This window comes from Cricetulus griseus, chromosome 5 (assembly GCF_003668045.3).
Source record: "Cricetulus griseus strain 17A/GY chromosome 5, alternate assembly CriGri-PICRH-1.0, whole genome shotgun sequence".
NCBI classification, from domain to species: Eukaryota; Metazoa; Chordata; class Mammalia; order Rodentia; family Cricetidae; genus Cricetulus; species Cricetulus griseus.
The window spans coordinates 97,683,606-97,827,784 of NC_048598.1; the positions used below are offsets into that span (position 1 = coordinate 97,683,606).

The 144,179-nt window shown below is 40.6% G+C and overlaps 3 protein-coding genes and 1 long non-coding RNA gene across 12 annotated transcripts; 1 reads left to right on the forward strand and 3 right to left on the reverse strand.

Moving 5' to 3' along the window:
- Positions 1–34,708: 34,708 nt before the first annotated feature.
- LOC118238866 lies at positions 34,709–36,089 on the reverse strand. The gene is made up of 2 exons (XR_004770190.1): positions 36,029–36,089; positions 34,709–35,153 (listed from the first exon to the last, which is right to left on the reverse strand). It is a non-coding gene; the product is annotated as an uncharacterized LOC118238866 (long non-coding RNA).
- Positions 36,090–36,227: 138 nt separating this feature from the next.
- Positions 36,228–97,177, reverse strand: LOC100766213 (zinc finger protein 431). Of its 9 annotated transcripts, none has more exons than XR_004770026.1 (6): positions 97,065–97,177; positions 60,246–60,372; positions 59,984–60,044; positions 39,720–39,808; positions 38,644–38,986; positions 36,228–36,287 (listed from the first exon to the last, which is right to left on the reverse strand). XR_004770026.1 is itself a non-coding variant. In XM_027416917.2 (6 exons), exons 1-5 carry the CDS (start codon positions 97,065–97,067, stop codon positions 39,566–39,568), a joined length of 339 nt encoding a protein of 112 aa, XP_027272718.1. In that variant the 5' UTR covers positions 97,068–97,177; the 3' UTR covers positions 38,946–38,986; positions 39,532–39,565. The 9 variants fall into 9 exon arrangements, 8 of the variants coding, with proteins under 8 accessions (XP_027272721.1, XP_035300836.1, XP_027272718.1 ...); XM_027416917.2 differs by lacking the exon at positions 36,228–36,287 and adding an exon at positions 39,532–39,624 and having other exon boundaries at positions 38,946–38,986; XM_027416920.2 differs by lacking the exon at positions 38,644–38,986.
- A 10,047-nt stretch (positions 97,178–107,224) lies between these two features.
- On the forward strand, positions 107,225–108,172 carry LOC100774689 (olfactory receptor 18-like). The gene has a single exon (XM_027416921.1). The coding sequence runs from the start codon at positions 107,285–107,287 to the stop codon at positions 108,170–108,172; it is 888 nt and encodes a 295-aa protein (XP_027272722.1). The 5' UTR covers positions 107,225–107,284.
- A 23,703-nt stretch (positions 108,173–131,875) lies between these two features.
- On the reverse strand, positions 131,876–132,814 carry LOC100774399 (olfactory receptor 7E24-like). Its single transcript, XM_027416961.2, is given in 1 exon segment — positions 131,876–132,814. A coding segment is annotated over 1 exon segment (888 nt). The 5' UTR covers positions 132,764–132,814.
- Positions 132,815–144,179: the final 11,365 nt, after the last annotated feature.

The following is a 144,179-nucleotide window of genomic DNA, read 5'->3' on the forward strand; positions in this document are numbered from 1 at the left end:
TTTCTTGGTTTTCTTTAAGGGATTTGTTGTCTTTTCCTCCATCTCTTTAAGTGAGTTTGTCTTTTCCTCAAGACAGTTTTTCATTTCCTCTTTAAAGGCCTCAATCATCCTTCCAAAGTTATTTTTTAAGTCATTTTCTTCTACTTCATCTGTGTTGGATGTTCAGGTCTTGCTGTTGTAGCAAAACTAGTTTCTACTGGTGCTTTTTCCTCTTTATATTGTTAACTGTGTTCTTACCTTGTTGTCTAAACATCTCTTCCTCTAAACGGTACAGGTGGAGACTGTGTTTCAGGGCTTCTCTCTTTCTCTAAGTGGTATAGTTGGGGGCTGTGGCTCCCTTGACCACACTCCTTCAGGCACAAGTAGAGCAGAGCTTCCAGTGAAAACTCCTCCTCTGAGGCTGTTCCCGGGTCTGAGGCTAGGGCCTCCCTCTAACACTGCTTCCGGTTCTGAGCCTCGAGACTCCCTTGATGCTGCTCTGGGCCTGAAGCTCATGTCATACTGCGATGCTACTTCTGGGCTGACATTTGGGCCTCTTACTTAGGCTGCTTCTGGGCCCTGCTGCTGTTCCTGAGTCTGAGGCCCTTGGCTCCCTTGACACTGCTCCGGGCCTGTAGCATGGGCCCTTCTCTGACACTGCTTCCAGGCTCCCTATATAATTTCTTAGTACTACTTTATTTCTCAGTGTGATGAACAGGGTATTTTGATGAAGGATTGACACATTCTTGAGCAGTGTTTGCAATGTAAACACACAATTCGCCACATAGGAAAGATTAAGGGTTTCCAATCAAGCAGAGAAAGAGAGATCTCTAGGTTGGATAGAGATGATGTCCAAGGCCTTTCCCTGTCACCAAAGAGTGTCTTGGCAAGGGCAGCTTGACTTCTGCTCAATTTGGAGAGAGGTAGTTAAAAGGGGAGTTCCCATTAACATCAGCAGTCCCTTTGCAGGACATTCTGTTGTATCCTAGATAGCCCTAGAATCCTCTGATGTCACTGGTTTTATGGTGACACCAACTGCTCTTGGGTCCTTTATTCAATGCATAGAGGGTGCACCATGGACATGCTGGAAAGCATGAGCAGGTTATTTGGGAGAGATTAGAGAGCAAAGAAAGACCAGAGGGAGGCAGAAGGAAGCTAGCCTTTGGTCACGGAAAAAGCAAGAAATAGGAGACCCTTTAGAAAGCACAGTGAGTCCTGGGCAGGAAATGTGGGCTCCCTGGAGGAGATGGGTTTGAGGTGGGCCTTCCACGCTATAGGATCAGGAGTTGGGAGTCTCTAGGAAGGAACTGTGTCTCCCATCTTGTCATATTTCTTGAAAGACAGGGATTCCAGGATATTAGTTTGTTTATCTGAAAAGCCTCAAGCTGGCAGTGGCATAGATGTTGTTCTGGGAGTTCCTGCCATTGAGTCTCATTGTAAGATTTAGAAACCATCAGAAAAAGGGAGGGACTATTGAGATGTCCCAAGCTTAGGGCAGGGCATCACTGCATGTCACTGCCAGTGGATGACTGTAGGTGCCATGGTGGGGCACTGGGAACAGGGAGAGAAAAGTGCTTCAGGACAAGACTTAGGTTGTCAGGATTTACATAGAATGACTGTCACCAGAACTCTCTGGCAGTGGCCCCTTATGTTCTTAGTCAGCAGGTGAGGGGGGCCAGCATTTCTCTAGCATAGCAGAACTATTAGAGCCTTTGGTCCAGGATAAAGACCAGCTCTTTCCTGCCAGCTTTGGTGTCCTAGGCTGTAGTGGGTGACTTCATGAGTCTGGTAACCATGATCTACCCCTACATGTCTTCTCTACAGGCATGTGCTGTAGTGACCTAGCAGGAAATCTTGTCATCTGTACAGAAAGTGAGTGAGTGTGGACTTAGCCATTTCCCTCCTGGCTTCTTGAGTCACAGGCTTAAGTTTTCTGAAGCCAAGTTCCATGCTGTGCAGCTGTGAATATGCCAGTGGAGACTGCCCTCAGGTGCTACGAAGTGTTTGTTGAGAGAGACTGAGGCAATCAGCACCCTCTTCTCCACAGAGAGGTGGGCAAGTTGACATTACCAACTGAGAACCAGCCAGGACAAAGTCTCACGTTTCATTTCCATTTCTCAATATCCCACAGTGTTCTAAGGCTGCACAAGTCATTGGTATGGTAGGGGCTAACTATCCTTCTTCATAGTACTTATATTTGCTTACACTGACTGTGAATTCACCTCAGGTTTGCCTGTTTATTAATCAGATTTCATGGAAGTAGCAGTCCTTATGAAATGAGTGTCTCTGTCTCTTTCTTTCTATCTTTCCTCTGTGACAGACACACAGAACCCCCTTCTTCTGTGCCTTTATTGAGGGTGCCAGCAGAAGGTAAGGCCCAGATTAATGCTGGGTCTTCCCGCCTCTACAGATATGGATTATAGTTTTATTGCCACACCTCAAAGATTAAGAATAGAAGTGGATGTCCCACTTTAAATTTGTGATTGAGGGACTTGGGCCCAACTTCTGCATGCCCACTCTGGGAAATCCTGCCCTGGGGTCTGTAGGCAGACTGAATTGATCCCTGAAGACCTAGGAACCCTGACTCTGCTGAGATCACTGGGCTACTGTGCCCACAGGCAGTTCAGAGTGCAGAGAGTGCAAAGGTGAGCTTCTTAGGCCCCTGACTTGGGCCCAACTTCTGCCTGCCCACACTGGGAACTCCTGCCAAGGGGTCTGCAGGCCGGTCAACTTGGCCCCTTAGGACCAAGCAACCCAGAGTTTGCTGACATCTCTGTGCTAGTCCTGCTCTCACCCATAGAGATGAAGAAGATCATTTCATATTCATCACAGGAAAAATCCATCAGGAAGAAGTCTCAATTCTAAACATCCATTCCACAAATACAAAGGCACCAACATTTATAAAAGAAACATTATTAAAACTCAAATCACAAATAAGACCTCACACAATTATAGTGGGAGACTTCAACACCCCACTCTCATGACTGGACAGAACCACCAGACAGGAACTTAACACAGAGACCAAGAAACTAGCAGAAGTTATGACCCAATTTGGATTAACAGACATCTATAGAACTTTCCATCCAAACACAAAAGAATATACCTTCTTTTCAACATCACATGGAACCTTCTCAAAAATCAACCACATACTCTGCAGCATACCAAACCTCAACAGGTACAAAAATTGGAATAATCCCATGTGCCTTATCAGACCATCATGCTTTAAAGTTAGAATTCAAAAACAACACAAATTGCAGAAAACCTACCAAAGAAAGGAAATTGAACCACATGCAATTACACCATTCCTGGGTCAAGGAAGAAATAAAGAAATTAAAGACTTCCTAGAATTCAATGAAAATGAATACACAACATACCCAAACTTATGGGACACTTTGAAAGCAGTACTAAGCTCTAAGTGCTCACATGAAGAAACTTGAGTATAGTCACACCAGAGAGTTGACTTCACAGCTGAATGATCTAGAACAAATGGAAGCAAATTCACCCCGGAGGAGTAGATGCCAGGAAATAACAAACTGATGGCAGAAATCAATAAAGTCAAAAAAAGAGAAAACAATTCAAAGAATCAATGTAACAAAGAGTTGGTTCTTTGAGAAAATCAACAAGACAGACAAACCTTTATTCAAACTAACCAAAAGGCAGAGAGCGAGAGAGAGTATGCTAATTAACAAAATCAGAAATGAAAAGGGGGATATAACAACGGACACCAAGGAAATCCAGAGAATCTTCAGGTCATACTTTGAAAACCTGTACTCCACAGAATTTGAAAATTTAAAGGAAATGGACAATTTTCTGGACAGATATCCCTTACTAAAATTGAATCCAGAACAGATAAGGAACTTAAATAGACCTATAACCTCTAAGGAGATAGAAAAAGTCATCAAAACTCCCCAACCAAAAAAAGCCCAGGGCCAGATGGCTTCAGTGCAGAATTCTACCAGAAATTCAAAGAAGAGCTAATACTAATAATATTCCTCAAGTTGTTCCACACAATAGAAGCAAAAGGTTCATTGCCAAACTCTTTTTACGAGGCTACAATTACCTTGGTACCCAAGCCACACAAAGACACAACTAATAAAGAGAACTACAGACCAATATCCCTCATGAACATAGATGCAAAAATAATAAAACTGGCAAACCAAATCTAAGTACATATCAGAAAAATCATCCACCGTGACCAAGTAGGCTTCATCCCTGGGATGAAGGGTTGGTTCAAGATTTGATAATCTCTCAATGTAATCCACCATATAAATGAACTGAAGAAGAAAAGCCTCATGATGCTGAAAAATCCTTTGACAAAATCCAACATCCCTTCATGATACAAGTTCTGGAGAGATCAGGAATAACAGGAACATACCTGAACATAATAAAAACTATATACAGTAAGCAACAGCCAACATCAAACTAAATGGAGAGAAACTCAAAGCTATTCCTCTAAAATCAGGAACAAGTCATGGCTGTCCACTCTCTCCATATCTCTTCAACATTGTCCTTGAAGTTCTAGCTAGAGCAATAAGAAAACAAAAGGATATCAAGGGAATACAAATTGGAAAGGAAAAAGTCAAGCTTTCACTGTTTGCAGATGATATGATAGTCCACATAAATGACCCGGAAAAAAACTCTATCAGGGAACTCCCAAAGCTGATACACACCTTCAGCAAAGTGGCAGGATACAAGATTAACTCAAAAAAATTAGTAGCTCAACTATATATGGATGATAAATGTGCTGAGAAAGAATTCAGAGAATTGTCACCCTTTACAATTGCCACAAACAACATAAAATAACTTGGGGAAATGCTAACCAAAAAAGTGAAAGACCTGTATCATAAGAATTTTGAGTTTTTAAACAAAATTTAAAGATGATTCTAGAAGGATCTTCCATGTCCTTGGATAGGTAGGATCAACATAGTAAAAATGGCAATCCTGCCAAAAGCAATCTACAGATTCAGTGCAATCCCCATCAAAATCCCAGCACAATTCTTCCAGAACTTGTAAAAACATTTCTGAGCTTTATATGGAAAAACAAAAGACCCAGGATAGCCAAAACAACCATGTACAATAAAAGAACTTCCGGAGGCATCACCATCCCTGATTTCAAGCTCTATTATAGAGCTATATTCCTGAAAACAGCTTGGTATTGGCACAAAAATAGGCAGTTAGACCAATGGGATCGAGTTGAAAACACTGATATTAACCTGCACACCTATGAAGCCCTGATTTTTGACAAAAAATCCAAAGCTATACAATGGAATAAAGAAAACCTCTTCAACAAATGGTGCTGGCATAACTGGATGTTGGCATGTAGAAGACTGCAGATAGATCCATATCTATCGTCATACACAAAACTTAAGTCCAAATGGGTCAAAGACCTCAACATAAATCCAGCCACACTGCACTTACTAGAAGAGAGTAGGAAATACCCTTGAATGAATTGGTACAGGAGACTGCTTCCTGAACATAATACCAGTAGCACAGACACAGAGATCCAGAATTAATAAATGGGACCTCCTGAAACTGAGAAGCTTCTGTAAGGCAAAGGACACAGTCAACAAGACAAAATGACAGCCCACGGATTGGCAAAACATATTCACCAATGCCACATCCAACTGAGGGCTTATCTCCAAAATTTACAAAGAACTCAAGAAGCTAGTCTCCAAAACACCAAACATTCCAATTAAAAATTGGAGTATAGAACTAAATAGACAATTCTCAATAGAGGAATCTAAAATGGCTGAAAGACATGTAAGAAAGTGTTCAACATCCTTAGCCATCAGGGAAATGCAACTCAAAACAACTGAGATGCCATCTTATACCAGGCAGAATGGGTAAAATGAAAAACACCAATAACAGTTTATGCTGGAGAGGTTGTGAAGAAAGGGGAACACTCCTCCACTGCTGGTGGGAGTGCCAACTGGTACAGCCACTTTGGAAATCTGTATGGCGATTCCTCAGGAAAATAGGAATGAGTCTACCACAAGATCCAGTAATTCCACTCTTAGGCATATACTCAAAAGAAGCACATTTCAACAAAAAGGACATCTGTTCAACTATGTTTATAGCAGCATTATTTGTAATAGACAGAACCTGGAAACAACAGAGACACCCCTCAACTGAAGAATGGATAGAAAAAACTGGTACATTTACACAGTGGGGTACTACTCCGTGGAAAAAAGGCAATGGAATCTTGAAATTGTCAGGAAAATGGATGGAACTAGAAGAAACCATTCTGAGTGAGGTAACCCAATCACAAATAGACGGACATTCTATCTACTCACTCATATGTGGATTTTGGATATAGAGTAAAGGATTGCCAACCTGCAGCCCAGGCTGCCAGAGAGGCTGGTAAACAAGGAGGACCCTAAGAGAGACATACATGGTCTCCTGGAGAAGGGGGAAGGGCCAAGATCTCCTGAGCAAATTGGGAGCATGGGGAGAGGGGAGAGGGAACTAGTAGAATGAGAAGGGGGGAAGAAGAGGGGTGAGGAGGACATGATGGGGCAGGGAAGTTGAGTTGAGGGAAGAACAGAAGAGAGCTAGAAAAGAGATACTATAATAGAGGGAGACATTATAAGTTAAGAGAAATCAGGCACTAGGGAAATGGCTGGAGAGCTACAAAGATGACACCAACTAACAATCTAAGCAACAGAGGAGAGGCTACCTTAAATGCCCTCCACTGATAATGAGATTGATGACTAATTCACTTGCCATCATATAGCCTTCATCCAGCAGCTGGTGGAAGTAGAAGCAGACACCCACAGCTAAACCTTGAACTGAACTGAAATCCAGATGCAGAGAAGGAGGACTGAAGAGCAAAGGGGTCCATACCAGGCTGGTGAAACCCACAGAAACAGCTGACCTGAACAAGGGAAAACTCTTGACAACCAGACTGATAGCTGGGAAACTATCATGGGACTGATCCAGACTCCCTGAAGGTGGGTGCCAGTGAGGAGATTTTGGAAATCTATGGGGACTCTTGTAGTGGATATATACTTATCGATACCATAGGAATGGATTTTGGGAGCCCACCCCACATGGAGGGATGCTTCCTGAGCCTAGACACAAGGGGGATGGCCTAGGCCCTATCCCAAGGAATATGACAAACTTTGAAGACCCCCATGGAAGGCCTCACCTCCTCAGGTGAGCAGAGAGGATATGGGATAGGTAGGGTGTTAGTTGGGGGAGGGGAGGGAGACAGACCTGGGATTGAAATGTAAAATAATTTTCTTTCTAATAAAAAAGGAAAAAAACAAAAACAACAACAATACTATGATTGAGGAAAAACTAACTTGTGGATGTGCCTGATCCTTTTGACTTTACTTCATTCCTAATGTAGTCAAGTTGAGGAAAAGCTGTCACACCGAGCTCTAAAAATGAAAATGGGAAGGGTTTATTTGTACTACACTTGAGCTCAATAACCTTGCCTTCCCTGGTTTTATACTCAGGTCTGTGGAACACCCTTGGATCCTCAGACACTTAAATTCACTGGCCCTGGGGAACATAATAAACTTCAGTGTCACCTCAATGCCTGACCGCTACAAGATCCTATGTCCAAATCAGGTTCACAATCCCCCTTACTGGCTGAGGAATTCAACATCAGAAAGACACACTCAAATAGCCCTCATGGAGTCTGAGATTCAGGGAGGGGCACAGGAAGCACACTTAGGAGACAATGGTTCAGAACTCATACATCTGTTCCAGTGAGGGGAGGGATTTGAATTCGTCTTCACTAACATCCTCACACCTTGAGTGGCCTCTGCAAGGCTCTGGCAGAAAGTTTAGTCACTACATTTGTGATTTCCCTTTGTTTTGAGAGCCCCTATGTAACATTCTGAGGATTTTCCCCAGGTTGTTTACTTCAGAGGATTCATCTTGCTTGCCCACCATCCTGTCTAATTTCCCAGCAGCCTGTTTATCTCATTGAGTACAAATCTTAAGGTGGGGAAGACTCATTCCTACACAGTGTTTGGAAAGTGAGCACTACACACCCCACAAAGAAGAAACGTTTCTAGTGAAGCAGAGATACATCTACCTTTGAAAGGAGGGAGTGTTGAAGGGTGTCTCCTGTGACCTAGGAGTGGCTCCTGGAAAAGTCAACTTGAAGTATGGTAGTTACCATGTGGTTACCATGTGCCAACAGCAGTCTCATACTTGGACATTCTGTTGTATCCTGGAGAGCCCTGGCATCTCCTGTGATATCACTAGTGTTGGCCTGTGGGGCATTCATTCAGGGCCTTTACGGTTCAACCATAGACATGGTGGCAAGATGAATCAGCCTACTTGAAGAGAGACTGAAGCATAGAGAGGTCAGGGAGAGCCAGAAGGAAGCTGGTCTTTGGTCCCAATGTAAAACAACAAGAAATATATCTTCCAGGGGGAGACACAATGAGTTTGGGCAGGGGATGGAGTACTTCCTGGAGGAGGCAGACGTGAGCTAGGTGTTCTGGGAGTCGTGCTTAAGAGGTAAGAGTTTTCTGGGAACTGATGGCCTATCTTGCTTCTCTGAGTTCCTACAGAGCACTTCCAGATTTAAAGATTTCTGACTAGTTTGGCAGAGAGTCAGGAAAAGTCCAGGCTGCATCTTCTGTGCTGGGAGCTCCTTAACTTCAATCTGAGTGGCAAAGGAGGCGAGCAGGAGGGACAGAATGAGTAAGGAGGGGCCAGGGAAGGGTACTGCTGCACTTCCTCCTCAGTGGATTACTTTAGGTTCCATGGGAATCTGATGACAATTATAGGGTTGAAACCACCCCTGGCTATGAAGCAAGGACTCAGACCTTCAGATACTTTGCTCCTGGGCACAGGTAATGAGGGCTTGGTGGTGTTTAGCACTGGGGACTTTAGCCCTTACCTGCATTACATCAGATACCAACTGACATTGTCTTACAAACCAGCGTGGCTCTTCTGGCTTATGCAATCCAGGGCCACAGAGACTGCAATACGGGCTGAGGCACATGTCTACTCATAGTGGTTGGGGACAGAGACATGGCTTATGTGCCGCCTGCTTGAGGATTGCTGCCCTGCTCTTTCAGGGCCTCAAGGGCTTCTATACATTCCCTCATCCCTGTGGTTCTTCTTGGTGCTCAGCGTGTCTCTCCTGACTCTATGTCACTCAACTCTACAAACTCACTTGTTTGTCTCCTTACATGGACTATTGGGGATGCATCATCCACACCCTCCCTCCACACGGAGCTGAAGCTGCAGATGAGCAAGGTGTAGAAACAGGCCCTTCAGATACAGATGCTGACAGGTGACAGCAATTGACTGCATGCAATCCTGGCCCATGATATCAATAAGGATTTGAACAACAGGAGTCTTTATGCCCAGTTCTCCCATGACAGTCTTCACCCTAACATGTCATCTACAGTTTCCAACTGTCACAGGCAGCTCCAGATCCAGGGTGTCTTCATATTACCTGACAGGAAGAACTTTGGAACTGGGGTAGACGTTAGATGGCTACACAGGCTGTTCTGCTTCCTCCAAATGAAAAGCAGAGCCTGTGTCCTGAATGACACTGTGAGGATCCAGGCAGTAGTGTGTAAGCTCACAACATGCATTTCATTGGCATCCTAATTGTTTATGGGAGTTTTGGTGTGTGTGTGTGTGTGTGTGTGTGTGTGTGTGTGTGTGTGTGTGTGTGTTTATGTATCTGCCTCTCCAGATCCTTGGAGACAGAGGTCCATGGCAAGACACGAGCATTTTCCTGTCTCATTGTTTCCAGCTGATTCCAATGATGGAGCCACATAGCCCCACCATCTTAGGATAATCTATTGCTGTGAAGCAACAGCATTCCCATGAAAACTCTTATGAAGGAAAACTGTTCATTGAGTGGCTTACAGCTTCAGAGATTTAGTCCATTATCATCAAGTTGGGACATGGCGCCATGCAGGTATCCATGGTGCTGGAGGAGTGTCTGAGAGTTAATACCTCAGGGCAATGGGAAGTGGGTGGAACTAGGTATAGCCTGATCATGGGAAACCACAAAGCCCCCCCCACATCGACACAGTTTCTTCAACAACACTACATATACTCCAACATGGCAACACCTACTAATAGTGCCACTCACTTTGGAGGTCATTTTTCCTCAACTGTCACACCCACTTTGACGAGCACTACTTCTGGTCCATATGCTCACCTTTGAGGCATATTGGAATCCCCTGAGGGGTTTATAAAGCCATCCTGATGTTGTGTCTACCTGGAAATACTGATGATATGAAACTAGCCAGGATAGTATGTCTGTACACTCCCTTCATGGCTGGTAGTGAAGGAGTCCAGAATAGCAAGTCACATCCCTCCCAGTTAGAATTACAGATGGTCACAATTGACAAAGAATGACTCCAATTGCCCAAACAGCTGGGGTAGGCGAGTCCTGCACATGTGTTGTCATTTGCTATTTTGAGAAAAGGTCTAGTTAGTAACCCAAGTTTTGCTAACACTCCCAATAATACTCCTGTGTCTGTGTGCTCAATAGAGAGGCTACAGTGGTTTCCATCCCTACCTGTTTTAAAGAATATATATTATGGAGAATTTATTAGCTTTCTGCTGACTTGCCTCAACCCCCACCCCCACCCCATAATAATGTATTAGATGCTGTACTTCTGAAACTTGCTTGGCTTATCAAACCTACTTATCCAAAACTTTCTCTCTTTTCTCATCCTTGATCCATACCTTTGACACCTCATCTTTCAGGAACATAATTTGTGGGTTTAAGGTCATAGGATGCTACAGACTGCAGAATTATGCAATGAGAGTTCAGCACATACTTCAGGAGTCTTCCCATCAGATATGCATATCTCATGGAGAGCTAGACCTCATTTAGCAAGGCTATGAGGAATATTGTCACCAGAGATGCACATTGATGGAGATACTTTATTTAGCAAGGCGAGGAGGAATGCTGCCTTCTGAATGTTAAGCTATCCTCATTGTAGACTTCTCCTGCGAAGAGCTATTTCCCTCACATTCCCGCTTGGGGATTCTTCCCACTGCACTACAGTGTGTTTGTTGTTTACTGGACACATAGACTGTGGAAGGTCTGGAAGAACACTTTTCATTTAGCTATATAATTTTAATATATAAAATCTATGCTGGGACATGCTTTATAACTGAATCTACTTGTCCCACAAGGACTGTGGACTCTTAACAGCCTGCCTTGTTCTCCTGCTCAGAATACCACACACAGTTAGCTTACGTTCACCTCAGAGCAAGTTCAAACTAGACCAAAGGCTTTTTGTAAAGAGCAAACTTTACAGCTTGCACAAGGTCAGAGTCACACATGTCTACTAAGAAAGGCATGCCATCTTCATTTGCCAGTCTCCTAACAATAGATGTGTGTCCTAAAGTTGTCACTGGACACTGTGCCCTCCCTGTCTGGTCATGGCTTTCCTCCTATGGTCTTGGGGCCTTGTGTTGTCATGGTAAATGGCTCAGCTCCTTATAGCTTCCTCTAGGAATGTGCTTTTGACCAATAAGAGAAACTTCTCTATCACTTCAAGACTCCCGAAGGAGCAGAGATTTTAGAAGAGAAGAAGCATGGAGAAGTTAGAAGTAGGACAGGATGATTAGAGTAGAAACGGAACAATAAAGAGCATGACCCTTCGATGGTGTGTGAAGTTACTATAGAAATCTTTTTTTTTTAAATTTATTAGTTCTAGTTAGGGAACAAGCTTGTTTCACATGTAAGTCACTTCTCCCTCTCCCTCCCCTCACCCCCAACTCTCCTCCCCCAGCCCACCCCCACCCATCCACCCACCACTCCCCAGGCAGGGTAGGGCCCTCAAAGGGGGCTCTGCAAAGTCCACCAAATCTTCCTATGCTGGTCCTGGGCCCTTCCCCATGTGTCCAGGGTCAGAGTATAACCCTTCACGTAGGATGGGCTCTCAAAGTCCCTTCTTGCACCAGGGAAAAATACTAATCCACCATCAGAGGCTCCCTGGAGTGCAGAGGCCTCCTTATTGACATCCGTGTTCAGGGGTCTGGATCAGTCTTGTAATGGCCTCCCCGACAGCATCTGGGGCCCATGTGATCTCCCTTGTTCAGGTCACCTGTTCCTGTGAGTTTCTCCAACCTGGTACAGACCCCTTCATTCTTCATTCCTCCCTCTCTTCAACTAAATTCCCGATTTCAGCTTAGTGTATATCTGTGGATGTCTGTCTCTGCTTCCATCAGCCACTGGGTGGGGGCTCTAGTTCCTGGGTCGGTCGGCAGAATCTATAGAAATCTTTTACCCCTCCTTCACTCCTGAGAAGCATTTCACCTTTGGAACCCTGGGTCGGAGCTGGAGCAGGCAAAGGTGGAGAGGAGAACCTAAACCCTTCCCCTAAAATGAGATTCAAGCAGAGACAGATACCCACAGGACACTCTTGCCTTGGACACATGGGGTCCCAGCCCAGGATGATGTGGTGGACTTTGCGGAGCCCCCGTTGAGGTCCCTACCCTGCCTGGGGAGTGGAGGAGGATGGGGTGGGGGGTAGGTCGGGGAGAGGTAGGAGGGGTGAGGGTGAGGAGAGGGAGAGGGAGAAGGAGAAGGGATTGACATGTGAAGCTAGCTTGTTCCTAATTTGAACTAATAAAAAAGAAAACATCAATATAAAATGCAAAAAAGCAAATGCAATTCCAATTAAAATCCCAGCATCATTCTTAATAGACATAAAATAACAGTTCAAAACTTCTCATGGAAGGCCAAAAGACAAGGGACAGCCAAAGTAATACTGACCAAAAGGAACCCTACAGATGGTGTCACCATATCTGAGTTCAAATTATACTATGGAGTCTTGGTATTAATAACAGTGTGGTGCTGACACAGAAACAGGCACACAGACCTGTAAAATAGGACTGGGCACTAAATATAACTCCACATAGCCCCGAAAATATACATTGGAGAAATAACAGCATCCTCAACAAATGGTGCTTGGGGAATCCATGTGGAAAAGTAAAAGTAAAACCTTCTGCCTCTTGCTGCATAAAACTCAACTCCAATCAATCAATCAATCAATCAATCAATCAATCAATCAATCATTCAATCAGAATCCATTGGTTTACACTAACAAGAGATTTGCTGTGCATTTGGCACAATCTCCAGACAATCTGGGGCAGATCTGTGGTTCTGATGGAAGTCAGACTAGGAACCATAGTGCTGTGTCCCTTTTGCTCACCCGGTCCTGTTGCTCAGGCCTCACTAGCCAATAAGAACCTCCGGAGTACTTGCAGTCAGATAGGAGGGTACATCCGGAAGCCAGGTTTCTTGATCAGCGCCTCTGCTGAGGAAGCAGGAATTGTCGCCTGTGCTGCGCCAGTGGGTTCCTCTGAGAAAGATCATGGTCTCGATCGGAAGCCGCTCCATGGTGAGTAAGAGGCCGCTGTCCCCAGACTGGGAGGGACGTCTGGCTGAGCCTGGGCAAACGGTGTGGTGGGTCCCCCTCCGCCTGAGTGGGAGCCAGCGGAGCCACGTGGACCGGAGTTCCACGTGGTCCTGCCGGGTGGTCCTTGCAATTCCCTGGGTCGGGGCGGCAGGCTCTGAATAACTTCTCTCCACGTGCTGCCGACTGTGAGCTCGACTGCGGTTAGAAATATCCTTGTTGTGGACGTCACTGTGAAATGCCAGCACCTATGGTGCTTCTGTTGCCACTGTGCACGGCAGATTTGCCAAACTCGGAGAGCCCTGGTCTCTCTAGCGTCTTACAGAAGTTCAGCACTTTAAACCTTTAGGTTTAGAAACCGTCTGGAGTTAATTCTGTGGTATCTCGTGTGTAGGGTAGCACTCCACTGCTAAACTATGTTGTAGTGTTAGACCCCCCGAAAACTCAAGTATCCGGGGTCCCAGGCCACGTTCGCGGCCACCCCAATCACCAGGCGGATTCGAGAGCTTGCTGCAAACTGCACGAGGCTTTATTGTAATTTAAGGAGCTAACCCCATGTTAGCCCGGGTCTTTCACCCTCCCACCATGGCGGATGGCTAGCAAAGACAGCTCCTAGGGTCTCCCAAGAGATCTTATAGGGCAGCGTAAGGGGAGTGTCTAGGGGTACGCACAGGCTCATGATTGGTGTGCCTCCAGGCTTGGAGGGCTTGCCCTGTGTTAATTGGTCAACTGGTTGTTATGGCCCATAGGCCCTCCCAGGGTGGTTGCTATGCTCTCTACGTCATTGCTGTGTGCTTGTCCGTAAAGCACACCCAGAGTCATAAAGCATAGCGTCACCAGCTAACTTCTGATTGGTTCCCTGTCACGAGACAGGAATCTGACTTTCTAGTGTCTAGGGCAAGGTCATAGAAACACGTGTTCGGCCGTTATGGCTGCCAAAAGGGAAGCTGGTTCCTTCAGTAGAAGAGAAGAATTGATGGATTAAGGATTTAGGAATTCTTTCCTTGATCTATTTTTGTTGGTTTGTTTGTTGTTTGTTTGTTTTTTGAGACAAGTATCTCTGTGTAGTTCTGAAGCCTGTCCTGGAACTCGCTTTGTCCACCAGGTGGACTTTAAACTCACAGAGATCTGCCTGCCTCTGCCTCCCGAGTGCTGGGATTAAAGGTGTGCTCCATCAATGCTCGGCAGATTTACCAATTCTTAAGAAATATTAAGTCACACAAAGAATTTAGCTAAGGAGTAAGATAAGAAGTATGTTAACCATGCCTGCTAGAGAGGACTATGATAAAAGGTGTCTCTTCACCAGCCTTTAAGCTACATTCTCATAACAAAGGAGATGACCCTGATTTACAACCACCCAAAGGCACCCACCCATCTGACAGCAGGCCTGGAACATGCTGCTCAAGGGGACATTACAGGGTCACAACCACCATTATGTCCTGGTATGCTATGAAGGTGTGTTAATTCCAGAACAGCTGCATCTCCAGCCTTTGGAAAAGTGATTTTGAATAAAGGTCTTCCATGTTGATTGAGGTGGACTTGAACTCTTTCTGTACCTCCACACCCCTTGCTATCCTCTTAAGCACCCTAAATTCTTGGATCACAGGTCTATAGAACAACAGAGTTCTAAAATTACCAGCTCGGGTCACATAGTGTTCTGGCCATTGCAGTAACAGGAGGATTGGTGTGTTGAGTATGGCTTCTCCCTTCAGACCAGACAAGCAGGAACAGTGTACTGTGTACACTGCAGGGGAAACAGACTAGACAATAGCTAGATCACGGGCTGAGGTTTAAGGCAGTGAGCTGCAGGGGTCTCCATCAATAAGAAGGACCTGATGGGGCAGGATGGGTAACTTTAAGTGTAATTTCCCAGCATGCATTAATTCCTTCCATGTGAATGAAGACAGACAGAATTGCTGGGTGTACAGTTTAAGGATCATAGCTTGAACTACTGAGTATTAAGTTTCCAATGAACAAACTCTTCTATGCAGATATGTGCAATCCTTGTTGTAACAGTTAAGTCAGCTCAGAGGTTTCAGACACAGGCCATTGGCTGTAATTCCATGTGTCTGCTTACAGGACTCAGCAGCTAACATCTTAAAGGAGACAAAGTCATACAGTGTCTTATTAATGTCATTCTTTCAACCAGGAATGCACCTTCTTTGTTTCAAAGTCAGTATAGCTATGTGTTCTTCTAACTAGTTTATCATTTTAAAAAGTCAATTATTGATAGCATATTTTAAATTTCATTTTCTTTAAATGCATTACTTCTCTAATCTCTATTTGTTTCTATTTTCCAACCTTTCCCAGTCATTAAGAATTTTATTCTAATTTTTTTCTTTTTGCACGTGAGGGGGTGGTCAAGTCAGGGTTTCTCTGTGGCTTTGGAGGTTATACTGGGACTAGCTCTTGTAGACCAGGATGGACTAGAACTCACAAAGATCCACCTGCATCTGCGTCCTGAGTGCTGGGATAAAAGGCATATGCCACCCGCCACACCCTCCAGGCCCCCCCATCCTGTACTCCAGTTTTTTCTTAGGTGCTATTTATTTATTTCAATCATTTTAGTGTTGGGATCAAGTGATACTGTCACAGGAAAGCCCTAAGACCATCAGAAAAAAAGATATTTATATTACAGGTTAGAACAGCAAAATTATAGTTATGAAATAGCAGTGAAAATAATTATAGTTGGTGGGTCACCACAGCAACAGGAACTGTTTTACAGGGTCACAGCCCTCAGAAGTTTGGGAATCACTGGTTTAGATCAATGTCTCCTGTAACTCAGCTTGCTTCACACTTTATCATTGAGAATTGCTTTGAACACCTAATCCTCCCTCTGCTGCCCAGGGCTGGGAAGACCATCCTACAGCTCCTTCCAGGCTGGTCTATGGGAAAGAGAAATAGACCCCTGAATGAGTGTCCCCCAATTGTTGTAGATTTTATTGTGAATTTTCAAATGAAGTGGGACCTGGGTAAGAATTGAGCTCACTGACCAACTGTAAAGCTGGTGTGGCCCCAGCACAGGAGGGAGGGGGACTTTCCGACTGTGACAGTAGTTAGCATTAGCAATGACTAGTGAGGAAACCAATGTTAGGTGATTGAAAATGTCCTGATGGGCCATTTCTCAGGTTCATCACACAGGCAATTAAGAATCCAGATAAAGTACTGGGCTCTCATGGAAACAAATTACTGTGGTTAGACTAGTTCAACCAAAATAGAACCTGAATAATGTGGGGTGTCTGTGTTTTCCAGGGTTCAGATGTACATCCTGAGAGAAATGCCGGACTTGGTGTTCTCTAGTACAAATCCCCCGTCTCTGGAGCACATGGCTATAAAGCCTGTTTCCACTTTTTAATGTAATTTGGGGGATTATAATTACATCATCTCCACTATCTCTTTCCTGCCTCCAAGCCCTCCCACATGCCCTCCATTGTTTTCTAATCCATGACCTCCTTTTGCTTTTACAACAGTAACTGTTTGAATGTGACCTGTGTTTGACTGGTGGGACATTGATTGTATAATGGAATGTGCACACAACAGACTCTGAACCTTGTAAGAGGGACAGGAAGTGCTCTGAGAGAATGGAAGGTTCTACTGAACTACACTTTCCCAGACTAGGGCCCTGTCAGACCCTAGGGTGGAAGGGAAGAGCTAGAAGGCCCATGCTGTCTGAGTCATTTGATGTCAACTCTCCCAATAGGGTAACTGCTGATGTCCCAAGGCCCTGTTGGATGGTCATAGCTAGTGAGGGACTCTGGCTTACAGGTTCTTCCTAGGATTCTCCTCTTGTTCTGCTTTGGGGAGTTGTAAAGATCATAAGCCATGCCATGGTGAGTGTGGGGACAACTAACTGTCCTTAGTCCAGGAAGAGCAGGTTGGCTGAGCTGTCAGAGTCTGAGCTGCTGGGACTGGGATGGACCATGAGCCAGACTGGTTCTCTTAGTACCTGTGTGGATCTGGGCACTGGTCCTTGGCCTCTGTGCCTAACTGAGTGTGGATTCCCTGAGGAGCGGGAGGCTCTGCCATTCTGGTTGGGAAGCTACGAGCGTCTAATAATATCACTGTCCAGTGCGCGCACACAATCATTGCTTTTGACAAGTTGGAAAACTGAAGGCCTGGTTTCTCGAAGTTCTGAATGTTGCATTCCACTTGCAGGTTTGTCTTATCAATGTTACAGATAGTTTAGAAACTGGTAGAAAGGAGGTACTGGGAATCATTCTTCAGCAATCCATGATTAGAATGCCAACTGTCTGCTACTTCAGGGCTTTGCTGGCGCACGCCTCTAATCCCAGCACTCAGGAGGTAGAGGCAGGCGGACCTCTGTGAGTTTGAGGCCAGCCTTGTTGTCTACAAAGCCAGTTCCAGGACAACCTCCAAAGCAATACTAGAAACCCTGTCTCGAAAACACCAAAAAAGAAAACTGTCTGCTACTGCCAGACACGGTAGTGTGGATTAGTGAAGTCCAGCTCCAGGGGACAAAGGACTTTCTCAGCTGCAGAGTTATCTCACATTTGAATGATGTTGGTTAGATGCCAATCTTGTGCAATAATCCATGTGGCAGGTAACGGACATCAAATTATTCTTCTACATTGCTTTTTGATTGGACATCATTGGGCTTAGTTTACCAGATACCACAGGAGCATGAGGATACATAGAGTCATAGTAGGCTCTGGAGGGGGTGACCTCCATTTGCAGAGAGCTCTAGAGCATGAAGCCTCTCTGACAGAAATATCAGTAGCTGGCGGGTCAGAAGCATAACAGTTTAAGGGTCACTTTGAGTTAATTTTGAGGGAGTTGTGAAGTCTGTATTTATTAAAGGTCTACACACATAGAATCATAGGTAGCTGAACAGTGTTGGCTGAGTTTCCTTGGGTCTTTGATTAAAATTGATTATTTTTGCCAGCTTTTGTTCGTGGCTTTTTCTATCTCCTTCATTCCTTTTACAAATATTGTGTACATTTATGATTATTGTAGCTTTTGTGGTAAACATAGAAGTCACATTGCGTCAATATGTATACTATTTTTTGATAATCCCATTGTGCATTCTGAAATGTTTCAACTTTTCAAATGGCTTTGAAATCAGCTTTCCTATTATAAATTTTGGGTCATTGTCTTTGGATTGCATTCAGTTGGTGGTGTAAATTGACTATATATAACATCTTAACATTGATGCTTCATTTTTCCAAGGATTATTTACTTACTATATTTTCTTAGGTTTTGTTGTTAATCTGTGAGAGACTTTTAGATTATTGGATGAAGAGTACTCTGGGACTTGGTAGGTCATTCAGCTTATATTCTGGATGACCCAAGTGCAGATCCCAGCACCCAAGTGTGGGAGCTCACAACCACCTGCTACTCCGGGTCCAGGGGATCTCATACTCTTTTTGGTGTGTCACATAACACACTGAAGACATTTTCTAAAACACAGAAACATACACAAAAATGGGGATAAAGTTATTGTCAAAAGTGTTGTGACTTACAAAACAATTAGAGTAAAACAAGTTCCTTTAGGTATATCATAAAAGTCATACAATGTTTCTTTAAAAATCTGTGACCTTGCCTTTGGCTTGGTATAGTTTTCCTTTCCTCACTCTGATGCAGACTTAGGTCTAAACATGCAATCATCAATCATAGAAAAGTGGTCCTAACTTTTGTGAGCAAGAAGGTAGCTATTCAGAGTTAGTATAGCAAAAGTTGTATTTTATCATCCTGGCAGTCATCACACAAAGTTCACACTCTCAATTCCTAACCATGTCCCTAAGCCTATTTCCCCAAGGCAGCTCACCTGTGTCTTGTTCCTTAGCTGAAGTTCAGGTCCGGTCTGTTATGATAAAGCTTGAGGAGGACCGAATTGGGTGACAAACACACCAGGCAGACAGAGCTTAAGTGAGGAGTTTTATTAGGAAGGGGGAAGGAAAGAGAAAAGAGGTAAAGAGACAGAGAGGACAGAAGAGGGAGGCAGGAAAAGTCCTGTCTGCTCCAGGGGCACCCCAGGGAAGAGAGTGTAAGTGTGCCAGTGTCTTCTTTCTTCTTCTCTTTTGTTTGTTTGGTGTTGTTGCAGTTGTTGTTTTTTGAGACAGGGTTTCTCTGGCTTTGGAGGCTGTCCTGGAACTGGTGTCTTTCCTTTAAAAGGGTCCTTTGCATCTGCATGCAGACTATGTAGCCATGGAACCCTTGGCTGACTAGGGTACTGCCTGAGGGCATTATGCCAGGTGGCAGGGGCAGGCCAGCATAATGCCTGAATCCTTACACAGTCTCTACTATAAGTCTCTGATTCAAATGACAGGATCCTGGGGCACATGCTCTAGTCACTGGGCCCATCTAGGTGATGTCTCTCCAGATGTGCTTTTAAAGTACAATCACTAAATTCTATCTCCTAGTCCTTCAGGCATACTCAATGCCAGTGGGGACCACACATAAGAATCATCAAAATTTCACGGCAGTTTGCAATATCAGACCACAACAGGAAAAGGAGAAAGCATACAATGAATATTTCATTTATTAATACACAAATAAATGCAAGAAAATAAGTCTTAGGAACCAAAACATACAACTGTTAAGCAAGATGGTCAAAACTATGTAGACCACAGGATATTATTGAGCTCCTTCTAGCATATATGTATTTCCCAAATATATATTTCTCCGGGTTTGGTATGCACCAAGTTGAAAACATATTCAGAAATAAAAAGAAATGTAATCACTTTCAAACAAAAATGTTGTAAAACGGTGGCTGGGCATAGCAGGGTTGGTGCTGTAGTTCTCCGAGCTAAGGGAATCATAGAGCATCATCCTAACTTGATTAGTGTCAATAAGAGCATGGGGGTCATGGTTGTGGGACAGTTATTTCTTCTTTTATTAAGAAGAAGAGCAACTAAGAGTCCAGTGAGTTTCATAACTAGCTTGCCATGTTTCTCAGATTTTTGTATGTTAATATGAAAAAGCAAATGGTGAGTACAAAGCATCAGAAGTCTGAGTCTCCAGAAGCTTCCATCTCTCAATAACAACTGTATATAGGCCCTCACTTTTGGCAAAAAGGGCAATAATGTTGTAGGGCGGAACCAAATATATGAGTTACAATATTTTTAGGCTGAGGTATCATTATGGAGACGAAACATTTCCTGGAGAACTTTCTTTAATCATGGATTGCACAGATGTGTCTGCGGGAATCATACAGACCTGGTTTGTTCCTTCTGCAGCGATAGGTGATAGAAGTCTCTGGATCTTATTGTCATAGTTCTTCCTAAAATGAAGTTTATTAAGCAAGCCCAAAATAATCATAAGGAGTTTATATCGCCCAAAGGGACGATATGAGATATAAAAAAACCCCTAAAGCTTTCCTTTACCCAGTGAAAAGTTCCATCTGGGGAAGCGAGTATAGTCAAATCTAAATATCCTAGCAGTCACATGAAATAAAGAGCATTTTTAAGCTTGCTAACTATGAGTATAGGCAGTAGTGTCTGCTTTGAGTACAGTTGATAGATATTAGACACTATCTGTCTTCCCAGGGTCTCAGTATCCCTAGTAATCCTATAATCCATTGACTATAAGTATGACATGTTAAAGAAAAGATCGTGGAAAAGTCATTAATGGCTTCCTAGCTTTTCCTGGCAAGATATTGTTGGGTTATTATTATACAGGGTACCTGAGTCAAAAACATGTCTCTGGTTGAGGGTTAGACTAGAAGCCTTGGACATGATTACTTGTCCTGAGATATGAGTTGTAACTCTAGTAGCATCGTATATATAGCCATGCAACCAGGTTCTATAGAATAAAAAGTGAAGTCCCAGGTATGCCTGGTGATGTTGCAGATAAGAACTGTGAGGTTGAAGGCCTTCATGGAGCATGAAATTCAGACTTGCCTGTGAGTTGCTTTTTAAAAACATTAGGGGTAAGTTCTGACATTTTTAGCTCACTGGACAGAGGATGGATGCACACAAAAGTATTGGCCCCAGGTGAGATGGTGTGTTCCTCTAGGTAGTAGATACACTCTGTATTAGTCTAAATACTCCATAGGAAGGAATCAGTGGGTACAAAAACTCCATCCTGAAGTTTCCTAGGCAATAGTTTTATTTGAAAAGCTGGTAATACATTGTTTTTAGAGACTAAGAGCACAATCCATGCTCAGACCAAGAGGTTTGCCCTGGGCACAATAGAGACTTATAGATTGCAGTTTTTGTTCCAAATCCTGTAGAAAGGGGCTGAGAATTTTGAGAGATCTTGTTGGTTTCAGCTGGTCTCTTCAAACAAAATTTTAGCTGTGTGTTTTTTAGTGTCTGCCAATACATTTACAAATGAAGGCCTGAAATCAGTTTGTGATTAGTAGCTAGTCTATCAGACAAGGCATTTTCTTTTCTTTTTCTTTTCTTTCTTTCTTTTTTTTCAAGGCAGGGTTTCTCTGTGTAGCTTTGGTGCCTATCCTGGCACTCGCTCTGGAGACCAGGTTGGCCTTGAACTCACAGAGATCCGCCTGCCTCTGCCTCCCGAGTGCTGGGATTAAAGGCGTGAGCCACCAATGCCCGGCTCAGACAAGGCATTTTCAATCAATGTTTGTTGTTAAGTATTCTTTTAAGTTCAGTCTTAGGGCAGACTTCTTCAGATGGTTGGCATGATTTGAGGTAAGTGATATCTTCTGGTTCCTGGGTGTGAAGACTAAGGTCAGGCATCTGGTAACTATTGGTGGGGAAATGGGGCGTTGACAAATGCTGCCCTGTAGTGGGTAATGAAGAATTTGTTGTTCTCATCCCATCCTCCACTATCAATAATGAATGGTATTAAGCTACTTTCTTTGATTTTACAAGATTTCCATGTTATGGGATTGACATGTCCATCAAATTGGCAAATACTGGGTTGTTCTTCTGTCTCTGTGTTAATAGTTTCTTCTAAAGGAGAAGCTCTGTTCAATCTTTGTTTAGTATTTAACTCAGCATGCAATTGCAATAGTCTTTTCAAGGGGTATGTTGAGTTGTAATAACTTGGCTTTAAGCAGTCCAATCCATCTTATAGCTACAGAGCTATAGAGCATAGAGCTTTTCTAGAAGGAATATGAGTAGCTGGATGATCAGAAACATAACAGTTCAAGGGTCACATTGAGTTAATTTTGTGGTAATTGTGAAGCTTATTTATTCAATTTTTAGACTCATATAATCATAAGTAGTTGGCTAACATTGGTCAAGATCACATTTTTCCTGGCTGAGTTTTCTTTGATTAAAACCTCACTATAGTTTGTAGTTTTGCTCTTGCCTCTTTCTCTCCATCTCCTTTATTCTTTTGCCAATACTGTATACATTCTTTTTGGATTTCAAGACAGGGTTTCTCTGTGGTTTTGGAGGCTGTCGTGGAACTAGCTCTTGTAGACCAGACTGGTTTCCAACTCACAGAGATCCGCCTGTCTCTGCCTCCCGAGTGCTGGGTTAAAGTCGTGTGTCACCAGCCCCTCAATGCTACTGTATATACATAGTTGATTGTTGGAGCTTTTGTTGTAAATATAGAACTCACATTGTGTCGATGTGTGCACTATTTTTCCTATTTCTTTGAGCATTCTGAGTGTTTCTACTTTGCATGTAGCTTTGGAATGAGCTTTCCTTTATAAATGGTTAGGAATTTTCTTTGGATTATACTCAGTATTTGCTTCCAATAGTCCATAAGCAATATCTTAATACTGGTGCATCATTATCCTAAGGGTCAGTTATTTACTTCTTTATTTATTTGATTTTGTTGTTGTTAATTTGTAAAAGTTTTCTACTGTATGTGATAAAAGTACAGTAGGTCTTGGTAGATGGTTCAGCACATACTCTTCTTCGGGATAACCTGAGTTCCTATCCTAAAACTAGAGTCAGAGCCAGGCAGTGGTGGCACACGCCTTTAATCCCAACACTCAGGAGGCAGAGGCAGGTGGATCTCTGTGAGTTTGAGACCAGCCTGGTCTAGAGAGCTAGTTCCAGGACAGCTTGGGCTGTTATAGGGAAAACCCTGTCAAAAAAAGAAAGTCAGGATGTTCATAACCTCCTTCTGCTACTCTATATCCAAGGGAATTTGACACCCTTTTCTGTCGTGTGTCACCTCTGTACACAAGGAAGACATTCTCTCACACACACATGCACATAAATGGAGATAAATGTGTTTTCTAAAGTGCTTGTGACGTAGAAAACAATTGATGGAAAACAAGTTTTAGGTGTATAATAAAAATCATACAATGTTCCCTTAAGAATTGGTTCTCTTGTATTTGTTTTTAAGGGTTGGGAGCCCCACTAAACTCCAAGCTAAATTCCACAATATATTTGCAGAGGACCTAGTACAGATGAATGCAGGCTCTGTGATTGCTATTTCAGTCTCTGAGAGCCTCTATAATCCCTTTTTGTTGATTCTGTGGGGCTAGGTTTTCCTGGTGTCCTTGACTATGTTGATATATTGTTTATAATGTAATAAAGCTTGCCCAAAGATGAGACGGCATAGCCACACACAGCCATAGAGACCAGGCAGTGCGGTACATACCTTTTGATTCTTTTATTCTTTTTTATTTGAATTAGAAACAAGATTGTTTTACATGTCAATCCTAGTTCCTACTCCCTCCCCTCCTCCCCTACCCCCCCCAACTAAAACCCTACCTATCACACATCCCTTCTGCTCCCCAGGGAGGCAGAGGCCTTCCATAATAGGGGGTCATCAGAGTCTATCATATACTTTTGGATAGGGCCTAGGCACACCCCCCATGTCTTGGTTCAGAGAGTATCCCTGTATGTGGATTGGGCTTCCAAAGTCTACACCTAACTAGGGATAAGTACTGACCTACTATAGGAGGTCCCATAGATTTCTGAGGTCTCCTCACAGAAACCACATTCCTGGGGTCTGGATCAGTCCCATTCTGGTATCCCAGTTATCACTCTGGGACCAAGAGCTCCCCGTTGTTCAGGTCAGCTGTTTCTGTTGATTTCAGTAGCCTGGTCTAGAACCCTTTGCCCATCATCACTCGTTCTTCTCTGCAACTGCATTCTGGTTCAATTCAGTGATTAGTTGTGGGTGTTGGCTTCTACTACCACCAGCTGCTGGATGAAGGCTATAGGATGGCATATAAGTCAGTCATCAATCTCATTATCAGGGGAGGGCATTTAAGGTAGCCTCTCCTCTGTTTAGATTGTTAGTTGGTGTCATCCTTGTAGATCTCCAGAACTTTCCCTAGTACCTGATTTCTCTGTAAACCTAAAATGTCTCCCTCTATTATGGTATCTCCTTTCTTGTTTTCTTCTATTCTTCACCTGACTCAACCTTTCTGTTCCTTCATGTCCTCTGCACCCCTCCTCTTCTCCCCTTCTCATTCTCCTAGCTCTCTTCCCCCTCCTCCCTTGCTCCCAATTTGCTTAGGAGACCTAGACTCTTTCCCTGTCTCTAGGGGATCAAGTATATCTCTCTTAGGGTCCTCCTTGTTTACTATCTTCTCAGGCAGTGTGAATTGTAGGCTGGTATTCCTTTATCCTATGTCTAAAATCCACATATGAGTGAGTACGACCACCTTTCTCTTTTTGTGATTGGGTTACCTCACTCAGAATGGTTTCTTCTAGGTCCATCCATTTTCCTGACAATTTCAAGTGTCCATTGTTTTTTTCTGCTGAGTAGTACTCCATTGTTGAAATGTACTATATTTTCTCTATCCATTCTTCGTTTGAGGGGCATCTAGGTTGCTTCCAGGTTCTGGCTATTACAAATAGTGCTGCTATGAACATCGTTGAACAGATGTCTTTGTTGTATAAATGTGCTTCTTTTGGGTATATGCCAAAGAGTGGAATTGCTGGATCTTGTGGTAGACTGATTCCCATTTTCTTGAGGAACTGACAAACTAATTTCCAAAGTGGCTGTACAAGTTGGCACTCCCACCAGCAGTGGAGGAGTGTTCCCCTTTCTCCACATCCTCTCCAGCATAAACTATAATTGGTGTTTTTGATTTTAGCCATTAAACAGGATTGAGTAGGTATCTCAGAGTTGTTTTGATTTGCATTTCCCTGATGGCTAAGGATGTTGAACACTTTCTTATGTGTCTTTCATCCATTTTATATTCCTCTATTGAGAATTGTCTATTTAGGTCTGTACCCCACTTTTTAATTGGATTTTTTTGTGTTTTGGAAACTCACTTCTTGTGTTCTTTGTATATTTTGGAGATCAGCCCTCTGTCAGATGTGGGGTTGGTGAATATCTTTTCCCATTCTGTGGGCTGGCGTTTTGTCTTCCTGATTGTGTCCTTAGCCTTACAGAAGCTTCTCAGTTTCAGGAGGTCCCGTTTATCAATTGTTGATCTCAGTGTCTGTGCTACTGGTGTTATGTTCAGGAATCGGTGTCCTGTACCAATTAATTCAAGGGTATTTCCCACACTGTCTTCGAATAGGTTCAGTGTGACTGGATAGATGTTGAGGTATTTGATCCATTTTGACTTAAGTTTTGTGCAGGGAGAAAGGCTTGGGTCTATCTGTAGTCTTCTACATGTTAGCATCCAGTTATGCCAGTACCATTTGTTGAAGATATTTTCTTTGTTCCAGCGTATATATTTGGATTGTTTGTCAAAAATCAAGTGTGTGGGTTAATATCAGGGATTTTCAACTCTATTCGATTGGTCTACCTGTCAATTTTTGTGCCAATACCAAACTGTTTTCAGGACTATAGCTCTGCAATAGAACTTGAAGTCAGGGATGGTGATGCCTCCAGGAGTTCCTTTATTCTACAGCATTGTTTTGGCTATCGTGGGTCTTTTGTTTTTCCATATAAAATTGAGAATTGTTCTTTCAAGGTCTGTAAAGAATTGTGTTGGGATTTTGATGGGGATTGCATTGAATCTGTAGATTGCTTTTGGCAAGATTGCCATTTTTACTATGTTGATCCTACCTATCCAAGAACATTGGAGATCCTTCCATTTTCTGGTGTCTTCTTTAATGTCTTTCTTTAGAGACCCAAAATTCTTAGAGTACAAGTCTTTCTTTTTTTTTTTTTTTGTTTTTTAGCATTACCCGAAGGTATTTTATGTTGTTTGTGGCAATTGCAAAGGGTGATATTTCTCTGATTTCTTTCTCCATGAATGTATCTTCTGTATATAGTAGGGCTACTGATTTTTTTGAATTAATCTTATATCCTGCCACTTTGCGGAAGGTGTTTATCAGCTGCAGGAGTTCCCTGGTAGAGCTTTTGGGTCACTTAAGTAACTATCATATCATATGCAAATTGTAAGTTTGACTTCTTCCTTTCTGATTTGTATCCCCTTGATATCCTTTTGTTGTCTTATTGCTCTAGCTAGAACTTCAAGGACAGTATTGAAGAGGTATGGAGACAGTGGACATCTGTGTCTTGTCCCCAATTTTAGAGGAATTGCATTGAATTTCCCTCCATTTATTTTACTGTTGGCTGCATTGAATAAAAATATCCCATATAGAATGAAACATATGAACACTTGGCTCTCATTGGTAGCTTTCTTTGTGGTCCTTATTGGAATCATTATTAGGAGAAGTATTCAAGGTTTATATTATTGTTTGGCAAACCTGGAATGAAGGTTATTGCACATGTCAAACATATGCTGTTGTTCTGAGCTTCACCAATGTCTTCAATTATTTTTCTAATCAATATCACACTTCCAGAATGCAGTGACCTATGATGATGTGCATATCAGCTTCACTAGCAAAGAATGGGCTTTGCTTGATACTTCCCAGAAGAATCTCTACAAAGATGTGATGCTGGATACTTACAGTAACCTTGCTGCTATAGGTAAGACTGAATTTCCCTGCAACTTTTAAAATAAGAAGACAACTGTTTCTTGGTTATTGGTCCTCTTCTGTAATTTTGAAAATGCTGCAAAATGTGTTGAAAAAAAATTAAGGATGATTCTTAGGGTCACTGAATATAGTAATTCAAATTTTGTGTACTTTCCAGTAATATATCATGCATTTTCTGGTACTATATTGTAGGCTACAAATGGGAAGCCCATAATATTGAAGAACATTGTCAACAATTTAGAAGACACAGAAGGTAACTTTCTGTTCCAGACGGATGTCTTCAGCACTGTGAACACAACCAGTTGTGCACTCCCTGGTCCAATTCTAATGGGGTGTGTGGGATTGGGGAACGGGAAAGTTAACTACCCAACAACACTAATTATGAGACAGGAAACACCATATAATGCTGGGAGGAGGGCTCCCAGCAGATACTGAGAAGCCACTGTTTATTGAAGAATCCTCTTAAATAGTTCCTCAAGAGCAGGGGCAGTACCAGAAAGCATCTATTATCAGTTATATAGCTGATATCCAGTGATTCTTTTAAATCAAGCCTCGCCTAAACAGTTCCTAGTCAGGTAGACAGAGTTCTCAGCCCAGGTGTGGGCCTACTCAATGCTTAGGCCCATAGAGATGCAAACTAGGAGGCATTCTCCACTGAGGTTATGCTGTTCAGTGGCAAATCAGCTAGCATCTGCAATACAAAAGATGCTAGGGCTTCCAGACGTCTGAACCCCAAGAATTTCTCTAATGGAATTGTTACCGCTCCTGACAATTTTCATGTGCAAACTAACACAGAAGAATTTTAGTGTGTCTTGGAAGTTTTAGGAATGAGTAACAGTGTACATAAGTACAGCTTTAAATGTATTGATTATTAAATTTTCACAAGACCATGTACCTCAATGTCCTATAGCTGATTTCTATTAACAAGACTTTCCGAAGACAATGCATTAATAGATATCACCGTTTTAATTATAGCCCTATGAGAGATAGGCTGTAGGTCTGTCAATCTATTAGTTTCATACCAATGTGATATGGCAAAAGACATACCTGATGATTAGGTGATAAGTACATGTCTAAAGCTTTCTAATAAGCAAGTAATCCATATTAAAGTTAGTATTACTGAAATACTTGTGGTGAGTTACCAAAGTATATTGAGAGTGGCAGTTTATGATAGTTAAGAAGGTGGTTATGGAGAAACTTTAATACCCATATCTCTATGAAGAACAAAAATTAAACTGGGTGAATTATGGAAACCTTTAATTTGATATTTTTTCTTTATTAGTATATTATGTCAGTATTGAAAGAAGCCAGGTGTGCATAAAGAATATAGAAAGAATAGCAATGTACATCTCTCCTAGAACAATTAGAAGATATCTAGTAGTCCCCAGTTGGAATAGACTTTCTGAATATAAGTTTACCATTCAGTTTTTCTATCTTCATTTGTAATATATCACCTCATACCACCACGGAAACTCCTGTTAACACAAAAAGCAGAAATACTTGTTTATCTTTGTTCACTTTGCAAATGTAGTGTGTCTTACAGTATAAGAGAATGTTATGAATATAATCACCATGTAACTCTGAGTTCTTCCACATCCCTTGAATTACATGGAAAAAGCTTATATGAAAAAGGGTATAAATGTGACCCATGTACTAAGTCTGACCATTACAGGTACATGTGAAAGAAACTATTATGAAGGAGCCCTATTAATGTAAACAACCTGGTAAAATCTTAAGATCTGACTCCTCTTTAAAATTAGATCAAACTGTAAAATTAAGTCATATATATAAAAACATTTATCAACATAATGAATGTGGTAAAGTATTTACATGTCCAATTATCTTTGCAGGCTTAAAAGAAGACATACTGAAGAGAAACCCTACAAATGTAGTCAATGTGGTAAAGCCTTTTCACAGAGGAGTTACCTCCATGCTCATAAAAGAACCCATACTGGAGAGAAACCCTATGAATGCGATCAATGTGGGAAAGCCTTTTCACAATGTAGTCATCTCAACACTCATAAAAGAATTCATAGTGGAGAGAAACCCTTTCAATGTAATCAATGTGAGAAAGCTTTTGCAGATCAAGGTTATCTTAAAAAACATAAAAAAACTCATACTGGAGTGAAACCCTATGAATGTAACCAATGTGGTAAAACCTTTTCAAAACCTGAGAGTCTCCGAATACATAAAAGGAATCATGCTGGAGAGAAACCCTATCAATGTAATCAATGTGAGAAAGCTTTTGCAGATTACGGTTATCTTAAATTACATGAAAGAATCCATACTGGAGAGAAACCCTATAAATGCAGTCAATGTGGGAAGGCCTTTTCACAACAGAGTCATCTCAACATTCATAAAAGAACCCATACTGGAGAAAAACCCTACGAATGTAAGCAATGTGGTAAAGCTTTTTCAAATTGCAGTGGTCTTAAAACACATGAAAGAATTCATACGAGAGAGAAACCCTATGAATGTAATCAATGTGGGAAAGTGTTTTCACACAGGTCTAGTCTCCGGACACATGAAAGAACTCATACTGGTGAGAAACCCTTTGAATGTAATGAATGTGGGAAAGCCTTTCGAAAACGCAGTGCTCTCCAAACGCATAGGAGAACTCATATTGGTGATAAACCCTGTGAATGTAAGCAATGTGGTAAAACTTTTTCAAATAGCAGAGGTCTTAAAATACATGAAAGCATTCATACTAGAGAGAAACGCTATGAATGTAAGCAATGTGGGAACGTGTTTTCACACAAGCCTAGTCTCCAGATACTTAAAAGAACTAATACTGGTGAGCAACCCTATGAACGTAATGAATGTGAGACAGCTTTTCCAAAACCCAGTGCTCTCCAAACACCTAAGAGAACTCCTACAAGGGAGAAACCCAAGCCGGACAGTGGTGGCGCATGCCTTTAATCCCAGCACTCGGGAGGCAGAGACAGGTGGATCTCTGCTAGTTCGAGACCAGCCTGGTCTACAGAGCCAGTTCCAGGACAGTCTCCAAAACAATACAGAGAAACCCTGTCTCGAAAAACTGAGAGAGTGATTGAGAGAGAGAGAGAGAGAGAGAGAGAGAGAGAGAGAGAGAGAGGGAGAGAGAGAGAGTCCCTTTGAATGTAAGCAATGTTGGAAAACCTTTTCACAACATAGTCATCTTCAGATTCATAAAAAAAACTCATACTAAGGGAAGACATCCAAGGTGCATCTGAAGCCACTCAGTCTAGGCAAACACAAGCCATCCACTTGTGTCCTCAACACTGTGGCTGGCAGAAAGACAATCAGCTCATATGATCATACTTTGTTCATGCAGTCACAAGCTAACCCCAAACCAGCCTGGGGGTTCAAATCGTGGCATGGCAGGAAGGCATCTTGGGCCCATCTGATGCCACTCTGCTCAGACAGGCTTTAGCCGCCCCCAAGCCAGCCTGGTTCCTCCAATTTTGCCATGGTAGGAAGATTTCTGTGGGTCCATATGATGCCACATGGCTCAGGTGGGCACAAGCCACCCATAGGCCAGCCTGGATCCTCAAGACCTCTGCTGACAGGAAGACATCCAGCACTCATCTGATTCCACTTGACTCAGGCAAACACAGGCCACCTCAAGACCTGGGCTGGCAGGAAGACATCCAAGGCCCAAGCTGGCACTAGGCATGTGGATCCAAATATGATAAGCAAGTATGTGGTAGGGAAAGAAGCAGAATGGTCCATGTATTGTAGAACAAGACCTGGCAGATGCAAAGGTGGTAAGTAGTAGACATGTGGGAGCCCTTGCCACTCAGTGACTTCATGACATCCAGGCCTAGGCTCCTGCCAAGGGCTATCTCAGGGTCCATGATCCTCTCAGAGCAAGAATCAGTGGCCCTCTAGGGTCCATGTTGTCACCAGTGGCCATCTAGGTGTCTAAGAGCCATGATGATCTTGGTAGAGTCCTGACAGCTGGGGCCATTGTGTGTTCCAGTCCTGAGCTGCTGCTGAGTGCCATGTGTGGGTGGGTCCATAGCCCTACAAGAGCCAGGGTCTGAGTTGACACCTGTTGCTCTTCTTGCAACTGAAGGCGGTGTGGGTGCCTGGAGTCTGGTATGCCACCTGGGACCATATTGGTGCACAAGGGCCATAATGCATCTGGGATCTTCAGATCTAACTGGCATGTGATACTCTGATTCTATTGTGACATCTGGGCCAGAGCTGCAGCTGAGGGCCATGTCTGGGTCAGTGACCTTACTGAAGCTGGGATATATTCTGATGGTTGTGGCTCTAGATGCCACAACGGTCATGTGGATTCCTGGCCGTCTGGGCTTTCCTCTGGGGCCATGTTGTTACTTGTAGTAGTTTGAAAGTTTTTGGCTCCCATAATCTCATAGGGAGTGGAATTATTTGTTGTAGTGGATATGACCTTGTTGTATAAAGTGAGATATTTTCAATGCAACCTTTGAAGTTTCTTGTGCTCAGGATAACCACCACTGTCTCATCAACTTCCTGTTACTTTAAGATGCAGGACTCTTAGCTGTCTCTCCAGCACCACATTGCCTGCATGTCACCAAGCTCTGTGCCATGATGATAATGGGCTTCAGTCTGAAACTGTAAGCCAGCCACCCCAGTTAAATGTTTTCTTTATGAGAGCTGCTCATGATGTATCTTCATAGCCATAAAAATCCTAACATAGATAGAAGATGGTGCCAGAATTGGGGTATTGCTGTGATAGGCCTGACCATGTTTTTGGAGGAATTTGGTATTTTGGGGTTTGGAAAGCAGGAAATACTTTAAGCACTGTTTAATGGGCCATACTAGGGGGTGCATGGAAGACAGTGGTGCGAAATGTAATTTGATGAACTTTGAGGGGCTCACTCAAGCGTTTTCTGAGAATTTTCGTATCTTCTTTAGAAAGATCATTCTTGTTACTGTTTTGCTGAAGAAAATGCTGCCTTTTGCCCTTATCTCAAGAGTCTCCCTGAGCCTAAAGTGAATAAATTTGAATTAATTCCATTGGCAGAAGAAATCTCAAAGAGCCCGGTATAGATTCTGTCATGTAGTTATGAGTGGTAACTAATGAAGATTTATAAGGAAGAGGAGCAAGCTGAACAGGTAAACTAAATTACAAAATGCAAAATTTAAGGAGAAAGGGAACACCAAAAGGTAAAATGGAACTAAGTCCTGTGTTCAAAGAAATAAAGAAATGGAATAAAGGGAGTGGTGATTTCAGGGAAAGATCCTACCCAGCTGTTTCTAACAAGGAAAAAAGGAATTAAAGAAAATATCAGAGCCTAATATGGTGGTTCGAGCTGTTAATCCCAGCACTCTGGAGGCAGAGACAGGCAGATCTCACCCAGCTAAATTTCCAATTTGTGAAAAGTAATTTAAGAAATGCTTAGAGAAGGCTGTGTTGTTGAACAGTTTGATCCCAACACTGAAAAGTCAGCAGATGATGGATCTCTGAGTTTGAGGCCAGCCTGGTCTACAGGGTCCAAAAACAAGGCAGTGTATGTGGAAAACAGAGAGCTGGTGAAGATGTAATTGAACATGAGGGGCCATGTTCCAGCCCCAGGAAGCAGCAGAACCTGGCAACTTTGGTAATGTGGCTCAAACTTTTGAGTTGAGAGTAGAAGAAATGGGTTATGGAAACAGTCACTATGCTTAAGGAACGTCAGTGAGGCCAGGCATGTATCAGGATTCTGCTTGAATGGAGTTGAAGCCTGGATTTACTTGGAGGACCCAAGATGTTAGAGGTGTGAGAGTCATGGGATACCTGCTGAGGAGAGCTGCTAACGGAGTGGAACTAGTCCAAGAAAAAGAAGTGTGTTGCCATCAACAAAGCTGAACAAGAGATGGTGTTTTGACGCAGAATTTGGAGTATGCCCACCTGGTTTTTGGTCTTGTTTTGACACTATTTCCTCACTATTCTCCCTTCCCTACATTTTGGAATGGTAATGGATATTCTAAGCCATTATATGTTGGAAGTATGCAATCTGCTTTTTGATCTTGATTTTACAGGGGATTACAGTTAAGAGACTGCATGGTCTCAAGAAAAACTTTGAACTTTGGACTTCCAAGCATTGATGAGACTGATAAACTATGGGAACATCTGTAGTTGAACTGAATGTACTTTGCACTGTGACATTGTTAAAATGTTTATAGGAGCCAGGAGGTAGAATGTGGTGGTTTAAATATATTTGCCCCCATAATCTCATAGGGGGTAGCTCTATTAGGAGATATGGCTTTGTTGGAGGAAGTGTGTCTTAGGGTGGTAGGGGTTTGAGGCTTCCTATACTCAGGGTACTGTCAAGTGTTTTCAGTTAACTTCCTTTCACCTACAAGATATAGGACTCTTGGTTCTAGCACCAGTCTGCCTGAACACTGCCATGTTCCCCATCTGATGATAATGAACTTTATTCTTAAACAGTAAGTGAGCCACCCTAATTAAATGTTTTCCCTATAAGCATTTCTATGGTCACTAGGGAAATGTCCAGAGATCCACAAGGATGACCCCAACTAAGAATCTAAGCAATAGTGGAGAGGCTACTTAAATGCCCATCCTCTAAAATAAAATGACTACCTTAAATGCCATCCTAGAGCCTTCATCCAGTCGCTGATAGAAGCAGAGATTCAGAGCTAAGCACTGAGCAAAACTCCTGGAATCCAGTTGTAGAGAGGGGGAGGGATGATCAAAGGGGTCAATGCCATGCTGGAGAAACCCACAGAAACAGCAGACCTGAGCACCTGGGATTGCACGGACCCCAGCCAGATAGCTGGAGAACCACCATGGGACCAAACCAGGTCCCCTGATCGTGGGTGTCAGTTGAAACGCCTGGACAGTCTTTAGGGACTCTGGCAGTAGAACCAGTATTTATCCCTAGTGCATGAATGGATGTCCGGGAGCCCATTGCCCATGGAGGTATACTCTCTTAGCCTAGATACACGGGGTAGGGCCTAGGCCCTGCCCCAAATGACTTAACAGTTTTTGGTGGTTCCTAATGGAAGGGATCATCCCTGTTGAGTGGATTGGGGATGGGATGGGCAGTCAGTTGGGGCTGATGGGAGGCTGGGAGGGAATGGGAGGCTGGGAGGGAACTGGGATCAATATGTAAAATATGATTGTTTCTAATTTGAATAAAAGTATTGCCATGGTCACCATGTCTCTTCTAAACAATAAATTCCCTAAGACAGTATCTAAATCTTCACTGACACAGACAATGCCAATCTGGGAAGCCTTCATCACCACCTGGGGCCATGGTGACATCCAGACCTTAGCTGCTGCTAACCATCATATCTTGGTCTGTGTTGCCACCAGGAGCGGCACAGAGGCCCAGGGTCTGGGCCACAGTCTGTGGCCCTGTTGTAGTCTGTGGGCCATGCCACAGCCAGGGCCATATTGATCTAAGTGACCTGTGCTACCACCCACAGCAATAGTGTCATCTGGTCTTGGGAAGCTACCAAGGACCATGTCTGAGTCTGTGGCCAATGACAGCCAGGTTCTATGATATCATGGCTCCTGATGTTCTGGGGTCTGCATCTGGGGCCATGATGATATCTGAGGGTTGTACTCTCACCAGAGCCATGCTAGCCTGCACCACCACCATGGGATATTAAAGTGGGAAATTACCAATACAGAGCCAAGTAGAAATATAAGTGTATTTAATAGGGAAAAGCCTTACAGAGCGACCTAGCCAGATGGCATGGCAGCAGTCTGTATGCAAGTCGAAAAGGGGCAAACGAAAGTGAAATGCAGCCCTGACCCTCTCACCCCATATCACCCTGACCACACCTGCAGACGTGGCTACAGGTTCCCCTACAGGACATGGTTACATAATGGACCCAGATTGCTGCTGAGAACCATGTCTGGCTTCATGGTCCTACCACATCCTGGGCCTGTGTTGAAGTCTATGGCCCGTGTTGCCACCAAGGGACAAGTAGATGCCCAGGGTCGGGTCAGTCGCCTGAATTCATGTTGAGGCTGGGGCTATGCATATCTGAGCTGCTTGATGTCTGGGCCAAAGCTACAGCTGAGGACCACACCTGTGTCCATGGCGCTGCTGCAGCAACAGTCTATTGATGTCTGATGTTCCTGTTACCATAGAAGAGCAAAGAAAATACAAGGTGTAGTCAGAGATAGGCTAATAATTGGTAGTTTATTAGGGGAAAATACTCACACAAGGGAACCAGTTACCAGGTTTGAACTTTAGCAGGACAGATCCACAAATGCTTTCCAGTTGGCTCAGCCTAGTGGGATACCTGAGTACACAACTCTTATTTTTTTTCTTCCAGATTTTTTATTTGAATTAGAAACAAGATTGTTTTACATAATAATCCCAGTTCCCTTCTCCCTCCCGTCCTCCCCTACCACCACCTCCCTGACTAAAACCCTACCTATCACATATCCTTTCTGCTCCCCCTGGATTGTGAGGCCTACCATAGGGTGTCATTAGGGTCTACATATCTTTTGGGATAGGGCCTAGGCCCACCCACCCGGGTCTTGGCTCAGGGAGTATTCCTCTATGTGGAATGGGCTCCCAAAGTCCACACCTATGTTAGGGATAAGTACTGAACTACTACAGGAGGTCCTGTAGATTTCCGAGGTTTCCTCAATGAAATCCAAGTTCCTGGAGTCTTGTATGGATCAGTCCACTGCTTGTATCCCAGCTATCAGTCTGGGGAGCAAGAGGTCCCTGATGTTCAGGTCAGTTGTTTCTGTGACTCCCTTTTCCTTTTCTTTCTTTTTTTTTTTTGAATCTTTTTTTTTTTATTAGTTCAAGTTAGGGAACAAGCTTGTTTCACATGTAAGTCCCTTCTCCCTCTGCCTCCCCTCACTCCCATCTCTCCTCCCCCACCTCTAACCTACCCCCCACCCCATCCCCCCACCACTCCCCAGGAAGGGTAGGGCCCTCAACGGGGGCTCTGCAAAGTCCCTTCTTATATCAGGAAAAAATACGAATCCACTACCAGAGGCTCCCTGGAGTGCAGAGTCCTTATTGACATCCATGTTCAGGGGTCTGGATCAGTCTTGTACTGGCCTCCCTGACAGCATCTGGGGTCCATGTGCTCTCCCTTGTTCAGGCCAACAGTTTCTGTGGGTTTCTCCAACCTGGTACAGACCCCTTCTTTCTTCATTCCTCCCTCTCTTCAACTAAGTTCCCGATTTCGGCTCAGTGTATATCTGTGGATGTCTGTCTCTGCTTCCATCAGTCACTGGATGAGGGCTCTAGGATGGCATAAAGAGAAGTCATCAATCTCATTTTAGGGGAAGGGCTTTTAGGTTATCCTCTCAACCATTGCCTGGATTGTCAGATTGTGTCATCCTTGTAGGTCTCTGGAGATCTTCCTAGTTCCAGATCTCTTCTCGGACCTATAATGGCTCACTATAATATGGTATCTCTCATCCTGCTCTCTCTCCTCTATTCTTCCCCCAACTCATTATTTCTGCTCTTCCATTTCCTCTCCTCTACTCCTCTTCTCTTGCTCTTATTGTAGCAGCTCCCTCCCCTCTACCCTCATGCTCCCAATTAGTTCAGGAGTTCATGCCACTTCCATTCCTGGGGACCATTTATCCCTTAGAGTCCTTCATGTTTCCTAGTTTCTTTGGTGAAGAGGATTATACGCTGGTAATCCTTTGCTCTATGTCTAAAATTCATATATGAGTGAGTACATACTATGTTTGTCTTTTTGTGACAGGGTTACCTCACTCAGGATGGTAGTTCTAGTTCTACCATCTTCTAGTTCCATCCATTTGCCTGCAAATTTCAAGATTCCATTGCTTTTTTTGCTGAGTAGTACTCCATTGTATAAATGTACCACATATTCTCTATCCATTCTTCAGTTGAGGGGCATCTAGGTTGGTTCCAGGTTCTGGCTATTACAAACAATGCTTCTATGAACATGGTTGAACATATGTCCTTGTTGTATGAACATGCACTATTTGGGTATATACCCAAGAGAGGAATGGCTGGATCTTGAGTTAGACTGATTCCCATTTTTCTGAGCAACCGCCATTATGAGTTCCAGAGTAGTCTTACAAGTTTGCACTCCCACCAGCAATGGAGGAGTGTTTCTCTTTCTCCACATCCTCTCCAGCATAGACTGTCATGAAATTAAAAAGTGGGGTGCAGAACTAAATAGAGAATTCTCAACAGAGGAATCTGAAGTGGCTGAAAGATACTTAAGAAAGTGCTCAAAATCATTGGCCATCAGAGAAATGCAACTCAAAATAACTCTGAGATACCACCTCACACCTGTCAGAATGGCTAAAATAAAAAATACCAATGGGAATCAGGTGTTCATACAACAAGGACATATGTTCAACCATGTTCATAGAAGCATTGTTTGTAATAGCCAGAACCTGGAAACAACCTAGATGCCCCTCAACTGAAGAATGGATTGAGAAAATGTGGTACATTTATACAACGGAGTACTACTCAGCAGAAAAAAGCAATGGAATCTTGAAATTCACAGGCAAATGGATGGAACTGGAAGGAACCATCCTGAGTGAGGTAACCCAGTCATGAAAGGACAAAGATGGTATGTACTCACTGATATATGAATTTTAGATATAGAGCAAAGGATTGCCAGACTATAATCCTCTTCACCAAAGAAACTAGGAAACATGAAGGACTCTAAGGGATAAATGGTCCTCAGGAAAGGAAGTGGCATGAACTCCTGAACTAATTGGGAGCATGAGGGTAGGGGGGGGGGAAGGAGCTGCTACAATAAGAGTAAGAGAAGAGGAATAGAGAGGAAATGGAGGAGCAGAAATATTGAGTTGGGGGAAGAATAGGGGAGAGAGAGCAGGATGAGAGATGCCATATCAGAGGGAGCCACTATAGGTCCAAGAAGAGATCTGGAACCAGGGAGATCTCCAGAGACCTACAAGGATGACACGATCTGACAATCCAGGCAATGGTGGAGTGGACCCATCCCATGTGAAGGAGGGATGGGGGTGAGGGGAGGGAGAGGGAGAAGGGACTTACATGTGAAACAAGCTTGTTCCTAACTAGAACTAATAAATAAATTAAAAAAAAAGTGAGTGGCACTATTAGTAGGTGTCGCCATGTTGGAGTATATGTAGTGTTGTTGAAGAAACTGTGTCGATGTGGGGGGGGCTTTGTGGTTTCCCATGATCAAGCTATACCTAGTTCCACCCACTTCCCATTGCCCTGAGGTAATTTAACTCTCAGACACTCCTCCAGCACCATGTCTACCTGCATGGCGCCATGTCCCATCTTGATGATAATGGACTAAATCTCTGAAGCTGTAAGCCACTCAATGAACAGTTTTCCTTCATAAGAGTTTTCATGGGAATGCTGTTGCTTCACAGCAATAGATTATCCTAAGATGGTGGGGCTATGTGGCTCCATCATTGGAATCAGCTGGAAACAATGAGACAGGAAAATGCTCGTGTCTTGCCATGGACCTCTGTCTCCAAGGATCTGGAGAGGCAGATACATAAACACACACACACACACACACACACACACACACACACACACACACACACACACACCAAAACTCCCATAAACAATTAGGATGCCAATAAAATGCATGTTGTGAGCTTGTGAGCTTACACACTACTGCCTGGATCCTCACAGTGTCATTCAGGACACAGGCTCTGCTTTTCATTTGGAGGAAGCAGAACAGCCTGTGTAGCCATCTAACTTCTACCCAGATTCCAAAGTTCTTCCTTTCAGGTGGCACGAAGACTGATCTGGAGCTGCCTGTGACAGTTGGAAACTGTAGATGACATGTTAAGGTGAAGACTGTCATGGGAGAACTGGGCATAAAGACTCCTGTTGTTCAAATTCTTATTGATATCATGGGCCAGGATTGCATGCAGTCAATTGCTGTCACCTGTCAGCATCTGTATCTGAAGGGCCTGTTTCTACACCTTGCTCATCTGCAGCTTCAGCTCTGTGTGGAGGCAGGGCGTGGATGATGCATCCCCAATAGTCCATGTAAGGAGACAAACAAGTGAGTTTGTAGAGTTGAGTGACATAGAGTCAGGAGAGACACACTCAGCCCCAAGAAGAACCAGAGGGAAGAGGGAATGTATAGAAGCCCTTGAGGCCCTGAAAGAGCAGAGCAGCAATCCTCAAGCAGGTGGCACATAAGCCATGTCCCTGCCCCAACCATTATGAGTAGACATGTGCCTCAGCCCCTATTGCAGTCTCTGTGGCCCTGGATTGCATAAGCCAGAAGAGCCACGCTGGTTTGTAAGACAATGTCAGTTGGTATATGTGAAATATATATATTTAGCAGGTAAGGGCTAAAGTCCCCAGTGCTAAGCACCACCAAGCCCTCATCACCTGTGCTCAGGAGCAAAGTATCTGAAGGTCTGAGTCCTTGCTTCATAGCCAGGGGGTTTCATCCCTATAATTGTCATCAGATTCGCATGGAACCTAAAGTAATCCACTGAGGAGGAAGTGCAGCAGTACCCTTCCCTGGCCCCTCCTTACTCATTCTGTCCCTCCTGCTCGCCTCCTTTGCCACTCAGATTGAAGTTAAGGAGCTCCCAGCAAGAAGATGCAGCCTGGACTTTTCCTGACTCTCTGTCAAAGTAGCCATGAGAAATCTTTAAATCTGGAAGTGCTCTGTAGGAACTCAGAGAAGCAAGATAGGCCATCAGTTCCCAGAAAACTCTTACCTCTTAAGCACGACTCCCAGAACACGTAGCTCATGTCTGCCTCCTCCAGGAAGTACTCCATCCCCTGCCCAAACTCATTGTGTCTCCCCCTGGAAGATATATTTCTTGTTGTTTTACATTGGGACCAAAGACCAGCTTCCTTCTGGCTCTCCCTGACCTCTCTATGCTTCAGTCTCTCTTCAAGTAGGCTGATTCATCTTGCCACCATGTCTATGGTTGAACCGTAAAGGCCCTGAATGAATGCCCCACAGGCCAACACTAGTGATATCACAGGAGATGCCAGGGCTCTCCAGGATACAACAGAATGTCCAAGTATGAGACTGCTGTTGGCACATGGTAACCACATGGTAACTACCATACTTCAAGTTGACTTTTCCAGGAGCCACTCCTAGGTCACAGGAGACACCCTTCAACACTCCCTCCTTTCAAAGGTAGATGTATCTCTGCTTCACTAGAAACGTTTCTTCTTTGTGGGGTGTGTAGTGCTCACTTTCCAAACATTGTGTAGGAATGAGTCTTCCCCACCTTAAGATTCGTACTCAATGAGATAAACAGGCTGCTGGGAAATTAGACAGGATGGTGGGCAAGCAAGATGAATCCTCTGAAGTAAACAACCTGGGGAAAATCCTCAGAATGTTACATAGGGGCTCTCAAAACAAAGGGAAATCACAAATGTAGTGACTAAACTTTCTGCCAGAGCCTTGCAGAGGCCACTCAAGGTGTGAGGATGTTAGTGAAGACGAATTCAAATCCCTCCCCTCACTGGAACAGATGTATGAGTTCTGAACCATTGTCTCCTAAGTGTGCTTCCTGTGCCCCTCCCTGAATCTCAGACTCCATGAGGGCTATTTGAGTGTGTCTTTCTGATGTTGAATTCCTCAGCCAGTAAGGGGGATTGTCAACCTGATTTGGACATAGGATCTTGTAGCGGTCAGGCATTGAGGTGACACTGAAGTTTATTATGTTCCCCAGGGCCAGTGAATTTAAGTGTCTGAGGATCCAAGGGTGTTCCACAGACCTGAGTATAAAACCAGGGAAGGCAAGGTTATTGAGCTCAAGTGTAGTACAAATAATCCCTCCCATTTTCATTTCTAGAGCTCGGTGTGACAGCTTTTCCTCAACTTGACTACATTAGGAATTAAGTAAAGTCAAAAGGATCAGGCACATCCACAAGTTAGTTTTTCCTCAATCATAGTATTGTTGTTGTTTTTGTTTTTTTTACTTTTTTATTAGAAAGAAAATTATTTTACATTTCAATCCCAGGTCCGTCTCCCTCCCCTTCCCCAACTAACACCCTACCTATCCCATATCCTTTCTGCTCACCTGAGAGGGTGAGGCCTTCCATGGGGGTCTTCAAAGTTTGTCATATTCCTTGGGGTAGGGCCTAGGCCATCCCCCTTGTGTCTAGGCTCAGGAAACATCCCTCCATCTGGGATAGGCTCCCAAAGTCTTTTCCTATGATATCGATAAGTACTGATCCACTACAAGAGTCCCCATAGATTTCCAAAATCTCCTCACTGGCACCCACCTTCAGGGGGTCTGGATCAGTCCCATGATAGTTTCCCAGCTATCAGTCTAGGTGTCAAGAGTTTTCCCTTGTTCAGGTCAGCTGTTTCTGTGGGTTTCACCAGCCTGGTATGGACCCCTTTGCTCTTCAGTCCTCCTTCTCTACATCTGGATTTCAGTTCAGTTCAAAGTTTAGCTGTGGGTGTCTGCTTCTACTTCCACCAGCTGCTGGATGAAGGCTATACGATGGCAAGTGAATTAGTCATCAATCTCATTATCAGGGGAGGGCATTTAAGGTAGCCTCTCCTCTGTTGCTTAGATTGTTAGTTGGTGTCATCTTTGTAGCTCTCCAGCCATTTTCCTAGTGCCTGATTTCTCTTAACTTATAATGTCTCCCTCTATTATAGTATCTCTTATCTTGCTCTCTTCTGTTCTTCCCTCAACTCAACTTCCCTGCCCCATCATGTCTTCCTCACCCCTCCTCTTCTCCCCTTCTCATTCTCCTAGTTCCCTCTGACCTCCCCCCATGCTCCCAATTTGCTCAGGAGATCTTGGCCCTTCCCCCTTCTCCAGGAGACCATGCATGTCTCTCTTAGGGTCCTCCTTGTTTACCAGCCTCTCTGGCAGCCTGGGCTGCAGGTTGGCAATCCTTTACTCTATGTCCAAAATCCACATATGAGTGAGTAGATAGAATGCCTGTCTTTTTGTGATTGGGTTACCTCACTCAGAATGGTTTCTTCTAGTTCCATCCATTTTCCTGACAATTTCAAGATTCCATTGCCTTTTTTTCCACGGAGTAGTACCCCACTGTGTAAATGTACCAGTTTTTTCTATCCATTCTTCAGTTGAGGGGAGTCTAGGTTGTTTCCAGGTTCTGGCTATTACAAATAGTGCTGCTATGAACATAGTTGAACACATGTCCTTGTTGTTGGAATGTGCTTCTTTTGAGTATATGCCTAAGAGTGGAATTACTGGATCTTGTGGTAGACTCATTCCCATTTTCCTGAGGAATCGCCATACAGATTTCCAGAGTGGCTGTACAAGTTGGCACTCCAACATGCAGTGGAGGAGTGTTCCCCTTTCTTCACATCCTCTCCAGCATAAACTGTCATTGGTGTTTTTCATTTTACCCATTCTGCCTGGTATAAGATGGCATCTCAGTTGTTTTGAGTTGCATTTCCCTGATGGCTAAGTATGTTGAACACTTTCTTACATGTCTTTCTGCCATTTTAGATTCCTCTATTGAGAATTGTCTATTTAGTTCTGTACTCCAATTTTTAATTGGAATGTTTGGTGTTTTGGAGACTAGCTTCTTGAGTTCTTTGTAAACTTTGGAGATCAGCCATCTGTTGGATGTGGTGTTGGTGAATATGTTTTGCCAATCCGTGGGCTGTCATTTTGTCTTGCTGACTGTGTCCTTTGCCTTACAGAAGCTTCTCAGTTCCAGGAGGTCCCATTTATTAATTCTGGATCTCAGTGTCTGTGCTACTGGTGTTATGTTCAGGAAGCAGTCTTCTGTACCAATTCATTCAAGGGTATTTCCTACTCTCTTCTAGTAAGTGCAGTGTGGCTGGATTTATGTTGAGGTCTTTGACCCATTTGGACTTAAGTTTTGTGTATGACGATAGATATGGATCTATCTGCAGTCTTCTACATGCCAACATCCAGTTATGCCAGCACCATTTGTTGAAGAGGTTTTCTTTATTCCATTGTATAGCTTTGGATTTTTTGTCAAAAATCAGGGCTTCATAGGTGTGCAGGTTATTATCAGTGTTTTCAACTTGATCCCATTGGTCTAACTGCCTATTTTTGTGCCAATACCAAGCTGTTTTCAGGACTATAGCTCTATAATAGAGCTTGAAATCAGGGATGGTGATGCATCCGGAAGTTCTTTTATTATACACGGTTGTTTTGGCTATCCTGGGTCTTTTGTTTTTCCATATAAAGCTCAGAAATGTTTTTTACAAGTTCTGTGAAGAATTGTGCTGGGACTTTGATGGGGATTGCACTGAATCTGTAGATTGCTTTTGGCAGGATTGCCATTTTTACTATGTTGATCCTACCTATCCAAGGACATGGGAGATCCTTCCATTTTCTGGTATCTTCTTTAATTTTGTTTAAAGACTCAAAATTCTTATGATACAGGTATTTCCCTTTTTTTGGTTAGCGTTACCCCAAGTTATTTTATGTTGTTTGTGGCAATTGTAAAGGGTGACAATTCTCTGATTTCTTTCTCATTGGATTTATCATCTGTATATAGTTGGGCTACTGATTTTTTTGAATTAATCTTGTGTCCTGCCACTTTGCTGAAGGTGTGTATCAGCTTTAGGAGTTCCCTGGTAGAGTTTTTTCCGGGTCATTTATGTGGACTATCAAATCATCTGCAAACAGTGAAAGCTTGACTTCTTCCTTTCCAATTTGCATCCCTTTAATCTCCTTCTATTTTCTTATTGCTGTAGCTAGAACTTCAAGGACATTGTTGAAGGGATATGGAGAGAGTGGATAGCCTTGTCTTGTTCCTGATTTTAGAGGAACAGCTTTGTGTTTCTCTCCAATTAGTTTGATGTTGGCTGTTGCTTACTGTATATAGTTTTTATTATGTTCAGGTATGTTCCTGTTATTCCTGATCTCTCCAGAACTTGTATCATGAAGGGATGTTGGATTTTGTCAAACGATTTTTCAGCATCTAGCGAGATGATCATGTGGTTTTTCTTCAGTTCATTTATATGGTGGATTACATTTAGAGATTATCAAATCTTGAACCAACCCTTCATCCCAGGGATGAAGCCTACTTGGTCATGGTGGATGATTTTTCTGATATGTACTTGGATTCAGTTTGCCAGTATTTTATTATTTTTGCATCTATGTTAGTTAAGGATATTGGTCTGTAGTTCTCTTTCTTAGTTGTGTCTTTGTGTGGCTTGGGTACCAAGGTAATTGTAGCCTCATAAAAGGAGTTTGGCAATGAACCTTTTGCTTCTATTGTGTGGAACAACTTGAGGAATATCAATATTAGCTCTTCTTTGAATTTCTGGTAGAATTCTGCACTGAAGCCATCTGGCCCTGGGCTTTATTTGGTTGGGGAGTTTTGATGACTTTTTCTATCTCCTTAGAGGTATAGATCTATTTAAGTTCCTTATCTGTTCTGGATTCAATTTTGGTAAGGGATATCTGTCCAGAAAATTGTCCATTTCCTTTAAATTTTCAAATTCTGTGGAGTACAGGTTTTCAAAGTATGACCTGAAGATTCTCTGGATTTCCTTGGTGTCCGTTGTTATATCCCCCTTTTCATTTCTGATTTTGTTAATTAGCATACTCTCTCTCTCTCTCTCTCTCTCTCTCTCTCTCTCTCTCTGCCTTTTGGTTAGTTTGGATAAAGGTTTGTCTGTCTTGTTGATTTTCTCAAAGAACCAACTCTTTGTTACATTGATTCTTTGAATTGTTTTCTCTTTTTTTGACTTTATTGATTTCTGCCATCAGTTTGATTATTTCCTGGCATCTACTCCTCCGGGGTGAATTTGATTCCATTAGTTCTAGAGCATCCAGCTGTGAAGTCAACTCTCTGGTGTGACTATACTCAAGTTTCTTCATGTGAGCACTTAGAGCTTAGTACTGCTTTCAAAGTGTCCCATAAGTTTGGGTATGTTGTGTATTCATTTTCATTGAATTCTAGGAAGTCTTTAATTTCTTTATTTCTTCCTTGACCCAGGAATGGTGTAATTGCATGTGGTTCAATTTCCATGAGTTGGTAGCTTTTCTGCAATTTGTGTTGTTTTTGAATTCTAACTTTAAAGCATGATGGTCTGATAAGACACGTGGGATTATTCCAATTTTTGTACCTATTGAGGTTTGCTATGCTGCAGAGTATGTGGTCAATTTTTGAGAAGGTTCCATGTGATGTTGAAAAGAAGGTATATTCTTTTGTGTTTGGATGGAAAGTTCTATAGATGTCTGTTAATCCAAATTGGGTCATAACTTCTGCTAGTTTCTTGGTCTCTGTGTTAAGTTCCTGTCTGGTGGTCCTGTCCAATCATGAGAGTGGGGTGTTGAAGTCTCCCACTATAACTGTGTGAGGTCTTATTTGTGATTTGAGTTTTAATAATGTTTCTTTTATAAATGTTGGTGCCTTTGTATTTGGGGAATAGATGTTTAGAATTGAGACTTCTTCCTGATGGATTTTTCCTGTGATGAATATGAAATGACCTTCTTCATCTCTATGGGTGAGAGCAGGACTAGCACAGAGATGTCAGCAAACTCTGGGTTGCTTGGTCCTAAGGGGCCAAGTTGACCGGCCAGCAGACCCCTTGGCAGGATTTCCCAGAGTGGGCAGGCAGAAGTTGGGCCCAAGTCAGAGGCCTAAGAAGCTCACCTTTGCACTCTCTGCACTCTGAACTGCCTGTGGGCAGAGTAGTCCAGTGATCTCAGCAGAGTCAGGGTTCCTAGGTCTTCAGGGATCAATTCAGTCTGCCTACAGACCCCAGGGAGCAATTTCCCAGAGTGGGCATGCAGAAGTTGGGCCCAAGTCCCTCAATCGCAAATTTAAAGTGGGACATCCACTTCTATTCTTAATCTTTGAGGTGTGGCAATAAAACTATAATCCATATCTTTAGAGGCGGGAAGACCCAGCATTAATCTGGGCCTTACCTTCTGCTGGCACTCTAAATAAAGGCACAGAAGAAGGGGGTTCTGTGTGTCTGTCACAGAGGAAAGATAGAAAGAAAGAGACAGAGACACTCATTTCATAAGGACTGCTACTTCCATGAAATCTGATTAATAAACAGGCAAACCTGAGGTGAATTCACAGTCAGTGTAAGCAAATATAAGTACTATGAAGAAGGATAGTTAGCCCCTACCATACCAATGACTTCATTACAGTACAGCCTTAGAACACTGTGGGATATTGAGAAATGGAAATGAAACGTGAGACTTTGTCCTGGCTGGTTCTCAGTTGGTAATGTCAACTTGCCCACCTCTCTGTGGAGAAGAGGGTGCTGATTGCCTCAGTGTCTCTCAGCAAATACTTCTTGGCACCATGGGGCAGTCTCCACTGGCATATTCACAGCTGCACAGCATGGAACTTGGCTTCAGAAAACTTAAGCCTGTGGCTCAAGTAGCCAGGAGGGAAATGGCTAAGTCCACACTCACTCACTTGCTGTACAGATGACAAGATTCCCTGCTAGGTCACTACAGCACATGCCTGTAGAGAAGACATGTAGGGGTAGATCATGGTCACCAGACTCATGAAGCCACCCACTACAGCCCAGGACACCAAAGCTGGCAGGAAAGAGCTGGTCTTTATCTTGGACCAAAGGCTCGAATAGTTCTTCTGTTATGCTAGAGAAATGCTGGCCCCCCTCACCTGCTGACTAAGAACATAAGGGGCCACTGCCAGACAGTTCTGGTGACAGTCATTCTATGTAAATCCTGAGAACCTAAGTCTTGTCCTGAAGCACTTTTCTCTCCCTGTTCCCAGTGCCCCACCATGGCACCTACAGTCATCCACTGGCAGTGAAGTGCAGTGATGCCCTGCCCTAAGTTTGGGGACATCTCAATAGTCCCTCCCTTTTCCTGATGGTTTCTAAATCTTACAATGAGGCTCAAGGGCAGGAACTCCTAGAACAACAACTATGCCAATGCCAGCTTGAGGCTTTTCAGATAAACAAACTAATATCCTGGAATCCCTGTCTTTCAAGAAATATGACAAGATGGGAGACACAGTTCCTTCCTAGAGACTCCCAACTCCTGATCCTATTGCCTGGAAGGCCCACCTCAAACCCATCTCCTCCAGGGAGCCCACATTTCCTGCCCAGGACTCACTGTGCCTTCTGAAGGGTCTCCTATTTCTTGCTGTTTCATTCCATGACCAAAGGCCATCATCCTTCTGCCTCCTTCTGGTCTTTCTTTGCTCTCTATTCTCTCTCCCAAATACCCTGCTCATGCTTGCCAGCATGTCCATGGTGCACCCTATATGCATTGAATAAAGGACCCAAGAGCAGTTGGTGTTACCATAATACCAGTGACATCAGAGGATTCTAGGGCTATCCAGGATACAACAGAATGTCCTGCAAAGGGACTGCTGATGTTAATGGGAACTCCCCTTTTAACTCCTCTCTCCAAATTGACCAGAAGTCAAGCTGCCCTTGACAAGACACTCTTTGGTGACAGGGAAAGCCCTTGGACATCATCTCTATCCAACCTAGAGATCTCTCTTTCTCTGCTTGATTGGAAACCCTTAATCTTTCCTATGTGGCGAATTGTGTGTTTACATTGCAAACACTGCTCAAGAATGTGTCAATCCTTCATCAAAATACCTGTTCATCACACTGAGAAATAAAGTAGTACTAAGAAATTATATAGGGAGCCTGGAAGCAGTGTCAGAGAAGGGCCCATGCTACAGGCCCGGAGCAGTGTCAAGGGAGCCAAGGGCCTCAGACCCAGAACAGCAGCAGGGCCCAGAAGCAGCCTAAGTGAGAGGCCCAAATGTCAGCCCAGAAGTAGCCTCAGAAGAAGAGTTGAGCTTCAAGCCCAGAGCAGCATCAAGGGAGTCTCAAGGCTCAGAACCGGAAGCAGTGTTAGAGGGAGTCCCTAGCCTCAGACCCGGGAACAGCCTCAGAGGAGGAGTTTTCACTGGAAGCTCTGCTCTACTTGTGCCTGAAGGAGTGTGGTCAAGGGAGCCACAGCCCCCAACTATACCACTTAGAGAAAGAGAGAAGCCCTGAAACACAGTCTCCACCTGTACCGTTTAGAGGAAGAGATGTTTAGACAACAAGGTAAGAACACAGTTAACAATATAAAGAGGAAAAAGCACCAGTAGAAACTAGTTTTGCTACAACAGCAAGACCTGAACATCTAACACAGATGAAGTAGAAGAAAATGACTTAAAAAATAACTTTGGAAGGATGATTGAGGCCTTTAAAGAGGAAATGAAAAGCTGTCTTAAAGAAATGGAGGAAAAGACAAACTCACTTAAAGAGATGGAGGAAAAGACAACAAATCCCTTAAAGAAAACCAAGAAAAAGCAATCAAAGAAGTGAAGGAAATGATTCAGGACATGAAATGTGTCATAGAGTCAATAAACACAAACCAAGGGAATTCTGTAAATAGAAAACCTGGGTATATGATCAGGTACCATAAATGCAAGCATAAACAGGAGAATACACAAGATGAAAGATAGAATTTCAGGCATTGAAGATAACTTGGAGGAAACAGATTCATGGTCAAAGAAAAATTTAAATCCAACAAATCCTTAACACAAAACATGCAGGAAAAGACCTAACATAAGAATAATAGGCATACAGCCGGGCATTGGTGGCAAACTCCATTAATCCCAGTACTCGAGAGGCAGAGGCAGGAGGATGTCTGTGAGTTCCAGGTCAGCCTGGTCTCCAGAGCAAGTGCCAGGATAGGCTCCAAAGCTCACAGAGAAACCCTGTCTCGAAATTAAAAAGAAGAATAGTATGGATAGAAGGAGGAGGAGGAGAAGTCCAACTCAAAGGCACAGAAAATATATTCAACAAAATCATAGAAGAAAACTTTCCCAACCTATAGAACACACACACCTATGAAAATACAAGAGGTTTACAGAATACCAAATAGACTGGACCCAAATACAGTACCCTCATCACATAATAATCAAAACAATAAACATACAGAATAAAGAAAGATTATTAAGAGCTGCAAAGGAGAAAGGCCAGGTAACAGATAAAGGCAGACCTATCAGAATTACACCTGACTTCTGAATGGAAACAATGAAAGCCATTAGGTCCTGGTCAGAGGTGATGCAGACACTAAGGGAATAATAGGTGCTAGCCAGACTACTTTACCCAGCAAAGGTTTCAAGAAGTTTACATGGGAAAAACAAGATATTCCATGATAAAACCAAATTTAAACAATACCTATCCACAAACCCAGCCCTACAGAAAGTACTAGAAGGAAAACACCAACACAAGGAAATCACCTATGTCTACAAGAACACAAGAAATAGATGAGCTTACAGCAGATAACACCAAAGAAGGGAACTGAACACACAATGTCATCACCACCAACAAAAACAAAAATAAAAGGAACTAGCAATCACTGTTCATTAATATCCACTAATATCAATGGTCTCAATTTACCTCTAAAAAGACACAGGCTAACTTATAGGATATGAAAAAAGAATCCATCCTTCTGCTGCATACAGCAAACACACCTGAAACACACACAGAAATTACGTCAGAGTAAAGGGTTGGGAAAGTTTTTTCAATCAAATGGACCTAAGAAACAACCTGGTGTAGCTATCCTAATATCTAACAAAATAGACTTCACTTAAAATCAATCAAAAAGATAAAGAAGGACATTCTATATTTATCACAGGAAAATCCATCAGAGGAAATCTCAATTCTGAACATCTATGCCCTAAACACAAGGGCTCATGCATTTGTAAAAGAAACATTGCTAAAACTTAAATCACAAATCAAGCCTCACACACTAATAGTGGGAGACTTCAACACTCCACTCTTACCACTGGACAGATCTTTTAGACAGAAGCTTAACAGAGAAACAATGGAACTAACAGAGGTTATGACTCAAGCAGACTTAACAGACATCTATAGAACAGTCCAGACAAACACAAAAGACTATACTTTCTTTTCAGCACCTCACGGAACATTCTCAAAAATGAAACACAGGGGCTGGAGAGATGGCTCAGCAGTTAAGAGCACTGACTGTTTTTCCAGAGGTCCTGAGTTCAATTCCCGGCAACCACACGGTGGCTCACAACCACCTTGAATGAGGTCTGGTGCCCTCTGCTGGCATGCAGGCCAAATACTGTATACATAATAAATAAATAAAATTGTTTTTAAAAATGGAACACAGAATGAGGGGATGCTGGAAATAGAAAGGCTGGATAAATTATCAGGAACTAAGGATGTGAGTATAACCAATAGAATACAAGAGATGGAAGAGAGATCTCAGTTGTTGAAGACTCGCTAGAGGATATACAGTCATCGAGCAAAGAAAATCTCCAGTCCAACAAATCCCTACCACGAAATATCCAGGAAATATGGGACACAGTGAAAAGACCAAACCTAAGAATAATAGGTATAGAAGAAGGCAAAGAAATTCAGCTCAAAGGTACAGAAAACTTATTCAACAAAATAACAGAAGAAAACTTCCCCAACCTAAAGAGGGATATGCCTATGAAAGTACAAGAAGCTTTCAGAACACCAAATAGAATGGACCACAAAAGAAGTCTCCTTGCCACGTCATAATCAAAACACCAAACTTACCGAGTAAAGAAAAAAATATTAAGAGCAGCAAAAGAAAAATGCCAAATAACATAGAAAGGCAGACCTATCTGAATTATACCCGACTTCTCAACACCTTTGAACACCAGAAGGGTACATGGATGTCAGCCCAGACTGACATCCAGCAAAGCTTTCAATCACAAAAATGGAGAAAACAAGATATTCCATGACAAAACCTGATTTAAGCAATACATATCCACAAATCCAGCCCTACAAAATTCATAGAAGGAAAATTCCAATGTAATGAAGATAATTACACTCAAAAAGCCATAGGCAATAGATAATCCCACTTTACCAAACACCAAATGTGGGGAAATCCACACACAATAACACCAACAAGAGCAAATCCAAACAAACAAGAATCAACAATCAATTGTCATTAATATTCCTCAATGTCAATGGTCTTAACTTGCCTATAAAAAGATACAGGCTAACAGAATGGATACAAAGAATCCATCCTTTTGCTGCATAAAAGAAACACATCTCAACATCAAGGACAGATGGTACCTCAGAATAAAGGGTTGGGAAAAGATTTTCCAATCAAATGGACCAAAAAACAAGCTGGTGTAGCAATCCTAATATCTAACAAATTAGACATCAAACTAAAGTCAATCAAAAGAGATGAAGAAGGGCATTTCACACTTATCACAGGAAAAGCCCATCAACATGAAGTCTCAATCTTGAACTTCTAAGCCCCAAATACCAAGGCAAGAAATATTACCAAAGCTCAAATCACACATAAAAACTCACACACTTGGTGGTGCATGCCTTAAATCCCAGCACCTGGGAGGCAGAGGCAGGCGGATCTCTGTGAGTTCGAGGCAAGCCTGGTCTCCAGAGTGAGTGCAAGGATAGGCTCCAAAGCTACACAGCCATAGTCTGCGGCACCCCCACTTCCCCAAAAGAAAATTATTTTAATACCCAAACCAAACCAACAAGCAAACAAAAATAAAAAGAAAAACAAAACAAAAACCAACAAACAACAAATAACCTCTTGCTCCATCTTTCTCACCTTTCCAGCACCCTTTCGTTTGTCCTAGTGGCATAGGGAGATTTGGTATTGCACACAGTATACCCTTTTGTCCAATCGGCTTTACTTGCAGATGTTCATTTCGTTGAATCTGGTTTTGTTCAAGGCCTCTCATTTCTGGTATAACGTCATCACTGGATTCACTGAAAATCCTCTTGGTTATTGTGCAGCTGCCCTAGTCATGGGGATACTGAGGGTATTGCTCTACAGGACCAGTCCCTTCATGATCTGGAGAATCTAGGTCCTAAATTGTGTAAATGGTATGGTGTGCCAACCCTGGGCATCCCTGTGGTCTGAGTGGGAGTTGAGTTGGTCAATCTAGGCCACTGGGGTTTCCTCCCTTAGGCAAAAGGTGGGTAGATCTGGTTCCCTGATGCCCAAGTCTTCAGGGTAAATCCACCCTCAACCATGGTGAGGAGTAGCTCTCCCATGAGGGTTGCAGACAGCTCTGGAAGTGTCAAGTGAGAGGCAGGAGCAGCTATCCTATGGCCAACCAAGGCTGGTGATGGCTCCGCATGTCCCTGATTTCATGAGACGTGGTTCCTGTGGTCTCTTGAGTTGACATGGAACACAGATCAATACAGAGCCCTGCTGCAGCAGGACCACAGACCTAGAAATTGCCCTCAGCAGGAACTAGGCCCCAAATGGCATACTGGCTCTGGGTAGAAGCACAGGCCACTCAGAACAGTATGGCTCTGGTGGTGGCAATGCTCCAAGTATTGACAAGTCTACAGGCTTCAGCCTTGACACTAGGCTTCCATGCAACTTTGTTCCCAACACAGGCCTTGAACTTCAACACAGAGCCCAGCTGGGGTAGGAGCACAGACCAAGATGTGTTCCACAGCAGCAGATAGATCTCAATAGTGGCCACTATTGCCCCAGGAGGCAGTGCAGGCCACTCAGATTGGCACAGCTTCTACAGCACTGTGGCCCTCAGACCCTAACAGGGCACCTAATCTTGGGCATTCATATGTCCTTCTGTAGGGAGTGACCCTGATTATGGGTACCAAGAGGGCGTGGTCCCAGTAACATAACAGGGGTTTAAGAAGCAGGGAGTGGAGCACCAGGTTTCACTGGATAGGCTGAGCCAACTGGAAAGCATTTCTGAGTCCGTCCTGCCAAAGTTCAAACCTGGTGACTGGTTCCCTTGCGTGAGTATTTTCCCCTAATAAACTACCAATTATTAGCCTATCTGAGTACACCTTGTATTCTTCTTTACCCTTCTATGGTAACAGGAACATCAGACATCAACAGACTGTTGCTGCAGCAGTGCCATGGACACAGACATGGCCCTCAGCTGAAGGTTTGGCTCAGACATCAAGCAGCTCAGATCTGCATGGCCCCGACTTCAACAGGGATTCAGGAGACTGACCTGACCCTGTGCATCTACTTGGGCCATAGACTTCAACAAAGGCCCAGGATGTGGTAGGACCATGAAGCCAGACATGGTCCTTAGCAGCAATCTGGGTCCATTATGTAACCATGTCCCACAGTGGTAGTAAAGGCCAGCATACTCTGGTGGGAGTGCAACCCTCAGATAACATGACCCAGATGCAGACCCCAGGAATCCACAAGGCCGTCCTAGACATGGCCCTTGGTAGCTTCCCAAGCCCAGATGACACTATTGCTATAGCACTGGTCACTTAGATCTATATGGCCCTGGCAGTGGCATGGCCCACAGACTCCGACTAGGCCACACCCTGGGCCTCTGTGTGGCCCTTGGTGGCAACACAGACCCAGACATGGTGGTTTGCAGCAGCTGAGGTCTATGGCCCCAGGTGGTGACAAAGGCCACCCAGATTAGTATTCTCTGCGCCAGTGCAGATTTAGATACTGTCTTAGGGTTTTTATTACTTTGAAGAGACATGGTGACCATGGCAACTTTTTTTATCATTTTTAAAAATAAATTTTATTTAAATGAGAAACAGTCATATTCACACATCAATCCCAGTTCCCTTCCATCCTCCCATCAGCCCCCACTGACTGTCCATCCCATGCCATCTCCCATCCACTCCACAGGGATCCCTTCCATTAGGAATTATCAAAATCTGTTAAGTCATTTGGGGCAGGGCCTAGGCCCTACCCCGTGTATCCAGGCTAAGATAGTATACCTCCATGGGCAATGGGCTCCCGGACGTCCGTTCATGCACTAGGTATAAATACTGGTTCTACTGCCAGAGGCCCTATAGACTGTTCAGGCGTTTCAACTGACACCCACATTCAGGTGTCAGATCTACAGCGGATTCTCCAGCTGTCTGGCTGGGTAGCATGGCTTGACCCCTGTGATCATCCCTCCCCCTCTCTACAACTGGATTCTAGGAGTTCTAATTTTACTTTGCTTAGATTCTTAGTTGGGGTCATCCTTGTGGATCTCTGGACATTTCCCTAGTGACCATAGAAATGCTTATAGGGAAAACATTTAATTAGGGTGGCTCACTTACAATTTAAGACTCATCATGATGGGGAAGAAATGCTTATAGGGAAAACATTTAATTAGGGTGGCTCACTTACAATTTAAGACTCATCATGATGGGGAACATGGCAGTGTTCAGGCAGACATTGTGCTAGAACCCAGAGTCCTATATCTTGTAGGTGACAGGAAGTTAACTCAAGACACTTAGGAAACCTCAAACCCCTACCTCCCCCCAAGACATACTTCCTCCAACAAAGCTATATCTCCTAATAGCACTATCCCCTATGAGATTATTGGGGGCAAGTACATTTAAACTACCACATTCTACTTCCTGGCCCCTATAAACATTTTAACAATATCACAGTGAAAAATACATTCAGTTCAACTACAGATGTACCCATAGTTTATCACTGTCTCATCAATGCTTGGAAGTTCAAAGTCTCTTTTGAGATCATGTAATCTCTTAACTCTAATGCCCTGTAAAATCAAGACCAAAAAGATTGCATACTTACAACATATAATGGCTTAGAATATCCATTAACATTCCAAAATGTAGGGAATGGAGAATAGTGAAAAAATACTGGACCAAAACAAGACCAAAAAACAGGGGGGGGGGGCATACTCCAAATTCTGCATCAAAACACCATCTCCAACTCTGTTCAGCTTTGTTGATGCAATACACTTCTTGATTCCACTCCGTTAGCAGCTGTCCTCGGCAGGTATCCCATGACTCTCGAGTCTCTAACATCTTGGGTCCTCCAAGGAAATCCAGACTTCAACTCCATTCAAGCACACTCCTGATACATGCCTGGCCTCAGTGATGTTCCTTAAGCATGGTGGCTGTTTCCATAACCCATTTCTTCTACTCTCAACTCAAAAGTTTGAACCACATGATCAAATTTGCCAAGTTCTGCTGCTTCCTTGGGCTGGAACATGCCACCTCCCCACCCCCGTGTTCAATCTGTTTTCCACATTCAGTGCCCTAAGGTTGGATGTTTTTGGACCCTGTAGAGCAGGCTGGCCTCAAACTCAGAGATCCATCAGCCTCTGACTTCTGAGTGTTGGGATCAAACCTGTTCACCAACACACCCTGCTCTAAGTTTCTCTTAAATTACTTTTCACAAATTGGAAATTTAGCTGGGTGAGATCTGCCTATCTCTGCCTCCAGAGTGCTGGGATTAAAGGCAAGCACCACCACATTAGGCCTTTTGGAAACAGCTGGGTAGGGTCTTTGCCGAAATCACCATTTCTTTATCTCTTTAAACACAGGACTTATTTCCATTTTACTTTTTGGTGTTCCGTTTCTCCTTAAATTTTACATTTTGTAATTTAGTTTACCTGTTCAGCTTGCTCCTTTTCATTATAAATCTTCATTAATAACCACACGACAGATTCTATACGGGGCTTTTTTGAGATTTCTTCTGCCAATGGAATTAATTCAAATTTATTCACTTTAGGCTCAGGGAGACTCTTGAGATAAGGGAAAAAGGCAGCATTTTCTTCAGCAAAACAGTAACAAGAATGATCTTTCTAAAGAAGATACGAAAATTCTCAGAAAACGCTTGAGTGAGCCCCTCAAAGTTCATCAAATTATATTTCGCACCACTGTCTTCCATGCACCCCCTAGTATGGCCCATTAAACAGTGCTTAAAGTATTTCCTGCTTTCCAAACCCCAAAATACCAAATTCCTCCAAAAACATGGTCAGGCCTATCACAGCAATACCCCAATTCTGGCACCATCTTCTATCTATGTTAGGATTTTTATGGCTATGAAGACACAACATGAGAATCTCTCATAAAGAAAACATTTAATTGGAGTGGTTGGCTTACAATGTCAGACTGAAGCCCATTTTCATCATGGCCCGGAGCTTGGTGGCATGCAGGCAATACGGTGATGGAGAGATAGCTAAGAGTCCTACATCTTAAAGTAATAGGAAGTTGATGAGACAGTGGTGGGTATCCTGAGCACAAGAAATGTCAAAGACTGCCCTGAAGATAACACACTTCATACAACAAGGCCATACCCACTTCAACAAATAGTTCCACCCCTATGAGATTATGGGGGCCAAAAACCTTCAAACTACTACAAGTACCAACATGGACCCAGATTACCAGGAATCCACATGACCGTTGTGGCATCTAGAGCCACAACCATCAGAATATATCCTGGCTTCAGTAAGGTCACTGACCCAGACATGGCCCCCAGCTGCAGCTCTGGCCCAGATGTCACAATAGCATCAGAGTATTACATGCCAGTTAGATCTGAAGATCCCAGATGCAGTATGGCCTTTGTGCACCAATATGGTCCCAGGTGGCATACCAGACTCCAGGCGCCCACCGCCTTAAGTTGCAAGAAGAGCAACAGGTGTCAACTCAGACCCTGGCTCTTGTAGGGCTATGGACCCACACATGGAGTTGACACTGGCTATGGACCCACACATGGCACTCAGCAGCAGCTCAGGACTGGAACACATAATAGCCCCAGCTGGCAGCAGTCTACCAAGATCAGCATGGCTCTTAAGACACCTAGATGGCCACTGGTGGCAACATGGACCATAAATGGCCACAAATTCTTGCTCTGAGAGGATCATGGACCCTGAGATAGCCCTTGGCAGGAGCCTAGGCCTGGATGTCATGAAGTCACTGAGTAGCAAGGCCTCCCACCCATGTCTACTCCTTACCACCTTAACATCTGCCCTGTCTTGTTCTACAGTACATGGACCATTCTGTTTCTTTCCCTACCACATACTTGCTTATCATATTTTGACCCACTTGCCTAGTGCCAGCTTGGGCCTTGGATGTCTTCCTGCCAGCCCAGGTCTTGAGGTGGCCTGTGTCTGCCTGAGCCACGTGGCATCAGATGAGTGCTGGATGTCTTCCTGTCAGCTGAGGTCTTGAGGATCCAGACTGGCCTATGGGTGGCTTGTGTCCACCTGAGCCATTTGGCATCGTATGGACCCACAGATACCTTCTTGCCATGGCATAATTGGAAGAACCAGGCTGGCTTGGGGGTGGCTTGTGACTGCCTGAATAAAGTAGGATCATATGAGCTATGGTTGTCTTTCTGCCAGCCCAGGACACAAGTGGTTGGCTTGTGTCTCCCTAGACTGAGTTGCTTCAGATGCGCCTTGGATGTCTTCCCTTAGTATGAGTTTTTTTTTTTTTTTATGAATCTGGAGATGACTATGTTGTGAAAAGGTTTTCCAACATTGTAGGTCGGTCTCTCTCTCTCTCTCTCTCTCTCTCTCTCTCTCTCTCTCTCTCTTTGGTTTTTCAAGACAGGGTTTCTCTGTATTGTTTTGGAGACTGTCCTGGAACTGGCTCTGTAGACCAGGCTGGTCTCGAACTAGCAGAGATCCACCTGTCTCTGCCTCCCGAGTGCTGGGATTAAAGGCATGCGCCACCACTGTCCGGCTTGGGTTTCTCCCTTGTAGGAGTTCTCTTAGGCGTTTGGAGAGCACTGGGTTTTGGAAAAGCTGTCTCACATTCATTACATTCATAGGGTTTCTCACCAGTATGAGTTCTTTTAAGTATCCGGAGACTAGGCTTGTGTGAAAACACTTTCCCACAGTGTTTACATTCATAGCGTTTCTCTCTAGTATGAATGCTTCCATGTATTTTAAGACCTCTGCTATTTGAAAAAGCTTTACCACATTGCTTACATTCACAGGGTGTCTCATCAGTATGAGTTCTCCTATGCGTTTGGAGAGCACTGCGTTTTCGAAAGGCTTTCCCACATTCATTACATTCAAAGGGTTTCTCACCAGTATGAGTTCTTTCATGTATCCGGAGACTAGACCCATGTGAAAACACTTTCCCACATTGATTACATTCATAGGGTTTCTCTCTTGTATGAATTCTTTCATGTATTTTAAGAGCACTGCAATTTGAAAAAGCTTTACCACACTGCTTACATTCGTAGGGTTTTTCTCCAGTATGGGTTCTTTTATGAATGTTGAGATGACTCTGTTGTGAAAAGGCCTTCCCACATTGACTGCATTCATAGGGTTTCTCTCCAGTATGGATTCTTTCATGCAATTTAAGATAACCGTAATCTGCAAAAGCTTTCTCACATTGATTACATTGATAGGGTTTCTCTCCAGCATGATTCCTTTTATGTATTCGGAGACTCTCAGGTTTTGAAAAGGTTTTACCACATTGGTTACATTCATAGGGTTTCACTCCAGTATGAGTTTTTTCATGTTTTTTAAGATAACTGTGATCTGCAAAAGCTTTCTCACATTGATTACATTGAAAGGGTTTCTCTCCACTATGAATTCTTTTATGAGTGTTGAGATGACTACATTGTGAAAAGGCTTTCCCACATTGATCGCATTCATAGGGTTTCTCTCCAGTATGGGTTCTTTTATGAGCATGGAGGTGACTCCTCTGTGAAAAGGCTTTACCACATTGACTACATTTGTAGGGTTTCTCTTCAGTATAACTTCTTTTAAGCCTGTGAAGGTAATTGGCCATGTAAATGCTTTACCATATATATTAATTTTACAGTTTGATCTAATTGTAAAGAGAAGACAGATCTTAGGATTTTACCTGGTTGTTTACATTAATAACGCTCCTTCATAATGGTTTCTGTTACGTGTTTGAGGGTACCTGTGATTGCCAGAGATTTAGTACATGGGTCACATTTATACCCTTTTTCATACAAGGTTTTTTCATGTAATTCAAGGGATGTTGAAGAACTTAGAATTACATGGTCATTATATTCATAACATTCTCTTATACTGTAAGACACACTACATTTGCAAAGTGAACAAAGACAAAAGTATTTCTGCTTTTTTGTTTAACAGGAGTTTCTGTCGTAGTATGAGTTGATATATTGCAGATGAAATTAGATAAAAATGAATTGTAAACTTAATTATTCAGAAAGTCTACTCCTATTGGGGAATACTAGATATCTTCTAATTGTTCTAGGAGAGATGTACATTGCTATTCTTTCTATATTCTTTATGCACACGTGGCTTGTTTCAAGAGTGACATAATATAGGAATAAAGAAAAAATATGAAATTAAAGGTTTCCATAATGCACCCACAGATTAATTTTTGTTCTTCATAGAGATATGAGTATTAAAGTTTTCTGTAACCACCTTCTTTACTATCATAAACAGCCACTCTCAATACACTTTGGTAATTACCAAACTTTAATATGGATTACTTGCTTATTTGAAGGCTTTAGACATGTACTTATCACCTAATCATCAGGTATGTCTTTTGCCATATCACAGTGGTATGGAACTAATGGATTGACAGACCTACAGCCTATCTCTCATAGGGCTATAATTAAAACGGTGATATCTATTAATGCATTGTCTTCGGAAAGTCTTGTTAATAGAGATCAGCTATGGGACACTGAAGTACATAGTCTTGTGAGAATTTAATAATCAATACATTTAAAGCTGTACTTATGTACATTGTTACTCCTTCTTAAAACATCTAAGACACACTAAAATTCTTCTGTGGGACATCTGTATTAGTTTGCACATGAAAATTGTCAGGAGCAATAACAATTCCATTAGAGAAATTCTCGGGGTTCAGACGTCAGATTCCAGTGTCTGGAAGCCCTAGCATCTTTTGTATTGCAGATGCTAGCTGATTTGCCACTGAACAGCATAACCTCAGTGGAGAATGCCTCCTAGTTTGCATCTCTATGGGCCTAAGCATTGAGTAGGCCCACACCTGTTTACCTGACTAGGAACTGTTTAGGTGAGGCTTAATTTAAAAGAATCACTAGATATCAGCTATATACACGATAATAGATACTTTCTGGTCATGCCCCAGCCCTTGAGGAACTAATTATTTAAGTGGATTCTTCAATAAACTGTGGCTTCTCAGTATCTGCTGGGAGCCCTCCTGAGATGATATGGTGTTTCCTGACTCATCATTAGTGTCGTTGGGTAGTTAACTTTTCCCTTCCTCAAGTCAAAACACTCCCACTTAGAATTGAACCCGGGAGTGTATGGCTGGTTGTGTTCACAGTGCTGAAAACATCTTTCTAGAACAGAAAATTACCTTCTGTGTCTTCTAAATCGTTGACAATGTTCTTCAATATTATGGGCTTCCCATGTGTAGCCTAAAATATAGTACCAGAAAACGCATGATATATTACTGTAAAGTATACAAATGTAAAGTTACTATATTCAGTGACCCTAAGAATTGTGCTTGATTTTCTTCCCACCACTTTCTGCAGCATTTTCAAAATTACGGAAGAGGACCAATAACCAAGACACATTCGTCTTCTTATTTTAAAAGTTGAAGGGAAACTCAGTCTTACCTATAGCAGCAAGGTTACTGTAAGTCTCCAGCATCACATCTTTGTAGAGATTCTTCTGGGAAGGATCCAGCAAAGCCCATTCTTTGCAAGTGAAGCTGATATGCACATCATCATAGGTCACTGCATTCTGGAAGTGTGATATTGATTAGAATACGAATGTAGCCATCTTTCACAATACATTCACTTAATTCTAGTATTTTACAAGTTATTCCATTTTGGAAAAGCTTGTTTTAGAAGGAAACTGAAAAGGAGGTTTGAAGGTGGGCTTTAAGTGAGTTCACCAGACCCAAGATAAATAATACATAGGTGTTTATTAGTTAAGGACTTACACAGATAAGAGTAAATTACTGCTGCCATCTTCCTGCTCCAGAAGATGCAGTCTTGGCTCTTCCAATGCTCTCCACAACAAGGCAGTGTGAGCCAGCCCCTCTTCTACCTTATAATAGGTCACTTCTGCACCTGATACCACACCCAAAAGGTGTGGCCCACACTACGTTCACTGATCAGGCAAGATGCCATTACAGAAATGACAGTTCACACGTGTCATTTCTCTGCCTGTGAATGGGATTTACCCTTCCAAGCGAAATGACTATTAACAGACATACCTCAGAGACAAGGAAACAAATCAACAGTACTAAGTACACATTGGAGAAATTGAATGAACTATTACTAACTACAAAAAGATGAGCAAACAGGATATATTGTCTCATGCCTTTAAGCCTACCACTCAGAAGGCAGAGGCATGTGAATTTCATTGAGTTAGAGGCCCCTCTGACCCATGATATGAGATCCAAGAGATATTTGGACCCTGTCTCACCCTGCAAAAACCTAAACCAACCAACAAAGAGAGGATATCACTGAAGTTCCTACAAAGAGATAAGCATTCATGCCCATCCTGTAATCATTTCTCAGAAATCTGAAACATCAGCCGGGTATTGGTGGTGCACACCTTTAATCCCAGCAGTTGGGAGGCAGAGGCAGGTGGATCCATGTGAATTCAAGGTCAGCCTAGTCCCCAGAGTGAGGGCCAGGATAGCCTCCAAAGCTACACAGAGAAGCCCTGTCTTGAAAAACCAAAAAGAAATCCGAAACATCATAGTTTGAATGTAAAATTAATATGATCTTACTAAAAGGGAATGGATGTTTAACACCAGTAGAGATGAATAGGTGAAAATGGAAGCAATGTAGATGGAGACTATGAAAACAAGAAAAAAAATTAGGGTAGGTTAGTTGGTACAGCAGTGAACAGCACTTTCTGATCTCGTAGAGGAGATGGGTTTAACTTCCAGTACTTATATGAGGGCTTGCAATTACTCATAACTCCAAATTCAGAGTTTCTGGAACCATATTCTGACTACTGGATTCAACAGGCACACATATGGTGCCTATCCAAGCAGAGAGGCAAAATATTTTTATTTGTTCAAAAAATTCAACACACATGCACACACAAAAGACACTAAGAATGTCATACACCTGCATCCCAGTGACTAAATAACTGAAGAGGATTAATGAGTATATCCCAACCTAGGAGAAAAATAATTCAAGACACTGGTGAAGCTCAGCACAACAGCATATGTTTGACATGTACAAAAACCTTCATTCCAGGTCCACCAACCAATAATATAAAACTTGAATACTTGGTCATGTGAGCACACACCTTTAATATCAGCTCCTGTAAAGCACACTGGGACAGATCTCTGATTTTGAGGCCAGCCTGGTCTCAAGAACTGTTTTCAGGACACTCAGTGCTATACAGAGAAACCTTGTCTTTTGAAACAAAACAACAAAATAAATAAGAACAGGCAGTCAAATGGCTTATGGATGAAAAGTACTTTCTTCTACTGTATGCTTTTAGGGATAGTCTACAATAGAGATGAATACATGATGGCATGAGAAGGATCTGGCTGATTAACTTCAACCACAAAAAAGTAGACACAAAGAACAGAAATTGGGAGGAGGCTATAAGCCCTCAAGTCAATCCCCAATGAGGAGTAACTTCCTAGAAAGACTTCTCCTACTAAAGATTCCAAGAAGGACCACAAAGAAAGCTACCAATGAGAGCCAAGTGTTCATATGTATCATTCTATATGGGAAGTTTTTATTCAATACATCACATTCAGGCCCAGGTCACTATGTGCTTATGTAGTTAGTCCATGCACATGCCCACCCCCAAACCTTGTGAAATTAACATTTGTAGCTAATATTCATTTATATTGATTACATATCATGTTTGTCTTTCTGGGTCTACATTGTCTCTCTCTGGATTCTTTTCTAGAATCATCCATCACCTGCAAATTTCATGTCAGTTTTTTAAACAGCTGAGTAATATTTCATTGTGTGTGTAAATAAACCACATTTTCTTGATCTATTCTTCAGTTGAGGGACATTTAGGTTGTTTCCAGTTCCTGGCTATTATGAATAAAGCTGCTATGACCTTAGCTGAGCAAGTGTTCTTGTGGTAGGGTGAAGCATCTTTTATGTATATTCCCAAGAATGGTATAGCTGGTATTTGAGGAGCTTCAGCTCTGTGTGGAGGGAGGGTGTGGATGATGCATCCCCAATAGTCCATGTAAGGAGACAAACAAGTGAGTTTGTAGAGTTGAGTGACATAGAGTCAGGAGAGACACGCTGAGCACCAAGAAGAACCACAGGGATGAGGGAATGTATAGAAGCCCTTGAGGCCCTGAAAGAGCAGGGCAGCAATCCTCAAGCAGGCGGCACATAAGCCATGTCTCTGTCCCCAAGCACTATGAGTAGACATGTGCCTCAGCCCCTACTGCAGTCTCTGTGGCCCTGGATTGCATAAGCCAGAAGAGCCACGCTGGTTTGTAAGACAATGTCAGTTGGTATATGTGTAATATATATATTTAGCAGGTAAGGGCTAAAGTCCCCAGTGCTAAGCACCACCAAGCCCTCATCACCTGTGCTCAGGAGCAAAGTATCTGAAGGTCTGAGTCCTTGATTCATAGCCAGGGGGTTTTTCAACCCTGTAATTGTCATCAGATTCGCATGGAACCTAAAGGAATCCACCGAGGAGGAAGTGCAGCAGTACCCTTCCCTGGCCCCTCCTTACTCATTCTGTCCCTCCTGCTCGCCTCCTTTGCCACTCAGATTGAAGTTAAGGAGCTCCCAGCACAGAAGATGCAGCCTGGACTTTTCCTGACTCTCTGTCAAAGTAGCCATGAGAAATCTTTAAATCTGGAAGTGCTCTGTAGGAACTCAGAGAAGCAAGATAGGCCATCAGTTCCCAGAAAACTCTTACCTCTTAAGCACGACTCCCAGAACACGTAGCTCATGTCTGCCTCCTCCAGGAAGTACTCCATCCCCTGCCCAAACTCATTGTGTCTCCCCCTGGAAGATATATTTCTTGTTGTTTTACATTGGGACCAAAGACCAGCTTCCTTCTGGCTCTCCCTGACCTCTCTTTGCTTCAGTCTCTCTTCAAGTAGGCTGATTCATCTTGCCACCATGTCTATGGTTGAACCGTAAAGGCCCTGAATGAATGCCCCACAGGCCAACACTAGTGATATCACAGGAGATGCCAGGGCTCTCCAGGATACAACAGAATGTCCAAGTATGAGACTGCTGTTGGCACATGGTAACCACATGGTAACTACTATACTTCAAGTTGACTTTTCCAGGAGCCACTCCTAGGTCACAGGAGACACCCTTCAACACTCCCTCCTTTCAAAGGTAGATGTATCTCTGCTTCACTAGAAACGTTTCTTCTTTGTGGGGTGTGTAGTGCTCACTTTCCAAACATTGTGTAGGAATGAGTCTTCCCCACCTTAAGATTCGTACTCAATGAGATAAACAGGCTGCTGGGAAATTAGACAGGATGGTGGGCAAGCAAGATGAATCCTCTGATGTAAACAACCTGGGGAAAATCCTCAGAATGTTACATAGGGGCTCTCAAAACAAAGGGAAATCACAAATGTAGTGACTAAACTTTCTGCCAGAGCCTTGCAGAGGCCACTCAAGGTGTGAGGATGTTAGTGAAGATGAATTCAAATCCCTCCCCTCACTGGAACAGATGTATGAGTTCTGAACCATTGTCTCCTAAGTGTGCTTCCTGTGCCCCTCCCTGAATCTCAGACTCCATGAGGGCTATTTGGAGTGTGTCTTTCTGATGTTGAATTCCTCAGCCAGTAAGGGGGATTGTGAACCTGATTTGGACATAGGATCTTGTAGCATTGAGAAACACGGTCAGGCATTGAGGTCACACTGAAGTTTATTATGTTCCTCAAGGCCAGCGAAGCTAAGTCTCTGGGGATCAAAGGGTGTCACACAGACTTGAGTAGAAAACCAGGGAAGGCAAGGTTATTGAGGCCTCTGTTGCTTAGATTGTTAGTTGGTGTCATATTTGTAGCTCTCCAGCCATATCCCTAGTGCCTGATTTCTCTTAACTTATAATGTCTCCCTCTATTATAGTATCTCTTATCTAGCTCTCTTCTGTTCTTCCCTCAACTCAACTTCCCTGCCCCATCATGTCTTCCTCACCCCTCCTCTTCTCCCCTTCTCATTCTCCTAGTTCCCTCTGCCCTCTCCCCATGCTCCCAATTTGCTCAGGAGATCTTGGGTATGTTGTGTATTCATTTTCATTGAATTCTAGGAAGTCGTTAATTTCTTTTTTTATTTCTTCCTTGACCCAGGAATGGTGTCATTGCGTGTGGTTCAATTTTCATGAGTTGATAGCTTTTCTGCAATTTGTGTTGTTTTTGTATTCTAACTTTAAAGCATGATGGTCTGATAACACATGGGATTATTCCAATTTTTTGTACATTTTGAGGTTTGCTATGTTGCCAAGTATGTGGTTGATTTTTGAGAAGGTTCCATGTGATGCTGAAAATAAGGTATATTCTTTTGTGTTTGGATGGAAAGTTCTATAGATGTCTGTTAATCCAAATTGGGTCATAACTTTCTTGGTCTCTTTGTTAAGTTTCTGCCTTGGTGGTCCTGTCCAGTGGTGAGAGTAGGGTGTTGAAATATCCCACTATAACTGTGTGAGGTCTTATTTGTGCTTTGAGTTTTAATAATATTTCTTTTGCGAATGTTGGTGCCTTTGTATTTGAAGCATAGATGTTTAGAATTGAGACTTTTTCCTGATGGATTTTTCCTGTGATGAATATGAAATTACCTTCTTCATCTCTTTTGGTTGATTTTAGTTTGAAGTCTAACTTGCTAGATACTAGGATGGCTACCCCAGCTCATTTCTTAGGTCCATTTGATTGGAATATCTTATCCCAACCCTTTTCTCCGAGGTAATGTCTGTCTTTGAATTCGAGATGTGTTTCTTGTATGCAGCAGAAGGATAGATTCTGTCTTCATATCCAATCTGTTAGCCTGCGTCTTTTTATAGGCGGGTTAAGACCATTAATATGGGAAATTAACGTCCATTGAGCATTTTTTGTTTGTTTTTGACTTATTGTTGGTAGTGATATTGTATGTGGATTTACCCTGATTTTTCTTTTGGGTTTTTGTAACATGGGTTATCTATCTATTTTTGTGAGTGTAGATAATTTCCTTAGGTTGGTGTTTTCCTTTCAGTACTTTCTGTGGGGCTGGATTAGTGGTTACATATTGTTTAAATCTGGCTTTATCATGGAATATCTTGTTTTCTCCATTTATAGTGATTGAAAGCTTTGTTGGGTATAGTAGTCTAGGCTGGTATCCGTTTTCTCTTAGAGTTGGTAGAATATTTATTCAGGTCCTTCTGGCTTCCAGATTTTCCATGGAAAAGTCAGGTGTAATTCTAATAGGTTTGCCTTTATATATTACTCGAACTTTCTCCTTTGCTGCTCTTAATAGTCTTTCTTTATTCTGTACGTTTAGTGTTTTAATTATTATGTGATGAGGGGACTTTCTTTTGTGGTCCACACTATTTGGCATTCTGTATGCTTCTTGTACTTTCATTGGCATGGTTTTCTTTACGTTGGGAAAGATTTCTTCTATGATTTTGTTGACTATGTTTTCTGCACCTTTGAGTTGGGTTTCTTCACCTTCTTCTATACCTATTATCCTTAGGTTTGGTATTTTCACTGTGTCCCATATTTCCTGTATATTTTATGTTAAGTATTTGTTGGACTTAAGGTTTTCTTTGCTTGATGAGTTTATTTCCTCTTGTTTAACTTCAGCATCTGAGGTTCTGTCTTCCATCTCTTGTATTCTGTTGGTTATACTTGCATCTGTGGTTCCTGATTGTTTACTCAGCTTTTCCACTTCCAGCATTCCCTCAGTTTGTGTTTTCTTTATTGTCTCCATTTCAGTTTTCAGGTCCTGAACTTTTTCCTTCATCTGTTTAATTGTATTTTCTTGGCTTTCCTTGATTTCTTGCATCTTTTAGTTTACCTTTTCTTTCATTTCTCTGAAGGATTTTCTAATTTCCTCTCTTATTGTCTCTATCATCTGCATGAAATTTTAAGGTTGCTCTCTTCTGCTTCATCTGTGTTGGGATTTTCATTTGTTGTTGGTCTAGGGTCCCTAGACTCTAGTGTTGTCATATTGGTTTCTCTGTTGTTGGATGTGTTCTTATATTGTCGTCTTCCCATATCTTCTTCCAGTGGGTACAAATGTTATCTCTTCCTTTTTTTGGTGTGTATGGGTCATGAGTTCTCTTCAGGTGGGTGCAATTGGCTCCGATACTCTGATGGGACTCAAGGTGGGTGCAGGCAGGTCTGAGGCACTCGCTATAGGTGGGCAGGAGCAGGACTAGCACAGAGATGTCAGCAGACTCTGGGATGTTTGGTCCTAAGGGGCCCAGTTAACCTGGCTGCAGACCCCGGGGCATGAGTTCCCAGAGTGGGCAGGCAGTAGTTGGGCCCAAGTCAGAGGCCTAAGAAGCTCACCTTTGCACTCTCTGCACTCTGAACTGCCTGGGGGCGGAGTAGTCCAGTGATCTCAGCAGAGTCAGGGTCCCTGGGTCCTCAGGGACTAATTCAGTCTGCCTGCAGACCCCAGGGAGCAATTTCCCAGAGTGGGCATGCAGAAGTTGGGCCCAAGTCCCTCAATCGCAAATTTAAAGTGGGACATCCACTTCTATTCTTAATCTTTGAGGTGTGGCAATAAAACTATAATCCATATCTTTAGAGGCGGGAAGACCCAGCATTAATCTGGGCCATACCTTCTGCTGGCACTCTAAATAAAGGCACAGAAGAAGGGGGTTCTGTGTGTCTGTCACAGAGGAAAGATAGAAAGAAAGAGACATAGACACTCATTTCATAAGGACTGCTACTTCCATGAAATCTGATTAATAAACAGGCAAACCTGAGGTGAATTCACAGTCAGCATAAGCAAATATAAGTACTATGAAGAAGGATAGTTAGCCCCTACCATACCAATGACTTCATTACAGTGCAGCCTTAGAACACTGTGGGATATTGAGAAATGGAAATGAAACGTGAGACTTTGTCCTGGCTGGTTCTCAGTTGGTAATGTCAACTTGCCCACCTCTCTGTGGAGAAGAGGGTGCTGATTGCCTCAGTCTCTCTCAACAAACACTTCTTGGCACCATGGGGCAGTCTCCACTGGCATATTCACAGCTGCACAGCATGGAACTTGGCTTCAGAAAACTTAAGCCTGTGGCTCAAGAAGCCAGGAGGGAAATGGCTAAGTCCACACTCACTCACTTGCTGTACAGATGACAAGATTCCCTGCTAGATCACTACAGCACATGCCTGTAGAGAAGACATGTAGGGGTAGATCATGGTCACCAGATTCATGAAGCCACCCACTACAGCCCAGGACACTAAAGCTGGCAGGAAAGAGCTGGTCTTTATCTTGGACCAAAGGCTCTAATAGTTCTTCCGCTATGCTAGAGAATTGCTGGGCCCCCTCACCTGCTGACTAAGAACATAACGGGCCACTGCCAAAGAGTTCTGGTCACAGTCATTCTGTAAATCCTGACAACCGAAGTCTTGTCCTAAAGCACTTTTCTCTCCCTGTTCCCAGTACTCCACCATGGCACCTACAGTCATCCACTGGCAGTGAAATGCAGTGATGCCCTGCCCTAAGCTTGGGACATCTCAATAGTCCCTCCTTTTTCCTGATGGTTTCTAAATCTTACAATGAGACTCAAGGGCAGGAACTCCCAGAACAACATCTATGCCACTGCCAGCTTCAGGCTTTTCAGATAAACAAACTAATATTCTGGAATCCCTGTCTTTCAAGAAATATGACAAGATGGGAGACACAGTTCCTTCCTAGAGACTCCCAACTCCTGATCCTATTGCCTGGAAGGCCCACCTCAAACCCATCTCCTCCAGGGAGCCCACATTTCCTGCCCAGGACTCACTGTGCCTTCTGAAGGGTCTCCTATTTCTTGCTGTTTCATTCCATGACCAAAGGCCAGCTTCCTTCTGCCTCCCTCTGATCTTTCTTTGCTCTCTATTCTCTCTCCCAAATACCCTGCTCATGCTTGCCAGCATGTCCATGGTGCACCCTATATGCATTGAATAAAGTACCCAAGAGCAGTTGGTGTTACCATAATACCAGTGACATCAGAGGATTCTAGGGCTATCCAGGATACAACAGAATGTCCTGCAAAGGGACTGCTGATGTTAATGGGAACTCCCCTTTTAACTCCTCTCTCCAAATTGACCAGAAGTCAAGCTGCCCTTGACAAGACACTCTTTGGTGACAGGGAAAGCCCTTGGACATCATCTCTATCCAACCTAGAGATCTCTCTTTCTCTGCTTGATTGGAAACCCTTAATCTTTCCTATGTGGCGAATTGTGTGTTTACATTGCAAACACTGCTCAAGAATGTGTCAATCCTTCATCAAAATACCTGTTCATCACACTGAGAAATAAAGTAGTACTAAGAAATTATATAGGGAGCCTGGAAGCAGTGTCAGAGAAGGGCCCATGCTACAGGCCCGGAGCAGTGTCAAGGGAGCCAAGGGCCTCAGACCCAGAACAGCAGCAGGGCCCAGAAGCAGCCTAAGTGAGAGGCCCAAATGTCAGCCCAGAAGTAGCCTCAGAAGAAGAGTTGAGCTTCAGGCCCAGAGCAGCATCAAGGGAGTCTCGAGGCTCAGAACGGTTTAGAGGAAGAGATGTGTAGATAACAAGGTAAGAACACACTTAAGAATATAAAGAGCAAAAAGCACCAGTAGAAACTAGTTTTGCTACAACAGCAAGACCTGAACATCCAACACAGATGAAGTAGAAGAAAATGACTTAAAAAATAACTTTGTAAGGATGATTGAGGCCTTTAAAGAGGAAATGAAAAACTGTCTTAAAGAAATGGAGGAAAAGACAAGTCCCTTAAAGAAAACCAACAAAAAGCAATCAAACAAGTGAAGGAAATGATTCAAGACATGAAATCTGAAATAGAGGCAATAAAGAAAACACAAACCGAGGGAATTCTGGAAATGGAAAATCTGGGTATATGATCAGGAACCACAAATGCAAGCATAAACAGCAGAATACAAGAGATAAAAGAGAGAATTTCAGGCACTGAAGATAATTTGGAGGAAATAATTTGGCCAAAGAAAAATTTAAATTCAACAAATCCTTAACACAAAACATGCCGGAAATCTGGGACTCTATGAAAAGACCTAACTTAAGAATAATAGGGATACAGCCAGGCATTGGTGGCATCACCTTTAATCCCAGCACTCAAGAGGAAGAGGCAGGAGGATCTCTGTGAGTTCCAGGTCAGCCTTGTCTACAGAGCAAGTGCCAGTATAGGCTCCAAAGGTACACAAAGAAACCCTGTCTCGAAAAAAGAAGAGTAATAGGGATAGAAGAAGGAAAAGTCCAACTCAAAGGCACAGAAAATATATTCAACAAAATCATAGAAGAAAACTTCTTCAGCTTAAAGAAAGACATGCCTATGAAAATACAAGAGGCTTACAGAATGCCAAATAGACTGGACCCAAAACAGTTCCCTCATCACATAATAATCAAATCAAAAACATATAGATTAAAGAAAGAATATTAAGAGCTGCAAAGGAGAAAGGCCAGGTAACAGATAAAGGCAGACTTATCAGAATTACATCTGACTTCTCAATGGAAACAATGAAAGCCAGAAGATCCTAATCAGAGGTGATGCAGACACTAAGGGATTAACAGGTGCTAGCCCAGACTACTTTACCCAGCAAAGCTTTCAATGACTGTAGATGGAGAAAACAAGATGAGAAAACCAAATTTAAACATTACCTATCCACAAACCCAGCGCTATCAAAAGTACTGGAAGGAGAATGCCCACACAAGGAAATCACCTATGTCTACAGGAACACAGGAAATAGATGAGCTTACAGCAGAAAACACTAAAGAATGGAATTGAACACACAATGTCATCACCACCAACAAAACAAAAATAAAAGGAACTAGCAATCACTGTTCATTAATATCCATTAATACAAATGGTCTGAATTTACCTATAAAAAGACACAGGCTAACAGATTGGATACGAAAACAGAATCCATCCTTCTGCTGCATACAGCAAACATACCTGAAACTCACACACAGACATTACTTCAGAGTAAAGGGTTGGGAAAAAACTTTTCCAATCAAATGGACCTAAGAAACAACCTGGTGTAGCTATCCTAATATCTAACAAAATAGACTTCAAACTAGAATCAATCCAAAAAGATAAAGAAGGGCATTTCATATTCATCACAGGAAAAATCCATCAAGAGGAAATCTCAATTCTGAACATCTGTGCCCCAAACACAAGGGCTCCTACATTTATAGAAGAAACATTTCTAAAACTTAAATCACAAATCAAGCCCCACACACCTAATAGTGGGAGACTTCAACACTCCACTCTTGTCACTGGACAGATCTGTTAGACAGAAGCTTAACAGAGAAACAATGGAATGAACATAGGTTATGACTCAAATGGACTGAACACATATTTATAGAACATTCCAGCCAAACACAAAAGAATATACTTTTTTTTCAGTACCTCATGGAACCTTCTCAAAAATGGACCACATACTCGGCAAGAAAGCAAACCTCAACAGTTAAAAAAATTTGGAATAAACCCCTAAACTCTATCAGATCACCATAGCTTAAAATTAGAATTCAACAGCAACATTAATTTCAGAAATCCCACAAACATGGAAATTGAAGAGTGATCAACTGAACCACCACTAGATCAAAGAAGAAATGAAGAAAGAAAAAACTTCCTAAAATTTAGTGAAAATGACCACACAACATACCCAGACTTATGGGACACAATGAAAGCAGTTCTGATAGGAAAGTTCATAGCACTGAATGCCTATAGAAAGAAGCTGGAAATATCCCACACTAGTGAATTAACAGAACAACTGAAAGCACTAAAACATAAAGAAGAAATTCACCCAGAAGGAGTAGAGGGCAAGAAATAGTCAAATTGAGGACTGAAATCAATAAAATAGAAGTAAAGAAAACAATGCAAAGAGTCAATGAGACAAAGAGTTGGTTCTTCAAGAAAATCAATAAGATAGACAAACCTTTATCCAAATTAACCAAAAGAAAGAGAGAGAATATCCAAGTTAAAAAAAAAACAGAAACAAAAAGGGGATATAACAACAGAAACTGAGGAAATCCAGAGAATCATTAGGTCATACTTCAAAAACCTTTACTCCACAAAATTGGAAAGCTTTAAGGAGATGGTCAATTTTGTAGATAAGTACCACATACCAAAATTAAATCAAGAACAGAAAAACAACTTAAATATACCTATAACCCCTAAGGAAATAGAAACTGCTATCAGTAGTCTCCCAACCAAAATCTCAGCCTAGATGGATTCAGTGCAGAATTCTACCAGAAACTCAAGGAAGAGCTAATACCAATACTCTTCAAATTATTCCACATAATAGAAACAGAGGGAATATTGCCAAACTATTTTTACGAGGCTGTAATTACCTTGGTATCCAAACCACATAAAGAAACAACTAAGAAAGAGAAGTACAGCTGGGCGGTGGTGGCACACAACTTTCATCCCTGCACTCAGGAGGCAGAGCCAGGTGGATCTCTGTGAGTTCGAGACCAGCCTGGCCTACAAGAGCTAGTTCCAGGACAGCTTCCAAAGACACAGAGAAACCCTGTCTTGAAAAAACCAGAAAAAAAAAGGAAGAGAACTACAGAACAATCTCCCTCATCAATATTGACTCAAAATACTCAATAAAATACTGGTAAACTGAATTCAAGAACACATCAGAAAAATCATCCATCATGACCAAGTAGGATTCATCCCAGAGATGCAGGGGTGTTTCAACATATGAAAATCTGTCAATGTTATCTACCATATAAACAAACTGAAAGAAAAAAAAATGATCATCTCACTGGATGCTGAAAAAACCTTTGACAAAATTCAACCCCCCTTCATGATAATAATCTTGGAGATAATCAGGATACAAGGAACATAACTAAACATAACCAGGCCTACAAGGTGAGAGGTCTTTTTCTCGCTGTAGACGAGGGACATGGAAAAGACTGACCTTATTTTGTCTAGGCAAAAAGGGTACAATCAATTCTCCAATGTCCTGTCAATTGTTCATGGTCTGGGCCAGGTCATGGCAGCAGGTGTGCATCGGGACATCTTGCCCCCAGGTCAGCATTGTGTGGACATGGAGGTGTCCTGTAATCTCCTTTGGAGACTTTGGGTCACTGTCAGGATCTGGGTTTCTCTGATTCATAAGTTTTTTAGTCAATATTTTAAATGCCATATTCTGTAGATCTCTGAAAGCATCAAGAGTGTTGTCTAGGTAAATCTGGATAGACACTTTGTATATGGATGAAAACATATAGAGGAGACTGAATAAGGTTTATCCCTGTTATAAAATTTTTCTGTACTTAATATGGCTACAATGACATTAGTGCAGGATGTGTCTGGAGAACTGTATTTAAACTGAGAGGCTGTGGAGGGATGCTTTCCTCAGAGCCCTCCAGCCTTATGGTAACTGGTTTTAACTTAGCAAACAGACAGGACATTTAAAAAGACAGAGTAACTTAAAACTGTCAGTGACAAGAAAGCAGATCCATGATAGATGGAATGGAGGATTTTTGCGTGAAACGTGTACCCTACTGGGTCTCGGAAAGGCATGACATTCTGAAAACAACCCATGTGGAACAGAGCCAGTGAAAGAAGAAAACTGTCAGTGACCAAAATGAAAGGCAAAAAGGTAAATGAACTCTCTGGCAGCAGAGTTTGTTGGCAGAAGCTGACTAGATTGTGCTTCTGTCTAGGCAGAGGGAAGGAGTCTCTGTCTCACCCCCAACCTAGCCAACCAGTCCAAACTAACCCCTCATGTTCCCATTCCACCTCCTCCCCAGCCCCAGTTTAATCAGGGGATCTCTTCTACTATACCCAGCAAAAATTTCAGTCACCACAGAGGGAGAAAACAAGGTATTTCATAACAAAACCAGATTTAAACAATACCTATCCATAAATACAACCCTACAGAAAGTACTAAAAGCAAAACTCCAACCAAAGAAAGTTAGCTATTGCCCCCACCCCCCCACCCCACGCCAAAAAAAAACCCCACAGGCAATACTCACACCAGGAAAACCCAAAGAAAGGAAAACACACACACACACACACACACACACACACACACGCACACACACACACACACACACACACACACACACACACACACACACACGCACCTACTACTATTACTATGATGATGACAACTACTACGACTACGACTACGACTACCACTACTACTACCATGACCCCTGAAACCAAAAAATAAGAGGAATTAACAAGCACTGGTTATGACTTTGGCGATCCCCCATGGAGAGCCTCACCCTCCCTGGGTAGTTCGGGAGTTGGTAGGGGGCAGAGGAAGAGGGGAGGAAGAGGGAGCTGGGATTGACATGTGAAGCAGGCTTGTTTCTAATTTAAATAAAAATAAATAAAAACAACAAAAGTAGTGGCCATTAATATCTCTTAATATCAATAGACTCAATATCCCCCCCCCCAAAAAAAAAACCCACACAGGTAAACAGAATGGAAATGAAAACAGGATCCATCCTTCTGCTACATACAAGAAACACACCTCAACATCAAATACAGACATTACCTCAGAGTTAATGATTAGGAAAAAATTTTTCAATAAAATGGACCTAAGAAACAAGCCAGCTATCCTAATATCTAGCAAAACAGACTTCAAAATAATCAAAAGAGACAGAGAAGGACATTTCATATTCATCAATGGAAAAATACATCAAGATAAAATTTCAATTCCAAACATTTATGCCCTAAATGCAAAGTTTTACATTTGTAAAACAAACATTACTAAAGCTTAAATCACATGTCAAATCTCACATACTAATAGTGGGAGACTTCAACACCATACTCTCACAAATGGACAGGTCTGCCAGACAGAAACTTTATGGACAAACAAGGGAACTACAGATATTGTGACTCTAAGGTCTTAATAGACATCTATAGAACATTTCAACCAAACACAAAAGAATATACCATCTTCTCGGCACCTTATGGAATTGTATCTAAAATTGCCCACATACGCAGTCAAAACGAAAATCTCAACAGTCTCTAGCTTGAGCCCCATTCCAAACCCACCCAGGTCTATGACTGGGACGTGGACCCCACTCCTCCAATTCCACACCCCACCCAAAGAAAGCCAACCCAAGCAGCAGCTCCTCCCCTGGAGCTGCTCAAAGATCGTGCTTCCAGGGTATGTAAGGTCACTCCTTGGGAGCAGCCTTGTTTCCCCTGGGGATACCTGGGAATGCTTTACTCACATTAAAACTTATAGTTTATTTCAGCTAGATTGGCTTATTGCATTGCAGAGTTACCCACTACAGGGGATATTTTCATAATACTTATCACCCCTTTATCTTATCAGACCACAATAGGTGAAAGTTAGAGTTCAACAGCAACACAAAATAAAGAAATCCTACAAACTCATGGAAACTAAACCACTGTCCACTGAATTATGACTGGGTCACAGAAGAAATTAAAAAAGAAATTAAAAGCATCCTAGGATTCAATGAAAATGAATCTATAGCATATCCAAACTTCAGGGACACTGTGAAAGCAGTGCTAAGAGGAAAGTTCATAGCACTAAGTGCCTACATAAATAATTTGGAGAAATCTCACACTAGTGACTTAACAGAACACTTGAAAGCTCTAGAACAAAAGGAAGCAATCTCATCCATAAGGAAATAATCAAACTCTGGGCTGAAATCAATACATACAAATAAAGAGACTAATACAAAGAACCAATTAAAAAAAGAGCTGGTTCTTTGAGAACATCAACAAGATAGACAAACCCTCATCCAAAATCAGAAAAGAAAAGGGGGGGCATAACAACAGACACTGAGGAAATCCAGACAATTCTTAGGTCATACTTCAAAAACCTGTACTCCGCAAAATTGGAAAATCTAAAAGAAACGGACAAATTTCTTGATAGGTACCCCGTACCAAAATTAAATCAAGAGTAGATAAACAATTTAAACATACCTATAACCCCTAAGGAAATAGAAACAGTCATTAAAAGTCTCCCAACCAAAAATAGGCCAGAGTCAGTTTCAGTGCAGAATTCTCCCAGACTTTCAAACGAGAGCTAATACCAATACTTCTCAATTTTTTCCACACAATGAAAACAGAAGGCACATTGTCAAATTATTTTTATGAGGTTATAGTTACCCTTATAAACAAAGTACAAAAAGATGCAAGAAAGACAGAGAATTATAGAACAAGTTTCCTTGCGACCATTGATGCAAATATAGTCAATAAAATACTGGCAAACCAAATCTAAAAACACATCAAAAGTCATCCACCATGATCGAGTAGGCTTCATCCCAGAGATGCAGGGATGGTTCCTCTTTCCTAAGGGACTTCCTAGGATTCTTACTAAATCTGCAGACTTCTCAGTTTGTCCACAGTGTTCATAGTGAACTCAAGCTACTCCTTTACTTTCCAAGCAGGAGTGTACTTTCTGGAGTCCTGACAAGTGGCAGACAACTGCTGTGAGTACTCTCATGGAGAGGCCCAGGTGGCAACTGGCAGAGCCAGCTGGAATGACGTTTCTGTCTGTGTAGTCATGCCCTGCATTGGAGCACCAAATGTTGTTGTATCTTCAACATGGTAGGTGTGCCTTAATTTATGGCTGCTTCAGCCAACAATTGTGACTCTGCAGTGGGTACCCACTGCAGAGTCACTCTTCTCTAGCAGAGGCCCAACCCCTCAGGCTGCAGCCTAGTGGAAGTTCCTGCAGGTACTGGCTCTGCTGCTGCCAGTCTAGCTATCTATAAATAAGACTCGATTCAAAGGCTGGCCTGAAAATCTGCTAGCTCAGATAGATTGTGTAGTGAGTAGCCAACCTTCTCTCCTTTCTGGCATCTCCAAAAGAGCATTCTTCTGCTCCACTCCCACTAAAGAAACCACACTGCACTCAGTCCCTACTTACGATTTCATGTGTGTCTCTGTATCTCTTCCAGATGCCCTCTGGGGCTCTATGATTACTTCCTGTCAAGTAGTTGCTAACTCAGCCTCCTGAATAAAGGTTGATTTTATTTAATTAATGCAAATACAAACTCCGGGTTCACAATGTGAACAAATATCCCAAAACATGTGCCTCTACAATCCCTGTTGGTGGTGACAGTTGCTCTACCCAATGTGTCAATTCCTTCTCTTTCCTGGCAACAGATCTTCTCATACTTTATTGTTTTCCTTAGGACAGGTTCTTTCACTATGATAGCCATTATTGTGATCAATGGCAGCCCCATCCCAGCAGACTCAGGAACAGTATTCAGGAAATCTAAAGCTTTCTCTAGGTCATTACAACACTTTGGGCTATCTTCATAAGATACAGTGTCATCTTCTCCAAATATCTCCAAAAAGCTCTCAGTGAAAATTTATTATGAAATTTAAATTATGAAAAAATAGTAGTTGCTATAAAAAGACATGTCTATGAAATGACTAAGAGTTTTATAATCACACATTTATACTATCAGCACATTATAATAAAATAGGAAAACTTGAAATATTCTCACTGCAATGAATGAATATTTTGTTTACTTTCTAATAGTGTGTGTGTGTGTGTGTGTGTGTGTGTGTGTGTGTGTGTGTGTAGGCATAAGTCCTTTTGAGTGCTTGCTGTCATGATAACGGTGACAAGACTCATGGAGCCGAGGTTTTGGGCAGTTGTAGACCACCAGACTTGGGTGACAGAGACTCAACTCAGGTCCACTGCAAGAGTCCTATTAACCCCTGAGACATGGATCTAACCCCTGACTAATTTTTATTATTAACCAGAATAAATTGTGATTTACATTACTCAAACACACACACACACACACACACACACACACACACACACACACACACACACACACACACAGAGGGGGGGGGAGGAAGGGAAGGAGGGAGGGAGGGAGAGAGAGAGAGAGAAACAGAGAGAGACAGAGAGGCAGAGACAGAAGAAAATAGAGTGGGGGGCCTCCAGGTATGTCTCTGTGGGTATTTCCAGACAGGCATAAATGAGGGAAGACTTCCTAATTTGTAAACACAGTCCTATTTGATGTATGTCCAGATTTCATAAAAAGAGTAATGCTGAAACCAGCTAAGCACTGGCTTTTATTTCTTCTAGCTTCTTGAATGCAAACATACTACTTTTATCAGTAATCTCTGTCTAGAATGGAAAATCAAGGTTCTTTGCATCTTACTAAGATAATTTTTATACTTGCATGCATATTACATAGAATAAGTGACTATTATAAAGCCAAGCAACATTTTAGAGCTGATATGCTAACAAGGGGAACATGGAATGAGTTGAAATAGAGACATTAAAAGTGTCTTGATTATTCTGTGAGTTGTCTTTTGGTGAAGATCAGAAAGGAATTTAGTTGTGGTGTTTTGAATGGGATACCCATCTTATTCCAGGCATCTCGATTCTTGATCCCCTGTTAGTGACACCATTTGGATAGTTTAAGTGGTTTGGTCTTATTGGAGGAAGTATTTTAATGGTTGGAATTTAGAGTATCAAAAGCCACGAGCTACTCCCAGTGCACTCTCTGCTTCATGTCCAAGATAAGAGCCCTCAGCTCTTGGTTTCTTTAGTTGCTTTACCTGCCTGCAGCCACAGTCCTATACTGTAATTCTGGATCTCTAAGCCCTGATATGAACACTTGCTTCTATAAGTTGTCTTGATCATGGTGTTTTAGTAAAGCAATAGTAAAGGCAGAGAAATAAGGTTCCAGGAGTAGAAAATCATAGAGAAGAGGGAATCTTTTTTTTTTTTTTTCCTTTTCGAGACAGGGTTTCTCTGTGTAGCTTTGGAGCCTATCCTAGCACTCGCTCTGGAGACCAGGCTGGCCTTGAACTCACAGAGATCCGCCTGCCTTTGCCTCCCGAGTGCTGGGATTAAAGGCGTGCGCCACCAACACCCGGCTAGAAGAGGGAATCTTAATTGAGAAAATAGCTCCATAAGATTGGTCTCTAATGCAGAAAAGACTGTGGGCTATTGTCTTCACTAATGATTGAATGAGCAGATCTCTAGGATGGGGCCACCTGAGCTATTGGTCATGGGTTATGTAAGCAAGCACTTAAGAAAGATATGAGGTACCCAGCCATAAACAGCACTCCTGCATGGCTTCTGCTTCAGTTCTTGACTCCAGCTTCCTGCCCTGGCATTTCTCAGTAACTGACTGCTAACTGAAGTATAACAAGAAGTGAAACCTTTCCTCCACACATTGCTTTTCAACAGTGTTTATCACAGCAACAGTTGCAAACTAAAACACTTGCTAAAATGACTATCACTGCTGATAATCTTTTTGATTGAGATGGTGAGGTTAAGTAAACTACTCATCACATATGCTTCTTCTCAGGATGCACCTAATTTTAGATTTTTCCAGTCTTGCACAAGTAGGAAATAAATGATTCTCAGGAAGATAATATTCAGATGATTATTGCATTATTTCACATACAAATAGTTCAGGATGGTTTTTGCTTCTTTGTTTTATTTTTAATTTTTGTTGACTTACTCATTTTTATGTATTTAAAAAATTTACAGGCAGTTTGAAAACCACCCAAAGGACAGCATGGGACCTCAAGACCTGGGCTGGCAGAAGACATCCATGGCATGTCTGATGCCACAGTGCTCAGGTGGGCGCAAGCAACTCAAAGGCCAGTCTGTGTCCTTAAGACATGGATTGGTGAGAAGATATCCTTGGGTCCACCTTGTGCCCTGCAGCACATGAGCAGGCACATGGTGGAAAAATGTAAGGGAAAGAGAAGTCAAATGGTGCCGTGGGCTGTGAAACAAGGGAAGGTGGTGAGGAATAGGCCTTCTAGCCACCTGGGGCCATGGTGACATCCAGGCCTGGACTGCTGCCAAGGGTCATGTCCAGTTCCATCTGTGTGGCCATCCATGACCCATTTTGCCTCCAAAGACCACCAATATGCCATTGTCTGGAGCTGCCACAAGTGGTCATGTAAGTATCCAAGAGCCACTTTGCCACTGGAACCACACTGATCTTGGTGGTCTGTGCTGCCACCTGGAGACATGGTGTCATCTAGGCCTGAGCTTCTAGGTGATGTCTGTGGCCTGTGTTGCCTTAGGGAGCTATGGGAACCATGTGATGGAATCATAGGACCATGCTTAGCCAGCCCTGCCCTCTGCTGGCCCTGCCCTTGCTGGATGCTGGACACAGAGAGCTGGCCCCAAACCTCATGGAAGACCTGGCTCCCTTACACTTAGGAGAGATTGTCCCACCCATCACCACGGGTGGAGGGGAGCTAACCCCAGTGGCAGCCCTAGTGGCCTGGACTGACCAGCTGAGCTAGCACCAAGGCCCACAGCCAGGCCTGGGGTGGGCTCACACTGACATCTTCCCAATCTAGGACCTGCTGATGCTTACGAATGGATGGTCCTGGGGAATGATAACCATAGGATCTCCATGATGCTGGGAACCACGGGATATCCAAGAGGAGTTTTGGTGAGGATCCAGTGATGGTATACCAGAAAACAGAGGCCTTGAACTAGACTAATGTTTCATTCCCATGAGCATTTGCAAGTAAAGCTGACTAGACAAAAAGGTACACTGTGTGACACACCACAGCTCCCAGTGCCACCAGGACAAATGAGAGGTGGTGGAGAGTTGGGAAAGATGGAGGAGCAAAGTAATTTTTTATTGTTGTCGATGTTTTCTTTTGTGTTTTTTGTTTGTTGTTATTTTGTTTGTTTGCTTGTTTTGGCTTTTAAAAACAATTTTCATTTGAGGGGCCTGATGCAAGGGGGAAGGGAGGGTAAGAAGGGACTGGGAGCTGGGTGTTGGTGGCGCACGCCTTTAATCCCAGCACTCGGGAGGCAGAGGCAGGCGGATCTCTGTGAGTTCGAGGCCAGCCTGGTCTCCAGAGCGAGTGCCAGGAGAAGCTACACAGAGAAACCCTGTCTTGAAAAACCAAAAAAAAAAAAAAAAAAAGGGGGGGGGTCTGGGAGTGTGCAGAATTGGGATGCATGATGTGAAATTCCTAAATACCCAATAAAGAAATTGTGTTAAATATAAAAAATTAAAATTACATATAGAAACACTGTATTATTTCTTTATTTTTTGTCATCTACTTGATAATTTACAAATATCCAAGAATATTTATATGGAAAAAAGTAAAAACTATTGACAACTGACAGCACTCTTTGAAATTAAGTATGATGTACGTAACCAACATTATATATAGAAAATTGCTTAATTGTGTAGTGTTATTTTGAATTAGACACAGATTTAAGAATATAGACCTGCAATATATGTTAGAGACTAGTAATGAAGATAAAAAATCTTACACTTTTCAGTAAATAGGCACATCTCTTATTCTGCTTGGTAATTATTTGGTCTGTATCCCCGAGTACATGGAAATCACTAATCAGATTCTTCAGCTTTGCACCTTTCAGGGATGTTTTCTCCTACTGAAAGCCAAGTTAGCACTGTACTCATCGAATAAGATAATGATCCTCATCTCATCGGAGTCCTTGCCATGATCACCAAAAGAAGGTCACTGAGTAAAGATAAAAATGAGATTTCCCTGTTTTCAAGTTCTATGTAATTCTGTCCCATCCCCAGAATTTTTCTTTTACTCATTCTCCCATGCATGAGATGCTGACCAGTTTCTCCTTCCTCCACTCCTTCCAGTCCCCACCATCACCTCTTGTCTCTCCTGGACCCACTCCTCCATTCCTCATCCTTTGAGGAAACAGCAGGCCTCCCAGGGACATCAACCAAGTACAGCCTAACAAGATACAGTAAGACTAGCTACATCTCTCAAATCAAGGCAGGCCAAGGCAACCCAAAGAGCCAGAAGAGTAGGAGTCTTGCAAGAGCACCAAGCTAAATAACCATAACATATACTCAGAGGACCTAGTGCAGAGCCATGCAGGCTCTGTGCTCAGCACTCCAGTCTCTGTGAGCTTCCATGAACCCTGGTTAGTTGATTCTGTGGGCTGTGTTTTCCTGGTGTCTTCAACCCATCTGGCTCCTACAATTCTTTGTTCCCCTCTTGTGTGGAGTTCCTGAGATCCACCTAATGTTTGGCTGTGGGTCTCTGGAACCCATCAGCTGCCAAAGGAAACCTTTCTGATGATGAATAGACTAGGAACCAATCTATGAGTATAGCACAATGTCATTGAATTTGTGTGTGTGTGTGTGTGTGTGTGTGTGTGTGTGTGTGTGTGTGTGTGTGTGTGTGTGTGTGTTGTTTTGTTCTACCCTAGGTCTCTGCCCTTCCAGTCTCTGGCCCTTACCCAATAAAAGCAGTGATTGGCATGGACTTACTATTGTGGTGTGGGCTTCCAGTTGACCCGACATTGGTTGGTCACTCCCAAATGTTTTGTAGCACCATTGCCCCAGCACATCTTGCAAGCAGGACAGAGCATAGATCTTTGTGGCTGGGTTGGTGTCCCAGTCCCATTAGTGGAAGGAACCCTTTCTTGGTTATAGAAGATGGCCAATTAAGGCTCCTTATTCCTCACTACTTGGAGACTTCCCTAGAGTCATCCTTATAGTAGATTCTAGGGAGTTTCTACTGTACTGTGTTTCCACAGCACCCTTCAAATGCCACCAATTACAATGTGGAACTCTCTAATCTTTTAGAGTCCAGAATGTCATTAAAAGTCCTAGTATTTGGACAAGATGACACAGGATTTGTATTCACTCTGCTAGGTTTTTTTTTTTTTAATTTACTTTTTTATTTTATTTGCATTGGTCTTCATCCTGAATGTGTATCTTTGTGAGTGTGTCATATCTTGGAGTTACAGACAGTTGATAGTTGCCATGCTGGGATTTGAACACAGAACCCCTGGAAGAGCAACCAGTGCTCTTAACTGCTGAGCCATCTCTACACCCCTGACTCTGCCAGGTTTTGACTTTTGTTAAATGTGATTGATCATTTGCTATGCTACATTTCTTCCCCTTTTAAAACAATGGGTTGTTCTCTATTTTTGTTTTCAAAAAGTACACAGAAGACCTTAACTATTTTTTAATGTTGGAATTTTTAAAAACTCTGAGATTTAAACATTTGAAAGTGCTCTCCTTTTCATTGAAAATACTTTCTCTCACACAATACATTTCAGTGATAGTTTTCCTTCCCTCCACTTCTTCCAGGTCTCACCCCCCTCATTTTCCTCTCCCCGAGATTCACTCCTTTTCGATTTTCCTACAGTACAGTGTAGGCCTCCAAATGATAACAGCTAAATCTAATACAACAAGATGCAATGATACGAGGCACAAACCTTCATGTTGAGCTGGATGACAGAAGCCAGTAGGAAGAAAAGGGTCTCAAGAGCAAAAAGTGCCAGAGACATACCACTCTCATTGATTAAATTCATAGGGTTTCTCTCTGTAGCGTGCATTCTTTCACGCCTGTGAAGATTACTATTATATACATGGGCTTTATCACATTGATTAAACTTGTGCAGTTTCTCTCCAGTATGTGTCTTTTTCTATAGTAGGATATAACTGTGACATGCAAAGTCTTTACCCATGTGGATTACATTCAGACAGTATCTTTTCAGTATGAATATTTCATGCCTTTAATGATGACTGGGATGTGGAAAGGCTTTACCACATTAATTACATTCATAGGGTTTCTATCTAGTATGTATTCTTTCATGATGGTGAAGATGACTGTTAGATACAAAGGCTTTATCACACTGACTACATTTATAGGGTTTCTCTCCACTATATGCTCTTTTATGGATTTGGAGACTACAGCTACGTGAAAAGGCTTTACCACATTGACTACATTCATAGGGTTTCTCTCCAGTATGAGTTTTCTGGTGCCTTTGAAGATAAGAGTGACATACAAAGGCTTTATCACACTGCTTACATTCAAAGGGTTTCTCTGCAGTATGAGTACTTTCATGTCATTTCAGAGTACCAGAATATGCAAAAGCTTTGTCACATTGCTGACATTCAAAGGGTTTCTCCCCAGTATGACTTCTTTCATGCACTTGAAGATGAATCTTCTGTGCAAAGGCTTTACCACAATGCTTACATTCATAGACATTCTCTGCAGTGTGACTTCTTTCATGCCTACAAAGAAACCTGGCAGGAGTAAGCTCTTTACTAAATTGACTATACTGATGAATCTTTTTATTTCTATGAAGTTTTTCATACAATCAAGAAGCTTGGCATGCTTATGTCTTATCATGTGGTTTATATTAATGAGGTTTTACTTCCATATAAGAGATATGCTGAACTGTAAAGAGGAACCAGATCTAAAGGCATTATCAAGTTCCTCTTCAATATGCTTTTTTTTTTTTTTTTTTTGAGTGTTTGATGATACTTGTTGTGGTTCAATCATTAGGTGCATGGCTCACATTTACAGTATCCTTTCCCCATATGAGTTTCTTCACATCTTTAAAGAAAACTACAAGAACTCATAGATTTACCACACTGACTACCTTCATAATATTTTCCTACAGTGTGAGAATACAATACATTTGCAAAGTGAACCAGGACAAACAGAAATGTTTCCACATTCCTTGTACTCATATGCACTGGCTTTTCTCCAGCGTGACTCTGTTGATGAATTCCCAAAGATGTTGGGGAACCAATTAATTGTAAACTCGCACCACAGTCAACAAGTCTGCCCATGCTGGGGACTACTATACATCTTCTAATTGTTCTGGGAGAGAGATGGGTACATTGGTTTTTTCCATACTCCATATACTCACATGTATTATACCCATATTGGTATATGATACACCTATTAAAAATAGGATTTCATATTGCATTCACACAGTTTAACTTTGTTCCTCAAAGATATGTGGTGTAGAGATTAAGATTTCTCCATGACAACAACCTGCTTGACTCTCATAAACTGCCCCTCTACTATTTTGGTAACTCACTAGAATATGAATAACATTGGCTTAACTATGGACTATTTGCTTTTTAGAAGTTTTTGGATAAACACTGATCCACTAATTAATGTGTAAGCCTTTTGCAACACAGGAATGACATAAAACTAAGTGGGTTGAAAGACTTACAACATGGCATTCACAGGGCTATGATAAAATTTTGATATCTGTTACCTAGTGTTTTGTTTTCTTGTTTCTTAGAGAAATGCCTTGCAAACCTGGGTCAGCTACCTGACACTGAGGTACATGGTGTTGTGAGAATTTCATAATTAAGACACTTAAAGCTGTGCTTACTTAGTCTGTTCCTTTTTCTTAATCCTTCCAGGGCACATTAAAATTTCTTTAGAGACACATTTGTGGAAATTACCTTCTATGTCTTCTAGAACTTTGATAATGTTCTTCAATAGTCTCCTTTTCCCATTTGTAGCCTAAAATATAGTTCCAGAAAATATATATTGTCTGGAAATTATGCAAAAATGTACGTTACTATCTTTGGTGAACCTTAGAACAATGTCTGATTTATTCAACACCTTCTTCCTCTTTCACAAACAAAATCACAGAAGAGCATCAACAACTAAGAAACACTTGCCCCGTTAATTTAACAATTGAGGCCAGGTGTTGGTGGCACAAGCCTTTAATCCCAGCACTTGGGAGGCAGAGGCAGGCAGATCTCTGTGAGTTCAAGGCCAGCCTGGTCTCCAGAGCAATTGCCAGGATAGGCTCCAAAGCTACACAGAGAAACCTTGTCTCGAAAAACCAAAACCAAACCAAAACAAAAAAAAAAAAAAAAAATGAGGGAAAGCTCAGTTTTACCTATAACAGTGAGATTCCTGTATGTTTCTATCGTCACATCTTTGTAGAGATTTTTCTGAGAATGATCCAGCAAAGCCCACTCTTCCCTAGTGAAGTTCACATGCAAATCCTCATAGGTCAATGCATCCTAAAATATTCCATACACATACACAGTAGAAATGATGACACTGACAGTATTGGAAATGCATGCTCCATTGACAAATATTCATATAGTTCTGTGTGCTTCACACACTTATTCCATAAAACATGTTATAATGTAATCACCAAGTCATTTGAAAATCATTGGATTGAGTACAATATAACCCATGTCACTATAGGCTTATGGTCTTCCTATGAGAAAAATGCATCAATCTACATTTGAATGCTCTCATTTCTTAAACAGTCCCAATGCTGTTCAAATATCCAAAAATCCCTCGGACATTCAAGGCACTTTCTTGATTGTGACATCTTGTAAAAACAAATCACATCCTTCCTACACACAATAGCACAAAATACACCTCCTATTCCAAAAGAGAAGAATAGGGACATATGTGGTGGCATATTATTATGATCTAGTAAAGTCACCGAAGATCAGAAAATCAAAGCACCCAGCTACTAGCTCTTGCCTCTACCTGAGACCAAAATGGGTCCTGTCTCCATGAATCCTCAAAGCACAATGTAGACGGCACTGCTCTCCACCAAGCCTCAGACTGCAATCCCCTGAGTTCCTGTCTCCTCCCACCTATATTCCTCTCTATGTCCAGCAATATCACTCCTATCTCCACCTCCCTAGTGCTGGGATTAAAAGCATGTGATCCCAGGTGCTGTGATCCCCTTTGTGTGAGCTGTTTTTCTTTTAGAATGGATCAGTAACATATAGCTCAGTATGGTGCTGAACCAACAGAAATCCATCTGTATCTGTCTCTGTCTCCCGAGTCCTGGGATTTAGGTGTGTACCACCACAGCCTGGCTTCTATGGCTATCTAGTATGACTGCTGGGATTAAAAGTGTATCACTGCCTGGCTCCATGGCTGTGGCTAGCTTTGCACTTTAATCTCCAGTGGCTTTATTAGATCATAAACAATATATCACCACAGACATATTGAGGGAATTTGGACCAAGGCAAGGCTGAATCCCTACAGTGCAAACACCAAATCTCTATCTCAGACATTTGGGACTCTAACTTCTCATAAATCTCCCTTTGGCTTCTTCTTCTCCTTATATTCAGCTCTCCATGGCAGATGTCTCAAAGCTTGGCTATCTTGACAGCATGTGATCTCAAAATATAACCCAGGTTTCATCCTCAGAGCTTTGTTCAATGAATTTTCAATCCCCACACTGGGGCTCAGATTCTGTCAAACATAGGTAGCTGCAACAGTGCTGAAGTGAAACCAGAGAGGAAGAATCCATGACCTATAAATTTAGCATCATTCTTTTTTGTGGAACTAGTAGTACATGTGTGATTCTGCCACGTTTGACTTCTAGATTGGGGTGGACCCCGCCCAGCGTGGACCACATCTGCAGCATCTTCTGTATAAGATGCCTTCAGGGGAAAGAATCAATTTGCCTACCCCTTCCATACAATAAAGGCTGAGCTTCACAGAGTCTTACCCTTCGGGGAGTATCCTAGGCATCCAATGCAGAACACAGGCACCCCCCTCTCTTTAAGGATTCATCTTATTTTAATTTGTGTGTATGTTTCCAATTTCTGAGTTTTTATCACCTGTTGCTCTGATGGTGTCAACTCTCTCATCTCCCACATGGTGGCCTACTACTCAGCCCCAAACCCTAAATCCTTTAGCTCAAGTTCTTCTTTATTTCAATAGCCGTTCAGTATCTACTGCATCCCAAAATTCTGTCATAAAACAGCACTATGTCCTTGGGCCTGCAAACATTTTGCAGTCCATACTACCCATTTGTAGAATGTTAGCTGATTCCAGGTGAACTTCTGAACTTAATTCCCTTTTTCTCTAAGTCTTTTCCCCATGTTCCCAGTCCTCCAGTCCCACTCTTTCACAAGGGCTGTGCACTGAAATATCAGTTTCTTCCTGAAAGCCTCCTTTTCCTTCTTTTTCTGAAAATATTTTTCACATACAATACATACCAGCAACAGTATCCCCTTCATCCACTCTTCCCAGACCACCTCCCTATCCCCTCTCCTCCAGATTCACTTCCCCTCCATTTCCTTCAGAAAAGAGCAGGCTTCCAAAAGATATCTGGCAAATATAACAGCAGATACAACAAGGCAAAGCACAAAACCTCACACTGAGGGAAGAGGGACCTGAGTAGGAAGAGAAGAGTGCTAAGAGCAGGCAAATGTCATAGATACTCCCAACACCACTGCTATGGGTCCCACAGAATCATCAAGCTAACAGCTCTAACATAAACAGAAAAGACCTGGTTCAAACCCATGCAGGCTCCACGTTTGCCATTCCAGTCTCTGTGAGCCCATTTCAGTCCTGGTTAGTTGACGCGACAGATTTTCTACTCCTGTTTACCACAATCCCTCTGACTCCTGCAATCTTTGCTCCCCCTCTTCTGCTGGGATTCTCAAACTCCAAGGGGAAGGACCACATGGAGACTTCCAATTTTAATATCTCTCTATGCACAATGTCTAGCTGTGGGTTTCTGCACCTGCTCTCATCTTTTTCCAGATGATTGGGTGAGGCACCAATCTATGAATACAGCAGAATATCTTTAGAAATCATTTCATTGATTTTTGTTGTTGTTGTTGTCATGTTGTTCTATTCTAGGTCTCTGGTTCCTGGCCATCCAGGCAGTGTTGGTATCCCTTGTGGGAGCAAGCCCAAGCAAGAGCCTCATGGTAAACCAGACATTGGTTAGTGTGATAGTATGAATGTAACTGGCCCCCATAAGCTCATAGAGTGTGGCACTGTTAGGAGGTGTGGCCTTGAAGGAAGTGTGTCCCCGTGGAGGAAGGCTTTGAGGTCATTTTTGCTTAAGCTTCACTCAGCGACAGTCCACTTCCTGTTGCCTTTTGATAAAGATGTAGCCAGCACCATGTCTGCCTGCACTCTGCCACGACAATGAACCAAACCTCTGAACTGTAAGCCTTCCTCTCAATTAAATGTTTTCTTTTGTAAGAATTGCCTCGATCATGGTGTCTTCCTGGCATTGGAAACCCTAACTAAGACAGATAGCCTCACTCATTAGTTCTGCACCACCACTGACCCAGCATATCTTGCAGGCAGGAAGACTGTAGATTGAAGATTTTTAGGTGGATTTTGTCCTGGTCCCACCAATGGTGCCTTGCCTGGTTAAAGAAGATGGCTAGTTCAAGCTCCATATCCTCCTTTACTAGAAATTTTCATATGGGTCACCCTCATAGATTCCAGGAAGTTTCCACTGCACTATGTTTTGACATCACCTCCTCCAAGTGCCCCCAATTCCAGCTATCTATCCCAGAACTCTCTCCTTTCATCCTCCCTCCTAACCTTATGCCCCCCACTCCTATCCCCAGCAGCCCCCAATCTACCTGCAAAATCAATTCTATTTCTCAGGGACATCCATGCACACCTTTAGAGTCCTCTTTGCTACCTAGCAGCTCTCTGACTGTGAATTGTAGCATGATTATCCTTTACTTCCCAGCTGATGTCCACTTATGAGTGAACTGATACCATATTTGTCTTTCTAGGTTTGAGTTACCTCAATGGGGATGATTTTTTTCTACTTCCATCTATTTGTCTGTAAATTTCAAGTTGTCACTTTTTTTTAAACTGCTGAATAAAACTCCATTTACCACATTTTCTATAACAATTCTTTGGCTGAGGGACATCTAGGTTGTTTCTATTTTCTGACTATTATGAATAAAGCTTCTATGAACATAGTTGAGTGAGTGTCCTTGTGGTAGGATGGAACATACTTTGGCTATATACCCTAGACTGACATAGGTATTGAGGTAGAATGAGTCCCAATTTTCTGAGGAAACACCACATTGGTTTCCATAGTGGCTCTACCAGTTTGCACTACCACCAGCAATGAAGGGGTGTTCCCCTTGCCCCACACTCTTGCCATCATGAGCTGTTACATGTATTCATCTCAGCCATTCTCACAGGTATAAGATGTAATCTCAAACAGATGGACCGGAGGTCATGCTGGCAGTCAGAAATCCAGCCACCAAATCCTGTGGGGAAAGCCTGCTCAACAAGAGGCCAAGTTGGCCACCAGATTTCCAACATGCAACTCAGGTGGAGAACCCCCCTCCCCCCAAAAAACACAGGCCACACAGGCAACAAAAAGTAAGGGCTAAAACACCCATCCAACAAAGACAAACTCAGAAATCATGGGCACCTAATGTATAATCATCCTAAACCCAGATGCCTAGACACCAGCCTAAGAACACAATCGACAACAGCCAGGTCAGTGTGTCACCCACACATTCTACTAGAGCACAGCTGAAGCATAAGAAAAAGTCCTTAAAATCAACTTTATGAAAATGGTAGAGGTCCTTAGAAAAGAAATGAATAAATCTCTTAATAAATTGATGAAATGACAAACAATAAATTGGGAAAAAAATAATAAATCCCTTAGAGAAAGCTAAGAAAGCCAAGGAAAGACAGACAGTTGTAGAAAATGAATAAAACTGTTCAAGACTCGAAAATGAAAATTGAAGCAACAAAGAAACCATAAACTGAGGGAACTTTGGAAATGGAAAAACCGCGGTGAGTGAAGAGGAACAGCTGACTTGAAGCATTACCAAAAAATATGAGAAATAAAAGACAGCAAACATTGAAAATACTACAAGAAATATATATTCGTTGAGTAAAAAAAATGTTAAGTCTAAAAAAATTCCTGACAGGAAAAACTCCAGAAAATCTGGGACATTGTGAAAAGACCAAACTGAATAATAATAATAATAATAATAATAATAATAATAATAAAATTATTATAGAGAAAAATCCCAGGTCAAAGATCCATAAAATCGTTTCAACAAAATCATAGAAGAAAATTCTAACCGAAAGAAGGAGATGTGTGTATTTATAGTAGCCAGAAACTGGAAGCTGCCTAGATTCCCCTCTACCAAAGAATGGATAGAGAAATTGTGGTACTTTTATACAACGGAGTACTACTCAGCAGAAAAAAAACAATGGAATCTTGAAATTTGCAGGCAAATGGATGGAACTAGAAGAAACCAATCTGAGCAAGGTAACCTACTCACAAAAAGACAAACATGGTATGTACTCACTCATATGTGGATTTTAGACATAGAGTAAGGATTACCAGCCTACAATCCACACTGCCAGAGAAACTAGTAAACAAGGAGGACTTAAAAGAGACAAACACTGTCCCCTGGAGAAGGGGAAAGGGTCAAGATCCCCTGAGCAAATTGAGAGCACGGGAAGAGGGGCAAGGGAGCTACGAGAATGAGAAGGGAAGAAGAGGAGGGATGCAGAGGACATGAGGGAGCAGAAAGGTTGAGTCAGGGGAAGAATAGAAGATAACAAGAAAGGAGATACCATAAGAGAGGGAGACATTTTAGGTTTACAGAGAAATCAGGCACTAGGGAAATGTCTAGAGATCGACACAGATGATACCAGCTAACAATCTAAGCAACAGAGGAGAGGCTACCTTAAATGCCCTCCCCGATAATGAGATTGATGACTGACTTACATGCTACCTGATAACCCTCATCCAGCAGCTGGTGGAAGTAAAAGCCAACACCCACAACTAACCAGTGAACTGAACTGGAATCCAGTTGCAGAGAAGATAGAGTGATGGGCAAAGGGGTCCAGAACAAGCTGGTGAAACCCACAGAAATAGCTGACCTGAACATTGGGGAGCTCTTGGTCCCCAGATTGATAGCTGAGATACCAGCATGGGACTGATTCAGACCCCAGGAATATGGGTTTCAATGAGTAAACCTCCTGTAGTAGTTCAGTACTTATCCCTAGCATAGTGTCCACCTTGGGAGCCCAATCCACATAGAGGGATATTCTCTGAGCCAAGACAAACGGGGGTGGGCCTAGGCACTATCCCAAAGTATATGACAGACTCTTATGACCCCCCCCCCCACTATGGAAGGCCTCACCCTCCCTGGGGAGCAGAAAGGATATGTGATAGGTAGGGTGTTAGTTGCCGGGTGGTGGGTGGTCGTGGTAGGGGAGGTGGGGAGGGAGTAGGAACTGGGATTGACATGTAAAACGATCTTGTTTCTAATTCAAATAAAAAATTGGAAAAAAAAGGAGATGCGTTTAAACGTACAAGAGGCATATACAATACCAAATAGATTGGACCAGAGAACTAAGTCCCCTTAATGCATAATAATCAAATCACTAAAGATACAGAACAAAGAAAGACTATTAATAGCTGCAGGGGGAAAAAAGAAAGTAACATAAAAGGAAGAACTATTAGAAACACACCCAACTTCTCAATAGAAATTCTAAAGCCAGACAGGTCTGTATGTCCTTCAGATTCTAAGAGATGACAGATGTCATTCCAGATTACTATACCCAGTAAACTTTCAATCAACATAAGATGGAGAAAACAAGATATTCCATGACAAAGTCAAATTCAAACACCATCTATCTACAAATCCATCCATACAGAAGATATTAGAAAAAGAAAAAAAAAAAACCTGTAACACAAGGAAGTTAAATACACCCATGAAAATATATGAAATAATAATCTCACAACAGCAAAACCAAAAGAAGGGAAGCATGTGTGAGCATGGGACACACACACACACACACACACACACACACACACACACACACACACACCAACAACAAAACAACAGGAATTAATCATCATTGGTCATTCATATCTTCCAATAGCAATGGACTCAATTCCCCCTAAGCTGAGCGTTGGTGGCGCATGCCTTTAATCCCAGCACTCGGGAGGCAGAGGCAGGTGGATCTTTGTGAGTTCGAGACCAGCCTGGTCTACAAGAGCTAGTTCCAGGACAGCTTCCAAAGCCACAGAGAAACCCGGTGTCAAAAAACAACAAACAAACAAACAAACAAAAAGATGAAACTAACAGAATGGATACAAAATCAGAATCCATCCTTTAACTGTATACAAGACACACACCCGAACATCAAACATAGAGATTACCTCAGAATATAGGGTTGGCAAACAATTTTCCAAGCAAAGATTTTTAAAAGCAAGCTTGTGTAGCAATTCTAATGTCTATCAAAATAAACTTGGATTCTCTCTCTCTCTCTCTCTCTCTCTCTCTCTCTCTCTCTCTCTCTCTCTCTCTCTCTCTCTCATCAGAGGAAAAATCCACTAAGATGATGTTTCAATTCTTAACATCCATGCCCTGAATGTGAGAGCATCCATATTTGTAACAGGAACTAGTAAAGCTTAAGTCACATATTGATGGTCACACATTGATAGTGGCAGGCTTCAATTTCTCACTCTCACCAAAGGACAGGTCATCCAGACAAAAAAAAAAAAAAACTAAACAGAAGCCCGGTGGTGGTGGTGGTGGCAGACCCTTTTAGTCCCAGCACTCAGGAGGCAGAGGCAGGCGGATCTCTGTGAGTTCAAGACCAGTGTGGTCTACAAGAGCTAGTTCCAGGACAGCCTCCAAAGCCACAGAGAACCCTGTCTTGAAAAACCAAACCAAACAAAACAACAACAAAAAAACCTCAAAAGAAAACAAAACAAACTAAACGGAGCAATACTGGAACAAACATCAAGAACCAAAAGGACTTAAGAACAGATACAAGAAAAAAAAAAAAAAAAAAAAGAACAGATACAAGAAAATTGGAATATCCACCTCCATCCTATCAGACTACCCCAGATAAAAGCTGGATTTCAACAACAGAAACAGAAAGCCTACAAACTCATGGAAACTGAAGAGCTCTCTACTGAATTACCAATGGTCAATGGTAGTGAGATTTCCACCCCACAGAACCTGTAGCGATGACCACACCCCTTTGGGTGTAGTAACAGGTTCGGACATGACAGACAATGGTTTCAGATCTGGGGTCTATGACAGGTGGCTCTCTCTTGCTTCTGGTCAGGTCATGAGGGCAGGGATCCTTGGAGTGGGAACTTATAGTGGACATTTTCTTCTTGTGTAAGCGCCTTCTTCCTGAATGACCTTCACTTAACTTGTACTGAGTCTAGTGAATCTTAATTCCCATGCAATAGTCAAGGCAGAAATAAAGAAATTAAAGACTTCCTAGAATTCAATGAAAATGAAAGCACAACATACCCAAACTTACGGGGCACAATGAAAGCAGGACTAAGAGGAAAGCTTAGAGTACTAAGTACCTACATAAAAAATGTAAGAGATCTCATACTAGCAAATTTACAACACACCCGAAATCTCTAGGATAAAAAGAAGCAATCAATAGGAGTAGATGGCAGGAAATAATCAAACTGAGGGCTGACCTAAGGGTTGCCTGGATTTCCTCAGTGTCTGTTGTTATGTCTCCCTTTGCAATACTGCTTCTGTTCATTTGGGATTTCTCTCTCTGCTAACCTGCATTTCCTTATTATCCTAAATAGTTGGTAATTATAACTTTCAAGGGGTAAAAGTTTGCATTACATTGTTAAATGAGTTGCATAGGTATAATACCTTGAGCAAGATTAGAAATGTATGTACAATAGGTTCTCACAAACATAATCTTAAATATTTATCAATATACAAAAATCCATGTGAATGTAAAATATTTAAAACTAGTAGTTACTTTTTTGGTTTAAAAGTATATTCAAGGTCGGGTGTTGGTGGCTCATGCCTTTAATCCCAGCATACAGGAGGCAGAGGCAGGCGGATTTCTGTGAGTTCTAGGCCATTCTGGTCTACGGAGCGAGTTCCAGGACAACCTCCAAAGCAATACAGAGAAACCCTGTCTCAAAAAATAAACAAACAAAAGAAGTATATTCAATAATTTACCTATTATCCTATTTCTATATCCTCCTGTTTCTTTTCAGAGTAGACTCAAGAATCTACCCTTATATCCTATCATATCTATACCTCCCTTTTTCTTTTTAAAACAAGAACCCTGAATCTAATCTTTGTTCAGTTTTTTTCCTGACCATAACCAAGAACAACTTGAAACCAACCACCTTTAACAATGACAAATATCCATAACCCAATGAAAGAGCAAACACCACCCACCCCATCCTTTCTGTGCTGTGAGCACACCAGCTTTACAGTTGGTCAGTCAACCCAAATCTTAAACAGATCCTACCTCACTTGAAAATTCACAATAAAATCTAGAAGAGTTGGAGAATGGACTCATTCAGGGGTCCATTTCCCCTTCCCATAGACCAGTCAAGACCCAGACAGGAAGGAGTTGCAGTACTGTCTTTCCAGCCCTGGGCAGCAGAGGCAGGATTAGGTGTTCATAGCAATTCTCAATTATATAGTGTGAAGCAAGCTGAGCTTCAGGAGACATTGATCTAAATCAGTGGTTCTCAACCTTCCTAATGCTGTGACTATTTAATACAGTTCCTTATGATGTGGTGACTTTCCAACATTAAAATTATTATCACTGCAACTTCGTAACTATAATATTGTAGTAGTTATGAATTGTGATATAAATATCTGTGTTTTCTGATGGTCTTAGGCCAGTCCTGTGATAGGATCATTTGATCCCTGAAAGAGAGCCATGACCCCCCAGGTTGAGAACCAGAGCTCTAATGTGACCTAGATAAATAAATAAATAAAAAGCACATAAGAAAAAATGGAATGAAATTCTTTTGTTGTTGTTTTTGTTTTTCCAGACAGGGTTTCTCTGTAGCTTTAGAGCCTGTCCTGGAACTTGCTCTGTAGACCGGGCTGGCCTGAAACTCACAGAGACCCGCCTGCCTCTGCCTGAGTGCTGGGAGCAGAGGCGTGCGCCACCAACGCCCTGCTTTTTTTTTTAAGATTTATTTTTTATGTTTACAGTGTTCTACCTGCATGTATGCTGCAGGCCAGAAGAGGGCACCATATCCATTATAGATGGTTGCAAGCTACCATGTGGTTGCTGGGAATTGAAATCAGGACCTCTGGAAAAAGAGGCAGTGCTTGTTCTTAACCTCTAAGCCATCTTTCCAGCCTGGAATGAAATTCTTAAACTGTGGAACTTTGGAAAATAGAAACAAATAGAGATTAGAGCAATAATGCATTTAAAGAAAATGAAATTTAAAAGTGATACCAATAATTGACTTTTTAAAATGATAATAATTGGAAGAACACTTAGCTATACTGACTTTGAAATGGAGTTAGCAATTGCCTGGTAGGGAGTATGCCATTAATATGCTATTAACAATAGCAACTGAGTCCTGTAATCTGACATATTTAGTTACAGCCAATGGCCTGTGTCTCAAACCTCTGAGCTGACTTTACTGTGACAACCAGGATTGCACATATCTGCATAGAAGAGTTTGTTCATTGGAAACTTAATACTCAGTAGTTCAAGCTATGATCCTTAAACTGTACACCCAGGAATTCTGTCTGTCTTCATTCACATGGAAGGAATTAATGCATGCTGGGAAATTACACGGAAACTCACCCACCCTGCCCCTTCAGGTCCTTCTTTAGGATGGAGACCACTGCAGCTCACTGCCTTAAACCTCAGCCCGTGATCTAGCTATTGTCTAGTCTGTTTCCCCTGCAGTGTATGCAGTACACTGTTCCTGCTTGTCTGGTCTGAAGGGAGAAGCCATACTCAACACACCAATCCTTCTCCTGTTACTGCAATGGCCAGAACACTATGTGACTCAAGCTGGTAATTTTAGAACTCTGTTGTTCTATAGACCTGTGATCCAAGAATTTAGGGTGCTTAAGAGGATAGCAAGGGCTGTGGAGCTACGAAAGAGTTCAAGTCTACCTCAATCAATATAGGAGACCTTGACTCACACTGCTTTTCAAAAAGGCTGGGGATGCAGCTGTTCCAGAAATAACACACCTTTATGTCACACCAGAACTTAATGTTGGTCATGACCCTGTAATGGTCTCTTGAGCACCGTGTTAGAGGCCTTTGATGGGGAAGTGGGCCTTTTGGCTGGCTGTAAATCAGGGCTGTGTCCTTTGTTATGAGAATGTAACTTAGTGGCCCAGTTAATCCTGGTGAACAAGCATTTACATATTATCATACTAATCCCTAATAGGCTTGGGTAGCATACTGCTTTTCTTTGGGGTATTAGGTAGTCAGCCCTCCCTTACCTAAATTCTGCTTTGTATGACTTAATGTCTCCTAAGAATTGGCCAGTCCTTATACCATTAATTCTATTACCATCAATTCTATACAACACGTTTGTAGTGGAACTCTACACAAGGAGATACCGTTTACAAGTGCCACACAATGAACTACAGACGGATCCTAAACTTAAATGTTGAAAGTGAAGAACTTCTGGAAGATACTAGAGAGCAGGGATCTCCGAGTTTGGCAAGTCTGGTGAAGTCTCTCCACGTGTGACAATCTAAGCACTACAGGAACCAGCATTTCACCGTGGTATCAACAAGGATATTTCTAAGCACAGTTCAGCTCCCAGGGAGCAAAGTTATTAAGAGGCTGCCGCCTTGGCCCAGGAAGTTGCAAGGACCACCCAAGACGATGCAGGACTAGGCAGGTCCAGGCAGGAACATGCAGAACTCTGTGTCTGACCACTGGCTCCCAGCCAGCCGGGGGAACCCACCCCACAGTCTCCCGAGGCTCAACCGGCCGCCCCACCCTGTCTGGGGACAGCCGCCCCTCACTCACCGTGGCCGGTCACTCCTCCCCACCTGGGGACAACGGCCCCTCACTCACCATGGGACGGCTGCCGAGCTCCACAACGGAGTCCTAAGTGTAGCACCGCGTGACACCTTCCGACTTCCGCAGCAGAGGAGTCGAGCCAGAAACCTGCTTCCTGGAAAAAAATCCCTCCCATCTGACCGGCTGGTCCGATAGGGTGCATGATTGGTTAGTGAGGCTTGAGTGACAGGACACTGGCCAATGAAGCCTGAGTAACAGGACCACCGTGAGCTGAAAAAGCAAAGCGCGGTGGTTGCCAGCCCGGCTTCCAATCTAAGCACAGGACAGATCTATCCCAAATTGCCTGGAGATTTGTGCCAAATTCAACAGCAAGTCTCTCTCTCTCTCTCTCTTTCTCTCTCTCTCTCTCTCTCTCTCTCTCTCTCTCTCTCTCTCTCTCTCTCTCCCTCCCTTCCCCCCCTCTCCTCTTCCCCTCCTTTTCCCCCTCCCCCTCTCCCTCTCTCTCCTCTCCCTCTCCCTTTTGCTCTCTCTCTGTTTTGTTTTCTTGTCATAATTTCTTTTAATAAAAATACAACTGAATATGTATCACAGGTTACATGAAACTATGCACAATGACATTCTTTCTGCATAGTAACATTGAATTTTAAAATTGATTTTTAAATAAATTCTTTAAAGTATATTTTATGAAAAGATTTCTAATAACAGTAATATCAAAACAGATACTGAAGTTGGATAATTAAATCAGAAGTGATTGCCACAGTGAAAGAGAAAAATTAATATTAGTCTAAAACTTAGACTCCAAAGCCTATATGGAAAAAAGAAAATTTCCAAGCCTCTCTGAGTTCCCAAAAAGGCAGACCAACAGATAAGGCTAAACAAAGAACTGGGTACAGAGGCCTGGGAACAGATACGACATCCCGCTGTGTCAACATTTCTCTGTCCTAAAGAAGATCAGATAGATAGTTGTAAAAGTCCCTGCCCAGGAGATAATTAACAAACTTATTTCCTCTACAGCTTCCTGCTTAATTGCATCCTGCCTGAACATATAATTAGTGTTTCATCCTACGTAACCATAAAATTTTATAATCTCAAGACAAGTCTTTTAAACTTTCCCCTTTAGAAACCCTCAGCCAAAAAGTGGCACTCCACTTGTTCCGGTGAGGGCAGGGTCCAGAGTTGCAACTCATAATAAAGAAACCTGTGTTCTTGCATTCGGTGAGTCATCTCCTTGTGGATTTTTGGGGTTCCACAAAGTTGGATAGTTAAATCAGAAGTGATTGCCATAGATACCAGATTCACTTGTAATGCTGACTCTCCCTCTACCCCAACCTGGACTTAAATGCTGAGGACTGAGACATTCCTTTAACTGGCAAGAGATTAATGTTTTTCTGTCTGCTTTGGTACATTCTAACAGGAGAGAAATATGAGAGCACGGCTGCTCTCAGCCACAGTGAGATTCCTCCTGCCCTGTGAAAGAGAGAATGAAGAGAGCTCTTGCTTCTCTGCCTCAGCAGTGTGACAGTCTTGGTTGCAGTGTTAGCATCTGAGGTGAACTACCTAAGAAACAACCAGACAAGCTTCAGAGAACAAACTAGGAGAACACTTCTGAATAAGTAGGAGGGACAGCAATAGGCCAGTCACTGCTGTGACAGAATATTGCCAGTGCTTTTGTCTGTCATTTTTCTTTAGTTGGTGAAAATAATGATTCCCATATGCTGCTGCCCCCAAAGGAAGGCCATTGGAGTCACAAAGAAGCAAAATGTTAAGTGCTGGCCCCACTTTATTTACTTGGAGAGCATTTTCATCTTGAAGACTTTTACTGGAGTGTGTGGCAAGACAGGCTGAACTGGCTCTGCAAGGACTCAGTCCAGGGCAGGACTTGTGGAGGGTTCTGCAAGGACTCAGCCCAGGGAGGGACTTGTGGGGGGCTCTGCAAGGACTCAGCCTAGGGTGGGACTTGTAAGGGACTCTGCAAGGACTCACCTAGGAAGAGGGACTTGGGTGGTGTGATGAGAAGAATAAAAGGATCCTAACTAAGCAAGAGACCTCTGATTCTAGGCTACATGGCAGGAAGCCACAAGCAGTTCCCACAAGAAAAAAGGGGGATGTAAGCCCATCACCAACTGTATCAAATTGGTTCCTACCCCATTGTCTTTAAGAAAACTGGGAACTAGATGGCCTCTTAACCTGCCAGTCATAAATCCCCCAGACCACAGGATGTGTTTAATCGATCCTGAAAGGAGTATACTAAACTAAAAGGCTTCACTTCTAGGAATGAAGGGACCATACCCTCACTCAGCCCCTACTTTAGCAGCCATGACAGGCTACAGAAAAGACACGTAGGCCTCTGACACAGGAAACTCCAGATCCTCTGGCCTCTGGGAGCCTAGGGCCAACTGAACACAAAGAAACTACAGACTCCCCTTCTCACCCCCACCCCCCAGCCTCCTAGGTACTTGTTTCCTGGGAACTGTTTGGCCACAAAAGAAACTCCAGGGGAAACCAAACCTCCCCTATAGTCTCCAGGATACAGTTCTGAAAACTATTGGTGTCTATAAACCATAGGCCACCTGCAAGTAACAAGACAAAGCTATAGAAACCACAGAATGTTCCCTTTCAGCACTGACCAATGAAAATAATTGATACACAGGTATTTCATGCCAAAATGTGACTTTGAGAAATTCTCCTGATTGTTCCCAAATGTCAACCAATCAGAAACCAAGTCGTACCTACTGATGTAATCCTGTAGCTTTGTCTTTAAAACCTAGCAGTAGACAGGGAACTTCACCCCCCTCTGGAGGCTGCTGCATCAGTTTGCTAGACTGGGTCCCTCCAGTGGTAGGATAAACAATTTAATAAACCTTGTGCATTTGCATCAGTGGTCTGTCTCCCTGGTCTTTCTGGGGATCCTTGTGACTTGGGCACAACAAATCCCACCCGAACAAAAGACAGTTTCCTTGCTCAATACCCTTTGTCTTGCGATAACCTTGTATGGAAACTTTGTAACTTTGTGCTTTAAGAAATCTCTGTAACTATGGAAACCTTGTAACATGAGATCAGGGGTCTCATGACGCCCTTCCCCTGTTTTGCTCTTTAAAAACACCTTGCATTTGTAGTTCAAGGCTTCAACTCTTTCGATAGAGTGAGGCCCCAGCTAGCTGGTTTTTTGAAATAAATACCTTCTTGTGCTTGATTCGGGTGTCGTTGGCTCCCTGAAGATTTGGGGTCTCTTGGTGGGCACAACAGGTGGGAGTGGAACAGAAGAAGATCTTGCCCTCCCAGTGTAAACAGGAAACATCAGCCAATCTTAGGAGCACTGTGACCACAGGTTTGGGCTTTCGTCAAATTTCCCCACACTCAGGACACAGAGGCAGGAGGATCTCTGTGAGTTTGAGACCAACTTGGTTGGTCTACAAGAGCTAGTTACAGGACAGCCTCTGAAGCCACAGAGAAACCCTGTCTCGACCCCCATCCCCACCCCATGCAGATTGATATATCTAAAAGCCAACTTTTTCATACATAGTTCAGAAATCATTATGGAAAAGGGGGAGCAAATTTTGTAAGAGCCAAAGTAAAAGGAAATGTGCTGTATCTCTTAGAAATGTCAGAAGCTACATAAAGTCTTAACAACATGGCTGCCTATATATAAGTTGAACAAGGTCAATGTAAACATACATGCCCCTATACACAAAGAACTACAAGATATTAAGGAATACTGAGAGATAAATAGTATTCCCCAGTTGGTTATCCAGTATCAAATGGCCAGCCCTGAAAACATATACATATAAGTAACATTGTATATACTGAGCAGCTTGTATTTATATATTTAGAAATACATCTAGGTACAGCATATAAACATATACACATACATGTACACACATATGTGCATAAGTCAGTTAATGAAAATAGGTTACAAATTTGAAAAAGAACAAAGAGGGTATATGGGAATGTTTGGAAGGAGGAAAGGGAATGAGGTATATGATGAAGTTCTATTTTATTCTGAAAAATTAAAAGTATTCACACCTATAAATTAACATATTGCCAAATCCAAATATGCATCTTAACAACATTTTACCTTAATTTATAGTCAACTCACACTTCATAATACATTAGTTGTAATTTTTTTATTTCAGTGGCATACAGGATCTCAGGTTCACTGTTTTTGTCATGTCCTACTACAGTCAACTTTGAACATAGGAAATAGTATACACAGTGATTTTCATGCTATGTATCTTTGGGGAAGATACATTCTAATTTATATAGATATTTAGAATCAAAATAAAAATCTTTGAAGCAAAGTTATCTTTTATAAATCTGACTAACTAAAAAGTTCACAAACTTTTTAGTTAGTCAGATTTATAAAAGATTAGATGAAAATGATTTACTCAGAATATCTGATGTGGTGTTTTTTCTGGTCTTTTTTTTATATGAGATCAGAAACTCTGCTTTAGAATATTTTCTGATAGTTACAAAGTGCTTCATGAGTATTAAATGTAATTGTCTTCAAAACTCACTGAGTATATGAATATTTTATATTTATATCCCAAGTATTATTTTATACAGACTTGCATAAAACTTGTGGACTTTGAGTTCTTATTACTTCTGAATGATTTGAGTCTCCTGTACATTTTGCCATTGCCAAAAAACTATAACCATCCAACTAGATGCAGATTTTCTTACCAATCTTCATATTTCACTATTGATTTTGGTGTCTATAAACATGCTTTGTATGTTGTCTAATGCGTGCCTAATGCCTTTGAAGGAGCATACAACATGGTACCTATTGTCCCTGACATACTCTGGTTTTCATTGACAAGTCTCTCTGTTTTGTCTGATGTGACCTCAACTAAGTCAGTTATGACATGACTTAGCTTCACATTCACACTTTGGGTGTTCTTTCCAAAATTATCATGCTTATGATGTATCACACATGTGAGAAATTCCAGATAATTAAGAAATGGAACATAGTTGTTGAACTTCCATCAGCAGTAACCATTATCAAAATTAAGAATATCCACCACCAAGAGCTTATGTTGTAGTACTAATACTGAATTATACCAAATAACATATTACATAGAGAAGTATACTATTGCTTATAAATTCTGATTACTTTGTATTTATATTATCTACACATGAGTACATTTTCCTGTATAACAGTTTCAGGAGAAAGCTCTTTAAATTGAATGAAACTCATTTAATCTAATGTAAGTATGCATAGATGATACATAGATATGTAGATAGTTGATATATAGGTAGATAGATATGTAGATAGATGATAGATACATAGATTAATATCAACAATTAATAGAAAGAGTGGCATATGTGACAGTTTGGAGGTAGGAAAGAGAAGTGGATTATGTAATTATACAATAATCTCAAATAATAAAAATAATTACCAAAATAGTGAATAAATTTAACAGCTGTACTTAGTTGCAAATGACCACATTTTGATCACATATTTTGGTTTCTGATTGTTTGAGTTACTCATCCTATTCACAGTGAAATGATAACGTCCATAACACAAGAGTAGAGAGAATGTACATTCCAAAATTGGAGTATATATTTCCCATTTGAAAAGAAATAGACAGTTCCTAGAGTTGTCTGCTTTTGATTGCTTCAAAGAAATAAGAATGCAATTGATGTCATTGAGATGAGTCTCTGATGTGGTAAAGTACTAGGTGTGTAAAAATATGTTTTATCCTACTGAAATGGAATAATATCAAGTGAGACATATATATATATATGTGTGTGTGTGTGTGTGTGTGTGTTTGTGTGCGTGCGTGCGTGCATATATATTATATAATGGATATATATATATATATATATATATATGTTGAATACAAGAATAGCCCAAAGCCTACATATAGAAAAATATTTTCTCCCTTCTTCTCCTCTTCTCCTTCCATCAATTGCAGCCACTCCCTAGAGACTGGGAGAACATTGACAAATTTGAGTAATTAGCTCTATTAGTGAGATTTTTATGGGCCATAGTGAGACAATAACCAGCTTTGCTAGTCATTCTGCTCGGTAGCTCAATTAGTTATGGATATCTATGTCTCTTCAACCATGGCCTTCACATTGAGAATCACCTTTTCTTTGTAACCATATTAATATTTAGGACAGAAACTGAGAATTCACTGGGCACAGGAAATGGAGGGCTCTTCAGATTTTCACTTCGTTGTTATGGCTCAGCAAGGAAGGAGCACAACCCAGTAAGTGCTGAGGGAGACTATTATATTGTTAGAAATATGGTAATTATTGATTTGTCATCGGGAACTTCATGGTTAGGAGAGTGCCAGTGTAAAACAATTTCTGTTAAGACTTTTATGTTTCTGTTCTTGGTTGTGGTGGAGTAAAAGAAATCTTACACAGAAATTCCATTGTGCCTGCAATATTGCACTTCCTCTGTATGTTTTACCCAAAGCAAAAGAAAATAAGATTTTCGGAACTATTTGTTAAGCAGCACAGATGGTCCTGCAAGAACAGGGTCAACTTAATATTTTCTTCTATTGGACCTAAAGTGAAGTGCTGAGCTGTATGCATATTATTCCACTCCATAGATTTGATTTTTCCAGTAGTGAAAAGTAGAAACATTACTATGGACTTACAGAACACAAAGGATTATAATATTTTAATGTAATAATGTAATTGTAGTCATCATACCTGAGGTTGTTTTATGTTGGCATTCTCCTATCTGGAGAAGGTTTTTTTTTTTTTTTTAAAAAAATACAAATGATTGAAAAAAAAAGTTTACAGTGGGCCTGACTCTTTCTGAAAACAGGACCATATACAAGAGGATATTTTCACGTCCATTAGAGACTGAATGGTTCCTGAAATTTTACTATGGAAGAGTAAAATTCTATGTTTTGGATATGTTCTCAGCTCTCCAAAGAAGGCTAAGACTTGCACAAGCATAGACATGACAGGAAGGTCAGTCACATATTATAGGCTAATCACAGAAAGAACAATAAGGTTACAATTACACACAATTGTTTTCACCACTCTAAGACCTCCATACAGCTTTCCACATCTTATCGATCATTGTATCAGCATAGAGCATCTCAAACAGAGACATACTGTCAATTCTGGACTAGACTAATATGTAAGACACTAACAAAACTCACAGAATACATCTGATATATTCTGATGTTTGGTTGAGATATCTAGAAATCTGCTTAAACATTTAAACCCATGGAGTATGTTTTAGAGATAGGCATGACAATTTAGTTTTGAGTGTATTTAGGCCCACTTGAAATATTTTTGTAATATAAGGAAGATCCTTTAGCATGATTAGAAAAGAGGAAGCATCACAATACAAAATAAACTGTTTTAAACATCAAAATTAGGGCTGGAGAGATAGCTCAGCTGTTAAAGGCTAGGCTCACAACCAAAAATATAAACATCAAAACTATCCTTCCATGTATCACAACAGGTGCATAATTCCTGTGGCTGAATTTCCTTTCTTCATTTCAGAAATATTTCACGGAATCTTAGTGGCCCATGATTGTGTTTATATCCTGGGATCTAATCACATTCACACTCATCAGTTACTGAAAAGCAGGTGACGATGCAAGAAGTCTGAAACACATTTCTAAGCTACACTTTCTTTTCATTGAAAGTTTTGTGCATGCATCTAATGCGTTTTGATCAATTCGATTCCCTCTCCCTACTCTTCAATTCCTTCTCAAACACTCATCTTATTCCCATAACCACTTCATTAATATATATATACATATATATAAAGACCAATAATAGTGGTATGTTATGCATCAATAGCAGCAACAGCTTTTCCAGGTTCTGCAGTCATTTGAACAAAATTGTAGAGACATCCAGCACACTCCATTTAAAAAAAAAGTAAAAAAACAAAATCCCAGAAAACAGCACAGTTCTTTTACTCTTGTGGTACCTGGCCCCATTTTTTTTAATTAGCTTCTCAATCATCATCTAGAAGGAAACCATTCTGAGCAACATCATTAAAAACAGCTCTGATACCTGGGGAGTGGAGGGGGGATGGCTAGGGGCAGGTGGGATGTTGGGGGGGAGGAGAGGGAGAGGGAGAGGGAGAAGGGATTGACATCTGAAGCAAGCTTGTTCCTAATTTGAACTAATAAAATAAAATAAAATAAAATAAAATAAAATAAAATAAAAAACAGCTCTGATAAAGCACGGTCACTATGTATCATAAAGCAGGTCCACTTATGAGTGAGTACATATCATGTTTGTCTTTTTGTGATTGGGTTACCTCGCTCAGAATGATTTCTTTGAGTTCCATCCATTTTCCTGCAAATTTCAAGATTCCATTGTTTTATTCTGCTGAGTAGTACTCCATTGTGTAAACGTACCACATTTTCTCTATCCATTCTTTGGCTGAGGGGCATCTAGACTGCTTCCATGTTCTGGCTATTACAAACAATGCTGCTATGAACATGGTTGAACAGATGTCATGTTATATGAATGTGTTTCTTTTGGGTCCACTTCATTAATTTTTAAAAGCTTCCCAGTCTACTTAGTCCTGCCAGTGACAATGAGTGTAGGATCATCCACTAGAGTATCGAAAACCTAAATACTTGCTGGAATAATATGAATACCTAAATACCCATGGATTAATTCAGTTACCAAAAAACATCAAAGAAGCTTCTTTTACAGCTTGTAGTGGTTAATACAGAAAATAACAACTGGTCAAATACAAAACTTTGGGGGTTCTCAGGCCTAAATAAACTACATTTCATTCCAGGTTTTAGCTCATTTAAACTCTGGTCTCTATAAAGTTAGTATTTCTATAGTGATGGAATTTTTATTTTTCAAATCTCCTGCAATGATTATTATTTATAAAATTCAGTATTCTCTTATTCACCACAATGCTGTTAAAATGGCTTCTATTCTTACTGGTGAAAAAGAGAAAGTTTAGATCTAATCAGTAGGAGATCTTTGATACAGGACTGAAGCATTTATACTGTGTCTCTAATCCTAAAACAATATGTCCTCTATTGGAGTTTAGTGGAACTATTACTATTAAAATGTCATTTCTTGTTCTGTTAGAAAAACCCAATTGTTAAGATATCAGGTATGTTATGTTGTTGTATCTCATGAATGAAATGACATGGGTAGATACAATGACTACATTTAATCTAGAAAACAAATGTTGATTACTACCAGGAACTTTCTGTAGTCATGTACTGTTAAACACGAGACAACTTCTATTATTAACTTATGTCTTACTTAGAAATCCTCACTCTTATGACATGGACAGGCAAAAAATTTTCAAATAATTTCTTGATAATACAAAACCTACCGTCTAAATGAGGTCCACTACAGGTGATGTTTGTTTCTTAAACTGTTTGACGTAGGTGTAAGTATTTGACTGAAAGACTTATAAACATATTTTAATGTAATTATGACACTTTACAGGCCAGCATGGACTGTAGATCAAGTGTGTCTTGAAAAAAACTTATGGGTTAAATGAGGTAGAGAGGAAAAAGCAAGAGCCAGTGAGCTTATATCATTTCCTAAGAACCAAAAATATATAAATTATTCTTTAAAATTTTCTCAGTCAGCATTTCATAACATTGTGATACATGCAAACAAAGCATGTTTAATGGCTCTTATTTTCTCCATCTCCTGGGGGTCTGCAACTTTGTTCCCTTTGCAGCTTCCCAGACCATATTCTGTTGCTGTTTATGCCACGTGGCCTTTTGTCCACTTGCCATCCTTTTTCCTCTGATATTATTTCCACTTCCATTCCTTTCTAGAATGACAGTTTTTAGTTACAATTACACCTTTTAAAATATATACACATATACATTGTAGGCCATAGTCCACATAAGTGGGAGAATTTGTGATCTTGTTTTCTTTCTGAAATTGGCTTACCAGACAACATAGAGTACCCATAGATTAATTCAATTAGTTTTATACTTCATCAAAGGGAAATGATAATACATAAGATCTGTATTTTGAATAGTCTGTATTTTACTATGATCATAGAAATTTTAACACTAAGGGTCTGTAGCTTTCCAACATCTGCCCAGTGTTTTATCTCTAAAGGTGTGTATAGAGAAGCAGTTAGATACAAATGAAAACATAATCACAGTTTCAGAGACTCCGAAATATTACTGTATATTCTGAACATAGTATGAACTGTTAACTTACAAATACTTGAACTGAAACTATCTATATGGTCTTCAAAGCCTGATTTGTGTTTACTCCTCAACTATTTTAAAAGGCAACCAAGGATTATAAAAAGTCAAAACATAACATGTGATTCAGAATTCCATCTCATGAATCTCTCAGAAGATCCAGACCTGCAGCCCATCCTCTTTGGACTCTTCCTGTCCATGTACCTGATCACTGTCCTTGGGAACCTGCTCATCATCCTAGCTGTCACTCATGATTCCCACCTCCATACACCTATGTACTTCTTCCTTGCAAACCTGTCTTTTGTTGACATCTGTTTTATCTCCACCACAGTCCCAAAGATGACGTTGAACATTCAGACACATAGTGAAGTCATCACTTGTGTAGGCTGCCTGACACAAATGTCTCTTTTTATACTGTTTCTAGTTATGGATGACATGCTTCTGACTGCCATGGCCTATGACCGATATGTGGCCATCTGTCACCCCCTGCATTATCCAGTCATTATGAATCCTTGCTTCTGTGTCTTCTTAGTTTTGGCATCTTACTTTATTAGCTTCATTGGCTCCCAGATGCATAATTTGATTGTCTTACAATGTACTTACTTCAATAGCATAGAAATTTCTAATTTCTTTTGTCATCCTTCTCAGGTTTTTAATATTTCCTGTTCTGATTCTTTTACCAAAAACATAGTGACATATTTTGTTGGTGCTATATTTGGTTTTCTACCTGTCTCAGGAATCGTTTTTTCCTACTGCAAAATTTTTTCCTCCATTATGAAAATGTCTTCATCAGGTGGACAGTATAAAGTCTTTTCTACCTGTGGGTCTCACCTCTCTGTTGTCTGCTTATTTTATGGAACAGGCATTTGGGAGTATCTTGGTTCAGCTGTGTCACACTCTCCCAGCAATGGCATCATGGCCACACTAATGTACACTGTCATCACCCCAATGCTGAATCCCTTCATCTATAGCCTGAGGAACAGGGATTTTGTTAATGCTCTGAAGAGAGTTTATAGGCAGACAGTTTAATCTTATTCATGTTGTCCTCATTTGGAAAATATGTTAGGATATACTCAAAATTTTAATATTTAAAACTTCACTTATGTTCATTCTTATTTTTTCCAAATGCAGAGGTCATAAAGTACATGTTACTTGGAATGTTAATAAATGTTGCAAATTGAGTGTTTTTTTAAATATACTTATAGTAACCCTAAAAAGTAAAACACCAGGGAAAAATACTGATCCACTATCAGGGGCCCCATAGAGTGCGCAGGCCTCCTGAGCCCATCCCATGTGAAGGGATGCTCTCTCAGCCCGGACACATCGGGGAGGGCCTATGCCTGGCCCAGGATGATGTGGTGGACTTTGGGGAGCCCCCATCAAGGTCCCTACTCTGCCTGGGGAGTGGAGGGTGAGGGGTGGTGGGCAGGTGTGGGGTTGGGGGAGGGGAGGGAGAGGGAGAAGTGATTGACATGTGAAGCAAGCTTATTCCTATTTGATCTAATAAAAAAATAAAACACAAATATTCCCCTTATAACCCTTACTACTTTGAAACTTCCATGGGTTAGTAGTTTCCTTTGAAACATATTTAGCTTCTTGTAGTGTTGCATAGTTGAGTTGTTGTAGCCTAACTACTTTAAGTAGAATAATTAGATTTTCAACAACTTCTACACATTCTAAATACCTGTCAATATTTTCTCTCATGGTTATAAAAATACATCACTTTTTCCTAATGACATTAAATAAGGAATCATATTTTTGTGCTTTCTCAGAAATATTCCCACTTTTGAGTTTTTCCCAGCAATCTCACCATACTTTCCAATATTTGTTGCTCATTTGGAAGGACAATTGACCCAATTAATTTCTAACCCATTGTTTGCCGGTGGAGTCTGACTAAAATGTTATGTCATTTCTTCTTTGTATACATCTTTTAACATTTTACTGCACTTAAAGGGTTCAGTATCCTCTGTCTTGACTCTTAGTAGCAGAGGTTGTACTTTAGTCATATCCACAGGAACTCATCTCCCCATGATTATTTGATCTCTGCATTTTGACAAGTTCCAGTTTTCTGTTACAGTCCCAAATTTTCAAGTGAGTTATTGGTTAAGGTAGTCCAACAGACTCCCCAAACAATATAGACTATTGCAATTGCCCTGAGTCATTTTGCGGCTTCACAAAACCTAGCAATCAGAGCATATCTGTACTCTTTTTCAGAATGAAGTTAAAGTGGCCCATAGTCCAATTTCTGAAAGAACGTCATCTGGAGTGCACAGTCTTTGTTTACTCATTCCTATTTTTCTTATTCCTTTTTTCAAAATATCCCATTATTGTCTTTCTACATTATGTTAAGTCTCCTTTGCCTCAGTTTCCTAAGTTCCCTACATTCCTCTTTCCAATGGACTCCACCCACTTATATTTAGTTTATCACATCAGTAACCCAACTCAAAGTACACATTTTTACTATTAGTTCCTACCTCATTACTGTCATCAAGTAATAGATGTCTTAAGGGATACAGGATGTATTCAGGCTATGCTTTTAGAGAACATACTGCATCAAATAAAGGAACACATGGTAGAGTTGCTCAGTGTGGGGTGGAAGAATCGTGAGTTGTCACTATTAATATGTTGAATGATTAGGAAACAGATATTGGGATCAGAAGTGAAGCTGACATGCAAACCTCCAAGGTTCACCTATTCTGATCTATATATACCTGCCAGATCAGCACTACCAGCTAGGTACAAATATTTCCAGCACACGGGACTGTGTGTGAATCTTCTGACCGGAACCCTAACAGATGCAGAACAATGTAAATGTAATCAATGCCAAAAAAATGGTTGCTCAATGAGAAGTGCATAATTTTCTTACTGATATTTTGCCATAATAAAACTACCAAAATTAAATGAATCTGTAGAAACTCCTTTATAAAAAACATTTTGTATTACTTTGTAAACTAATTGGTTTCTATAAGGCTTTTTTTCTTTTTACTTATCCTTAGTTTTGGTATATACACCCACAACCTACTTCTCTTCTCCCATCACCCTGTTCCTATCCTACCTTGAAACTGCAATTCCTGTTATTCTACCACTCTTCTTTAATATCACATGTGCTCTGGGAGGTTGTCAGATATAAATGAACTTAGACACATCTGAAAAGAGGAAATCGTTGGCCTATGGGATGATTCTTGATTAATGATTGATGATCCAGGGCCAGATCACCTGGCATGGTGCCATTTCTAAGCAGAAGGTCTTGGATTGTATATGAAACAGGCTTAGCAAGCCAGGAAGGACAAACCAGTAAGTGGTGTTTCTTCGTGACTTCTGCTTTGGTTCTACCTACACGTTTATGGTGTGAGATCTTGCCTTTTCTTTCTTTTCATACTGGACCACAACTGTAAGCTAAAATAAATCCTCAAGCTAAAAAGTTGCTTTTAGGCATTGTGTTTCATCATGACAATAAAGTGTAATTAACACATATATGTTCTACTCTCCCTCCAGTTGGATGACAATACCCTATGAGTATAAGGGCAAGCTCCTTGGAGCAGCATTGTAACTCTTTGGAGGTCAAATGACCCTTTCACAGGGGTCACTGGGATCATCAGAAAATATATTTCAGATGGTCGTAGGAAATGAGACACCACTCTGTCTGTCTCCAGGCATGTCTTCCTGCATGCAGAGATACCCACATATGAGTATCTCGAATGATGATGTCATTGTATCAACTAAATCATGTTTCCCTGAACACATACAGGCTTGTGTGACAGGGCTTGTACTGTAATGTGCTTATGTAGAACAGTCACTCAGGAGTAAAGAGCAGCTACCGTGTTGAAAGCAGAAGTATTGAGAGTAAAACAACACTTTGTGAATTATAATTACTGGTTAAATGTAAAATCATGTACTGTAAAATCAGAAACTACTGCAAAAAAAATCAGTACCATGGGAACTTAATTTGGATGCTGATATGTCTTTTTATATTCAGCTAGGTTGATGTGAATAGTAAGAGGTATGTTAAAAAACAACATTAGAGAGAATGGTAAATAATAGGAAACTCAAATGAAAAATATTGACTGAAGTGTGGCATGAGTCATCTTTGATAGTATCAAAGCTATTGTTATGTATTATTTTAACTACAATACAATACCATGACAATGGATCATACAGAGGATAAAATTAAGAAAAGAAATTAGGGGCTAGAAAGACCTGCAGAAACAGTGGACCTGACCTACTGATAGAATGGAGACCCTAGTTATAAAGCTGGGGAAACAGCATTGGACCAAACCAAGCCCTCTGAATGTGGGTGCCAGCTAGGAGGCCAAGACAGTGTATGAGTCCTCTAACAGCGGAGCCAGTCTTCAACCCTATAGCACAAATGGACTTTTGGAGCCCATTCCCTATGGAGGGATACTATTGCAGCCCAGATGCAGCAAGGAGGGCCTAGGGCCTCCCCCAAACAATATAACAGACTTTGAAGGTCCTTGATGGAGGGCCTCACTATCCCTGGGGAGGAGTCAGGGTGGGGGTGGGGTGGGGGAGTGGGTTGGGGAAGGTGGGTGGGAACATGAGAGGACGGGAGGGAGGGAATGGGGGGATGGATATGTAAATAAGAGTAGTAATTAAGGAATTTAAATAAAAAATAAATAAATAATTAAAATTTAAAAAGAAATTATAGTGAAGACTTTTTATGATATGGATTTGCTTCAGTAATTACAGCAGGAATTGAGAAACTGCAATGTTTTATTTATTATGAAGTTCTATCAGCTGAATCTATGATGCTGAAAAAACTAAAACACCATTGTGATAGCAAGCAGCTGAGCTTTGCTGGCAAGGATGTTAACTATCTTAAAAGCAAAGCTGATGAACTCAAGAAAGCCAGACTTAATGTTGGTTGCTAATACCGTAAACAAAATGTAGCAGCCACTGAAGCTTCACATTTGATGGCACTTAGAATCAGCAGAGCTATGATACCTCAAAGAATTGCTGCTCATGTACTGTTGCCAGTGGCCAAAGACTTTATGTGAGTTATGCTCAGAGATGAATCTGATTTGGATGCAATTTCTTTATCTAACACCACAGTGTGCAGAAGAATAAATGACAGGTTGTTGATATTCTTGATCAGGGAATCCAAGAAAACAAATCTGTTCCACTTCCAATATTTGCTATCTAGCTGGAGAAATCTACAGAAGTTGCAAACTGTTCACAGTTACTGGTTTACATGAAGTATATTAATGATGACAGCTTTAAGATGAGTTTCCTTTCTGCAAACTTCTTGAAACAACAACTGTGGTATATAATGTATTTGACACAGTTTGCTTGTTTTGAAAGAGCATAGGATCTCTTGTGGAAAGGTTTGTTATGTTTGTATAGATGGCGCTCCAGCTATGCTAGAATGTCAATTTGGACTTCAATGTTTGGTACTGAATGAGTCACCAAAAGTCATCAGAACTCACTGTATGAGTCATTTGCAAATATTAGCAATGAAGATGCTGCCACAAGAATTACAAGAAGTAATAAAACACATTTCAGATTTAAGATCCATACAAATCTAGTGTCACTCAATGATATTCAAACTAGTTGTGTATTAACATAATTTTCTATATGTACAAATAATTTGTGAGAGTTTATTGATATGGAAGATTTATCTGTCGTATAATAGAGATTTTACTTTAAATCATTAAACATGTGTTTTTAATTTAAAAACAAACTCAATTTACTTATAGTATAAAAAGATACAAAATGCACATTTACTTAAGTAAAATTAATTGATTGCAGGCAATGAATAAAACAGCAATTACTTGGTTACCACTGAAGAGTCCTTTTTGACAACCTTGCAGATTCCTTCAAAGTTATTAGGTTATCTGCTATCTAGGTTGAAATTGAATTTTACTCACCGATATTCTATGAACAAGTTACAACTTGATGTGATTACTTAAGTGTTTTTCTCTCTATAAAATCCTATTGTACAAGCTGTATGTAAGACTCACAAATACTTAATACATTGGCAATTTTGCCATTAATTACAAAATATGAACATAATTTATTGCCAATATAAAAGCAGTGCTTTCTTGTTGACTTCAGAATATTGTACAACAAATCTTGGCTTTCTCAAAATTTTCTAAGTGAATCTATTTTTATATTACTGATTCTTTTTATTAGCCCTGTTGTTCATGGAAAAAAACTAACATGCATGATGCAAACCCTATATAAAATGGAGTCTTTCTGCTCCAAATCCACAAGAAGTGAATGAAGACTTCAATACATTCATTATGAATTGGGCCAAAGAAGGTATTGATTTGAGGTTAAAACAATCCATAATAAACACTCTTCAGAATCTGAAGTATTGGCAATATAATCATGTTTATATAGAATATAATTATGTCATACAGAAGCCAGTATCTTGTTTCACAAAAATATACACACTAGTAGAAGACTGGTTTGGCTGCCTGTGGACCTTCTCCACACTCTTTGTTCCCTCAAATCCAATTCTTAGGGTCACCCATTGTGCTATAACAGAATACCATTTGCAGCTCCCCTCCTCTACCCATTCTTCCTGTGGATTCCACAGACCATAGGCCCTTGGCTTTTCCTAACTCCCTCTTTGGTGTATCCCAGCTCCCAAATTGGGCAGACATTCCCTGCACAATTGCAGGGCACACTTACCAAATGACCAGATAGGCTGCCTGAAGACTTTATCCATTATCTTTTCCCCTATATCCAATCCTCATGGTTCCCATTAGAACTACAACAGACCATCTCCCAATGGCTTCCCTTTCCCAAGCTTCCAACACCAGCAAGCATTAGTCATGAACACACCAGGAGAGCAGACCAGGAAAACAGATAACACACAACCAACACAGTCTCTGAAAATCCAGACATGACACAGAAACCAAGGAACAAGCCACCCATGCAATTAAGAAAATACCAGAAACCATCACATAGAACTATAATCACCAGAAACCCAGATGCCTAGACACAGGAGTAAGAACACAATCAGCAACAGCCAGGGCAATATGTCTCCACTGGCCCAGCTATTCTATCACAGTAGTCCCTGGACATTCTAACATAGCTGAAGCACAAGAAAAGATCTCAAAGCAACTATATGAAGATAAATGATTTTCTTAAAAAGGAACAAAAAAATCTCTTAAGGAAAACATAAACAAACAATTGAAAGAAATGAATAAATCCCTTAAAGAAAGCCAGGAAACACACACACACACACACACACACACACACACACACACACACACACACACACACCAAAAACACCCCAAAAATGTACTAATAATTTAAATAATATATTTAAAAGAATCAATATATATATATATATATATATATATATAAATAATCAAATTAAAATGTTAACAGAAAATTCTCAATAGAAGAATGGCAAAAGGCTAAGAATCACTTAAAAGATGTTCAGCATCCTTAGCCAAGTGGAGAAAGAGCAACACTCCTCCATTTCTGGTGGGAGTGAAACTTGTATAGCCACTATGGAAATCCATATGGCTGTTTCTCAGAAAATTGTTAATCAATCAACCTCAAGATGCAGATGTATGACTGAAAGACGATCTATTCTACCACAAGGATACTTACTCAACTATGTTTATTGTGGCCTTATTCATAATACTCAGAAAGTGGAGAGAATACAGATGTTGCTCAACAGAAGAATGGATAAACAAAATGTGTTACATTTACACAATCAACCATTACTCAGCTGCTAAAAATATTGACATCATGAAATTTGAAGGCAAATGGATGGAACTAGAACATAATTGTTCTAAGTAAGGTCACCCAGATGCAGAAAGGCAAATATGGTTTTTATTAATGTATATATGGACATTAACTATTAAATAATTAATTATCCAAGTTACAATCCATATACCTAGAGAGGTTGGTTATGGAGGAGGTGTCTGTGGGGATGCAGGGATCTCCATGGGGGGCATATAGTAGATTTTTGGTTGGATGGGAGGGGAGGTGGGTGGGAATGGGAAATGGAGATATCTGGTGGGAGGGAAGACTGGAAAGGGGAGAAGATTGGAGCAGCCTTTGCTATTCTATTGAGTAGTTCTATGGAATACAATAAGAGATGGCTAGAATTGGGGGTGCAGTGTGGAAATACTGCAGCTGGAACTTCCTAGTTCTATGAGGGTGATTCTAGTGAGGACTCCTTGTATTGGGGGATACAAGTGTCAACTGGCCATCTCTTGTAACCAGGCAAGTATTCCAGTGGAAGGACTGGGTTGCATTCAGTTGAGTTGCTGGATGTGAGGTTCTGTGAAGATCTACAAACAACCAAGGCTGATGCTAGGACAGAGAGTTGCTCTCCACAGAGTCAGTGGAGCCCCATTGCTGAGGACAACATCCATACTTCTCATTGAACAAGGAGAGGTCAAAATGGTTCCTACATAGTACCTTCATTCTAGTCCCTTTGGTGTGGTACTTTGCATGCCACTGAAGGGGAAATATGGACACCAAGACTGTCACAAAACCTTTGACAAACAATCTGTCCTGCCTGCAAGATGTGCTGAGTAATGGTGAAGCAGAACTTGTAGGAGTTACAAACTGGTTTAGTTAGGATTTCTATTTTTGTGATGAAATACTATAACAAAAAACAAGTTGGGGAAGAAAGAGTTTATTTAACCTGCACTACCACCGCACTGCACATCTTTGAAGAAAATCACAACAGGAACCAAATAGGGCATAATCTTGGAGGCATAAGCTGATGCACAGGTCATGGAAGGTTGCCACTTACTGGCTTGCTTTCTCTGGCTTACTCAACCTGCTTTCATATAGAACCCAGCACTACCAGCCCAGTATGGAAACACAAAGAATGGGCTAAGCCCTCCCCATCAATCACTAATTAAGAAAATGTCTTACGAAAGGGTCTTCTCATGGCATTTTCTCAATTGAGGTGCCCTCATTTCAGATAACTCTAGTTTGTATGTCATGTTGAGTAAGGCTAGGCAGCACAGTAGCCAATGTCATGTTTGACTTGAGACCCAGTTCATGAAAGGAAGCAGATGCCTGAAACATCTTGGGTGGTCAGGATCCTGAAACCAGATTGCCCAGGTAGAACCAAACACAACTGGTCAAAAAATTCAATGAAATTTTTCCTAGTGATACTCTGCTATAGTCATAGATTGGGTGCTTGGCCAGGAATCATCAGAGAGGCTTCCTCTGGCAGCAAATGGGAGCAGATGCAAAGACATACAGCCAGGCATTTTGCCAAGAGTTTGAACTGGAAGACACCATTGGGTCCCTCCCTTCAGAGCTCAGGAAATCTTGTGGAAGAGGGGATAGAAAGACTGTAGAAGTGAGAGAGAATGGAGGACAACAAGAGGAGATCGCCCACTGATTCACCTAAGCAGGACTCACTTCAGTCACAGAGACTGAAGTGGCAAGCAGCGGCCTGCATCTTCACAAGGTCCTCTGTGCATATATTGAGGTTGTTAGCTTGGTGTCTTTGCGGGATTAACTGTAGGAACAGGTGGGTCTCTTACTCTTTGCCCTGTTGTTGGGATTGTTTTCCTCCTGTTGGGTTGCCTTGTCCAGGTTCAGTGTGAGTGCTTTCGTCTTTTTTCATTATATTTTGTTTTAGCTTGTTTAGTTGTCTTTTGTGATGGGAGATGGCAGTTGAGTGGATCTGGGGTGGGGGGAAGGTGCCAGGAGAGCTAGAAGGAGTGGAGGGAGTATTACCTGAGAGAAAAATCAATTTTTTTTAAAAAGCTTATTATACTTTTGAAAAAGTATTAAGTATATATATTTACAAGTTAAAATTGTGTTTTTTGAAATTTTCTACAATTAGTATGAAAAACCAATTTGTGATTCTAAATCTATTAGAATATTTTTGCTTGCCGGGCATTGGTGGCACATGCCCTTAATCCCAGCACTCAGGAGGATCTCTGTGAGTTCAAGACCAGCCTTGTCTACAAGAGCTAGATCCAGGACAGTCTCCAAAGCCACAGAGAAACCCTGCCTAGAAAAACCAACATATATATATATATATATATATATAATATATATATATATTTGCTTATACCACTTTTATCATGGACATGGTGGTAACTATGCTATACTTACTAATTAATGAAATAGTTATGTGCATGTAAGCATATAAAATTTTAGCTAAAGTTGTTTACTCTCAATATGAAACAGTTATTCTTTAAGTTTATGCTGTCTATTTATATAGTTCACTTTCATGAATATTACTATATGTAAATATATATTTTGTGTGAACTATGTAGTCAATATAAAGCATATTATAACTTAAGGTAACAGAAAATTCATTTATAATAAAAATTCTTCTATATGAAAAAGAAGAAATTAAAAAATGAAATTGATTGTGAGCCTAGCCTTTAATGGCTGAACTATCCCTCCGCAGATGACCTGAACAAAGGGGAGCTCAGGGACCCCAGACTGATGGCTGAGAGGCCAGCATAGGACTGATCCAGACCCCCTGACCCTGGGTGTCAGTGAGGAGGCCTCGACAATCTATGGGGCCTCAGGTAATAGACCAGTATTTATCCCTGACACAAGAATGGACTTTGGGAGCCCATTCCATATGGATGGATGGTCTCTCAGCCTGGACACATGGGGGAGGGCCTAGGCCCTGCCTGGGATGATATGACAGACTTTGGAGATCCCCCATGGAGGGCCTCACCCTCCCTGGGGAGCAGAAGGGAGAATGGGGTTGGGGCTTGGGGGTGTTGGTATGGGGCAGAGGAGGAGGGGAAGGAGAGGGAGCTGGGATTGATAGGTGAAGCAAGCTTGTTACTAATTTAATATATATATATATATATATATATATATATAAATGAAATTAATTAAGTTCTGCAATTGATATTTTAGAATTGCTACTGATAGGAAATAAATTAGGCAGCCTAATTTTATATAAAAATTAGTGCACAGAAAGTTTTTATTCTACATGATTAATTCCACATCAAATGGTTCAATCAACCATATAGCAAAAATCTTTTAAATTTGCATATCTCCTGCATACACATATACTACCCTACATTCCTGTTTCTACTACATTGAAAATACTGCCTATGCTCACTTCCATTAATTTACATGACATTTTTGCATAAGTAATCTAGAAATGTTTTAAAGCATTTGGAAAGTATTCACACCTTATATTCAAATATACAATTTTATGTAATAATTTGACACCCCCAACATTTTGAAGAGTAAAGAAAAATAGTTCCTGTAAGTCTAGCATTGGTAGAAAACAGAAGAGGGCATCAGATCCTGAGTTAAAAGCAGTTATGAGTCATTCTATATTGATGCTAGGAAACAAAGGTTATTCTCTGCAAGAGCAGTACAAGAACTGTGGAACAATATTCCCAGCTTTTAATAAAAGCATTCTGAATCCTGAAGAACTTTCAAATTTCCATGGATAAGAAAGGACAGATATGTTCTCTTTCTTTCTTTCTTTCTTTCTTTCTTTCTTTTCTTTTTTCTTTCTTTCTTTCTTTTTTTTTTTTGGTTTTTCGAGACAGGATTTCTCTGTATTGCTTTGAGGTTGTCCTGGCACTCAGTCTGTAGACCAGGCTGGCCTCAAACTCATAGAGATCTGTCTGCTTCTGCTTCCCAAGTGCTGGGATTAAAGGCATGCGCCACCACCACCCAGCCAGATATGCTGGTAATATACAGAAAATTTTCATTCATTATACTCCATAACCTACTTTATGTCAAATCTATTCACTTCACAGACATAAAAAGGAGTAAGTCAAAAGAGACAAACTTTGTCCCCTGGAGAAGGGGAAAGGGTCACCATCCCCTGAGCAAATTGAGAACATGGGAAGAGGGGGGAGGGAGCTATGAGAATGAGAAGGGAAGAAGAGGAAGGATGCAGAGGTCATGAGGGAGCAGAAAGGTTGAGTCAGGTTAGATTAGTAGATTAGAAGAAAGGATATGTGATAGGTAGGGTTTTAGTTGGGGAGATGATAGGGGAAGAAGGGAGGGAGAAGGGAACTGGGATTGTCATGTAATTCCATCTTGTTTGTAATTCAAATAAAAAAAAGCAAACAAAAAATGGAGTAAGTCAACTGAATTGTATTCACTGCCTATTATTTTCTCTTTATAGTATTCATAATATATACAAATTATATTTGTGTGTCATGTTAATGTATGAATTAATATATTTGCACATTACATATTTATATCATTTATATATATTAAAACGACATATGTATATATAATGAGTAATTTGCCTTTATGTGTGCTTGTGTGTTTGCAGACCACACATTAATGTTGCATGTATCTAGTGCCCACAGAAACAAGACAGCAAGACAAAATCAGATCAAGACCTAATACATAGATTTATCACAGAGTAGCTTTTATTATGATTCTTTCAACAAACACATGTTTGAGGATGACTATGTAGAAATACACATTATTTTTAATTTATTGTTTTAAGCTCATTTATATAATTTTATGCATATAAATATTTTACCTGCAAGGTGACATAGAGATTTGAAGAGAGTATCAAGTCCCTCTGGACTGGAGTTACAGATGGTTGTAATTTGCCATGTGGATGTGGGAATTGAACCTGGGTCCTGTACGAACACAAATAACAAGTGCTCTTAACTCCTGAACGTATTTACAACCCCATAGTGCTAATAATTGAATGCATATGGCTTGAATATGCCATATTGAATCTACTTTTTAGAAACTTCAGGGTACACATGCATTTCAGTTTGCAATTATGAAAATACAAATACAATCATTTGTCCTACCTACTATTTTTGTGTCAAAATTTTTAGGGTTTTAAAAGTTCAGAGTAAAATTTTGGATCATATGGTTAATGTATGTTTTATTTGAAGAGAAAACCATACATACACACATGTCAGATTTTATTTATTATCCACAAGAAATAAATGAAGGTTAAGGATTTTCTACTTCTTCAACAAGACCTTACAAATCTAGGAAGTCTTGTCATTAGAGATTATAGATGAGTATAGGGTGAAAAGAGCTGGAAATTAATGGGAAAGAAAGTATGGGTATCTTAAGGTAAACACTGAAAGTTGAGAAATGAAACATTTACAATTACTCTGTGGTGTAGTTGCTTGAAACAAGATGAAAGTAGAGAACAGAACACTGAAGTTTCTATTGGATTCATTAAGAATTATATAAGCTATTGAATACAAATGCCATATTTGTATACTGTGAGGTCAGGTATATGATGACAACATTTTAAAATAGTATTTATTTATTTATTTTCACAACTTCATACAGATGCACAGTGTTTTATGTCATTCTTTTTTGGGGGCAGTTTCGAAGCAGGGTTTCTCTGTGGCTTTTGAGGCTGTCCTAGAACTAGCTCTTGTAGACCAGGCTGGTCTCGAACTCACAGAAATCCGCCTGCCTCTGCCTCCCGAATGCTGGGATTAAAGGCATGTGCCACCACCTCCCAGCCCAATATGTCCTTCTTACATCTTCACATTCTCCTTTTATCAAAGCCCTTTGAAACTGATGACCTTTACTCCAGCAGTCATCAAATGTCAATAGTTCCTCATTCCTGGGAGGGGTCTAGTGTCTCCTTTTCATGTTCATCTTGGAATGTTGATTGGCTTAATTTTTTGTAGGTCTTATGCAGGTAGCCACAGCTTCTTTGAGTTCACAAATATAACAACTATGCCATGTCCGGAAGATAGCTTTTCACGGGAATCCATTCCATCCCCAGCTCTTCAATTTTGCCAACCTCTATTCTTCGATGTTAATACGAATATCAAGGTTGATGTCCCATTTGGGGCTGAATAAAACAGTCATTATTCTCAGCACTTCAAGAAATAAGGCTCTAGTTAGGCACATAAAAACCTCCCTGACCACTTTGAGAGCCCATCCCACGTGAAGGGTTACACTCTGGCCCTGGACACATGGGGAAGGGCCCAGGACCAGCACAGGAAGATTTGGTGGATTTTGCAGAGCTCCCGTTGAGGGCCCTACCCTGCCTGGGGAGTGGTGGGTGGATGGGGTGGGGGGTAGGCTGGGGATGGGGGAGGGAGAGGGAGAAGGGACTTACATGTGAAACAAGCTTGTTCCCTAACTAGAACTAATAAATAAATAAAAAGCAAAAACAAAAACAAAAAAACCTCCCTGACCATGAATGAAAGATGCACTAGTCTAGGTATATAAACATAAATATTTAGAATGAGGCCTGATGGAATGATCATTTAGCAAGACAAACAGCAGTTGGTTCCCTCATGGTCTGTGACTTCTCCAGCTATGAGCTTTTTGTCACATTTACAGTACTTAATTTCTCTATGTCTGTAACTTAAGGAAATGCAAATCTTTTGACATCCCAGGGAACTCCGGGGTGTTGCGCACACTCCATGATTCAGACATAGACATACAGGACAAAATTAGCTCACTTGAGAATCACATATATAGAAATCACAAATTTGATGGTGTTTGCTTACATGGATGAGGCAAGGATAGAAAAGAAATAAAATAAATAAGGAAAGACAAAGCCGGGCGTTGGTGGCACACACCTTTAATCCCAGCCCTCGGGAGGCAGAGGCAGGCGGATCTCTGTGAGTTCGAGGCCAGCCTGGTCTCCAGAACGAGTGCCAGGATAGGCTCCAAAGCTACACAGAGAAACCCTGTCTCGAAAAAACAAAAAAATAAAAAATATAAAATAAAAATCAAGGAAAGACAAAATGCCAGATAATCTTGAAATATGAAGTGAGGAACTAATAGAAAAATAAAATACAATGCTGCATCATTGTAATAATTAGGTTTCAAATATTCTGGAATGTTATTCACTGAAATACAGTAGGAAAAAAAATAGTAAAAATCAATTACTTCTCCAGAAGGAAAGTGAAGCTCCTGTTTGGAGAGTTTAGAGATAGGAAAGCCAGATATGTGAATAGGCTGAATCCTATCATTAATCTTGTTTTATTATTATTTTATTGTCCCACTGTGATGTTGTTTAATTCTGCAAGCATTCAATGAAATAATTATGTTCTTTGGCCCTTATGGAGAACAACATGGAGCACGATTTCAATTAAATGCCCATTTATGTAACCGTTTTATTTGTGATTGCCTTTTAAAAACATCCTCGATTTTAATCTCATCCATGGTAGGTTTTCAGGTAATGTATACCATCACGTGATTTTCATGTCTTTGTTGTCTATATTCCAAAATGTACTTGTAATTAAATCTTATAAAAAGGTACTTCTGATATAAGTAAATTCACTGTGATATTTATTCAAAAACAGACTCATCCACAGTTCCATTCTTCTGTTTGGATGATGCTCCAAATTTTGAAAATACATCTTTTTACCTGATACTGTCATCTCAACCTGTTAGTGTCTCCCCACCCTAAGACACATCAAATCTTTCTACTTCCACTAAAATAGTCTCCACTGACATCTTTTTTATGAGCTTACTCATACATAAAATTACTAAGGGCATTTCTTTTTTTTCCTTTTTTTATTTGAATTACAAACAGGATTGAATTACATAACAATACCAGTTCCCTTCTCCCTCCCTTCCTCCACTACTCCCCCAACTAAAAACCCTACCTATCACATATCCTTTCAACTAAAGGCAATTCTTTTTAAAAATCTTTTTACTTATTCAATAACAGATTACTAGTCATTGCATTCTTTAACTTGGTATGAGGCATTTGTGTGCATTTATTTTTATATAAACAGTGTTATTATATATAGTATTAGGTCTGGTCTCAGGAACAACATCATATTTTTTAAACAAAATTGTATTTATAAGAGTCTTATAAATATAGAAGAATACTCTAGGGAGCCCAGGCAGATTTGGTGAAGAAAGCAAATGAATATTTGCTTAAACTCCAGGGAAATAATCTTGTTAGGTTGGATGGTGGAATATGGCAATTAAAGTAAAGTAATGAGAACAGACTTACTTGCTTTTAATCACAGTTAACCCCAGGGGCTTGAACTTGGCAGAACTTATTTTTCTATATGAAGTGAACTTAAGTGTTTAAGGGCCAGAGTGATGACGTAATAGTTTATTCAGTGAAGTGCTCTGAACATTCCCTCCCAAATGTCTTTTAAAATTTAAACAAGTTCTTAGTATTCCCAATGCAACCATCTTGCAACTTCTAGAGAAATTATGACTCCCTGGTGGTAGTATGTCCTGGTATTTTCTGGGGAAAAGTTACTATGAAAGAAAAAGCCAACATAAACAATGTTTTCATGATATTGCCAGAGGCCTATAAGTGCAATAACCTAGCCAAGGAAGATGAAACATGAACCGTGGGAGAGACAAGGTTTTCAGATTCAAGCTCTAGGGACAGGAAATAACAGTGCTTCTGAAAGTTCTGTATCCAGTTAAGCAGGATCAGAACCAGTAGGGAGTTCATCAAGCTCTTGATTCTGGGCCTCAATCACAGATCTAAGCCAGAAACTGCAAGACTCTGGCTCGGGCACATTTGTTTAAGATTTGCCAAGAAATCTGACTTGTAGACAGATGAAAGAACACATGCCCTCATGGCTGTTAAAGAGGACAATGAACACACAGAAGGCTGCATATTGACTGATTTCAGAGCTCTCCAACTCTTATTTGTGCTTGTTTGTGCCTCTAAGAGATAATGATGTATGCACTTCAAAATGTATACTGCTTCTGGCTTCTTTCTTTGTTTTTTTCTCCTACTTTCTGCACTTATTTAAGAGGTTCTTGCCAAAGTATTTCATCCTTATTAATTCTCATATCTTAGTGATTGCTTGTTTAATTGAATGTCACCTCCCATTTTAAAATCTAAACCATTTATAGTTTTAAACACATATCATTATTTTTCCAGTTTAAACTCTACACATCACCCTTTCCACCAATATTTGGTTCTGCCTTTAAAACACATAATAAATTTTATCTCTTCTGGACTGGACTGAGTTGAACACACCAATTGATTCATTGATGGAAACTGATAATAGATAATTGCACCATGTTTAAGTTCTTGGAAGAACGGTTTCTGATAATGAAATGCGTTGTACTGCATATTTGGTCCAACAGGAATATAATTGAATTCTCTGCTTGATCGAGCTTTAGTTAGAACAATTCTCCCACATCTCACTGTTGTTTGATTGGATAACTCCAGAGTCATCAGCATTACTTTTCTTTCCATCAAGTTCCTGACATTCAATTTGACTTCATAGAATGCTCATTTAAAATTTTTTCCGATCTTTCACTTTAATTAAGACATCTCCATGCTTTTCCTTTATTAGTGCTACATGAACTTACATAATATCTCTAGTATTTGCTGTGTGAATGAGTCATTAAGTATAGACAAATAGTATTCGAAATAAAAAATAAATTAATAATAACACATAACTACCTTATGGCTTATGGTCTGAAATTATCCAAGCTAAATAAAAATAGGATATGTAGTATATATTTGTATTATTCCTTTGAAAATATCACTAATACATATAATCTATTATGATAAAAACCATTCCCCTCCCAAGTCTTAATAGGGATGCTCACTAGTCTGCCAAATCAATGTTTTCCTTGTTTGCTTTTTTGGTTCTTCTTGTTGTTATGGTTGTTTGTTTAAAGGCAGGATTTTATTATTATCTCTGGATTTCCTGGAAATGGTTATGTAGATCAGACTGGCCTTGCACTCACAAGAATCAGCCAGCCCCTCTCTTCTAAGTGCAGGGATTACAAGTACATGTAATCACATCTGGCTATTTTCTAATTTTTTCTAATCTCCCAAGTGCTGTCTTTATGTGCACTGGTGCTAGGGTCATCTGCTGAAACACAGACAATTTATGGTGAACAACATCCTTGAGGAAAATGGATTCTCCTTCTGCAAGTGAGCCAAAAAGCTGTGGGTCAAGTCATAGGCCTTTGTTGAGAGCCCATTATTATTATTTTGCTAAATGGAAACAGTTTTAAACTGCCCGTTAGACATTTGTGTTTATACCCATAGATTACTGAACCTCCAAACTCAGTAGTATATCTTTTTTTCCAGTGGAGAGTGGTAAATACAGAGAATCACAAATGATCAAAATGCAGAGAATAAGTAACCATGGAGTGGTAGATTCTATGTGAGGTATAAATATCACAATTAATCTTATTCTGATAATGTTAGTCAGATCATAGACTGTGACATTTTGGAATTTGAAACCAAAATATGGAAACACAATTCTATTTTTAGTTACATTTTCTGATAAAGTATTGATAAAGCACTTTTAAAATACTAATTTAATGATCTCCTTAAACCTTGTAAGAGGGATTTTTAAAGCAATTATTGATTATATTTTGTTTATGCATTTCTATGTTCAAGGTTTTATGCATTTTAGAGAAGTTAATACATGTAGACAAAATGTATCTGGATCATTTATGTCCATTCCTCTAGTCCTCTATATCATCTCAGACCCTCTAGTCTCAAGACCAGCACATTCCTGACCAAACTATGTGTCATCCTTTTACAACCCACTGAGAATAGTCAGTGCTGTCTATATGTTCAGTGATGTAGGGCCATCTCTGGAACACATGGGTACCATACTTAATGCATGTTTTGGACCACTGCTTAAGGGGGTCTCATTTGATCAAACCATATTAGTCTGGAAGGAATCCACAGCTTTTCTTCTTCCATGTAAACAAAAGCAGAATCTTTTTTCCAAAGTAACACGTCCTTAGATTTTAATTTTGAAGTCAAGGCAGTTTCAAAATACATAGGTTGGATGAATCTGGCAGCGTTTATAATCAAATGTCTTTTAGCATCTGTTGCTCCTTCCTAAGCAATCAAACAATTCAAAGACAGCACAATAACATACACTATTGAGGCAAAGGTAATTCACTGAGCAAAAAAGTGCCCTTGCCTCAACTGCTGGAAATATGCTGTCCAAATTGGACAAACAGGACACCAAAAAGAGTGACTTCAAACCATGCCAAGACTAGGTGGTCCAGTCCTTCAGAATATACTGGCTCATAGAAATGCTTGTCAGATATGCTAGTCCTCTATGCTTAGCTAGTGGCAATCCCCATTCTCTGACATTCAGAAAGGCTTTATTTTATAAGCAAGATATCAGCACATAGGTGTTTCACTTGCTTGGCTAAGGTTAGTCAAAGATAGTTTACATTGTGTGTGGCTATTGTGAAGGTTGTTTGCTTGATTTGTTTCTCGGTCCATTTGTCAGTTGGATATACAAGGGCTACTAATTTTTTTTTTTGTATCAACTCACTTAGCTAAAGGTGTTCATAATTTCCATGGTAGAATTTTTTTGGTCACCAATGTATACTATTATATAATCTGCAAATAATAATACTTTGAATTCTTCCTTTGAAATTTATATCTCCCTAATATTCTTCATCCCTGTTATTGCTATAGCTTCAAGTAGTAAATATACTACTTGAGTTTTTCCTGATTTTAGTGAAATAATTTTGAGTTTCTGTTCATTTAATTTGATGTTGGATATAGGCTTGCTGCAAATTGCTTTTGCTATGTTCAAGGATTTTTCTTGTATCTTTCATCTCTCCAAGACTTTTATTATGAGTGAGTGTTGGATTTATTTTGCTCAAGATTTTTTGGCATCTAACAAAAGTCATGTTTTGTTTTTTTTCAGTTTGTTTATATTGTAGATTACATTGACTGATTTTCATACATTGAACATCCCTTCATCTCTTGGTAGAAGCTGACTTAATCATGGTGGATGATCTTTTGGATGTATTATTGAATTCAGTTTGCAAGTATTTTATTGAGCCCTTTTTTGTCTATGTTCATAAAAGAAATTGGTATTTAATTCTCTTTCTTTGTTGAGCCCTTTATGCTTTGTATATCAGAGTAACTGTGGCCTCATAAAATAAATGTGACAATGTTACTTCTTTCCATTATGTGTGGTTTTATTTTGCCAAGGATTTGCATTAACTACTCTTTGAAAGTCTGGTATAACTCTGTGCTAAAATCATCTGGACTGGCCATTTTTGTTGTTATGTGAGACTTTAATAACTGCTTCCTATTTCTTTAGGGGTTATGGAATTACTTGTTGGTCTAATCTTGATTTAACTTGGGCAAATGGCAGAACCTCTTTTTCAAAGTAAAATGTTCTTAGACTTAAATTTTGAAGGCAAAGCATTTTCAAAATATGTATGTTGGATCAATCCATCAGCATTTATAATCAAATGTCTTTTGGCAGTTGTTGCTCTTTCCCCAGCAGTCAAACAATTCAAAGACAACACAATAACATACGGTATTCAAAATCTCTGTGTATTTTCCATCTTTACCTGACATTTTTATTACTCCGTTTCTTTGCTTTTATTTTTTAGTTTTTTTGAGACAGGGCTTCTCTGTGTAACTTTGACTGCCCTAGAATTTACTCTGAAACCAGGCTGGCCTTGAAATCACAGAGATCTTCCTGCCTCTGCCTCCCAAGTGCTGGGATTAAAGGCATGTACCACCACAGCCAGCTATTCTATTTCTTTTAAAAAGACTTTATCCTTATTCTTTTCTCTCCCATACTGTAAACCATTTAGAGTTTTTTCTCTGAATCTGTCTTTATCAAGTTTTATGTGGCAATTCTCACCCCACATTGGTTGCCATTTTATAATCAGAAGTTTTTGTTCTACCTGGTCCGGCAGCTGTTTAGCCCCACATAAACACACAGAGACTTATATTAATTAGAAACTGTTTGGGCAATGGTTCAGTCTTCTTACTGGCTAGCTCTCTCTCTTAAATATTAACTCGTAACTACTAATCTTTGTCTTTCTACATGGTCTTATCTTATTGGAGAACATCCCCTGTCCTATCTTCCCAACAGCTACATGGGATCTCTCTCTCTCTCTCTCTCTCTCTCTCTCTCTCTCTCTCTCTCTCTCTGGTGGCTTCTCTTTCCTTCCTCTCCTCAGCATTCTCCTTGTCTGGTAGCCCCACCTATACTTCCTGCCTGGATACTGGCCAATCAGTGTTTTATTCATCAACCAATAAGAGAAACATACATACAGAAGGACGTCCCTTACCACCCTTCTGGCTTTTAGAGTCCCCACTGAGAAGTTTAGTGCAATTGTAATAGTTCTTGGTTTGTGCTACTTGCTCTTTTTCCCTTGCAGCTTTTAACATTCTTCCTTTGCTTAGTATGTTTAGTGTTTTTATTATTATGTGGTCAGGTTAGGAAATTTTTCTTCAATTATTGTTTTGAATATGTTGAAGTGATTCCTGAAGATATCAGACAGTGAAGCATATTTCACAAAGAAGTGAGAATGTCAACCTGGTGCCGATTGACTTCATGCTGGATCAGACTTTGGGGAGCCTAATGCCAGCTGTTTCATTGCCAGTATATTTAAAACACAGTACAGTTTGGGGTAAAGTTGCCAGACAATAATCAGTTCAATTACAGGTGTACAATATGGTCCAAGTACAAAGTACATATTCCCATTAGGTTGGGTTCTCCAGTTAAAAGAATGGTCTCTGACCAAGAGACTACAGCAGGCTAAAAGTAGGTATGACATCAACTCTAAAGACAGGTAATGATCTAGGGAGGAAATAGTCTGAAATAATCCTTCCAGGGAAATTGGGTGACTGCTGCCTCTTTATCAAAAGGTGGGTAATTACAATCTGCCTCCACAGATAGTGAAAAAATTCAGCAGGTCATTGACAAAATCCACTCTCATCTTTCTGGATGGAATGCAAGTGTTTGACCTTTATCTCCTCCATTTTTTGAGATACCCCTGCTTTATTAACATTTTTGGTCCTCTTAGTGCTTCTCTGTGAGTACAAAGTCCTAATTCTCATCCCAAGATACTTTCTAGGCTTTTAAGCTGGAATTTTTCTCCTTTTCCTATTCCCATCGTTCTTAGGTTTGACCAAATTCATCGTGTCCCAAATTTTCTGGATGTTTTGTGTCAGGAATTTTTTAGATTTAACATTTTCTTTGATTGGTATATATGTTTCTTCTATCATATCTTCCATACCTGAGATTCTCTCTTCTATCTCTTGTATTGTGTAGGTGATGCTTGTAGCTGTAGTTCCTGTTCACTTATATATACTTTACATCTCCAGAGAGTCCCTTAGTTTGTGATTTTTTATTGCTTCTATTTCCATTTTCAGATCTTGAACAGTTTTATTTCTTCTTTCAACTGCATGTTTTTTCTTGGTGTTCTTAAAGGGTTTTACCCATTTCCTCCAATTTTTGTTTGCATTTTTCTCAATTTTTAAAGGAATTTATTTATTTCTTCTTTAACTACCTCTATAATCTTAATAACATTGGTTGTAAGATCTTTTTCTTATTCTTCATGTGTTGGAATATCCGGGGCTTGCTGTAGTAGGATACCTGGGCTCTGGTGGTGACATGTTGCCCTGGCTATTGTTGTGTTCTTTTGGGGAAGGAATGAGGGCCTCACTCCTGTATCTAGGCTGCGAGTATCCCTCCATAGGGAATGGGCTCCAAAAAGACAGTTCATGCACTAGAGATAAATACTAGTTCCACTGCCAGCAGCCCCATAGACTGCCCAAGTACCCCAACTGATACAGACGCTCAGGGGACCTGGTTTAGTCTTATGCAGGTTCCCCAGCTGTCAGTCTGGGAGAGTAGTAGTTTTTAGAAATTTCAGTAGATCTTTCCTCTTTCAGGCTTCAATGATGCTCACTAAAGTTTATGACTCAGAATATATTTCTGTACAAAGTATGCAGCAAAGATTGACTTCAAATGTTTCCCCATTCAGTTAAATGTATGTTTTCCGACTGTGTCTCAGAATATAATGCATTGATTCTTGCCCTGTTTTGTCAGAGTGTACTATGGGAGCAATGGTAACTTTTTGAGACATAAAACAGGCTGGCTTTAAGCTTACCACCCATATCTCTCTGTATGGTGAATCTGATTGTCTCAAAGATTTTGGAAAGTAAACCATATTTCCCATGAAAGAATACAATCATGTCAAGCAGCCCAAAAAAGAATGGAAGTGCAGAATTGTTATGGAGTGTTCGCTTTTGTTATCATTGGTTGAGAGAGGGAACTAATGCCCATATTCTAATGGTTCATTATTCACTTCTATAAACAAACACTAAAGGCAGATAGTGTATTTACAAAATGAGTTTATTTGGCATTAGTTTTTCAACACATGCTCTATTAAATAACTAACAAAAAAGGATTACAGTGAAGCAGATACTCAAGATGGAGAGAATTTGTGCAAGATAAGAAATTACAGAGTGTGATAGAGATAATTCTGTTCTGTCTTATTACACTTGAGACAAAATATCATCACTGAAACATCATTTAGACACTAAATAGAGACACATTTTTTACAACAAGATTCATTGATTTAGCAAAAATCAAAATATATTCATCTTTCTAATGATACTATAATTCATACCCAATATTCTCAAGGTATATAATGAAATCTATGTATTTTCAAAAGCAGAATTGAAGTCAGGATATATCGTGACTGCTTCATAGTAGAAAAAGAAAGGAAAATTTTAGTCACAGATATAATACAGAAGAGTCCCCAAAACACTCTGGCATTCACATTATGAAGGTGTTATCAAAACAGACTGTTTTTAAAGGTTTAATGCAGACAGATGTTGTCAAAATATATAAAGTATGCTTGTGTTCTACCTGTGTGTATGCATATATGCCATGCACACGCAGTACATTCAGAGGCAGGAAGGAGATGCCCGATCCTCAGCAACAGGAGTTATTGATAGTTTTGAGCCACCATGTGAGTGTTGTTAATTGAACCCCAATCCTCTGCAAGAACAGCAAGTGTTATTAAGCACTGAGTCATCTCTCCAGCCCTTAACTACACTTAATTTTAACGATGATAGAATTTAGTGGCAAGAAGTGTCAGTAAGTGACAAAACAAACTGGAAAATGAAGAAGTGATTTGATATGCCCTGACTGTGCATCAAAAGATGCAGAGGAGTTAAATTGGAAACAAAAAACATGCAACTTGAAAAAAGATGCAAACTTTTTTCCGAAGGGAGTTTATTTTAAGGCAAGTTGCAAGAAGAAGTCCAATTCCTGTTATAATAGATTGGTTCATAATTAACTTGAGGATAAAAATTTTAGAACAGACACTGAATTATGTCTATGGTTTGTTTTTTGTTTTGCTTTTTTTGTTTGGTTTGGTTTGGTTTGTTTTATTTCTCACTCAGGTTTATGTAAGTCAGACACTGCTATGATATTCATCTATCAATATTCATAAAGCTCCTCTGAGAATTCAAATGAAATTAAAACTAGAGGATCAATGATAAACTTCAGATTCATAATCTCTTTTAAAAGTAGTTTTGGAGCTTTTCAAATGTCTCAACCATTAATTCTACTTGCAGCTTGCTCAGAGGATCCAAGTTCAATTCCTACCATGCACATTAGGAAGCACAAATCTGCCTCCACAGAGGATCTGGGACCTTCTTATGACACCCCAGTGATGCCTCTGTAATATGTAATCACGAGACACATACATAAATAAAATAAGTATTTTAAAAGCTATACCATTTGCAATTTTTAATAAAAATAATAAACTTTCAAATATGATGTAAAGTTTAAATATAAACAGTTATCTCAGTCAACAGAGGCAATTATTTAGAAAGTAGCAAGTACCAAGGTACATTGAATTCAGTCATGGTAGTACTGAAGAAAATAGGATTCATAAATATACATCAAATCCAACGGGGACAGACATATTAAAGAAGCAGAATTCAGTTATGTAACCTAGAGAGAAATGAAATTCTTCAAGGCAGACAATGTGAGAAACAAAGCAAGATCTAGAGGTATACATAATGGATTTCTCAAATGCCCAATATGAAAATATGGAATAGAAAATAAATTAATGAGTTCTTAAGTGCAGCCTCCTCAAGGCACCTTTAATATCCCTGTTTCTAAGGCTGTAGATGAATGGATTAAGCGTGGGTGTAACCACGGTGTACATTACTTCTGCCATCAAATTCTTTCTGTGAGAGGATGACACAGCTGAACTAAGATACACTCCCAGTGCTGTTCCATAAAATAGGCAAACTACTGACAGATGAGACACACAGGTGGAGAAAGCTTTAAACTTCCCCCCAGAAGATGAGATTCTAAGAATGGATGACACAATTTTGTAATAAGAGAAAAGGATCCCAAGGATGGGAAAAAATCCAAATATGGCACCAGTGAGACACACAGCAATGTCATTAAAGAAAGAGTCAAAACAGGTCATATTAAGGAGTTTAGAAGGATCACAAAAGAAGTTAGCAATTTCCACATCCTTGAAGTATGGGAGTTGCATGATAATCAAATTGTGCAGCTGGGAGTCCAGCAAGCTAACAAAAAATGAGCTCAAAACCATCAAGACACAGAGTCGGGGGTTCATCAGGATTTGGTAATGGAGGGGATGGCAGATGGCTATAAACCTGTCATAAGCCATCACAGTCAGAAGCATGTCATCTAAACAACCAAAAATGGCAAAGACAGACATCTGTGTCAGGCAGGACACGTAGGATATGCTTCTTCTGTGCGTCTGAAGGTTCACAATCATCTTTGGGACTGTGCTGGAAATAAAGCCTATGTCAGCCAAGGACAGGTTTCAGAGAAAGAAGTACATGGGTGTGTGTAGGTTAGGGTCATTGCTGACAGCCAGGACGATGATCAGGTTCCCAAGCACCGCAACCAAATACATGAACAAAAACAGTCCAAAGAGAACAGGTTCCAGTTCAGGATCATCTGTGAGTCCCATGAGAGAGAATTCTGAGATGTATGTGAAATTTGGTGCATCTATATTCCTTGGACACCTTGTCAAAAGGGAATATTTATATATCAGAAAAATGAAACAAATGTTTCTTTGAATTCAGTAATCAACATCAGTAATCACATTGTGTTTATTTTTCTCTTGTTTTGTTTGGGGTTTAGAAAGAAAATTTGTATGTAATGAGGTTAACCTTAAAGTACAAAAGAATTCCTTATCAGACTCCCTAGTTCTGAGTTTTGAGAAGTGTTGATGTACCCACACTGATGTTTTGGTAGGAACCACAAATTAGATTTTGAGGGCTATGTTTTAAAAGAGACATGATGTTTGGGGAGAGATGTGTTGTTTGAGTACTGGTGGAAATTCCAGAAGGCTAGGAGTTGATATGATTAGAAAACATCATGTAAGTATATGAATTTTTAAAAGAATAAACAAAAGTAAATGAACAATGTTCCAGAATACTTGTCTACCTAGACTTTAAGTATTCAGAAATTAAGTATTCTGAAGTCCACAAATCATCATTTGTATGCTAGTGTTATAATAAAAGCTATCTGCTTTTTTTATTGTGTGTTACTGTATTGCTCATGAAAAAAAAGAAGAAAGAAAAAGAGAAATACAACAAAAAGGAGTGAAACGTGTTTGTTTAACTTAACAGAATGTTGCAAATTTTCCTGACAGTTCTAGGAATAAATACTGTGTTAGAGTTGATATTATAACTCAAATATTATATAATAATTATATAATATGATATAATAATTATTATATAATAACCAGATATTATCTAGGTGTTTCATCTTTCACTTTCTGATTTGCAGTCTTTACAGATATGAGTAAAATATATTAATTGTTATCTCTAAAATAAGTTTATAATGATATGACTTATGAGACAGGAGTAATGTTATATAACCCATGTGAAAAACAGGTGTGATGCAAATCATAAATCTCCATCTCTGAATACATCATTATCTATTTGTGTGCTTAATGAGTGACTTTATGCATGTTTGTGTTTGCGTGAGCATAACATACATATCACAGTAAAGATCCTGCACGATTGACATATTATTTTGTCAAATGTACATATTCATAGAATATCACAGACAGAAAAAAAGTTATGCTTTTCAATTATTAAACAATTCATGTATATGAAATTGAGATCTCTAGCAGTAAGCTTTTCTAGTGTGAAGGACCAGGAATTTATTGTTAGGTCAGAAAGAAAGTTAGATACATTGTAAAAGGAAGGAAGGAACAACAGATGCTGGCTGGCAAGGGACAGGTAGGAAAAGAAGAAAGAAAATTGATGGGAAATATTTGCAAATTCCACTTTCATTATACAGTATCATTTATTAAATTACAAAATCATAGTTAAGCATCTGATGTATACAGCATTTTGTCTTTTATTATTTTTTCTGTAGGACTCTACTATTTTTTATTTGGTATTCTACATACAAACATTTTCACCTGTGGTTGTTGACTTCTGCATAAAATCTAAGTTTCCATCCTAATTGCACTCATATGAATAAATAATGACATTACACCTATTCTTCCTGGTCCATGGTGTAGAATTTTTCTAATTTGATTAGGTGAATACAATTGAGTTTTAATGTTTTGCCTTCTCACACTGTTGTTATTTGGATAAAACACATAAGGGGACAATATAAATATGAAAGAATTTAATTTTTTATCTTTGAAATGGGAAAATGTATGCCAATCTCAAAGTTATTAAAAGAAAACTTTCAAAATTCTTGTAATTTGTGGGGACTAGTTGCTACAATTCTAACATGGAAATACATATCTGTGTGCATCTCAGATTACCCACGTACCCTGCATTCAGACCCAAAGAGTATCTGTGCGGGAAGTATATGAAGGTTTACATTCTAACATAGGTTTCAAAATCAATGTCTCAGAAGGCTTTCTGAATTTAAAAATCTGAGCCTTGTCAAAAGCTATCAAGAAAACACATTATATCCATTGGGTATGAAAATTGAGGGTAGAATATGCTCAGTGCATGGCCCCACACAAACAAGTTTGTGGACAGAAGAAATTGGAATCAGTGAGCTAAGGTAATGGATACAGATTGGGAATGGGTGGGGCTGAGTGATAGACATGGAAAGGGTTATGCAGAGGAGTCAAGGATATATGGAAGTCTCAATAAAAATATTATATTAAAAATAAATAGTAGCCTTAAGGGATCTTTTGTCCTTTATCCTTTCCCAGACATAAAAGCAAATAAGGAATTACACTTCAAATACATAGTATTTGTGTACACATAGAAAAATAATATTCCACCAGGCAGTGGTAGTTCGAAGATCTCTGCAAGTTTGATGCCATCCTGGTCTACAGAGTGAGTTCCAGGACTGACTCCACAGCTACTGGTAAACACTGTCTTGAAAACCTCTCCTCCCAAAAGAATATTGCAACAAGAAATGAAATAATAAAGGTAAATTTCCACAATATTTTACTAGTTTAGAATGAAAATTAACTCTATCAACACTGCTAATTAGGATATGCACTTTAGAATATATTCTTTTTTATTGTTGTTGCTTTTTGTTGCTATTGTGTGTTTCTGTGGGAAGTCCACATGCCATGGCATGCATGTGGAGATCAGAAAAGTTGTGTGTTCGATTTTTTTTCCTTACATCTGTACACGGATTCTGGGGTTTGAACTCAGGCTGTCAACTTCGTACCAGTAGTCCAAAATGTATGCTTTATTTTACTAATTTTATTAATGCATTACATCTTCATTGTCAATTGGTTACCTGATTCATTTTGCTTCAGTCAAGTATGTAAAAGTCATCTTTTCATAGAACAATAGCACTCTCAGAAGTAACAACAGCTTCCCATTTCCATAAAATTAATAATTATACCCCATGCAATTTAGACTAAATTGTTAGACTCTGCATATATTTTCTAAACTATCATTTTGGAGGTAACAGGCAGCTTTAAGCAGAATTTCTGCATTTTAAATATGGATTATCTTCATATTTTTAGTACTTTTAGGATTTCTGCTAAGAAAGGAAAAGCAGATCTGTCTTTTTCTCTTTTAGAAACTTAGTAAGATTCTTAAAAAGATGAAAAAGAACATGAAAAGGTGAAGATCTATGTTACAATTATGAGAAGAGTGGTCCTGCTGAGTTATGACCCTGTGATGCCTGGCTATACTTCCTACAAGAGACACAGCTAACTTTCTCTGGCGACTGACCATGGCAGTCAGCCATTAACTCTGTCTCTCTTCTTTCTTACTCTCTGTCTTGCTCTGCTCTTCTATTTCTTTCTTGCTAGCTCTCCTGTGATATAATAAACTATCGTTAATGAGAAAAAGAGATACAGATATTGTTATACATCAACTATTATGAATTCTGCCAGGACCCCAGGAAACAAAGGGAACCGTGAGAAAGAGATCTCTTGCTCAAGCAACAAGAAACAGACATGTCAAGTTGAATGGCCATGGATACAACTGTCAATAATCCCTTGGTTTAATGAGCTTGTATTTATTAAGAGATAGAACATTGTAGTGTGGCCTCAATTGTTTCCAAAACAACTTACTTGGTAAAAACATGCTCGTTCATTTTCCATGACATAAAAATTCTGTGCGCCAGGAAGATTTGGTGGACTTGGTGGAGCCCTGGTTGGGGGCCCTACCCTGCCTGGGTAGTGGTGGGTGGATGGGGTGGGGGGTAGGTTGGAGGTGGGGGAGAAGGAATGGGGGTAAGGGGAGGGAGAGGGGAATTACATGTGAAACAAGCCTGTTCCCTAACTTGAATTAATAATAATAAAAAGAGAGAAAAATAAAAAAATAAAAAAAATTTAAAAAAAAATCTGTGCGCATTTATAACCATAGAAAAGACAGAAATATACAACATAATTTGCCCAGTGTCTCAAGATTTCTCAAAACTTTCAAAATGCTTTGATCAGTAGCATTGTTGTCATCCTGCTCTCTTAAATCACAATAATCTTTCTGGAATATTTAAGAAATTGTCAATGAGATACATACTCTACAGCTATGCAAGAGACACCAATGCAAAGTCTACCTAGTGTGAGTAAAAAGAAGAAACCTACTTTTGAGTATAATGGCAGAAATAAAAATCCATAAGATTCACAGTCCCCATGGCTAGTATTTTTCATATTTGTTTTCTCTCACCCTACTTCTCAAACAGTTGTTTAATTTCATGATAACAAATAATTTTTCCAATAACCCTGCAACCTTCATGGGATTTTTCAGCACTTACTTAGTTACGTTGTTTCTCTGTTGAGCCATGGCCATGAGATACAAATCTTGCCACTTCCTTGCAAGGTGCCCAAATAAGATTGAATCAAACTTAGACTTAAGTATTGAAGTAAATAAAATATCAGATAGTGAACTTAGTGAGACGTATAAAGTGACAGAATGATACAATGGGAAGAACTATTTTTGACACAGAAAAGAAGGGTTATAATGCAACCTACATAGTGAATAATATATATGGTTGAAGTCTCAATGCACAGAGCTCACAATTAGACAAATTGGTCTGTGATAGTCCAGTCTCCAAAGATGTCTTATTAGCTGCAGAAAAAGAAAATCAAAGATCTTGTCTCCTCCTTCTTCCAGGAAAAAAATCTGTTTATAACTGATGTCTTTTACTTGCATGTATTTTCAAAGATCTGTTTGTTATTCATTTCCATTTTATGGTGTAAGCATGCATTACAAAACCCTACTTTTCTAACATAGTAAGTACAAATCTCCCTGAAAATGATTACATCGACAGCATCTATAATGTTCATTAATTCATGATTCAAACTGAAGCATTATAATTATCGTAATTTTTTGTTTTGTCAAGACAGGGTTTCTCTGTGGAGCTTTGGAGGCTGTCCTGGCACTCGCTCTGGAGACCAGGCTGGCCTGGAACTCACAGAGATCCTCCTGCCTCTGCCTCCCTAGTACTGGGATTAAAGGCGTGTGCCACCAATGCCCAGCCTAATTTTTATTCATCATTTTCCTAACACTGAAAGATAATGAGGAACAAGAGGCATAGAGTAATTTGTATAAATCCTGGATTCACAAACACAGACATTAGGCTTTCTATGACTAGTTACAATGAGTGTTATGGATGCTGACTAGACCACCTTCAGAGAAGTCTCATCAAAGTGCTTTCCTAGTCCTTAGACTGTAGATTGACAGATTCGGCATAACCATGAGCTTCATGACAGAAGTCACTAGGCTGTTTCAGAAATAATGTGATACAGATAAATCCAGGTATGTTCACAGAACCTCTGTTGTTTCATGAGATCTTTCTTGTCAGTTCGATGTGCTACCACATCCTATTCAGAAAATTAGTACCCTTAGAAGTTGAAGTGTACGTCCTAATCTTCCCTCCAGTGGTTAATGTTAACAGGTCTTAAGGGGAGGTTCTTGATCAATTATGTGCAGGATGATAGATAATATTAAAGTTTTGTTAATTTGCCTACTAAAACCCAGGTTTCTTATACCATATGTTTAAGATACTGTCTTTTCCCTAACATATGTTATTGGTATTTTTGTTAAAAATCAGGTTGCTGTATTTTCATGCACTGTATCTGGTACCTCAATTTTATTCTATTAGTTTACATCTGTTTTCTGAAAGCGCTATTGTGTTTTTTATTATGGTACTGTAGTATAATTTAAAATCAACAATGCCAGTAACACCAGCTGAATTCTTTTTGTACAGTATTGTTTTGATTGCTGTTGGTCTGCTGTGGTTTCATATAATTTTAAAGATTTTTTCTATTTTCTATATCTGTAAGAATGGACCGCAGGCTTTTAAATTTTCTAATTTTGAAATACAGTTTTAATGATATGACATATGATTTACTGAATTTCTTTGGTATTACTTTTATAGTTCCTTTTACTTTTAAAGTATATTAATCTGAATATTCTTTCTCTCATTTGGTTAACTTGTTTAAGGGTTTGCCTATCCTGTTTATCTTCTCGGGGAACCAGAAAATTATGAGTGGGAACTAAGAATAGAAGAAGTCTCTTCTCCAGACTGAAGCTATTCTACAGGAGATCTTGCCACTTATGTAGAATACTGAATGCACTCAAGGTTCCACTGGGAAGATATGTATGCTTTTGGGGGCCCTTGACAGATCCCCAAGAGAGAATTAGAGCCATGAGACTTGGGATTTTGAATCAACTCCTGGTCATATTCTTTAGGCTAATCTGCCTTTGAGAAATATCTCTACTTACTGTTACACCTCTCAAGATTGGGGTTTTATATGGCCCTTGAAACATAAATTGGATGTACTATGCATAACAACACTTCATTACCAAATAGAAGTGATTATGTGTTTGTACACATGTGTGCACGTGTGTGTTCCAGCCTACAGAAGTCCTGAAAATGTGACCCAGCAGCCCATTATTCTTACTCCTGCTACAGTGCCTGATGGTCCAAAAATCTATAAGAAAAAAATTGGGGATGGAGAATATGATACATTTCTTCAAATGCACATAGGATGTAAAGAGAAATGTGTTCTGCTTTGATGACTGCAACACACTTATTTTTTGTGGGCTGGTTATACTTTATACTTCCTGTTAGTATCTTTCCTTAGCAGATATTCCACAACTCTGGCATCTTCAATATATTGGGATTTCCAAGTCAATCCATGCTTCAAGTTCACAGTTTCACACAATGGCCTTTCTGGGCCTCTGTTCATGGGTGCTACTGCCACACACCTAGCATCAGTGGCTTTCCTTAGTCAAGGAGTAAGATGCCATAGCCACTTTCTTTTATCCACGAATCTAAAGCCAAAACTACATGTCCAAAGCTGCCACATTCTGCTGCTTGCTGAGTCTAGAACACGGCTCCCTTGTTCAGTTAGATCTTCACTAATTTTTTGGGGGGGTTTTCAAGACAGGTTTCTCTATGGCTTTGGAGCCGGTCCTGGCACTGGCTCTTGTAGACCAGGCTGGTGTCGAACTCACAGAGACCCGCCTGCCTCTGCCTCCTCCTCCTGAGTGCTGGGATTAAAGGCATGCACCACATTTTTTGATGGTTTCCTTCACTGCCTAAGCTTGGCTGTCCTCAAAATTGATCTATAGACCAGGCTAGCCTCAAAATCAGATATCTGCTTGTCTCTGCCTCATGAGTACTGGGATTAAAGATGTGTACCATCACACCTGGACCTAAACTTTTCTTTCATTCCTTTTCACAAGTTGAAAACTTAGGTTAATGAGGTCATGCCCAGAGGTTATCACTCATTTTATTTCATTTATTAATCTATTTATCTCTATGAATATAAGACTTAGCTCCTTTCCACTTTCTGGTTCTCTCTTCATCCTCAATTTGTACATTTTGTATTTTCCTTTCTCAGCTTGCTCCTTTCCATTATAAATCTTCATTAGAGTTAACTCTAATAACCATATGACAGAGTGTATACTAGGCTGTTTTGAGATTTTCTCTGCCAAAGGAATTAATAAAAAACTCCAACTTAGACTCAGGCAAACTTTTCAGACAAGGAAAAAGCGGCCACAGTCTTCACCAAAATAAAACAAGAATGATCTCTAGGAAACATATTAAAATTCTTCTTCTCTGAATCTCCTTGAACCAGGCCCCCAAAGTTCAAATCTTCCATGTTCCTACTAGTATGACCCATTAAGCAGTATAAAATCATTCCACAACTTTCATAACCCAAAGTATCAAAGTCTAAATTCCTCCAAATAAAAAACCTGGTCAGGCTTATCACAGCAACACCCCAGTCCCTGGTATTAACTTCTATCTTAGGGTTTCTATTGTCTCTTCTATTCATGAAGAGACAACATGACAATGGCAATTCTTACAAAGGAAAACATTTCATTGGGGGTAGTTTACAGTTTCAGAAAATTTAGTCCATTGTCATCATGGTAGGACATGGTGGCATGCAAGCAGACATGGCACTAGAGGAGGAGTTGAAACTTCTACATCTTGATCCTTAGGCAACAAGAAGTGAACTGTCTCACTGGGTATAGCTTGAGCATAGGAGACCAAAAAGCAAACCCCTACACACTTCCTCCAGCAAGACCATACCTACTCCAACAAAGTCATGCCTCCTAATAGTGCCACTTCCTTTGGGACCATTTATTTTCTTCCAAACCACCACACATGTAGATTGTGGTTGCCTGGGGCTCTGGGCCAGGGATCAGTAAAATTCTATGTTCTCTATATCAGTGCTGAATAATTTATATGTAGAGAAATAAATGAATGGAAATGGAAATTGTGCTACTCCTCACCACCCTTGTGACCCACTAACAAAAGTTTTGCTTCCTATTTTCATAATCTTATGGCATGTGTGGCTTGTGTGTTCAAGGTTTGAGTCATTCTACCATGAGACAACAGCATTCCATTGAAGTATGTGCCAAAATTTTCTGGCCACATGGAGCTCCTAATGCCCAGGAGTTAAAAGGATAAGTAAGATTGAAGTTACAGTGTTAGCAGGGTTGAATGATTCAGACTATCAGAAGGAGTAAGTATGCTACTCAAAAATAGTTTAGAACATGTATGTCTGGAGGGCATGCACACAATACTTTGGAATTAATTTTAGCACCTCATATAACTTTCTCCAAAATTGACTGCATACTAGGACACAAAGAAACTCTCAGTATCTACAAGAAAATTGAAAATACTCTCTGCATCCTATCAGACCATCATGGATTATAGCTGGGTATCAGCAATAACAGAAACATCAGAAATCTTATAAACTCATGTAAAATGAACAATTCTCTACTGAATAAATGTAAGTCAAGTCAGAAATAAGAAAGCAATTAAAATCTTTTTAAAACTGAATGAAAACAAATATGCTGTAGGCAGAGGTTTCCTTTCCTGGCTGCCAGTTCCAAAATAACCATAATGAGACTTAATATTAATAAAAAGCTCTCAGTCAATAGCTTAGGCTTATTGCTAACTAGCTGTTACATTTAAATTAACTCATTTTCTTTATTTATGCTATGCCACATGGAGGTAGGGTTTATTAGCATGGCACCTGCATCTGCTACTCCCTCTGCATCTGCTGTCATCTCTCAGGGTCTGCCCTTCTTTATCCCAGAATTCTCTCTGTGTCTGGCTGTCTGGGCCAATTTCTTCCTGGCAAACTATCAGACCATCAGCTTTTTGTTAACAATAAGAGCAGCACATTTTCACAATGTACTAAAGGATTATTCCAATACACTTCTCCCCTTTTTTCCTAAATAAAAAAGTTTTTAACTTTAACATAGCAAAATTTTATACAACAAAAATATTTATCAAGTAAGAATTACATTTACAATATCCAATCCATTTGTATTTAGCAGGTTTAGAGAAAATATTATTTATCATCTCTTTGTGAACCTAAAATTTTACATCTAGCTCACCTTTTATAATATCTAAGACAGACTTTAATTATGACTATTGAGTCTTCAACTATATCATAGACCCCAGAAGGGTGAAATGTTACCTAATAACAAGGACATCAAGCTGCCTGGACAGTCATGCAAAGTTCTTCTGTAATTTTGAGGCATCCATCTTTGGGCTACAGGCCCAAATATAGACAGACATTTCTGAGAAGCTGGGAATTTTGAAGGACTGTCTACCTTGTCTTAGCAAAGTTTGGTAGTCACTTTCTTTTATGTCCTGGTGGTCCAGTTTGGACTGTGTATTTTCAGTAATTGAGGCAAGGGATGTTTCTTTGCCCAAATATCTAGGTATTGCCATAAAGAAAGAAAACTCCATGTGGAGGTTCCTTGATGTCCACCATCTTTTCAGAAGTTGATTGGTACTGTCAGGATCAGATGTGTCTCACTGTCATGAAAAGCCTTAAATTTTTAGACATAATAGATGTCATATTTTTTTAGGTCTTTGAAATATTTGAAGACTATCTATCTATCTATCTATCTATCTATCTATCTATCTATCTATCTATCTATCTGTGCATGACCTTGAAAAATACTCAATATGACTATAAGTTTGACTATTATAGATTACTATGAATCTATTTTTCTTAATTATATATTATGTTTTAAATGAGTTTCATAAATATAATACTCCAAATAAGAGTAGGAATATACCTACAGTACAACAAAATTAACTATAAAGTTTCATCGTTACACAATGCAAAATATTTAAGACTAGTACTTGGGTTTTCTTTAGTTTAAAAATAGATTCAATAATCTACCCTTTTATCCTATCATTTCTATATCTCCCCTTTTTCTTTACAGAAAGATATCTTTGAACATAATCTCTTTGGTTCAGCCTTTTTTGACCCTTACCAATAACAGCTTGCAACCAACCCCCCTTAAATGAAAATTAATACCCATATATCATCTTTTGGGAATGTACACATCATACTCTATAATACTTCTTGTTGTCTGGGGGTGCTGGTAGTCTTTGAAGGAACATCGAGAAATTGGGATAATTGTCAAGTCTTGGCTGGAGGATTTTGTGAGGCTGGATTATCTCAGTCAGGAGCCTTAAAGTTGTTTTGGCTGCTGGATCACCTGGAACATTCATCTTCATTGTTGTCTTGTCCCTTCCTCTGAAAATACATAAACTCTTAAAGGTTACATACATATCTGCATTAATACAAGTAGACACTGTATTGTACACAAGTCAGTCAAAGATGACTTTCTGTTTTGTGTTTATGCAGGTAAAATATACATTACATGTCTTGTAGTTCCTTTAGGTTTATATCTTTATGTGTATAGCCAGGATTTTTAGGGGGTCTTTTTCAATCAAACCTTATTTTTTAACCCATAGTGAATCTATAGCCTCTCATTTCCTGTGGAAATAAAAGCATAACCTCTCCCCCAAAGAAATACACCTATTAACTTAAATTTTGAAGTCATGATATTTTTAAAATGTATAAGTTGGTTTAATCTATCTGCTTTCACAATCCAATGTCTCTTAGCAGCCAACATTACATAAAGCCATCTCCAACCTTTATATCCAACCCAAACTGCACATCCTGTGATCTATTGTGTTGGAGCCATGCAGCCTAGTCTCAGATCAACCACCATTGGAGCCTTGGCCCTGCCCCCAACATAAGAGAAAGAATGACCATCTAAGCCACAGGTCCCACCTATACCAATTGGAGGAAAAGAGCCCCTCTGAATCACAGACCCCCACCTGCACGCACTGGAGGAAGAGATGGGCATAAGAAAGTATAAGGACACAGTCAACAACACAAAGAGTAATATGACACCACCAGAGAGTAAGGGTTCTACACCAGCAAGACCTGAACATCCCAGCTCAGATGAAGATGATTTTAAAAATAACTTTTTGAAGATGATAGAGGCACTTAAAGAGGAAAAGAAAAACTCTTTTAAAGTAATGGAGGAAAAGATGAACAAAAATGCAAGAAATTAAAAAATCTCTCCAAGAAAGCAGGGAAAGTCAAGAAAATTAAATCAAAAAGGTTAAGGAAACAATTCAAACAGTGCAAGACTTGA

Bases quoted from the DNA above. Each gene is read 5' to 3' on its own strand.
- LOC100766213 (XM_027416913.2), bottom strand. The intron at 60,045-60,245 runs GTAAGACTGAGT...ACTATATTTTAG, and splicing joins CAGTAACCTTGCTGCTATAG to GCTACACATGGGAAGCCCAT. The intron at 58,413-59,983 runs GTAATTTTCTGT...TTACCTTCACAG, and splicing joins CGATTTAGAAGACACAGAAG to GCTTAAAAGAAGTTATACTG.
- LOC100774689 (XM_027416921.1), top strand. From the start codon at position 107,285: ATGAATCTCTCAGAAGATCCAGACCTGCAGCCCATCCTCTTTGGACTC.